The sequence below is a fragment of the Mesocricetus auratus genome, unplaced genomic scaffold (genome assembly GCF_017639785.1).
Source record: "Mesocricetus auratus isolate SY011 unplaced genomic scaffold, BCM_Maur_2.0 Super-Scaffold_100676, whole genome shotgun sequence".
Classification (NCBI taxonomy): Eukaryota; Metazoa; Chordata; class Mammalia; order Rodentia; family Cricetidae; genus Mesocricetus; species Mesocricetus auratus.
Genome location: NW_024429266.1, coordinates 186,661,040 through 186,772,284, shown reverse-complemented (window position 1 = coordinate 186,772,284; position 111,245 = coordinate 186,661,040). Strand labels below are relative to the sequence as shown.

General features: G+C 48.2%; 7 protein-coding genes across 20 annotated transcripts; 3 read left to right on the top strand and 4 right to left on the bottom strand.

The window, feature by feature from the left end:
* The first annotated feature begins 2,955 nt into the window (after positions 1-2,955).
* On the top strand, positions 2,956-18,238 carry Itfg2 (integrin alpha FG-GAP repeat containing 2). 2 transcript variants are annotated; one of them, XM_005084081.4, is made up of 12 exons: positions 2,956-3,170; positions 9,479-9,574; positions 11,009-11,050; positions 11,173-11,341; positions 12,277-12,416; positions 12,805-12,953; positions 13,329-13,426; positions 13,518-13,571; positions 13,732-13,823; positions 15,007-15,124; positions 16,095-16,268; positions 16,348-18,238. In XM_005084081.4, the coding sequence occupies exons 1-12, from the start codon at positions 3,075-3,077 to the stop codon at positions 16,449-16,451; spliced, it is 1,332 nt and encodes a 443-aa protein (XP_005084138.1). In that variant the 5' UTR covers positions 2,956-3,074; the 3' UTR covers positions 16,452-18,238. The 2 variants fall into 2 exon arrangements, with proteins under 2 accessions (XP_005084138.1, XP_040593901.1); XM_040737967.1 differs by lacking the exon at positions 2,956-3,170 and adding an exon at positions 9,307-9,325.
* Positions 18,239-18,440: 202 nt separating this feature from the next.
* Nrip2 (nuclear receptor interacting protein 2) lies at positions 18,441-28,508 on the bottom strand. 4 transcript variants are annotated; one of them, XM_005084080.4, is made up of 6 exons: positions 27,509-28,063; positions 23,058-23,207; positions 21,009-21,091; positions 19,947-20,068; positions 19,698-19,750; positions 18,441-19,438 (listed from the first exon to the last, which is right to left on the bottom strand). In XM_005084080.4, exons 1-6 carry the CDS (start codon positions 27,695-27,697, stop codon positions 19,346-19,348), a joined length of 690 nt encoding a protein of 229 aa, XP_005084137.1. In that variant the 5' UTR covers positions 27,698-28,063; the 3' UTR covers positions 18,441-19,345. The 4 variants fall into 4 exon arrangements, with proteins under 4 accessions (XP_005084137.1, XP_012979082.1, XP_021090938.1 ...); XM_013123628.3 differs by having other exon boundaries at positions 18,441-19,750; positions 27,509-28,069; XM_021235279.2 differs by lacking the exon at positions 18,441-19,438 and adding an exon at positions 28,395-28,508 and having other exon boundaries at positions 19,735-20,068; positions 27,509-27,703.
* Positions 28,509-38,519: 10,011 nt separating this feature from the next.
* On the bottom strand, positions 38,520-46,583 carry LOC121136611 (testis-expressed protein 52-like). Its single transcript, XM_040737263.1, has 2 exons — positions 46,458-46,583; positions 38,520-39,483 (listed from the first exon to the last, which is right to left on the bottom strand). The coding sequence occupies exon 2, from the start codon at positions 39,481-39,483 to the stop codon at positions 38,929-38,931; it is 555 nt and encodes a 184-aa protein (XP_040593197.1). The 5' UTR covers positions 46,458-46,583; the 3' UTR covers positions 38,520-38,928.
* On the bottom strand, positions 41,274-52,966 carry Tex52 (testis expressed 52). The gene is made up of 3 exons (XM_040737257.1): positions 52,248-52,966; positions 46,458-47,008; positions 41,274-41,828 (listed from the first exon to the last, which is right to left on the bottom strand). Exons 1-3 carry the CDS (start codon positions 52,323-52,325, stop codon positions 41,483-41,485), a joined length of 975 nt encoding a protein of 324 aa, XP_040593191.1. The 5' UTR covers positions 52,326-52,966; the 3' UTR covers positions 41,274-41,482.
* A 133-nt stretch (positions 52,967-53,099) lies between these two features.
* Foxm1 (forkhead box M1) lies at positions 53,100-64,770 on the bottom strand. 4 transcript variants are annotated; one of them, XM_013123593.3, is made up of 8 exons: positions 64,580-64,770; positions 61,693-62,241; positions 60,380-60,531; positions 58,404-58,595; positions 56,810-56,938; positions 55,895-55,939; positions 55,313-55,385; positions 53,100-55,152 (listed from the first exon to the last, which is right to left on the bottom strand). In XM_013123593.3, exons 2-8 carry the CDS (start codon positions 62,195-62,197, stop codon positions 53,948-53,950), a joined length of 2,301 nt encoding a protein of 766 aa, XP_012979047.2. In that variant the 5' UTR covers positions 62,198-62,241; positions 64,580-64,770; the 3' UTR covers positions 53,100-53,947. The 4 variants fall into 4 exon arrangements, with proteins under 4 accessions (XP_012979047.2, XP_005084133.2, XP_021090946.2 ...); XM_005084076.4 differs by having other exon boundaries at positions 55,313-55,382; XM_021235287.2 differs by lacking the exon at positions 64,580-64,770 and adding an exon at positions 64,252-64,267.
* Positions 63,523-70,252, top strand: Rhno1 (RAD9-HUS1-RAD1 interacting nuclear orphan 1). 5 transcript variants are annotated; one of them, XM_040737262.1, is made up of 3 exons: positions 63,523-63,629; positions 68,050-68,298; positions 69,412-70,252. In XM_040737262.1, the coding sequence occupies exons 2-3, from the start codon at positions 68,113-68,115 to the stop codon at positions 69,958-69,960; spliced, it is 735 nt and encodes a 244-aa protein (XP_040593196.1). In that variant the 5' UTR covers positions 63,523-63,629; positions 68,050-68,112; the 3' UTR covers positions 69,961-70,252. The 5 variants fall into 5 exon arrangements, with proteins under 5 accessions (XP_040593196.1, XP_040593195.1, XP_040593194.1 ...); XM_040737261.1 differs by lacking the exon at positions 63,523-63,629 and adding an exon at positions 64,753-64,859; XM_040737260.1 differs by lacking the exon at positions 63,523-63,629 and adding an exon at positions 64,784-64,859 and having other exon boundaries at positions 68,030-68,298.
* Positions 70,253-70,688: 436 nt separating this feature from the next.
* On the top strand, positions 70,689-104,197 carry Tulp3 (TUB like protein 3). 3 transcript variants are annotated; one of them, XM_040737254.1, is made up of 12 exons: positions 70,689-72,060; positions 91,570-91,705; positions 92,392-92,443; positions 93,387-93,546; positions 94,033-94,209; positions 96,621-96,745; positions 96,940-97,137; positions 98,314-98,426; positions 99,336-99,450; positions 100,253-100,351; positions 101,111-101,282; positions 102,153-104,197. In XM_040737254.1, exons 1-12 carry the CDS (start codon positions 71,901-71,903, stop codon positions 102,284-102,286), a joined length of 1,641 nt encoding a protein of 546 aa, XP_040593188.1. In that variant the 5' UTR covers positions 70,689-71,900; the 3' UTR covers positions 102,287-104,197. The 3 variants fall into 3 exon arrangements, with proteins under 3 accessions (XP_040593188.1, XP_040593190.1, XP_040593189.1); XM_040737255.1 differs by lacking the exon at positions 70,689-72,060 and adding an exon at positions 91,361-91,491; XM_040737256.1 differs by lacking the exon at positions 91,570-91,705 and having other exon boundaries at positions 71,916-72,060.
* The last annotated feature ends 7,048 nt before the right edge of the window (positions 104,198-111,245 follow it).

The window sequence follows — 111,245 nt, the reverse complement described above, 5'->3', positions numbered from 1 at the left end:
ATGAGCGTCCCTGCCATGGTGTCTCACAAAGCCTACAAGGCCTGGTGTTGTTTGCTTGGTGCACCTGTCAGATCCCCTGAGAGTACCTCAAGTAAGTTGTGTATCCCATTTCAACTGGAAAAAAAATTGTGGCAACACTAAGAACTAAAAAAAAAAAATTCTTACAAGAAAATCATTGCTAGGGAAAGGGATCTAGTTTTTTGTCGTGTAGGGCTCAGCCATATGTTCCACTGTGATAAACAGTGTACTCAAAGGATGTGGGTGAGTAAATGCTAACACAAGCATGAGGACTTGCTTTCATAATGTATGCCTGTAACCCTGGAGCGAGGTGGTGGCACAGATCACTAGCCAGCCAGACTACCTGAGGTGGTGAGCTCCGGGGTAAGTGAGAAACCATGCCTCAATAAGATGGAGAAGTAATTGGGGGAGACATTTCAAAATCAACCTCTGGCATTCACATATGTCCACATGGTCAAGCACAGACATAAAACACACAATACTTAGTTTATACTCTTTCTTTAGGGACTTTCCAACTTTATTTGACTCTCTTGATTGACAGAAGACATGGCATCCAAGTTGTGAATGACATGGCATGGCCTTTGTGGTGATAATACAAACAACCAGATACTGCAACTAAGAATTCAGAACAAGAAGTCCAGTGCTGAGGGAGATGATTGGGACTGGTCAGGAAGGGAGTCAAGGACTTGGGTCAGACTGAGGCATTAATATGTATTATATAATCTTATTCAGAGAAAATAAAACAAATTGCTTATAATCAGGCACAAATACTTCAAAGTTGGGTTTGTTTTCTCCTTAAAACCTAATAGGAAGTTTAGGGGTTGAGTAAGGCTGACAAGTGGAGAGCAGGTGGGTGGGCACCCCGCCCCTCCATGAATAACAATGAGTTTGCAGCACCAGGCACCCCTGTGTGACCCAGATCTTCCAATGAACCCAGCAGGCCCCACAGCTGTCCACCCACGACAGCAGCTGGTAGCCATTTACCCTGGAGTGGATCTGCAGCCCCCATTGCTGATCTGGACTGCCTCTTGCTTGCTTTTTTTTTTCCTTTGTGTTTCCAGCTGTCAGATCCACTGAGACCAACTCCGTCATTTTCCTGTCCTAGGGTAGAAAGATCTCACCCTCAACCTTCTCCCACTACCTTCAACACAAAGAGGAACCATCTCTCGTCCAGCCACTGGGCCTTTGTTTCCAGTGAGAAACCATGTGGAAATCAGCCTGAGCCTGCACACTTAAAACTTAAAAAAATTGAAAGCCTCATGTGTTTCAGTCTGGCCTCAGACTGTATGTGATTGAAGACAGCTCCCTACAGTCACGTGGTAGCGGTGCACTCAAGAGGCAAAGGCAGGCAGATCTGAGTTTGAGACCAGCCTCCTCTACAGAGCGAGTTTCAGGACAGGCTCCAAAGCTACAAAAGGAAGTCCTGGTGCAGGCGGGGGTGGTGGGAACACACACTAACCCGGAACTTCTGAACTCCTGCCTCTACCTCCTGAGTGCCAGGCAGGTTTTTTGTTTTTGAGACAGGGTCTCGTTAACCAAAGCTGGCATAGAACTATTTAGTTCGAGGCTGACATTGAAATCTTGATCCTCCCACCCATGGATTGGACTTACAGGCAAGAACTACCACATCTAATTTAGTATCCTGTTGTCTTACAAGACACCTTAAAAGAGTGGCAGGACCTGCCTCAACAGGGGAAGTAGCCAAAAGCAGCCAGTCATGAGAGTAAGGATCCCATGTAAACTAGAGTAAGACCCACTTGTGCTGGTTGTGGGGGCCAACCATACAGCCAATCCAGAATCCCAACCGCCTTCACTTCCTCGGAACTGCAGCAGTGACGGAAAAGCTCCAGCATTTGGGATCAAACATCTTGGTTTGAGTCTCACGTCTACCACTTTCTGCCAAGTTACTCAATCTTGCCGAACGAGTTTTCTTCATCTGAAGACACAATAGTTAAAGCTTACATAGTTGTGTTGATTTTATTAAATAGGTGTGCTTGGTAGTCTACAAAGTACACAGCATAAAAATTGTTTCATTGGGGCTGGAGAGTTGGCTCAGAGGTTAAGAGCACTGCTCTTCCAGAGGTCCTGAGTTCAATTCCCAGCAGCCACATGGTGGCTCACAGCCATCTGTAATGAGATCTGGTGCCCTCTTCTGGTGTGCAGACATACATGAGGCAAAATGTTGTATCCATAATAAATAAATAAATCTAAAAAAAAAAGTGGTAGTTGCCATTCCCACACATTAAAAAAATTGTTTCATTGTAATCCAGGATGTGTGTGTGTGTGTGTATACACATATACATACTGAAACAAAACTTTCACAATTTTTTTTTTTGATTCTTCGACACAGGGTTTCCCTGTGTAGTTTTGGAGACTGTCCTGAAACTAGCTCTTGTAGACCAGGCTGACCTCGAACTCACAGAGATCCGCCGGCCTCTGCCTCCCAAGAGCTGGGATTAAAGACCTGTGCCACCACCACCCAGCTTACTAGGGTCTTTTTGTATTCGAATATATTTTTTATGTGTGGACTGTCTTGCTGCATGTGATCTGTGCATCACAAGGGTGGGTGTCTGGGAAGCCAGGAGAGTGCCTCTGGCTTTGGATCCCCGGGAACTGGGATTACGGATGGGCACGAGCATCATGTCAGGGTTGTTTTGAGTTGATTCTGGGTCCTCTGTAAGAGCAAGTGCTCTTAATTGTTGAGCTATCTTTCTGGCCTCTTAATTTTTTTTTTATTGTGGGTTGCAGTCCACTACACTGTGTTGACGACTCCTATTGGGTAATTTCATAAAAGAACATAAAATTGTTAATCATGACAGCTATTCTGACCTGCAGATGGTTTGACTGCCCTAAGAAGAGTCAAGCCACAGGGCTCAGGTTGGCTCGTGGCACGGAAGGCCCGCCTCCTCCCCTAAGGTTAGAAGAGGAAAGGCGGAAGTAGAGGCTCAAGCGGTGACGCAGATTTCCGGTTTGGTAGCCGTAACGCGCGCGTGGCTGTCGCGAGGACTGGGGGTCGCTTGCCGCGGTGGCCCGGCACCTCAGCCCTCCAAAGTGCCATGAGGTCGGTTAGCTACGTGCAGCGCGTGGCGCTGGACTTCAGCGGGAGCCTCTTCCCGCACGCCATCTGCCTCGGAGACGTCGATAACGACTCGGTGAGTGCATGCGCACTGCAAATGACTGCACTTGGGCGGGGCCAAAAGTGGGAAGGGGCATGTAGTGCGCGTGCGCACCGGAGGCAACATGGCGTTTGGCAGAGAAAGTCTTGGTTGACAGTCACTGAACGATGTTTAGTTGGACTGGAACCTCTTGAACAGTTTTTTGTTTGGGTTTTTTAGTTTTAAATTTTAGGCATAGAACGTTTTGCCTGCTTGTAAGTCTATGTATCACGTGTGTGCAGTGCACGTAGAGTTACGGATAATTGTGAGCTGCCCCTTGGGTGCTGGGAATTTAACCCTATTCCTCTGGAAAAGCAGCTAGAGTCGTCCTTGAGTCATCTCCCCAGGCTATTATTATTGATAATTTTGATGGATAGAAAGTTGGTCCTCTTGCCCAGTTCCGTGACTTGTCACAGTAGGCGCCTTGTAAAGCAGTGGTCAGGTTTCTTGCATTATTACTCCCCCTAGTCCAAATAAATACCCTTTCAAAACTTTGCCAGCCGGGAAGTAGGAGCGCACGCCTTTAATCCCAGCACTCGGGAGTCAGAGACAGGAGGATCTCTGTGAGTTGGAGGCCAGCCTGGTCTACAGAGCGAGCGCCAGGACAGGCTCCAAAGCACACAAAGAAACCCTGTCTCGAAAAGAAAGAAAGAAGCAGCCTCTCCCTGCCCATGGCTTTGTCCCTCCCGTCTTCTGCGCTATCACCCTTGCACATTTGCTGCTGTTGCCCTTGGCTCCAGCACTGGAATCGACCTGTAGACTTCTGCTGCCATCAATCAGCCGCATGTACCCCACAATCGGTCTTGATCATGTCGGGTTCCTACTGTCTACCCAGAATAGACTCAGCTGGCTGGCGACTTTATAGTGCTGCCTCTTGGTTGAGTTACAAGAGCAATTTCCACCAACTTTTTTCTTTCCTAGGCAGCTGTTCCCTTTCTCATCATTTAAATGAATAAATAGAGAGTAGGCAGGGGAAACGCGTCGTTTCACTTCCTGGCACACAGTTAAAGCTCTGGAACTGTTAGTGTCATCAGTATCAGCAGGCCTCCCACTCCCAGAGCTACATGCCCAGAATTCACAGACCTACATAGGAAATATTTCAGGAGGGAAAAAATGGGGCTGTACTGAACATGTTCAGATTTCATTCATGGACGCCATTACCTGAGCAGTACAGCATAGCAACTTCAGTCCTAATGAAGGGGATATTCTTGAGGAATGCATTGTTGGGTTGCTTTGTAGTCCTAACATCATCGTGTGTGCTAATACAAACCTGACTGGTATTTATTCTAACATAAAGAGCCCTCCATTGACCAAAGTATATGCAGCTTGGGTTTGTGTTCATGTGACCCTCAAGATGTTTTAAAGTATATGGTAGCTGCCTGAGGATGTAGCTGCCAAACACTCGCTAACCACAAATAAAGCCACAGAAATAAATAAAAGAGAAAGAATTAAACTGGGCATGGTGGCACACTCCTTTAGTCCCAGAATTTGGGAGGTGGAGGCAGAGGCAGGCAGATCTCTGAGTTCAAGGCCAGCCTGCTTGACACAGCAAGTTCCAGGGCTAGACAAAGAAACCCTGCCTCCAACTTTGAAAAAGGAAAGAAAGAAAAGGTACTTAAAAAGTCCAGGAGATTATATACAAACACTACAGAGTTCCTGTAACCATGCCCCATGGCTACAGAAGTTCAACTGTAATTTATGCTGTCCTTATTTTTCTTACCTGCATTGTGAACTCCATTACTTTAAATTCCATAAGGATAGGATTTGTGTGTGTGAGAGAGAAGAGTTGGAACGGACGTTACAAAGGATTGTGAGCTGACGTGTGGGTACTAGTTACCAAAACTGGTTTTCTGCAAGAGTAACAAGTGCTCTAAACCACTCAGCGAATCTAATCTCTTCACCTCCCACACTCGGTTTTAATTATGTTTACCTACCTCCATGTGTGAGTGACGGGGCAGGTGCACACACATGCCACAATGCAGGTGTAGAGGTCAAGGGACAGCTTGCAGGAGTTAGTCTGTCATCTCCCATATAGATACTGCACAGGGATCAAGCTCAGGTTTTTAACTTAAAATTGTTATTAAAAGCAAGTGTGAAAAACAAAATATTGTATGGTGGAGATGTTGGTGGTTGGAGTGCCATTTTTTAAAGGGGCAGGTTGCTGGAGAGATGGCTCAGCAGTTAAGAGCACTGACTCCTTCCAGAGGATCCCAGTTCAACTCTCAGTACCCACATGGCAGCTAACATTGTCTGTAACTCCACGATCCGACTCCCTCACACAAACATACATTCATGCAGGTGAAACAGTAAAGCAAAGAAAAGAAGAAGCAAATGAGATTGTTTCACAGCTGCCTGAAGAGCTTTGTGTGTTATTAGGGGGAAAGATGTAAGAAATTGAAGAAATAGTTAGCAAATGATCAGCTGTAGCTCATGACTGCAGCTATCATTGTTACAGTCGGAGGGTGTAGCCCAGTGGTATGGCACTTGTGTAGAATGTATGAGACCCTGCATTCCTGTCCCACCACCATTCCAAAAACGAAAAAAGAAAGGGAAAAAATTGCTGCTAAGCGTGGTGGTACACGTCTGTATTTTCAGCACTCAGGAGGGAGAGGCAGGAGAATCATTGCAAGTCTGTGGCCACCATGATCTGCATAGTAAATTCCAGGTCACCCCAGACTGCACAATGAAATACTGTCTCAAAACTATCAATAAAATGTGGTTTGTGTGCGGCGCAGTGGTGGTGCACACCTTCAATCCCAGCACTTGGAAGGCAGAGGCAGGTGGATGTCTGTAAGTTCAAGACCAGCCTGGTCTACAGAGTGAGTTCCAGGACAGCCGGGGTACCACAGAAAAACCCTGTCTCAGAGGGGAAAAACAAACAAAAAACAAAAATCAAACATGGTTTGTAGTTCCCAAACATTTGGAGTTTTGGGAGTGGGGGGCCAAGGCTGATTTCAGCCTGATAAACCCTTAGCTTAAAGTTCTTTGAGGCTGATTTATTTCCTGCTGAGGTGGAGGGAGAAGCCAGGAAAAAACCCATGCTTTTGGACCGCCCACAAGAGCCTGGCTGGACGGGGCACAGCAAGCCTTTGCAGGCGAAAGCAGATCCCAGAGAGATTACACCTGTCTCGTTCAGCACTGCTGAACATGGCGAACCTTCCCTCCAGGTTTCTTTATGTCGCTGTGACCTGGTGGGGCCAGAGCTAAACTCTGTCGGGGCAGCAGATCCTGATGACAAGCATTCTAGTGCTGGAAAGCAGGCGGCCACCCTGGCAGTGGCCTCTCCCACATTACCTCAAGCTGCCTGCCTGAGTCACATCTGCATGCTCAGTGTACTTAGTGCTGTTTTATGAGTCTGGGTCTGTAGCTCTGAGAAACTGAGAGGTCCCTGTCAGCCAGAAGGCCGCCTGGAAACTGGGAGACTGACTGGCCATTCTAGGAACAGGAGGGCTGGCTGGGCATTTTCTTCTATTTTTCCTTTTTCTTGCTTTGATAATGCCTCACAATGTATCTACCCCAGGCTGGCCTGGAATTTCCAATCCTCCCCTCCTTCCTCAACCTCTGTGTGTGGGGATTATAGGCATGCATACCTTTGTAGGCTCCTCTCAGCATCTTATACAAGAAAAATGTAAGCAGGGACAGCAGATACGAGTGCTGACCACAAGTCTGGTGATCTGAGTTTGGTCTCTAGGACCCACATGGTAGAAGGAGAGAGTTGATTCTTATAAGTTGTCCCATACACACACCATGTGGCGCGCTCGTGTGTGTGTGTGTGTGTGTGTGTGTGCGCGTGTGTGTGTGTGTGTGTGTGTGTGTGTGTGCATAGATGGACACACACACAAGTAAATACCTGTAACTTTAAAAATACTTGTTTTGGAGCCAGGCGTTGGTGGCACATGCCTTTAATCCCAGCACTCGGGAGGCAGAGGCAGGCGGATCTCTGTGAGTGAGCTCCAGGACAGGTTCCAAAGCAATACAGAGAAACCCTGTCTCAGGAAAAAAAATTTTGTTTTGGAAGCACAAAGATAATTTTACTAGAATTTAGAAGAAAAACCTCCTGGCAGGTAAGCTGCCAAACATCATCAGCTGCCTGAGATGGAGAATGGGGGAAAGAAGGGAAAGCCATGACGTTTTATCTGGAAACAAGGTCAGACACGTGACCCACAAGCAGCATGGTGGAAGAGATGCTTTAGAGATGGAGGAACCCTGAAAAGCCTTTTAGAAGGTCAGTGTTGGGGAAAGCATGCTTATAGAAGACAGAAAGGGAAGGGAAGCTGCACTTGCCTGGGTAGCCCAGAAATGCAAGCCAACCTACAAGCCTACATGGATGTCACGTCCATGATGCTTTAAAATGTTAAGAAAGGTGTAATCAAGGTTGGAGAGGTGGCTTGGTGGCTAAGAGTACTGGCCACTCTTCAGAGGACCACAGTTTGAGTCCCAGCGCTCAGGGGCTCACAACTGTCTGTAACTCCAGTTCCAGGGACATGCACCTGGTGCACAGACAGACAAGCAGGCAAATCACCCATATACGTAAAATAAAAATAAACCAATCTTTTAGAGAGAGAGAAGCCAGATGTGGTGGTGTACATCTTTAATCCCAGTACTCAGGAGGCAGAGGCTAGCCCATCTCTGTGAGTTCAAGGCCAGCCCAGTCTACAAAGAGTTCCATAACAGTTACATAGAGAAACCCTGTCTCAAAAACCAGAGGGGGGGGAGGGAGAGAAAGGGGTAAAAACGGTATCAGAAAGATCTGTGTTAAAATCCAGCAGTTGCTCTTTAAGCCCTTACGCTGAATCCTCTATGGTGTCTGTGAAAGTCCCTCAGGCGGTTGTAATTGAGACCTCAGCTGGGGGGGGGGCTGTAAATAAGTGGACTATTTTGTGACCTGATACTCCTTTTTGTTTGTTTATTTTCCTTTTTGTATAACCTTGCACAAAACTCCCATAACTGTTAAGAAATACATCTTTAAAAGTCAAACCATTATGTCAGTTTGTCTCAAGATACCTTCTGTTGGGGGTGGTCTCATATAGCTGGCTCTAGCAGGCCCATGTCATCACATGAGGCTCCCTTACTGTTGTTGGTCTCTTAAGAATCTAACGTTAACTTCCTCTCTCTGGGGGAGACATTGTCTTCTTCCCAGTAGAAGATTAGGAAACTGTAGAAACAAGTTTGGAGCCACTGGTTATTGTGATGAGCTCCCCAAATGGATTAGCAGTGGTGGGGGAGAGGCTCCGTGAAGGCACCCTCCTTCCCCCAGAGCCAGAGCTGACACCTGCATTACCTTCAGGCCCAGTCCTTCAGACGGGTCCATTCCTCTGTGCTCCCATAATAAAAAGTCATTAAAACTCAGGGGTCTTGTGAGAAGAGGTGGGCCCTGGGAAATAGCTTTGTATTTTTGACCTCTGACAAAGTAGGAAGTCTGAAGTAATATTTTTCCAAAGTTCACTATTGGACCGTTTTCAAAATATATCCCATTTATAATGGACAAATGAGAGTAGCCAAGGCTAGGCTTTTAGACAGAGAGCTGTGCAGACAGCTGACCTACCTGAGTCACTGCTCTTGTGTAGAACCTTCCCATTGCACACACACAGAAGTAAGTTCTGGGAAATCATGACTGTCAGTTCCAGAGGATTTGTTTGTTGTTGGATTCCTTTTGCTTCACCTGTGCCAGGCAACTGCTCTGCTACTGAGCCGCTCCTAACCCCAAGGCAACCAGTCTCAGAAGATCTTTTTTTCCTCTCCTGAAAATCGTTCTTGCTGTGTAACTTGCTATCCTCTGGCTTCAGACTCCTGAGTGCTGGGATCACAGGCAGATCTACCATACCTCTCAACGCCTTTTTTGTAAAAGGCAGTATTCCAGGCTGGCCTTATATTTGCTGTGTAACTTGAGAATGCCCTCAAACTTCTGACACCATGCCAGTGCTGAGATTGGTGGTGTATGCCACGACACCTGTTTTCTCTTGTTATTGTTGTTGTTTGAGACACTATGTGGCCCTGACTGTCCTGAAACAGTCTGTAGACCAGACTGGCTTTGAACTCACAGAGATCCTCCAGCCTCTGCCCCTAGAGTACAGGGATCAAAGGGCATGCCACCACACCCAGCAACCATGCCTGGTTTTATGTAGTGCTGGGGATAGGAACCAAGGCCTAAGGTATTTTAGACAAAGCAACGCCTGCAGCTACACCTGCAGCCCATCAAAGGCTTTTTAATGATGTTCTGATTTGTCCAGAAGCAAGCTAATCTGATAAGGGGCTACTGGGGCCCAGTGGAATCCCTTCCTAACATCTTTGTCTCTCATTTGCAGTTAAATGAACTGGTAGTGGGAGATACCAGCGGGAAACTGTCTGTGTATAAGAACGATGACAGCCGGCCCTGGCTCACCTGCTCCTGCCAGGGAATGGTCAGTATTCGTCTCTACCGCTCTTGGGAAGGAGCTGGGGTGCCTTTGTGTTAGACTGACAAGGAGTCAGTCCCGCAGGGAGTTCCCTAGCAACTCAGCCGAGTCACAGCTTCAGAGATTGTTTGACTCGGGGAGGTAACCCCAGGAATTGCTCTCATCTGTCCTCTTTCAACTCTCCCACAAGACTATTATTTTGCTTACTTTCTGTTGCTGTGATAAAGGTCATGACCAAAAATAACCTGGAGAGGAAGGAGCTTATTTCAGCTCATAGTTTATAGTCTCATGAAGCCGGAAGTCAGAGCAGGATCTGAAGTCAGAACCCTGGAAGCATGAACTCACGGAGAACATGGAGCTGTTTACAGACCTGCTCTCTTATACAGCCCAGGACTACCTGCCCAGGGCTGGGCCCTCCCACATCACTTAGTAGTCAAGAAATAGCCTACAAGCGATCTGATGGAGGCTTGTTCTCAATTGAGGTTTCTCTTCCCATATAGCTCTAGCTTGTGTCAATTTGACAGGAAAAAGAGAAGACAATTATATTGTCCTTTATGTTGTGGAATGAGCTCACTGCTTTACGGAGACCACCTAAGGTTGTCTGATAGTATGCATTGCAGTCTTGCATTTGTTAACAGTCAGGACGTGTTCTGAGAAATGCATTGCTGGTACTTCCATCATGAGGTGACAACCACAGCATTTATGTAAGCTAAAAGAGCCACTGTGTCACCTTGGTTTTATGAGGTGGGCCTTGCTTTGTAGTTCATGCTGGCTCTAAACTTCCAGTCCTCCTGCCTCAGCCTCTTTTTTATTTTTTTAATTTATTATTATTTTTTTATTTGAAGACAGAGTTTCTCCGTGTAGCCTGGCTGTCCTAGAACTCTCTCTGTAGACTAGACCGGCCTCAAACTCACAGAGATCCGCCTGCCTCTACCTCCCGAGTGCTAGGACTAAAGGCGTGCACCGCCGCCACCACCCAGCTATGTGATGGGATCTTGCAGGTCCACCATAATATATGTGATGTGCTGTTGACTAAAACATCCTTATACAATATGTGTCTATAATAAAAAATGGGGATGATAATTGGAATAATCTAGAAATATGATAATCAAGCTATTTTCCTGTTTGGTGGGGCTTTTGGGGCAATGCTTATGAGACAGGGTCTTGCTATGTAGCTGTAGATAGCCTGGAACTCATGCCTCAGCCTCCTGAGTGCTGGAATAGTACAGGTGTGCACCACACAGCTAGATTTATTCATTTTTACCTAAGTCTGAGTTTTTATCTACTTGATAAACCATGTTGTGTATGGATAAACCAAATTACCGAACTCAATGTTTCTACTAATAAGGACTATTCATGTAGGTCACATGACACAGCCTTAGGAGATTAGGGAGAAACAGTCTCTTGGCGCCACCATCAGCTTCCCTTTCTCTCTTGCAGTTGACCTGCGTTGGGGTTGGAGATGTGTGTAATAAAGGAAAGGTAAGGACTGGGGCATCTCGGGCTAGGGTAGAACCCCAAGTCCCTCCTCCATTGTGACTCAGCCCTGGCCCTTATCAGCCTCATCCCCAGACCATACACCTCTCCTCTACCTCTCTCCCCAGAACCTGGTGGTGGCAGTCAGCGCGGAGGGCTGGCTTCACTTATTTGACCTGACATCCACCAAGGCTCTGGATGCCTCTGGGCACCATGAGACTCTTGGAGAGGAGCAGCGTCCTGTCTTCAAGCAGCATATCCCAGCCAACACCAAGGTCATGCTGATCAGCGACATCGGTGGGTTTGGGCAGCCCGGGAGTATATTGTACATTTGTTGTGTGTTTGCATTTTCTCTTTTTATTTTGTTTTACTTTATTTCCGTTTGTTATGTGTTTGATGCATAGTTACTGGGCTCCTGTTATACGCTAGGAACAGTTCTAGGTTCTAGAATTACAAAAGTAAATGAAGCAAAGAAACAAAAAGCATACCATCTCAGATCTGACTAGGAAGAGACAAAGTAAATTTTGTAAGAAAATTAAATAATGTGGCTGGGAATTTGGCTCAGGGTTAGAGAGAACTACCCATCGTGTATCAAGCCTGAGTTCAATCCCAGCCAAAACTCAATCAGTACTACATTAGAATGGAGCAAAATAAATGACTGAAGATATCAAAGTAGAGACAGCAATTTTAAAGATTTCTTTGTATTTAGTTATGTGTGCACATGAGTGGAGGTCAAGTCCCCTGTAGTTGGAGTTACAGGAAACTGAGTCACGTGGCATGGGTGTTAGGAACCTAAGGCAGGTCCTCTGGAAGAGCAGCAAGTACTCTTTTAACTGCTAATCCACACTCAAAGGGAGTTAATGGAGTTGCCAGGGACATTGTTGTTGGAAGGCGGCACTTGGTAAAGAGCTGACTGGCCGGAGATGAGCTGTAGAGACATGAGGCTGCTGATTGGCCGGAAGCTGTCTAGTAGTGGGTGTGTGGGATGGGTCACGGTGCTGTGCCGTGGATACAGGAAGCAGAGAGCAGAGATGATGGGCCCTGCATAGCATTTGAGTGAGAGAGGCCAGGCAGGAATGGGCAGTGCCCACAGGATGTGGTGAAAGGCTCAGAAGACTGGACATGAAGCTGCGCTCACTGAAAGTGCCAGGAGTTTCAGCTGTGGAAAGGCAGCCACAGCCCAAACTGACCAGCCAGGCTTGGCTCCAAATCCACTGTTCCTGTGCCTGCAGATGGAGACGGGTGTTATGAGCTGGTTGTAGGATACACAGACCGTGTGGTCCGGGCCTTCCGCTGGGAAGAGATGGCTGAGGCGCCTGAACACCTGACAGGGCAGCTGGTGTCCCTCAAGAAGTGGATGCTGGAGGGTCAGGTGAGAAGCAGAGTTTGAGAACCTAAGAGGCCTCCCAGAGGAGGCTTCTGGAAGGTGGGGCCCATCTGGGAAGAAAGGAAAATGTCTTTGCTGAGAGAGAGCCAGGTCATTTCCAGGCAAGGTCCCAGGGGAGTTCTAGTAACAGTTATGGAGTGCAGACAATGGTGACTACAAATTCAGTGTGTGAAGGTGTGTGGTGTGAGCCATGTCTGGAGGCGATGGTCTGTGGAGGGGATGGTGCCAGACAAGACTCTGGACCTTAGAACTCCTCCTGTCCCCATCAAACTGGAGGGTAATTCTCAGAGGTCCTGCCCCTGTGTCCCTGGTTCTGGTGGCAGAGTCTTCCTTCCTGCTCTGTCCCCCATTAAGACTCTGTTCCCTGGTGCAGGTAGACAGTCTGTCTGTGACCCCGGGGCCTCTGGGTGTGCCTGAGCTGGTTGTGTCGCAGCCAGGGTGTGCTTATGCAGTCCTACTATGTACCTGGAACAAGGACACAGGCTCCCCTCCCGCCTCTGAGGAGGCCGCAGGAGACAGTAGGTAAGGGGTGCGGGGGTGGGCACATCAAAGCGAGGACAGGGTGACGTGGTGGTGAGCGGGTCTGCGGGGCCGGGCCTCCACCATCTAAGCTGCAGCCAAGCACTGGGCCCCGATAGACAAGGCAGGCTTGGGACCGGGAGTCCTGGGCTTTAACCCTGCTGCATCTGAGCACAGTGAACCGGCCTTTGCAGAGATCCCACCTTTCAAATTCAGGTCTCGGGACTCCCACCTGGCAGCCCTTGGCTCCTCCTTCCTTTTGCTGCATGAGTCAGAATGGGGGGGGGGCTCAGAAAGGAAGCCCCTGCAGCGATGCTGGATAAAGGGCTTAGAGAACTGAGCTCCCTCAGCCTCCCATTGACCCTGTCTCTTTTACAGGGAGACCCCAGCTGCCCGAGACATAGTGCTGCACCAGACATCTGGCCGGATCCACAACAAGAACGTTTCCACTCATCTGATTGGCAACATCAAACAAGGTAAGAGAGTGGAAGGAGCTGAAGAGCAAAGCAGCTCTGGAAAAAAGGAGACCCAGAGCCTTGTCCTTATTCCTGCCTCCACCCCCCACAGGCCCTAACCCTGAAACCGGTAACTCAGGCCTCTTCGCCCTGTGTACCCTAGATGGTGAGTAGTCCTGGACTGGGTGAGGTGGGTGTCTGCCTGAGGGGTCTGCTCAAAAGCCCAGCACGCACACACACACACACAAGCACAAACATAGCCAACACACACCCCAACACCAACATACACACACGCAAACACACACACCCCACCTCTCTTCCTGCAGGGACCCTGAAGCTGATGCAGGAAGCTGACAAGCTGCTGTGGTCTGTACAGGTGGATCACCAGCTCTTTGCCCTGGAGAAACTGGATGTCACAGTGAGTGGACTTTTCCCCTTTTCGTTTGTTTGCTTTTATGTGTGTATGTTTTGCTTGCGTGTACGTCTGTATGCCTCTTGTATACCTGGTGTCCATAGAGGCCAGAAAAGGGCATCAGACCCCCTAGAACTGCAGTTACAGATGGTTCTTACCCACTTCGTAGGTGCTGGGAATCAAACCCAGGTGCTCCAGAAGAGGAACCAGTGTTCCTAATTGCAGAACCATCATTCCAGCCCCATAAGAAGACATTTAAATCAGCCATTCTCGCCTCCCAGTCAACTGAGCCTTTGTCCTAGACCTGAAATGAGTGTGTCCCTCTCTTTACACTCAAGTGTGCCCTTATAACACAGAATTGAATACTTCTCTTTGAGGCTGCTAGATTATCATGCCTTTCAGCCAAAAATGCTAACCCTAAAGAAAGCAGGCTATAGGTCTAAAAGTGGGCTGTTTGTCACAGATATAGCTGTGTCTTGTGGTTTTGTGGCTTTTGTTTTGTTTTGTTATCCATGAGTGTGTTTGGTGTCACGGTAGTCCTCAGTTGACAGATGGGCCTACACTGGTTACTACTGTGGCACCTGCTGGATGGCCTTGACCTATAGAACAGACCTGTGCTTGGGTCTTGCCCCTGCTTGTAACCTTGGGCAAGTGACTATCCCTCTAAGAAATTACCCAATATAAAACTGAGAATAGCTGGGCAGTGGTGGTGCACGCCTGTAATACCAGCACTTGGGAGTCAGTGCTGCAGGCGAATCTCTGTGAGTTTGAGGCCAGCCTGGTCTATAGAGCGAGTTCCATGACAGGCTCTAAAGCTACACAGAGAAGCCCTGTTTTGGGGACAAAAAAATAGAAAAACAAAACCCTGAGAATAATGACTGCATCATAGTGTGGCTTGGAGCATTAGGCAGAGCAGATTACCTATTGCCCTGTTGGACACTGGGCACATGGAAGAAATACCCCAGTTTTTAGTTTACCACCCAGTCAAGCTCATGGCCCCTTGTATCGCCCCCCACCCTGCCATCAGATCTTTTGTTCTTTTATGACACAGGGTCTCACTGTGTGCTGTGTAGCCCAGGCTGGCCTCTGCCTCTGCCTCTGCCTCTCAAGCCCTGAGATTACATATGACTAGATCTCTTTCTAAAATGGCCCCTAATCCTTCTGGTACCCTGTCTTTGACCTTTCTCAGGGCGATGGGCTTGAGGAGGTGGTAGCATGTGCCTGGGATGGACAGACATATATCATCGATCACAACCGCACCGTTGTCCGCTTCCAAGTGGATGAAAACATCCGTGCCTTCTGTGCAGGTGAGACAGTAGCCTCTAAGCTCAGCTATTCAAGCTTAGTAAATGTGCTAGAAAGTGATTGACTCATTTCCATTTCCTGTCGCCGCAGATAGACATCTTCATACATGAATGGGCTTCTTAGCTTTCACTGCTATCTTGACAGTTTTTTTAATTTGGGGGGGTATTTATATGTCTGAGTCTTTGCCTTAATGTTTATATACCATGTCTGTGAAGTGCCCACAGAAGCCAGAAGAGGGCATCACATCCCCAGAACTGGAGTTTACAGACAGTTGGAGTTGTTAGGAATTGAACCTGGTCTTCTGAAAGAGGAGCCAGTGTGCTGAGCCATTCCCCCGGCCCCATTCCCCCAAGGCATTTTGGAATCAGACATAAAGCACAGAGAGGGCCCCATATCTAAATGTGTAAACACTGGGACGGCTGTGGGAAGATGTTTCCAGCAACAAGAAACTGGGGACTTTGGAAAGCTGCCGCAGCTATTTAAATGACAGGGACATGTCTGGCTACTAAACTGACAATGAACTGACAATGCAGCTTGGTGTAGAGCCTCAGCTGGCATGTGCAAAGCTGCGGGCCCAGTCTCTAGAGCATCAAGATAGGTGGAAAAAACTGGAAAACACCCCAGCTTTGGAAGAAGAAACAAGCCAAGAGAAGCCTTTCTCTCTGGTTGTCTTGTTAACCTACCCCTTGGATTAACAGGGCTATCACTCTTTACTCCAGAATATTACTAAGATGAGAAGACCTACAAATACATCTTTTGGGGTGCTAACTGTGTCTTTTTCATATCTAGAATGTGTTGCATGTTTTACCATTTTATGTATTATACTGGGTTCTTAACCGAAGAAATAGGAAAGCGGCATTTGTTGATTGGTATCTGTGGAGGGTTAATGTTGCTGCCTCTGTTGCTGATGTCTTCTTGTCCTTGCCACCAGGACTAAGTCTTGACCTTTTTCTTCTTGCCCCCAACTCCCAGGCCAGTACGCCTGCAAAGAGGGCTGCAACAGCCCCTGCCTGGTATACGTCACTTTCAGTCAGAGGATCTATGTGTACTGGGATGTGCAGCTGGAGCGGATGGTGTCCACTAATCTCCTGAAGCTGCTGGAGGCTGAGCCTGAGTACCACAGCCTCCTGAAGGAGCTGCATGTGGGTGAGTGTCAGCACAGCCTGCGGCCCTGCTCCCAGAGGCCCAGCAGCCTCTCACCAGTCTGTCTCTTCTTGGCCTGCAGACCCTGATGATCTCCCTGCAGTCCGTGCCCTGCTTCACCAGACGCTCTACCATCCAGACCAGATACCACAGTGTACCCCCTCAAGCTCCCAGGACCCCACCTAGCTGCGCTTAGCCACTTAGCTGCTGAAGGATCCTTCTGAGCCCCCACCCTCTCCCAGAGTGATCCATGGTCTTGGCAGGATGGGGAATATCTATTGCAGAGGAGCAGGACCTGATTCTCGGCACAGAAGGACAGTGGCACCCCTGACAGCCTTTGATGAATGCCCCGTGGTCGCTGCCTGGATCCCAGGATCCCAGTCCCATCAGTCACCCGTCCCTGAGTTCCCTCCTCTTATTCCTGTTCTCACTGCAGAAAACAGACTTGTTTGTGAGAAAAGGCAGCAAACCTTTTCCATGGTGCCAGCACCTGGAAAGACAGCGGGCTTCAGGCCTGAGGGCCTAAGGGAGCGGTGAGGTAAGCCCCATCCTCCCACTCCTGCTGAGTGCCGACTTTCGAAGCATAGCTCCAGGCAGCTGACACCAGTAATTATTGCAGGAATGGCGGACTGTTTAAGGGCATTTTCCTGTCTCATCTTCCTGTGTTCTTCCATTTACTGAGGCAACGAGGCTTTCTCATTTTGTCATTGCCCCCCCCCTCTGGTTTTGTAGTGCTGGTGGTTGGCTGGTTTGTGTTTGTTTGTTTGCTTGTTTGTTGTTGTTTTGTTTGGGCATGTGTGTCTGTGCCGAGGTGGAGCCAGGGCCTTGCAATGCTAGCCAAGCACTCTGCTATTCAGCTACGCCTTGGCCCTGCCATGTTCTAAAATTTTTGTTTTGTTTTGTTTGGTTGGTTGCTTTTTTGAGACAGGGTTTCTCTGTGTAGCCTTGGCTGTCCTAGAATTCTCTCTGTAGTCCAGGCTGGTCACAAACTCACATAGATCTGCCTGTCTCTGCCTCCCAAGTGCTGGGATTAAAGGTGTGTTTCAACACCGTCTGGCTGTTCTAAGTATAGTGCTGCTTGGGAGCTTCCCAAATATCTTACTGTCTATAAAAAAAGTAGGCGCCTGCAGTTTGTCCTCCATGATGGTGTGCCAGTGTAATCCCAGTGCTTGGGAGGAGATCCTAAACCCAAGGCCAGCCAAGGCTCCATAATTGAGACCATCATGGGTCTCAAACAAAAAAGACATTAACAATCTGGTGTAGGTTTATGATCTAGACTATAATTAGAATTATATAATTGAACCAGGCATGGTGGCATACACCTTTAGTCCCAGCAGGTGGATCTTTGTTAAGTTCGAAGCAGCCTGGTCTACATAGTGACCAACCATAGTGTGGCCCTGACTTTAAAAAAATTACATAGATATAGTTTAAGCCATTTCTGTTTTATTTGCTCATGATCGTGTGTGCTGTATTCTTCCAGGTGTAGGTGAGAAGCCTTTGGTGGATCGTGGCTAGGGTTTGTGGGTGCTGATGCATTTTCCCATGCACACATGTATGGAGACCAAAAGAGGATGTCCTGTCTCCTGCATTCTTTCCCTCCACTTTATTCCCTTGAGACAGGGTCGCTCACTGAGTCTGAGCTTGCTGCTTCATAGAGCTGCTGATCTACCTGTGTCTGCACCGCACAGTGCTGGGGTTGCAAGCATCTGAGCAGCATATATATATATATATAACTTTAGTTTATAGTCATTGGTGTTTTGCCTGCATGTATGTCAGTGTGAGGGTGTCCTTAGCCTTGGAACTGGAGTTACAGACAGGTGTGAGCTGCTGTGTGCTTCCTGGGAATCGAACCCTTTAACATGGTGCTGAGCTTGATTTCAGGTTCTCATGCTTGAGTAGCAAGTGATCTTCCCCACTGAGCCATCTCCCCAGCCCTCAGGGCTTTTGAACTAAATAAAATGGAAGAGATCAGAGTCCATTGCTCACAGTGGAGTTCAATGTGGTTTGTTGCAATTGCATGTGTTTTTGTGCAGCACATATAGTGTAAAATGTACTTCACAAGCCTGTGGTCCAACTTGGGAGAGGTACACCATTCATACTTTCCCTGTGAGTCCGAAGGCAGAGATATTGTGGGCTCCTGGGTGTAAGGAGGAAAAGACCAAAGAAGAACATGGCTTAGAGAAACAGTGTTTATTCAAATGCAGAAGCAGGCTAAGGGCCTGCCCTGGGCCAGGTCTGTCATTACAGGAGCAGTAGGAGGCAGACCGGGAAAGGAGCATAGATCTCTAAGCAAGGTGATGAGGGAGTCAGGATTGAGACCAGGTACCATGACACTTATGCTCAGCCAGCCCGCTCTTGAGAGTGAAGAAAGTGAGGCTGTGTCCTGGTTCCTCTTGGGTGTACCCACACTAGGCCTAGTATTTAGTTCCCAAGTAAGGGACCCAGTTTCCTGTTATGGGTTAGGTATGTCATTGTCTCTTTCCCTAACCATGATTTGAGAGTCAGCCCAGCCAGAAAGACACTCGGATATCTGCAGCCTAACTAAAAGCTCTCTCAGCTCAGGGACTATGCCTTCCTAGTCTAACAGTCCTACTTACTTGTCACTCCCCCCCCCAACCATAAGCAGATAGGTTCAGGATCAAAGGGGCAGGTCCCAGGAGGGCTGGCAGGCAGGCTAGGAGTCTGGTTGTGATATGCCCTAGGGGTGGGAGATGCAGGTAGACAGTAGAGGAGTAATGTGTGGACCTCAGGCAGATGGAGGCAGCAGTCGACCCCCTAGGGCTAGGACATAGTCTAGAGTCCATTTTCTGTAGATTCTTTTCTGTAACTGACCTGGCTGTGCTCTCAGGGAGGGATAAGAGAGAATGGGGAAGCCAGAACCTTGGAGTCATAGAAATTCTCGGGAACTCCTGGGGCAGAGAGCAGCTATGGAGAAGCAGAAACGGGGGCAACTGCAGGATCGGGGTGGTGAGAAAACAGACAATGCAGTGGTCTCCAGATGCCCTGTCAGGCAGCGTCCCACTCCTCACTACTTTTCCCCTAAGGCACAGTGTCGCCCTGGGGACTGGCTGAGACAGCGGTCACTGGCCAGGCTCTTGATACAGAGGCAGGAAGGGCAGCTCCGAGAAGGGGGCTTTCAGCCGCAGCACTCCACGGTCCAGGTCAATGCAGCACTGCCATGGGGACCCCGCATGTGTGTCACCTCCCTGCCCGCTCCCACCTGCTCCCCTTCCTTCTGCCTCTCCTTGCTCCCATGCCCCTGCCCCTTCAGGGAGAGAACCGTTCTCCTGAGTTTACTTTGGGGGCTAATTAAGTAAGTTCCGGGTTTCACGCTTCTCTGTCTTTCTCGCCAGCCTCCTCTGGGCTTCCTCCCTGAGCCTTCCACCAGGCACAAGCTAGCATTTGGGCCAGGCACAAGCATGGATGCCTTACCTTGAGGGAAAGCAGAGTCTGCAGTCCCAGGCAAAATTCAGGGCTCTCCACATCTGCAGGAACCATCAGAAAATGAGATTGCATCTGTGACCACTGATGCCCTCCTGAACTCTGGCCCCTTCCCTTCCCAGTCCACCCCTGAAATTGAGAACAGCAGAATGGCTGATCTGAGCATCTTGGGATTGTGCGCTGACACCCGAAAACCTCTGCCTTTGTCCCCGACAAGAGATGAGAGGCTGGGGGACTTACCCACCACTTGGGCCGAGCATGCCACAGTCTCCTGCCCCAACTCTAGCTTCAGCTCTTCCACCTGACTTGGTGGCCCAGGTGCCAGGTCCCCACCTGGGGCTTTTGGGACCCTCTTCCCTAACCTGTGGTTAGAAAGCAAGGATTATATAGCCACCACAGACCCCCACAATTAAAAAGCCAATACTGATCTATGTTCTCTTCTAGGCCCTGACCCAGGGGAGGCTTAATCCTTTCCTGCCAAGGCTGCCTGACCAACCTCCCTTACTTTTGTTTTGTTTTGGTTTTGTTTTTCGAGACAGGGTTTCTCTGGGGCTTTGGAGGCTGTCCTGGAACTAGCTCTTGTAGACCAGGCTGGCTTCGAACTCACAGAGATCCGCCTGCCTCTGCCTCCCGAGTGCTGGGATTAAAGGTGTGCACCACCAACACCCAGCTTAACCTCCCCCACTTTTAAAAACGTATGTGTTGAAATATAGTTTGTCTGCCATCAAGTTCACTCTTGGTTGTGGGTTTTGTTTGGGTTGGTGAGGGAAGGTTGTGTTTTGCTTGTTTGTTTTAAACAGTCTGTAGAGCTTAGGCTGTCTCAGACATCTTGTGTAGCCAAGACTGGCCTGGGGTTCCTAGTTCTCCTTTACCCCCAGATGTTAGGGTTATAGCCTTGAGCCTCAGGCCCACCAAAGTTCACTCTATAATATGCAGCTCAGAGCTAGGCATAGTGGCGCATGCCTTTAGTCCCAACACTTGGGAGGCAGAGGCACACTGATCTCTTGAATTTTAGGCCAGCTTGGTCTCAAAAAGTGTACACTTCAACGATATTCAGTAGCAAGTCAGAGTGCAACCATCTTCATAGACACTTTGAAGATAACTCATCACCCCAAAAGAAACCCCATCCTGAAGCCAAGTGTGGCCTGTCGTCTCAACACAAACTCACATGCAGGAGGCAGAGGCAGAAGGCTGTTGAATTTGAGGTCAGTCTGGGCTACACAGGGAGACCCTGTATCAAAACAAAAACAGAAAGGGAAGGAAGTCACATGCCCTGACCACTGGTTGAGGCTGCACTCTTACCCCAGGCGCCTGAGGCATCCAGTAGATATCTGATTGTGCTGGGTCCCTGTGTCCACCGCCACTCGAAGCATCTGGTCCTGGCACTAAAAATTAAAGAGTGTGATGACGGGGGATGTCCTTCTGTATATGTGTTTCTCTTATTGGTTGATGAATAAAACACTGGCCAATAGAGGCAGGGAGATAGGCGGGACTAGGAGAGGAGAAGAATTCTAGGAAAGGTAGGTAGAGAGAGACCAAGAAGAGACACCATGGAGGAACTGGGAGGATAGGATGTGCCAGGCATTCTCTGGTAAGATAAAGCCATGTAGTAGCTATGGGTTAGTAATTAAGACAGCTAGCCAATAAGTCCTAGCCGTCAGCCAATAGTTTTACATTTAATATGAGTCTTTGTGTGCTCTTTTGGGCCTGAGGAGGGCTGCAGGGCATGATGGAAAGACACCTCCAGCAACAGTGTGGTGAGTTGATAAGTCCCCAATGAGGGGACTGGGTTTGACCCCCTCGACTTCCCTTTCAGAGACGGGTAAAAGGAATGAACAAGTTTTCAAAAGGGAATCAAAGAAGTTGTATTCCACACAGTGAGTCCAGTAAGTTGAGAGATCTGGACTGGAGCGGCAGTCTTGTTTGTTTAGAGGACTCTTTGAGAGGTTGAGGGGTTCCTCCTGGTCAAAGAGCTGCAGGTCAGGAGGAGACGAAGAAGACAAAGCTCTTCTGCACACTCAGGTCTGGGTGACCAGAGTGGAAGCCGGAAGAAAGTTCACTGCCTTAGGATACTGACAAGCATCAAGGCAAACATGGATTCGTACACATGAGGAAATTGGTTTTTTAGTTGTTTTAAATTTGTTTTAGTTGATGCTTGTTAAGGTGTCAGGGCCCCTGGATCTGGAGTTACAGACAGTTGTGAGATGCCATATGGGTGCTGGGAATTGAAGCTGGGTCCTCTGGAAGAGCAGCCAGTGCTCTTGACCACTGAGCCATCTCTCCAGCCCTGTTTTTTTGGGTTTTTGTTTTGTTTTAAGATGTATTTATCACGTATGCATGTATCCCTGCAGGCCAGAAGAGGGCGCCAGGTCTCAATACAGATGATTGTGAGCCACCATGTGGTTGCTGGGAATTGAATTCAGGTCCTCTGGAAGATAAGCCAGTGCTCTTAAATGCTGAGCCATCTCTCCAGCCCCCCAGAAATAGTTTTCTTGTTTGAAACATTTATTGAGCATCTATATGAGATGTATGGCTAATGGATACTTTAGTGAGCGCCATCCCTCGGCAGTGTAAAAGAGATAAAATACACTCCACACTGCAAGGTGTATAGTAGGGTCGTGGACTGAGTGCCTCAGAGCATGGAGAGGACAGGGAGTTGTTCCCTGCTGAACAGAGACAAGCTTTCATGGAGGAGGCAGCATCTGAGCTGGGCCTTAAGGAATAAGATGGGGACAAGGGATGGTTGGAGATCAGGAAATAAAACTAGGCAGAGAGTCAGTGGGCATTTATTGGAATGTTCCACTAGCAAGGAGGTGCTCCAGAGATGAGCCTTGGGAACATAGAGATGGCTCAGTGGTTAGAGTGTTTGCAAGTCTCTCAGAGAACCTGACTTCAGTTCCTAGGTTGGGCAGCTCACAACTGCCTGCAACTCCAGCTCTAGGGGATCCAACAGCATTTCTGGCCACTGTACACACGTGCGCGCACACACACACACACACACACACACACACACACACACGGCATCACAAACACATACACATAAAAAGCTAAAAGTCTAAGATTATTTTTCACCTTGAAACATGAGCCCATTGTACTCATGCATACTTTCCCATGTATGTGAGTAAAGGATCCGCACATTTAAATCTACTTTAATAAAAGCATGGGAGCATAGTACTGCTGACGAATGACATCACACAGAGAAGACAAGTGAGACAGGCAGGAAAGCCGATGCAGGGCCAGAAAAGGAGAGCAATGACTTCTCCCCATCTTTTGGCAGCCAAGGCAGAAAGCAAAGCTGGTGAAGTGAGCAGGCTCAGCAGGCAAGAGAGAGATCCCTGGCAGACCTCTTACCTTGCAGTTGACAAGAAGAGCTGGAACCTGTGTCCCACTGGTCCTGCTGCTATCATGGCCATGGATCAGTGCCTGCACCAGGGGAGACTCCCCCTGAAGCCTCCTCTGGTTTCCCTCCACCAGGCGTCTTTGGATCACGCTGTGTGGCTGCTGGCTCCATCACAAAAATAGTGAAAGCACATCTAAGGCCAAGATCCAGGCTGCTTGCTTCCCCAACATCTGCCTTGCAAACCACAGGACGCTTGACCCCACTCTACCCCAGACCGGAGGAGCAGTAAGAAAGTAGCCGAGCCGTGGCTCAGCAGGTATGAGCACTGGCTGCTATGCTAAAGGATCTGGGTTCAATTTCTAGCACCTAATCCCAGTATGGTACAAGCCTTGCACTGGAAGAATGGGTCTGTCATTCCATCACCGGGGAAGTGGAGAGAAGAAAATCAGGACTTCAACTACGTGGTATCTTTGAGGCCAGCAGAGCTTGAGTGGCTCAAAGGGAAAAAAAATTTTAAGGTATAAGCAGAGTGTTGGGGGTAGAATAATGAGGCATCATTCTGACCTCATCTGCAGCCACCCTCTTCCATCCTCTATTCTAGAGCTGCCCCTACCCTGCCAGCGCCACTTCCTGTCTTTGTAGGGACACGTGATGCATCCAGACCCCCGCAATGCTCTCTCTCTCTTTTTTTTTTTTTTTTTTTTTTTTTTTTGGTTTTTCGAGACAGAGTTTCTCTGTGGCTTTGGAGGCTGTCCTGGAACTAGCTCTTGTAGACCAGGCTGGCCTTGAACTCACAGAGATCCGCCTGCCTCTGCCTCCCAAGTGCTGGGATTAAAGGTGTGTGCCACCAACGCCCGGCCCCCCTGAAATTCTCTTGGGCCACTGGACACCTTTATCCACTCATAGATAAGCCTGCCTCCAGGATTTGTCTTTCTACATTGACTTAGCTAAAGTCCTACTGCTCACCATGTGGTCATTAAGTCAACATATATAGAATTTTAAGACACATACAAACATAGAGAACAGAAGGGAGAAAGAGATGGAGGTAGGTAAGTAGGTAGGTAGATAGATGATACAGATGTAGCTATAGGTAGATATAGATACAGTTTTATGTGCATGAGTGTTTAGCCTATATGAATATCTGTGCACCATATACATATTTGTACCCATGAAGTCCAGAAGAGGACATCAGATCCCCTAGAATTGGAATTCCACTGCCATGTGTATGCTCGAAATAAAACCTGTGTCCTGTGGAAGAGTGTCTTAACTTGTGAGCCATCTCTCCTGCCCTAAACCAACAGCCTTAATGACATCCTAAAGCCTATCTAAATGCAGAGCCTCAGACCTCCGGAATCAAGAATTTTGTTTTTGTTTTGTTGTTTTCTGGTGCAAGGGTTTAAACCCAGGAGCTTACACATGCCTGGCAAATGCTCTGCCTCTTAGCTGCTGTCCTAGCCTGACTCTTTGTTTTATTTGTTTTATGACAGGGTCTTCCTCTGTAGCCCTGGCTGACCTGGAACTAGCTCTATAGACGGAGTTGGCTTTGAACTCATAGAGATCCACCTGCCCCTGCCTCTCAAGATCTAGGATTAATGACTTATGCCATCAGGCCCAGCCCAGCCTTTAATTTTGTTTCAATAAGACTCCTGCACATTCAGGTGTGAGAAATGCTTAAGTAAAATGTGAAACAACTGTACAAGCCAGATGTGGTGTGTACCTACACATTTCCAATGTTCAGAAGACAGAGGCAGAATAGCCTTGAGTTCAAGGTCACTCTAGGCTACATTTAAAAAAAAGAAGAAGAAGAAAGTAACTGGTGTTGGGGGTACACCCCTTGGATCTCAGCACTCAGGAGGCAGAGAGAGGTGAATGTGAGTTCAAGGTCAGCCTGGTCTACAGAGTAAGACCCTATCTTGAAAAAAATTTGTTATTCTCCTGTGTAAAATACAACACACACACACACTGGTATAGTAACAGCCTGTTTTTGTTTGTTGTTTTGTTTGGGTGTTTGTTTTGAGACAGGGTCTCTCTATGTAGCTAGCCTTGACTGTCTATTTGCTATGTGGGCCAGGCTGGCTTTGAACTCCCAGAGATCTACTTTATTTTTCCTCCCAAGTGTTGGTATTAAAGGTGTGAACCACTATTCCCCATTCTGTATTTTCTAAACTAACCCCGAAGTGGCCTGGCTGCTGTCTGTCTGCATAGCCCGCCACACACTGCTCTCCTGCCCCAGTGACCCTCCCTCTGTGCCTGGTCAGCCCTGTTCACTCCACGCTCACCCCTGCTCACCTGTCTGCTGGAAACCCCTCCTCAGTAATCACTAAACCAGTCTGAATGCACAGCTACTCCACTGAATGAATAGAAGGGCCTTCTAACCCTGACCCCACCTGCAGGACTGGCCTCTGGGTTACTCTGCCTCTCTTCCTCCCTCTCATAGCTCATTTGGTCATGATTTTCACAGATGCTATTTTTGGATTTCACCCCACCGCAGCCTGGAAAGGCCTTCAAGTCAGATCTGTCTTGTTCATGGTTCTGTCCCAGGGCCTATTTCCACGTATAGGTGCCTGCTTGGCTTGGGGATTTGGGGTGGCTCAGTCATAGAAAACTTGCCTACTATGCACAAGGACCCATCCCCAGTGCTACAAATAAAGGAAAAGGAAAAAGACACAAAATAAAAAGGTTGGTGTTAGTCTAGTATGGCAGCACACTTCTATAATCACAGCACTCAGGAGGCAGAGGCAGGAGGATCACCACAAAGATGAGGTCATCCTGGTCTACTTAGTTCATGCCAGCCTGGGTTATATAGTGAGACCTATTTCAAAGATAAAATACAATTGTGTTGTTTATAAACTCAAAAGAAACCGTTGTAAGCCTGCCTGGGCTACGTAGCAAATTCAGGCCAACAGGAGTACATAGTGAGACTCTGAGAAACTTAAAATTGAAAGTTTCCTGGAGAATGGCTGTAGCCTCCCAGGCTGCACACACTCCTCCACCTGACCCTGGGAGCCTGGGATTGTTTTTCTACCCTTGGCCTCATGAGACCCTGGTAGCAAGTTGCTAGCTCTGGGAAAGTACAGCCAGCTCTGGCCCAGGCAGTTCCCATGCCCTTCTCTCCACTGCGACTCCATGCTCCTCACTGCTGGGAAGTGTTCCAGAGCGGTGCCAAGCAAGGAGACGGGGCTCCCAGCCTTGCTTCTTCACCCCAGCCATGGGACCTACGGACTGCAGCTCTGTGCAGGTGGCAAGGCAGGGGGGAAAGTTGAGAAAGCGCTGACATCAACAGGCTCAGTCAGCTACTCCGAGGTGGCGGCGTCCACACGGCGACCCCTGGGCAAGGCAACTGTAGGATTGTATGGAGAAGCGCAAGGCCCAGACCCCTGGGGGCCAAAGAACCCGCAGTCCTGCCCCCTCCCTATCCCTCAGCTGTCTCCTGAGGATGCTGGGATGGGGTTAGGGGTTCCTGGAGGGAAAACACAGGCGAGGAGTAGGACAGAAAGGGGAAGCCAGGTCAGTGAAAGCAAAGCAACAGAAGCGTTTGCCCCCAGGGGCTCCCACAGAATGGAATTCTGTATTCTCTGGACCCTCCAGAATTCACGCTAACTCAAAAGCTAAATGGAATCATAGAAGATTCCCGATGTCATTCCCTCGTGTTTCTGTCAGCCAGGCACTGTCCCAGTGCTAGAAATGAAGAAGGCCAAGTAACTTTCTCCTTACCAGACTGATGCTCACAACTCTATCCCTTTCTAACAGATGGAGAAACCAAGGCACGCAGTCATAGCTTTCTGATGTACAGCCAGAATTAGGTTCCAAACAAGGGTGACTCCAAAGCCCACGTTCTTAGCCACTGTACCTCTGGGGGCGGAGACTGACCCTGAGCCCCTCAGCTCCTCACGGTCACCCCAGACCCCATTCCCTCCGGGGATGGAATTGCCGCAGTGGGTTAGAAGGAAAGGAGAGAAGGACACAGACATGGAGACTGATGGTCCAGGTCAGAGCCCTGTGAACCCTGGCTGCCGGAAGACCCTCAATACATTGATGCTGGGAAAGGGCAAAAAATGGGGGAGGCAGGCGTGAGGAATGAGGCAATTTCAGAGGCAGCTTTGAAGGATTCTAAAAGCAGGGAGTCATAAGCTGAGAGAGGACTCCTCCAGGCCTTGCTGTCCTCATATGCCCATTCCACAGGATTCCCACATCAATCCAACAGCATAACTCTCCATTGTCCCCAGAATGTGCCTTGGGGGAAAACTGTGGAAGCCAAGTTATGAGCCCAGGGACCCTCAGTGTCACCAGACCAAGAACATCCCCAATGGAGGATCTAGGGAGGGCTGGGGGGCTGCAGTTTGGCCGAAGCATCTCTCTCAACAGGAGAGAGGAATCTGAAGGCTGAGGCTCTACACCACCTCCACACCCCTCCCCGCCCCAGTCAGGATATGGAGAAGAGAGAAAGGGCCAGGGGCCTCACCAGGTCCTTGGAGGTGCCGAGCCTCTTGAGGCTGTCCAGGGGTAGCAGGTCAGCCGAGTCCTTGTGCAAGAACTGGGTGGCCTGTTTGAGCCGGCGCTGCTGGCTCAGGTGGGCTCGGTCCCGAAGCGAGGCTTCCTGGCCTCTCCTGGAGTCTCCCTCGTCTCTCCTGGCCTCCTGCCCAGTGCTCATGGTCCTCTAGGGTAAACAGACAAGGGCGTCTGGGATCCCTCTCTACCCCCTCTTTGCTCCCAGCTCTCCCGGCAGCTTCTGCCTTTCTCTGGCTCCGGACTGCGGCGGCTCTCTTTCTGACAGGAGGGTCTCAGCGGGAAGAAAAGGAGAAAGAAAGAAAGAAAGAATAGGCAGGAGCAGCCGCGTCAGACACCAATTTCCAGAGATTGCAGTAGAGGGAGCGAGGTTCCGGCTGGAAAAAGCCAGCCCGGGAGGAGAGGGAGGGTTGGCAGGCTGCAGAGCATCCAGCTCCGGGGTCCTGTTCAGAGTGGGCGGCGGATTGCGAATGCGTGTGTTGTAAACTGTCAGGAGGCTGTGCCAAGTCATCGGAGAGAGAGTGCGTGCCGATGTGCGGGGGCGCATGTTTGGTGTGGGGAGGCAGGCAGCGCCTCCCTGTCCCTTGTGTATTTGTGGACTTGGCTCTGCTGACCCCCTCCCAGTCTCTGGACAGTCAGCCACCCAGCTCTCTTCCTCCTGCTGTCCTCTGCTGCCAGGGTTTGAGGTGATGGTCAGAGAGGGACAGTATGGAAGTGTCCTCCCCACCTCTCCTCCCTCGGCCATCAGAAGGAGACCTCCCCTGCTTGTCTTCTCCTTGTGAGACAGTCTGAGCATCTCTCTCAAACGGCAAGGATACCAGGAATGCTCTAGTGACACAAACCTCTGAGATCTTCCGTGTTAGAGGCTGAAATCCAAGTCATACAATGAAGAACACTGGAAATGTTCTGGGCCTAATCTGCTGCCTCCGCTGGGTTCGTCTGTGTCTTTGCCAGTGACTCACCTTGGTCACCTCCCTGCCTTGCTGTGTGTGTTATAGTTACAGAATCCAAACAAGGCCTAGTGATACAGTCCTAGAATCCCAACTACTTGGGAGAGTGAGACACCAGGATCACGAGTTCAAGGTCTGCCTGGACTACAGTATGAGTTAAAGCCCAAGCTTTCAATCCAGTGATAGCTCGAAAATAAAAAAGAAGGGCCTGGGGAGATGGCTCAGGGCTTCCGAGTGCTTACTGATTTCAAGTGGGTCACAGACATCTGTGACTCCAGCACATACATGGCACACACTCACACCGACACACACAAAAATAGGAATAAAAATGAAATGTCAATATTAAATGAAAATGATAATAAAAGGGAGCTGGGGTGAGATTGGAGAGATAGCTCATCAGTTAAGAGCACAAATGCGCTGGGCGCTGGTGGTCCGAGCCTTTAATCCCAGCACTCGGGAGGCAGAGGCAGGCGGATCTCTGTGAGTTCGAGGCCGGGCTGGACCCACAGCCTCCAAAGCAATACAGAGAAACCCTGTCTCGTAAAAGCAAAAAAAAAAAAAAAAAAAAAAAAAGAGCACAAATGCAGCCAGGCAGTGGTAGTGCACGCCTTTAATCCCAACACTCGAGAGTTCAAGACCAGTCTGGTCTACAAGAGCGAGTTCCAGGAAAGCCTCCAAAGCCACAGAGAAACCCTGTCTCGAAAAACCAAAAAAAAAAAAAAAAAAAAAAAAAGAGAGAGAGAGAGAGAGAGAGAGAGAGCACTAATGTAAACACTGCGGTTCCCAGAACCCCAGTTGGACGTCTCAAAACGCTCTGCAACTCCAGGAGATCTGACACCCTCTTCTGGACTCCAAAGCACCTGTACCCCCACATTTCCACACATAAAGACAAACACACGTTTACATGTCATTAAAATTGTTTAGAGAAGTCTTTTTTTTTTTAAGTAAAAGAGGGCTAGAGATGCTAGAAGGCTTTCCTAATAAGTACAGGCCCTGTTCAGTCCCTATTGTAAAACAGCAACACAAAAACAGTTACAAAATCCGCAAATGCCCACAGGGCCTGAAGCAGAGGGATGCTCAAGCCCAGGATTTCAGGGTCAGCTTGGGCAATAAGCTGACCAACAAACAATAGAAAATCATTTCTAGGGCTGGAGAGATGACTCAGCAGCCAAGAGCTCTGGCTGCTTTTGTGGAGGACCCAGCTCAAATCTCAGCACCAACACAAGGCAGCTCATTGTAACTCCAGCCCCACGGGTCTAACAGTCTCTTCTGGCTTCCTAAGGCACCAGGAATGTGTGTTTCACAAATATACATGCAGACAAAGCATCTATACTCCTAAAATAAACAAGTAAGATTTTAATAATCACTAAGGAGTAATTACTTTAATCTCTAATGAAGAAACAGAAGTTTCCAGCAGCCCCCTGTAAGATTCTTGTCTCTCTGCTGTGATCCTAGTCTTTAACGGCTATGCCACATCTCTCTAGCCAACTCTGTAGCTTTTTTTTTTTTTTTTTTTTTGAGACAGGGTCTCTCTATGCAGCTCTGACTGTCCTGGGACTCACTATGTAAAACAGAACGGCCTTGAACTCTCAGAGATCCTCCTGTCTCTGACTCTCTGAGTACTGGGGTTAAAGGTGTGCACAACCATTCCCTGCCTTTTTTCCTTCTTCCTTTTTAGATTCATTTTACATATATGAGTGTTTGCCTGCATTTATGTGTAGCATGTGTGTACCTGGTACCTGGTGCCTGGTGCCTTGGAGGTCAGAGGAGAACATTGGATCCCCTGGATCAGATGGTTGAGAACCATTACGTGGGTGCTGGGAAATAAACCCAGGTCCCCTGCAAGAGCCCCAAGTGCTCTTAACCACTGATCCAACTCTCCAGCCCCCTAGTACTCTCAAGAAATGGGGGTGGAGGGAGGGTTCCTTCCCATGACACTTGAGAAATTTATTACATCTCTTACTTGTTTCATCTTACAGTTCATGTAATTATCAAAGTGGATGGCTATAAACTCAGAAGGGCCCAGGTTCTCCGCTGAGTGGTGTTCCCTCACACAGGAACTAGTATTTACTAAGGCTCTACTCATTAAGCTAGCCCTGAGTACACAGGGGTATGATGGCTACTTTGAGGTCAACCTGCCACAAATTAGAATTTCCTGAGTGGGAAGTCTCAACAGAAGTGTCCTGACTGCCTTGACCAATGTGGGAATATTCACCCTAATTGTGAGTGGCACCTCAGGCAGCAGCTCAGATAAAACAGGTCTAGGCAGAAGGAAGAGTGTCTCCCCTTTTGCTTGCCAGGCCTCCCTCTTGTGACTGCCCTATTGCTGCTGCTCGCCTCACTGATGTCAGAGCCAGCATTCCCAAGCGTTAGTTGTAGACTAGGGACCAGTGGCTCTCCAGGAAACTTCCCAGCTTCTGGTGCCAGGCTACTGAGGCACTATCCCCAAGGACTAAGTAACTACTGGGTTCTCAACTCTGAGGTGTGATTCTGCTGTTGTTACTGTTTTACAGCTGACTTAATACAGGTCAGGTGTGTGTGTGTGTGTGTGTGTGTGTGTGTGTGTGTGTGTGTATGATCATTCCTTTGGTTCTGTTCCTCTAGAGAATCCTGATTAGATAAAGAAGCCAGGCAACAAGCAACTAAAAGTATGTCAGGTAAGTTGTTCTAATTCATGAGGAAAATAAAGAGCTTAAGAAAATAGACACAGCCGGGTGGTGGTGGTGGTGGCACACACCTTTAATCCAAGCACTAAGGAGGGAGAGGCAGGCAAATCTCTTGTGAGTTTGAGGCCAGCCTGGTCTACAGAGCTAATTACAGGTCCAGGACAGTCAGGGCTACACATAAAAACCCTGTCTCGCCGGGCGTTGGTGGCGCATGCCTTTAATCCCAGCACTCAGGAGGCAGAGGCAGGCAGATCTCTGTGAGTTTGAGGCTAGCCTGGTCTACAGAGTGAGTTCCAGGACAGCCTCCAAAACAATACAGACAAACCCTGTCTCGAAAAACCAAAACATACGAAAGGGGTGGGGGGAGGAAGAGAGAGACAGAGGGGCGGGAGGGAGGGAGAGGAGTGAGTGAGAGAGAGAGAGAGAGAGAGAGAGAGAGGAGAGAGGAGAGAGAGAGAGAGAGAGAGAGAGAGAGAGAGAGAGAGAGAGAGAGAGAGAGAGAGAGAGAGAGAGAGAGAGAGAGAGAGAGAGAGAGATAGTCACAGGGGAGCACTAATTTCAGCTTGCTCTTCCTTCTGACAGACCACCTGAGGGACACCGCCCCTCCCATGTCACAGAGAACAGAACACTGGCTTCCACAGGCCTTCTAAGCTCACTTAGAGCTGTGGGCTTTGTGTTTGGGGTGATGGTGATTGCCAAGCAAGACACCAAAAGGCAAGATTTTCTTCGTTTTCCAACCTCATAGTCCTCAGGTTGAAAACCTAGAAAGTTTTGTGTCTTTGGCTAAAACCAAATTCCACTTTGGATTGTCATTTGGTGTCAAATAATTATTACAGATTATGTATGCATACACATGTATTAGTTACTTTCCTTCCTTGTCATAAAATACCTGACAGAACTTCTTCTAGAAGGAAGGATTCATTTTGCCTATGGTGGAGGATGCCGGCCATCCTGTCCTGGAGCGCATAGTGACAGGACTGGGAGGCAGGTGGTCACGCTGCTTCTGCAGTCAGGAAGCAGAGAGACGAAGGTTGCTGTTGGCTGGCTTTTTCCTTTTCTTCCTTTTTTCCCTTCCGTTCAGCCCAGGACTCCCCACCATGGAATGGTATCCCCCATATTCAGAGTGGCCCTTATTTCCTCAGTGAACACTCTCTGGAAACTCCCTCACACACTCTTAGTCACTGTTCTATTGCTGTGAACAGACACCATGGCCACAACAGCTTCTTTAAGAGAAAGGGTTTAATTGTGGGCTCGCTTACACTTCCAGAGGTTTAGTCCATTATCATCACGGTGGGGAGCATGGCAGCAGGCCGGCGGTGAGGTGGTAGTTGAGAGCTCCATTCTGATCCACAGGTCAGAGAAAGACTCGGCCTGGCATGGGCTTTTGAAACCTCAAAGCCCACCCCTGTAGGGGTGTGGACAGGGGTACAGGGACAGGAAAGAATATAAGGAAAAGGGAAAGCAAAAGTCCTCTCTCTCTTGGAAGCTGGCTGCGCTTCTCATCTTCCCAGCTTGTATGTTAAGTGCTTTCTCCTGTTAATAAAAATACTTGTTTCCCCCATTGTATTGATTTCCTCGTCACACCCCCAGTGACACACTTCAACAAGCCGCTACCTGCTAATCCTTCTAATCCTTTCAAATAGTGTCACTCCTTAGTGACTAAGCATTCAAATATATGAGCCCATGGGGGCCATTTCTATTAAAACCAGCACACACATGACCAGAGTTGTGTCCTCTAGCTGACTCCATATGTAGTAAGTTAACAATGAAGATTTTCTCTCTCTCTCCTCCTCTCTCTCTCTCTCTCTCTCCTCTCTCTCTCTCTCTCTCTCTCTCTCCTCTCTCTCTTTCTCTGTGTGTTTGTGTTTATATAATAAAACAGTGTCTAACTAACCTAGGATGACCTCAGACCCACTGTGTAGCCAAGGATGATCTTGAACTCCTGACCCTTGTGCCTCTAACTCACTGCAGCTATATTCTAAGCCACTGCCCTTTTTGTTCAAACCACAAAAGAGCTTTTTATGTTTGTTTTGGTTTGGTTTTTGAAGACAGAGTTTCTCTGTATTGCCCTGGCTGTCCTGGAGCTCACTCTATAAACCAGGCTGGCATCAAACTCACAGAGATTCCCCTGCCTCTGCCTCTTAAGTGCTAGGATCAAAGGTGTGTGCTGCCACCACCACCCAGCCACAGAAGAAATTTAAGGCACTTTTTGTCTTTAAATATCTTCACACCCTTTCTATATTTGTTCCTTAAAGCTGAATGGTGCCATTCTTCCCTCTGTCTGTAGGATAAGTTGAGCCTGTGGGCTCAGTGAACCTACTCACCCACCCCAGGCAAGTACTCTGCCACATAAGGAAATTCCCAGAATATTCTAGATAGAATGCGTTATTCAGAGCTGGATAGATAGGTCCCTTGAGACACCGAAGGTAGAGGGCAGCCAACTCTATTTCAGGCTTCCTCCTCTGTGCCTGTCAGAGCTGCTGAAGGCATGAATGATGTGGCCTGTGAAAATTCTCCTGCCCAGCAAGAGTCCCAGGAACCCAGTGCCAATTTTCAAATCTTGAGAAGGAGAAGAAACTGTCCTGATCCCATACTAGAAGAAAGATCCTCTAAAGAGAACTAGGCCAAGCTCACATTTGGTGTTAGTGACTCTGGCCTGATCCTTCCACATTGTGGGTGGCAAAACCAGGGTACAGAAAGGATGGTGTCTTGTCCATGAGTTCAAACAAGCTGAGATGTCAGATGTCCCAGTTAAGGTTTTCTACAGCTTGTGCTCAGCAGGTAAAAGCGCTTGCCACACAAGTATGACCACCTGAGTTCAATGCCCAGAACCCACTATGGAAGGAGGGAACTGACTCCCCAAAGTTGTCCTCTGATCTACACACACACTCACACACACACACACACACACACACACACACACACACACACTAAATAACTAAATAAATAACCCAAAGAAGAAAACACGATTAAAAAGCAAACAAGAAGTTACAACTCTTAACCAAGATGGCAACTATGCCTTTAATCCCAGCACTCAGGAGGCTGAAGAAGAATCACAAGTTGGAGGCCAGCGTGAGCTACATAGGGATGTCAAGTCTCAAAAGCAAAAGCAAAACAACAACAAAAGAGACCCTGAAGCCAAGTAAAGTGGCTCATGGCTATAATCCAGAACTTTGATGGTGGAGGCCATAGGATCAGGAGTTCAAGGCCACATAGAAAGTTTGAGGCCATGCTGGGCTGCATAGCAAGTCTTGTCCTTAAAAAAAAAAAAGAATTTTTGTGCCAGGCATATTGGCATGTGACTTTACTCCCAGAACTCAGGCAGCAGAAGCAGCGAGTTTGAGGCCAGCCTGGTCTACACAGTAAATTCCAGCCCAGCTAGGGCTACACAATGAGACCCTATCTTAAGTAGTACTAGGGTCAGTCCTTGATACCAGGAATAAAGTGACAAGAATTTCATGCCATCTGATTGGACAATTCAGAGTGAGGTGCTAATGCACAGTCTGTAGAATTGGAATGAGGCTTAAATGAGAAGCAGAACAGCAAAAAGAAACTCTGTCTCAGTTTACCTATCCCTACAATGGGATGCATCATGGGAATTGAACGGATTGGTTCTGTAGGTCCCTCAGAGTGATATCTGACCAGCAAATGATAAGGAAGCAGCTGTTAGGGTACCATGATTGGTTCTGTAAGTCCCTCAGAGTGAAGGGAAATGCTGAGGAAGTCGCTGTTAGAATACCATGAGGAGTACACATGCTCACTCTGACTTGTCACTCCTCTTTGCTCTCAGGTCCAAAGGATCACATTTTAGTTTTAGGGTTTTGGTGATGGTGTTTTGAGACAAAGTTGTACTCTATAACCCAGACAGGGTTGAAATTCATGATAACTCTCCTGCCTCAACCTTCCCAATCCTGGGATTACAGGCTAATTCTTTTTTTTTTTTTTTGTTTTTTACGAGACAGGGTTTCTCTGTATTGTTTTGGAGGCTGTGGGTCCAGCCCGGCCTCGAACTCACAGCGATCCACCTGCCTCTGCCTCCCGAGTGCTGGGATTAAAGGCATGCACCACCACCGCCTGGCCAGGCTAATTCTTACACTTTATAATTGCTTGTATTTTCCCCCCACTCAATTCTAAGGCTTATGAGAGCAATAACCTTTATTTCTCTGCTCTTTTTGCACAAAGTTTTTTGTTATTTAATTTTTATTAATGAGCATGAGTGTTTTGCCTGCTTATATGTCTGTGCACCATATTCTGTCTGGTGCTTGTGGAGGTCAAAACAGGTTGTCAGATCCTCCTGGGCCTGGAGTTATAAAGTTGTTAGCTGCCATATGAGTGTTAGGAACTGAACTTAAGTCCTCTGTAAGAACCATCAACATGGCTAGAGAGATGGTTCAGCATTTAAGAGCACTGGCTGCTCTTCCAGAAGTCTTGAGTTCAATTCCCAGCCACCACACAGTGGTTCACAAGCATCTGTAATGAGATCTGGTGCCCTCTTCTGCTGTGCAGGCATGCATGCAGACAGAGCTCTCATACATAAAAAAAAAAAAAAAAGAACTGCCAGCATTCTTACCCCTGGAGCCAACTCTTAGCCCCTTGTACATGTGTTTTTGTTTTGTTTTGTTTTGTTTTGTCATGAGCTAATTGTTCACAAGACTCCACAAAGAACACATTGTCATTACCCCACCTCTCTGGTGACAAAATACTAACCCAACCCATGGAGTACCCACTTCATACTTTGACTCTCAGAGGTCAAGTGATACTACAAGCAATCGCTCAAGGTCCTTCTGCCTCCCTCTTTCCTCAAACTCCCCTGGAACTTATTCTTACTGCGCCAGCTAGAAGTCACAGAGACAAGCTCAGGCTGACAATATGTGGTAGCATGATCAACAAACACATAGCCCTTTGGAAGAATCTGTCCCTGGGCCTGCAGAAGGGGTGTGCCTCAGGACTGACATATGAAGAGCAGTCTCTTTCCTGAATAGTCAAAGTAGTTAATAAGTAGTCAATAATCTCTGTGCAATTCCTGTAAGGTTATCCAAGCCCAGAAGAGCAGCTTCACTCAGGGAACACGGCAAAAACAGGACTCTTAGCCCCACCGGACCTATCCATCCAGATCGTCTGCGTAGCATCCAGCAGTTTGTGCATTAATGAGCTCTGGAGGGAGGGATTTGGACACCCCATATAATTAAGAACCAAGTCCTTCAGGACTCTGGCTCCAGGAGAGCCTACAGAGACGTTTTTTATTGTTTTTGTTTCTATGTTGTGATTTATTTTTAAGAGTCTTGCTGTTTCAATGGCTGGCCTGGGATTCATCATGTTGCCCAGTCTAGCCTGGAACTCATAATTCTGCTTCTGTCTCCTGAATGCAGTCTGGTCCTACTACCCTCCCACCAGTTCCCAGGAGCTCTCCATTCCTGTAGCTTCCAGTACCCACCACATCTGATCTTCCTTCAGGCCTGCAGCAATTTGAAAATCTGAGCTTGCATGAAGCCTGTCCTTAGGACCCAGGCTGGAGACTTAAAGGGATTCCTGGTTCTGAAGGCCCCCATGTGTCTGTGCAGCTGTTGGCATTCAGCAGGAAATAGTCAGTTTCTGGGTGTGGCATGCGAGGTGTGTGCAGACAGACAGGCTCCATCCTTCCAATCCTTCCATCTCTTGCTTCCTCTCATCTCCAGACAGACACAGCTCCAGGCAATCTGATGCCCCTTTCTGGCCTCCATGAGTCTACACACACACACACACACACACACACACACACACACACACACACACACACACACACACACACACACACACACAGTTCCCTCTAATGTCTGTTTCTGTTGGGACCATTCGAGTAGGACCTAAGTGACTCTAGCCCCTCCTCTGTAACCTTCTGAAGACCTTCTAACCTTCTAGACTTAGCCCTGCTTTCTCTGTTAAGCTTCAAGGAGTGGAGAGGGTCATTCTAGCCCACAAATGTCTGCAATATCAACTTTCTAATGTTTTTATTGTCATATCATACATAACTGATTTCATTGTATTCCATTCCTGTGTATATAACATATTTTAATCATGTTCACTCTCATTAGCCTTTCTTGTCCTCCTGTCCTAAGGACCCCTTTCCTCTTCCCAACTGGTGTGTGTGCCCCGATTAGGATTACTTATGGAAGGAAATGTCTCCACTCCAAGAACTCCCAGCTTGCCTGCAGCCCCTCAGGAGGGAGAAGTGGCTCTCCGTTCATCCCTCTTCCCCTCCTTCCAGACAAGATAACGTCTCTTTCTCCCATCTTTCCTTTCTGTGTGCAGGGTAGAATCCAAGGCCCTGGCATGCAAGCGAGGACCCCACTGCCAAGCTGCACTCTGAGTCCCTGCCTCGGGTTCTTTTACATACAGACAAGCCATTTCATACCTGTCCAGTAAGGTGAGTGCTTCTGACCCTTCTTTATCAACTGAGACACCAAAGCACTTGTCAAAAAGACACCCTCTGGCCTTAGTTCTGACCCCAGGTTTCATTTCTGCTTCCTCTGTTAATAACGGACATTACTGGGGCTGGAGAGATGGCTCAACAGTTAAGAGCACTGGCTGCTCTTCCTGTTCTTCCAGAGGACCCAGATTCAACTCCCAGCACCCACATGGCAGCTCACAACTGTCTGTAACTCCAGCTCCAGGGGATCTAGAATCCTCACACAGCCATGCAGGCAGAACACCAATGCACATAAAATATTTTTTAAAAAATGGACTTTACTGGCCAGAAGTGACAGTATATGCCTTGAATCCTGGAACTGTGCAGGTGAAGACTGGAGAATCATGAGTTCAAGACCAGTCTTGGCTACAATGAGACTCCAGCTTAAAAGGGGGCTCTTAACTGGGGGTTTAATATTCTTGTGCCTCAGGCATGTATTAATTCTTTATTTTCCTTGTTTAAAAAAAAGGAAGGAAAGGAAAAAGAGAGAGAAGAAGAAGAAAGAAAAAAGAGAAGGAGGGAAAAGGGAGGGCCTGGAGATGTCTGCAGTTAAAAACACTGGCTGCTTTTCTAGAAGACTCAACATTCAATTCCCGGCACTCACATGGCCACTCTCAACTGTCTAACTCCAGTTCCAGAGAATCCAACCGCCTTTTCTGGCTTCCTCACGCACCAGGCATGCTTGTGGTATACAACAGACATACAGGCAAAGCACCCTACACATAAGTTTTTGAAAACTTAAAAAACAAAAATAAAATGACAGCCAGCCATGATGGCATACATATGTAATTCTAGCATTCAAGTAAGGCAGGAGAATCACCAGTGAAGGCCAGCCTGGACCAGATAGCATGATCCTGCCTCAACAGAAGAAAAGAAATACAATAATGGACACCCACACACATATAATTGGGTGCTTTGCAGGTATAGTGTGATTTTGGTAGTTGCCTCTTCTTTCTTTGGAAACCAGGGACTAAATTACATGCCTCAGTATCCCTAGGCCAATCAGATATTGAATTCACAGTAGTGCCCTCTCTCCACTTTTAGTTAAATAATGAAGTGTCATCCACTGCCCCCCCCATGCCATCTGCACCATCTGGCCAGCTGCTTCCAGGAAGCACTTGGGAGTGTGGCTCCAGGGAAAACACTTCTCTAGTGTTTGCAAGGCCGTGGGTTCCAGTGCACAGAAGAAGAAGTCTCAGATGAGCATGAGTGGGGATGTTGGAGATGCAAATTAGACACCGGAAACAGGACTGGGGGAGGGGAAGGGGCACAAGGGCATGGGCAGGATCACCACCCGGGAAGGGGCGGGGTGAGCTTACTTCTTGAAGTTTGGTGGGGGCAGAATATTGCCTTGGGCATCGAGCGGAGGGGCCCTCAGTTCACTCCTCAACTTGAGTTTCTCCACCTCCTTCAGCTCTCTCACTGCTCTCACCATCACTTGCTTCTTCCTGTTATTGTCCTTGAAGATGGGGGTAGCACTGATGAAGGTCAGGAAGCTGTGTGGACCCATCCAGGAGGGCGGAGGGATGGCAGGTTGTGCAACCGGGAGACGGTGGGCATTGAAATGAGTCAAGCAGCGCCAGACGTTGCTGTCATAGGCTATGTCTGGCCTGGTGGGGAAGGTGGCAGGCAAGCGTCCCACATCGAGCCATGTGTGAAAGCCCCAGGTGTGCTGGGCTGCATCCTTCCAAGGATAGAGTACCTGGTGACGAACCTTGGACTTGCAATCTGTGTGTGGTGGCCTCTTCAGAGCCAACTTGTGGTAGGCTTGCTGGGTGAAGCCTGGCAAGTCTGCGACCTCTTTGGGGAGGAGGAACTCACGCTGGGTCCAAGTCTGGTAGGTGGGGAAGGGTTCTCTGGCATGGACCATCTAGGAAGACACAAAAGGGAGTCTAGAATGGCTGTGCTAGCAGAGGGCCAGGTGCTGAAGACATGCTCTGCTCTCCTTCCTGGGCACAAGCTGCCAGCCTCCAACCCAGGACTCATCCCCATGTAGATGGCCTCCACAAGTAGACATTCCTCCATTCCCACTGTCATCGGGGTGTGTGTGTGTGTGTGTGTGTGTGTGTGTGTGTGTGTGTACAGTCATGTAGGTGCAGGTGAACATGTGTGTGTGTGTGAAGTCAGGAGACAACCTTGGTTATTGTTCATCTTGTTTTGGTTTTTGAGATGGTATCTCTCACTGGTCTAGGAATTATTGGTCTGGCTACACTACACTGTCTGTCCACCAGCCATCAAGCCTCAAGAATCCACCTCTCTCCACCATAACCCCCATCGTCAATGCTGAAGCCTTTGGAGTCAACAGAAGCTCAGGTTCAAGGACCACCACAGGCTGCAGTGTAACCATTCTTGGAGGGCAACAAGGTAGTTTGGTTCAGCACAACTCAGTAGCTGATGTTGGTTCAAACTTTGGGAGTCTGACCCCAAGTAGTTTATTTTAGGCAGATGTAAGCACAGCACAATTTGATGGGAATTTTCCTGGTGATAATTGACTCACGCCCACGAGCATAACAAAGCTTAAGACACCACTACATCAAAACGCTCGGTAAAGTACAGGTGACATCCTCCATAAAGATGGGTTCCATAGATTAATTGAGAAAAACAAGCACATAAGAATCTTTGGGAGGATCTGCTGTGGTCTCAGTCACACAGATAACACAAAGGTCACCAGGCTATATACCAGCCTTCTGGGCAGAGAACAGGTTATACGGTTCTCCCTTTGAAGAGACAAGCCGGAGTGTTTAACATTTCTGGTTTTCTTGGTGCTTATCTGTGAGCACAAGGACCTCAGAGCCTCCTTCACCTTTCACCTAGAATCTCTACTTGTTCCTCTCTTGTCCTGCCGAGGAATGGCTGCCTTCCTCAGGTCTGACTCTCCAGCACTATCTGCGACCAAATTCTGTAGGGAGAGGTACAAGCAGGACTACAACTGTTGCATAGTTGTACTACAACCCCTGTGTCTGGTGTTGGTCCAGATTATCAAATAGTTCACAGAGGACATGCCACTGAGGTTATTGTTTGGCCTAATAGGTTCTCTATCCTCTAACCAACCCCAGTGTTACTGTGAATTTGTTCTGAGAGTAGAGACTTTTTTTTGTATGTGTGATGGGGATTGAACATAGGACCTCACTCTTGCTAGGCAAGTGTTCTACCACGGAGCTATATTCCCAACCTGCAATTCCTTACCTACTTACCTACATTTTTTTTTTTTTTTTGGTTTTTCGAGACAGAGTTTCTCTGTGGCTTTGGAGGCTGTCCTGGAACTAGCTCTTGTAGACCAGACCAGCCTCGAACTCACAGAGATCCGCCTGCCTCTGCCTCCCAAGTGCTGGGATTAAAGGTGCGCGCCACCAACGCCCGGCCCCCCCTTACCTACATTTCTTACCATACTTCTTCCTCACCCCAACACACACACACACACACACACACACACACACACACACACACTCACTCACTCACTCACTCACACACACACCTCAACACTCCATATTCGAATCTTTTTTCTTTCTTGTTTTTTTGAGACAGGGTTTCTCTGTGTAACAGTCCTGGTTGTCCTGGAACTCACTTTGTAGACCAGGCTGGCCTCATAATGATATCACCTGCTTCTGGGCTCTCTGAGGGTGGGATTAAAGAATGTGCCACCACAGCCCGGCTATCCTCCTTCTAATCTTAGGAGTTGGGGGCCCCACCCCCTCTCCGTCCCAGTCCTCCCACATTACTATGAGTCCCCCAAGGAAGACACAGAACAGTTCAGAGCTTCAGTAATGTCTCCAGAAGCCTGATACAGAGGTGGTACAGGGCTGGAGGATGGTCGGAAGGTTATTCTCCAGAAGCTAGAGTCTTCAGCCTCCTCAGGCTTCTGAAGAAGGCTAGGCTGCCTTCCCTGAGGCCCACTTTGGCTCCTCCCATCTGGAGGCACTTTTAGAAGTACCCAGGGTTCTCTTCCTCTCCCCCTCCGGTGTTTTGGCAGGTTTTGCCTTGGATAGGTAGTAGAGGGGCTTGACAACCCGGTTCTCTATCAGGGCCTGGTAGTCCTTCACGAGGTCTTTGCTCAGGGGCACACTGGGCAGCCGAGCCAGTTTCAGGACCTTCTCCTGGTAGTGAGGCTGAAGATTAGGGCAGGGCCAGTTCTTGGTGAAATTATTGGGAAGTGGGTTGGGTAGGATCTGGGGGCCCCAAGGCTCCAGCCTTCCACCAGCAGATATGTGCTGGAACCTGTTGGGAAAGAGGTTCAGAGACAGCACAGTCAAGGGGTGGTTCCAGGCATGGTAGGGAGAGGAGGGAAAGACAGGTGACTATTCCCATCAGCTGTTTGGGGATCAGGCTACATACCAAATGGCCTGCATTTAACTGTGTTGTGGCATTATGTGAGCCATACTGTCTAGCTGTACACCTTCATCCTTTAAAAACATGATTTTTAAAAAAATTTATGTGTATGAGTGTCTGGCCTGAATGTTGGCATGTATACCGCTTGTTAGCCTGGTGTTGGTGGAAGTTAGAAGAGGGTGTAAGATTCCCTTAGGCTAGAGTTACAATGGTGAGTTGCCATGTGGGTGCTGGGAATTGAATTCTGGTCCTCTGGAAGAGCAGCCAGTGCTCTTAACTGCTGAGCCATCTTCCCAGCCCCTCACCTAGATTCCTCTCATACATCTGTGTGGTGCTATGGAGGGAACCCAGGGCCTTGCACAGCCTTGGCAAGCGCTCCACCACTGAGCTCCACCCCAATCCAGTTATCCACTCTGCTTCCTTCTTCTTCTCTTCCATCTCAGTGTGTAGTCCATGCTGGTCTCCTTCTTGAGATCCTCTTGTCTCCTCCCCCAGAGTGCTAGGACCACGGGCTTCTACCACCACGCCTGACTCTATTACAGCGTTTTATCTAAATTCCAGCCATTCTTCTCCTCTCTTTTCTCCTAATGCACTGCAGATGGGAAGACCGCTGAAGTCAGCGTAGTGTAGCAGCAGGCGACTTCCTCTTCTGTGTTGGCCTGTAGTATTAAATTGAACAGGAGCAAATTGACTTAAAAACAAGCCAACAGCATGGTTGGATAGTAACAGATTTTCTGTGCTTCAATGGGCTTTGTGCCTGGTTTGCTGCTTTTGGTTTGCTTGAGGTTCTCAGCTGTAATTGCATGTGAGACTCACCCCAGAAACTTGGTTTTGTTGTTCATTTGTTGTTATTATTATTATATTACTATTATTAGTGCAGAGATGGAAACTTGAGTCTCTTGCATGGTAAATAAGAAGCTATATCCTGCCAGGTGTTGGTGGTGCATGCCTTTAATTCCAGCTCTCCAGAGGCAGAGGCAGGAGGATCTTTGTGAGTTTGAGGCCAGCCTGGTCTACAGAGAGAGTTCTGGAACAGCCAGGACTGTTACACAGGAAAACCTTGTCTTGAAAAAACAAAAACAAAATACAAAACAAAAAGAAGAAGAAGTTATATTCCTGAGCCATGTCCCCACCCCTGTGATATTTTGAAAAATTCCCCAGGGATGTAGCCTAGTAGTAGAAACCTTGCCAAACATGTATAAGTCCTTGAGTTTGTATCTAGAGAGCCACAGGGATTAGGATAGAATCTCATGTAGCCTCGATCGTATCCATATCCATTGAACCCAGTACTTCATGCTGCTAGGTCAATAATCAACTAACTGAGCTAGGTACCCACCCTCTATTTTGAAAGAAGGTCTTGTGTAGCCCAGGTTGGCATCAAACTTACTGTGTAGCCAAAGATGACCTTGAATTCCTGATCCACCTGCCTCCATCTCTCCCAAGTGCCAGGATTACAGGCATGCATCACCATATCCTACAAAACTGTGAATCTTTCTGAAGATGCCTGTATGATACACATTAGTTACCAATAGTCTTCCTGTATGGACTGCAGAGAAAGCTAGGGTCCTCAAGGTGACTCGTCTCAAAAAGTCACCAACTTTTGGTTCCGTATTTTAAAAAGTGTATGTGTATGTATATGCATATAAACACACGTGTGTAAGGTACATGTGAATATGTGTGTGTGTGTGTGTGTGTGTGTGTGTGTGTGTGTGTGTGTGTGGTGCGTGCAGGTGCTGGAGAAAGCTTTCAGTGTCTGCTCTCTCACTTTCTGCCTTACTCCCTTGGAACAGAGTCTGTCACCGCATCTGAAGCTTACTATTTCAGCTAGGCTAGAGGCCACTTTGCTCCTGGAATCTGCCTGTCTCTGACCCAGCAGTGCTGGGTTACAAGTATGCATGGTTGTGTCTAGCTTCTTCTGCATGGGTGTGGAGGAGTCAAACTTAGGTTCTTCTGCTTGTGCAGAAAATGCTCACCCACCAGTCATCTCCATGAGTGACTGTGCAGAACTGGGGGTGGGCCTGGCCTCGAACACACTAAACAAGTATCCTACCCCTGAGCTGCACTCCTAGGCTTCACTGGTTTTTGTTTTGTTTTTAATTTAAAATCCCAGCAATGAGATGGTAGTGCACACCATCACTCAGGAGGCAGAAGCAGGCCAATCGCTATGAGTTTGAGGCCAGCCTGGTCTACAGAGTGAGTTCCAGGATTGCCAGGGCTACACACAAACCTTGTCTTGAAAAACAAAACAAAGTCTCAAGCTAGGTATGCTGGCACATACCTTTAATCCTAGTATTGTGAGTTCCAGGCCAGCCAAGGCTATATAGAAAGACCCTGTCTCAAAAAAAATTCTCATAGGGAATGGCTGGAGAGATGACTCAGTGGTCAAGAGAGTTTAGTGCTCTATCAAAAGAGTGCAGTTCAAATCCCAGCATCTATGTCAGGTGGCTCACAAACACCTTTGACTCCACCTTCAAGTGATCTGGCCTCCATGAGCATCTGCACACACACACACACATACACACACACACACACACACACACACACACACACACACAGTTCCCTCTAATGTCTGTTTCTGTTGGGACCATTCGAGTGGGACCTAAGTGACTCTAGCCCCTCCTCTGTAACCTTCTGAAGACCTTCTAACCTTCTAGACTTAGCCCTGCTTTCTCTGTTAAGCTTCAAGGAGTGGAGAGGGTCATTCTAGCCCACAAATGTCTGCAATATCAACTTTCTAATGTTTTTATTGTCATATCATACATAACTGATTTCATTGTATTCCATTCCTGTGTATATAACATATTTTAATCATGTTCACTCTCATTAGCCTTTCTTGTCCTCCTGTCCTAAGGACCCCTTTCCTCTTCCCAACTGGTGTGTGTGCCCCGATTAGGATTACTTATGGAAGGAAATGTCTCCACTCCAAGAACTCCCAGCTTGCCTGCAGCCCCTCAGGAGGGAGAAGTGGCTCTCCGTTCATCCCTCTTCCCCTCCTTCCAGACAAGATAACGTCTCTTTCTCCCATCTTTCCTTTCTGTGTGCAGGGTAGAATCCAAGGCCCTGGCATGCAAGCGAGGACCCCACTGCCAAGCTGCACTCTGAGTCCCTGCCTCGGGTTCTTTTACATACAGACAAGCCATTTCATACCTGTCCAGTAAGGTGAGTGCTTCTGACCCTTCTTTATCAACTGAGACACCAAAGCACTTGTCAAAAAGACACCCTCTGGCCTTAGTTCTGACCCCAGGTTTCATTTCTGCTTCCTCTGTTAATAACGGACATTACTGGGGCTGGAGAGATGGCTCAACAGTTAAGAGCACTGGCTGCTCTTCCTGTTCTTCCAGAGGACCCAGATTCAACTCCCAGCACCCACATGGCAGCTCACAACTGTCTGTAACTCCAGCTCCAGGGGATCTAGAATCCTCACACAGCCATGCAGGCAGAACACCAATGCACATAAAATATTTTTAAAAAATGGACTTTACTGGCCAGAAGTGACAGTATATGCCTTGAATCCTGGAACTGTGCAGGTGAAGACTGGAGAATCATGAGTTCAAGACCAGTCTTGGCTACAATGAGACTCCAGCTTAAAAGGGGGCTCTTAACTGGGGGTTTAATATTCTTGTGCCTCAGGCATGTATTAATTCTTTATTTTCCTTGTTTAAAAAAAGGAAGGAAAGGAAAAGAGAGAGAAGAAGAAAAAGAAAAAAGAGAAGGAGGGAAAAGGGAGGGCCTGGAGATGTCTGCAGTTAAAAACACTGGCTGCTTTTCTAGAAGACTCAACATTCAATTCCCGGCACTCACATGGCCACTCTCAACTGTCTAACTCCAGTTCCAGAGAATCCAACCGCCTTTTCTGGCTTCCTCACGCACCAGGCATGCTTGTGGTATACAACAGACATACAGGCAAAGCACCCTACACATAAGTTTTTGAAAACTTAAAAAACAAAAATAAAATGACAGCCAGCCATGATGGCATACATATGTAATTCTAGCATTCAAGTAAGGCAGGAGAACCACCAGTGAAGGCCAGCCTGGACCAGATAGCATGATCCTGCCTCAACAGAAGAAAAGAAATACAATAATGGACACCCACACACATATAATTGGGTGCTTTGCAGGTATAGTGTGATTTTGGTAGTTGCCTCTTCTTTCTTTGGAAACCAGGGACTAAATTACATGCCTCAGTATCCCTAGGCCAATCAGATATTGAATTCACAGTAGTGCCCTCTCTCCACTTTTAGTTAAATAATGAAGTGTCATCCACTGCCCCCCCCCATGCCATCTGCACCATCTGGCCAGCTGCTTCCAGGAAGCACTTGGGAGTGTGGCTCCAGGGAAAACACTTCTCTAGTGTTTGCAAGGCCGTGGGTTCCAGTGCACAGAAGAAGAAGTCTCAGATGAGCATGAGTGGGGATGTTGGAGATGCAAATTAGACACCGGAAACAGGACTGGGGGAGGGGGAAGGGGCACAAGGGCATGGGCAGGATCACCACCCGGGAAGGGGCGGGGTGAGCTTACTTCTTGAAGTTTGGTGGGGGCAGAATATTGCCTTGGGCATCGAGCGGAGGGGCCCTCAGTTCACTCCTCAACTTGAGTTTCTCCACCTCCTTCAGCTCTCTCACTGCTCTCACCATCACTTGCTTCTTCCTGTTATTGTCCTTGAAGATGGGGGTAGCACTGATGAAGGTCAGGAAGCTGTGTGGACCCATCCAGGAGGGCGGAGGGATGGCAGGTTGTGCAACCGGGAGACGGTGGGCATTGAAATGAGTCAAGCAGCGCCAGACGTTGCTGTCATAGGCTATGTCTGGCCTGGTGGGGAAGGTGGCAGGCAAGCGTCCCACATCGAGCCATGTGTGAAAGCCCCAGGTGTGCTGGGCTGCATCCTTCCAAGGATAGAGTACCTGGTGACGAACCTTGGACTTGCAATCTGTGTGTGGTGGCCTCTTCAGAGCCAACTTGTGGTAGGCTTGCTGGGTGAAGCCTGGCAAGTCTGCGACCTCTTTGGGGAGGAGGAACTCACGCTGGGTCCAAGTCTGGTAGGTGGGGAAGGGTTCTCTGGCATGGACCATCTAGGAAGACACAAAAGGGAGTCTAGAATGGCTGTGCTAGCAGAGGGCCAGGTGCTGAAGACATGCTCTGCTCTCCTTCCTGGGCACAAGCTGCCAGCCTCCAACCCAGGACTCATCCCCATGTAGATGGCCTCCACAAGTAGACATTCCTCCATTCCCACTGTCATCGGGGTGTGTGTGTGTGTGTGTGTGTGTGTGTGTGTGTGTGTGTACAGTCATGTAGGTGCAGGTGAACATGTGTGTGTGTGTGAAGTCAGGAGACAACCTTGGTTATTGTTCATCTTGTTTTTTTGGTTTTTTTTTTGGTTTTTGGAGACAGGGTTTCTCTGTGGCTTTGGAGGCTGTCCTGGAACTCACTTGGTAGTCCAGGCTGGTCTCGAACTCACAGAGATCCGCCTGCCTCTGCCTCCCGAGTGCTGGGATTAAAGGTGTGTGCCACCAACGCCCGGCTTATTTTGGTTTTTGAGATGGTATCTCTCACTGGTCTAGGAATTATTGGTCTGGCTACACTACACTGTCCACCAGCCATCAAGCCTCAAGAATCCACCTCTCTCCACCATAACCCCCAGCCCTTGGATTTTATGTGTGTTACCTTTTAAAACTTTATTGCCTGAAAAATATTTTTATGAGTGTTTTGCCTGCAAGTATATATGTGTACCAAGTGCGCTTGTTAATGTAGGAGGGCAGAATCCAGGGGTCCCAACAAAATTAAAGATGGTTATTCTGTCATGTAGGTGGGAATCTACCCTAGGTCCTCTGCTGGAGCAGCGAATGCTTTTAACTACTGAGTCATTTTTCTAGCCCTCTGCAAAAATTTATGTGAGTTCTCGGGACTGAACTCTGGTTGTCATGCTTGCATGGCAAGTACTTTACAACTGAGCAAGCTCTCTCAACATTGTCAGCTTGACAGACTATAGAATCACATAGAATGCAAGCCTCTGGATGCTCAAAATGGGTTGTCTATACTAGGTTAATTGAGTTGGGAAGAGGATGCTGATGCCACCGTCCAGCAGAAAGCAAGGTGAGTACTATTGTTCATCTTCCTGACTCCCGACAACACCTACCATGTCAGACTACAGACCTGACCTGTGAGCCACAATAGTCTTCCCTTAACCTTGTTTGTCAGGCATTTTTTTGTCAATTAGATTAGTAATTGCCCCAATCCAGAAATTACTGTACTCTCCTCTGTATCATTTCTACAGATTTATCAAATCTCATTCTTTTTCCAGTTATTACATTTTGGCTTTGATTTCACTCTCTGTCAACTTCTATTCTTTTAAATATTATTTATACACACATATTTGTATCTTGAGTTTAAAATTCCTTTTTTTTTTTTTTTTTTTTTTTTTGAGACAAGTTTCTCTATAGCTTTGGAGCCTGTCCTGGAACTTACTCTGTAGACCAGGCTGGCCTCAAGCTCACAGATATCTATCCTCCTCCCTCTGCCTCCTGAGTGTTGGGATTAAAGGCTTGCGCTGCCACCACCCAGCAATTTTTATCTTTTTTTTTTTTTTTTTTTTTTTTTGCGCATACAGCCTTCTGCCTGCAGCAGAAGGTACCAGATCTCAATCAAGATGGTTGTGAGCCACCATGTGGTTGCCGGGGGAATTGAACTCAGGACCTCTGGAAGAACAGTCAGTGCTCTTAACTGCTGAGCCATCTCTCCAGCCTACAATTTTTATCTTTTAAAAATGTTATGCAGCTGGGTGTCCTGCCTATGTGTATGCCTGTGCACAACACACACCTGGTGTCAAAGGCGACCAGGAGAGGACATCGGACGCCCTGCGACTGGAGTTAGAGATGCTGTGAGCCACCACGTAGGTGCTGAGAGCCTGGGTCCTCTGGAAGAGCAACCAGCACTCTTAAATGCCAAGCATCTCTCTAGGCCCTACTTGCACTTACATGTTATTTAGTGTGTGTGTGTGTGTGTGTGTGTGTGTGTGTGTGTGTGTGTGTTATAGTGAGTGTGAAAGTAAGTTCTCAGTTCTCTCCTTCCACTACAAGTTCTGAGAAACTGAACTTGGGTATCAGGTTTGGTGACACATGCCCTAACCCGGAGTTGTTTCACTGACCCCCAACTTTCTCACCACACTCCCCTCCATTCTGCTGTCCTCATCTGTATCCCTGCAGACACATCAGGCCTAGGGGGATGGCCCGAGCCCACCATTCTACAACATCCTTCCCATTGTTCCTGGTCCTGCTGACACTGCAGGAGGCCCCTAAAGGAGGGCCAAGTGGCCTTCCATTCCAGTCCTTGTCACTTTCCCTCATTCACATTGAAAGGCCAGTTGGCCTAGAAAGAGTTTGGAGTGTCCTTTCCTTTACCTTTTCTGTGTCTTCCCTCCACAAAAGAGTGCCCCCTCTCTTGCAACTCCAAGAGAAAATATCCAATTCTGCTATAGTTTGCCTAAGTGTCCCTCAAAGACTGGTGTAAAAGGCTTAGTTCCGGCCTGAGGACTGGCTCCGAGGTGGTGGAGCCTCGTGGAAGTTAGGCCCCTGGCAGCATGCTCTTAAGGGGGCAGTGGGACCCAGGCCCCTTTCCTGCCTCCCTGCTTCTGGGTGCCTGAGGTGAGCAGCCTGCTTTGTCATGCTCTTCCTCCATGAGTCGCCTCACAGGTCCAAAGCAGCAAGGCTGCACACAGAAGCTCTACTAGCAGTCCCAGGGAACCTTTCCTCTTTTAATTATATGTATTTTGCCACAGCAGTAGAAAACTGACTAAAACTGTTAAAGTCCCTATTTCAGCTGTAGAAAGACCCTATTACAGTAAAGAATTCACATGAGGTCTCAACTGAGTGGGACCATGTTCAACCTCAGTATACTTAGCTGTGTGAAACATGACTAAGAGCTTGTTCAGTCTGACCAGGGCAGAAATGTCTCTTTTAAAATGTTCCTTCCTCTCAGCAGTACTCAGCAGAAAAAAACAATGGAATCTTGAAATTTGCAGGCAAATGGATGGCACTAGAGGAAACCATCCTGAGTGAGGAAACCCAGACACAAAAAGACAAACATGGTACTTACTCACTCATATATGGATTTTAGACATGGATCAGGGGAGTGCCAGCCTACAATCCCAGTGCCAGTGAGTCTGGGAAACAGGGAGGTTCCCAAGAGAGATGCATGATACCCCAGAGAAGTGGAATGAGGCAAGATCTCCTGAGCAGATTGGGAACATCCGGAGAAGAGAGAGGGAACCAAGAAAAAGAGAGGAGGATAAGGGGAGGGGAGAAGAAGGCATGGGGGAGCAGGAAGGTTGAGTCGAGGTAAGAATAAAGGAGAGCAGGATGAGAGATACCATAATAGATGGAGTCATTATAGGCTTAAGAGAGCTGACACTAGTGAGATCTACAAGGATAACACCAACTGGCAAACTAAGCAATAGTAGAGAGACTATATTAAATGCCCCTCCTTGATGGTAAGGTTGATGACTTCCTTATATGCCATCCTAGAACCTTTATCCAGTGACTGATGGAAGCAGAGACAGATACCCACAGCTAAACACTGAACTGCACTCCTGGAACCCAGTGACAGATGGAGGAGTCATGAGCAAAGGGGTCAAGACCGTGATGGTGAAACCCACAAAGACAGCTGACCGGATAAAGGGGGTCTCTTGAATCCCAGACTGATGGCTGAGAGGCTGACAGGGGACTGATCCAGACTCCATGAATGCAGTCTCAGTAAGGAGGCCACAGAAATCACTGGGGCCTTGGGTAGTAGTTCAGTGTTTACCATGGTTTATGGATGATCTTTGGGAGCCCATTCCAAATAGAGGGATGCTCTCTCAGCCTGGACACATGGGGAAGGGCCTAGGTCCTGCCCTGGATGAAATGAGACTTTAGACATCCCCCCCAAGGAGGGCCTCACCCTCCCTGGGGAATGATGTGGGGATTGGGTGGGGGGCTGGTGGAGGGACAAGGGAGGAGGGGTGGGAGAGGGAGCTGGGATTGACATGTGAAGCATGCATGTTTCTAATTTAAATAAAAACATTACAAAAAAATGTTCCTTCCTCAGCCAGCCGTTGGTGGCGCACGCCTTTAATCCCAGCACTCGGGAGGCAGAGGCAGACGGATCTCTGTGAGTTCGAGGCCAGCCTGGTCTACAGAGCGAGTTCCAGAACAGCCTCCAAAACAATACAGAGAAACCTTGTCTCGAAAAACCAAAAAAAAAAAAAAAATGTTCCTTCCTCTCACCACTCTAGGGCTTCCCTCACTCCAAAACCTGACATTTCTTCAGCATCATCCCCTGAATCACTTTAAAATTAACATCTAGTGCATGCGTGCATACATGCACACGCCATAGCATACGCGCGAAGGCGAGGACGGTTCTAGAGATGGAACTCAGGCCGTCAGGCCGGTGTCCCAACCACACGAGCCATCCTGTTGGCTCACTTACATGCTTACCTTCTCCCCTTGGATTTTGTGATAAGAGCTTGTTTGTAGCCCTGGTGGACCAGGCTGATGAATGCTAATGACAGGCATGCCTCGCTGTACCTAGCTCCCTAAGTCTCTTCTACAAGAGTACCCCAGAGGAAAGGTCTGAGAACTAACACAAACATGCCTGTCTATCCCAGGCAGATCTCCACAGGTTTGACAATAACCTGGCCTAGGTGTGAATTTCAACCAGGGCTATATAGGGAGCTTCTGCCTCAAAAATAAATGAAGCCAAATAAACAAACCCAAACCTGGGCATAATGCCACATATCTATAATATCAGCCCTTGGAAAGTTGAGACAGGGTTACTGCAGGCTGATAGTATCAGGCTAGCCAGGACTACAAAACAAACACCCTGAAATCTGAAAATGCAAGATGCCTAATGCTGAAAAATCTTATTTCTTCCTGGACAAGGGCATGGTGTCACAAGCAGAAAGTTCCACATTTGACCTTTGCTATCAGTCTCAAATATCAGATATCCTAAAAATATTGCACACATCAAGTTACCCTCAAGTTATGTAGAAGATACATGTGAAACACAGAGGAATTTCATTGTAAGTTTTGGGTCCTTTTCCCAAGACTGTTTATGACTACACACACTCCAAAATCCAAAAATAAATCCCAAAGCTAACAATATTTCTGGTCCCAAGCTTCTTAGATAAGGCCTCTTTAACCTGCACTAGCCAGGCTCCTCCTCCTCCCTAAGCTCCAAACTCAGCAGACCACAGGGTGAAGGCAGAAGACAGTTTGTGTACGAGAGTCTGCTGCTCAGAACAACCTGAAAGGCTGGCACAGTTGGGCCCCACTCTACCTGCAGGAAAGGCTCTCTGACATGAGACACAGTGTTCATGCTTGGCCTTTGGAGGGGTCTTTCCCAGCTGCTGGCCATCCTTCCTCTGAGCTGCAGGGCAGGAGGGGAAGGCTTGGGGGACAGCCCTTTCTGGTACCATTGTTTGCTGCTAGGGTTGCTATGGTGATGATTCCTGACTAGTGTGGCTGGGGGGAGGCTCTTGCCTGTCCTGGGAGGCTCTTCAGTCCCTGATGCTGAGGTAGGGAGGGGGGAAGTGTTCTGTCAGATCTGGTTACCAGATGTAACAGGAGCTGCTTCTAGGAGAACCTTGCCTGGGAGGTTTGAGGAGGAAGCAGGCAGGTCTCAGGCTTGGGGCTGAGATAGAAGAGGTACTAACGAGACACCTGTAATGGGCCGAGTTTTGTGGCTGGAATGTTGAAGGGAATGGAGGACTACAAGTGCTTTTGTTACTTTCAGAATTAGCTGGGTGAGCATTGGTAGCACACACCTTTAATCCCAGCACTGGGGAGGCAAAGGCAGGTGGATCTCTGTGATTTTCAGGCCAGCCTGGTCTACAGAATCAGCTGGGGCCTAAGTCAGATTCTGTTCCCATGGAAACAAGGTCTGAGGTGGCAGGGAAGAGGTGGGCAGTATAGGAAACAAGAAAGTGACTTTATGGGAGACAGGATCTCACGTAGCCTGGACTGAATCCTCCTGCCTCTGCCTCAAAGGCTGAATGATAGGTATGAACCACAACAGCAGACAACACTGGCCATTTCTGAGTAGTAAAAGTGTGGGAGGAACATGTGTGAAAGCCTCGTCCGCCGTCTCCAGTCTCCACATCACCCCTCATTCAATCCTCGAGACCAGCAGTGCCACCCTGGGTTTTATTCAGTAGGTAGTTACAGTAGTGTCATTGTGTTAGCTCGTGTATTGGAGCCTAGGGCGGCTCTTTGCAAAGCTCAGGTGCAAGCTAAGGAAGCCAGGCAGTTCAGGGCCGCTTCCTTCTGCTCAGGCCTCAGCCTGAGCTCTCAATGCTAGACTCACTCTGGCATGTCTGGGACACTATCAGAAGAACACCTCACAGGACTCATGTGAGTACCCATCCCTACACCCAAACCCAACAAGCTTTTACACGGATTGCTTCTTGCAGGACCGCTGGCTTGGAAACATGGGGGTGTCAGGAAAGGACAGTAAGCGGATCCTGGTAAGCCGACCTGTATGTCTAGGTGCCCACAGCAGAACCCACAGTGTGGAAGAAACTGCACCGCAGGTCCCTCCCCCACAGGCCACAGCAGAAGCAAAGTGCAACCCCGTGTCACCCTACCCACCCCTGGTAGTCTCTAGATAATGACCTACGGAAATAAGCTTACATTTATAATTAGCGGACAGTGTGGGGAACTTACACCATTTACAAGGGTTATCCTGCCGGAGCAGTGGATGACTACCGGGCACTTACTGATCACTGCTTTGTCACGCCCACCCTTCAGTTACCAGCAGAGGGGAGGACTCAGACTCTCTGGGGGACCCTACCGCATGCATAGGTCCCAGCAGTGGCTTAGATGTGGCTATCATTTTGGCATAATTAGGTAAGGGGCCCATCTCGGCCCTTGCCTGCCGGCTTCCCTCTGAAAGCTGGGGGGACACTGAGCCGTGCACTAACCGGCCACACAAGTGCCAGGATAGTGGGTAGCTTGAGTGGCAAGGGCAAGGCCTGGCCTCTATCGCAGCTCAGGGATGAACTGAGACCAGTTGATGTTGTCGGGGCCTAGAGGGTCCTCCTCCAGGCCAGGGAAGCTGATGTCCAGAAGGATCTTACTGAGGCTGTCATTCATTGTGTCCAGGACCAGGCCTTCTGTGAGAGAACGGTTAGCTGAAAGGCTGGGGATCTGTGGCTCAGGGGAGCCTGGCTTGGGGGCCTCCAGATGTGGGGGCGGAGAGCTGCTAAAGGGGTCAGAGGCAAGGTCAAAGGGTTCTGAGTTGAGGAGTTCCCGGGGTGAGTCAAAAAGGGGAACACTTTTCAGAGGTGTGGTGTTCAGCTCCATCAGCCCCAGGGAGTCAGGCAAGGGGCCAAAGGTGCCCTGGGGGGTTCGTACTGGGCTGAAATCCAAGCCCCCAGCTTTGGCTGGGGGTGTGAGCCTCCAGGCCTCAGGGGTTCTGGAGAGCACAGACTTGCTAGGAGTGGAAGAGATGGGCAGTGTCTCCTTGACGGGGGTCTTGAAGGGTCCTCCCTCCTCCTGAGGGCAACTGAGCTGGGAAGCAGGCTCTGAAGACTCTGCCAGGAGTAGGGGCTCCATGGCTGGTCGCAATGTGCTGGGGTCCTCTGAGAAGAGCAGTTCAGGCTCATCTAGACAGGGGGACCGAAGGTGCTGTTTCCTCCGAGAGCGGCTCACCTCCCGCTTCTCTCTTCGCTTAGTCACCAGCATTTCTGAGACACGCCGGGTTGGGGACTTGAGCCCACAATATGAGGACTTCTTGGGCTTTGGGGTGGGAGAGCAGGAAGAATCTTCCCAGGAGTTGGATAGTTCCTCTTTCAGTGACGCACACGGCGAGGGCCACTCTTCCAAGGGAGGGCTCTCCACTTTGATAGGCCTCTCTAAGTGTGCCAAGTCTTCCCCAGGCTGGAGTTCTTCCTCCTTAATGGACTGAATGGGAAGCAAAGGCAACAGCCCTTCCTCAAGCAGGGGCTTCTCCTCCTCCACTGGTCCTGCAGCAGGAAGCGGGGCTACCCCTTCATTGGCTAGCAGGACCTTGGGTGCAATTCGGACTCGCTTGCTATGACGGGCAAGCTCTGAGCTCATAAGTGAAGCCGCCAGAGGCAATGGCACCTTCACTGAGGGCTGTAACACCAGAGACTGGTTCACTGGGAACTGGATGGGCACCAGGTAGGAGTTGACCCGTGGGAGTAGCGGCTTCATCTTTCGTCCTAGGAGCAAGCAGGAGAGATCAGAGGTAGCAAAGCTAGGGCCACTCCTTCCCACTCCAGGAGCTCTGCTCAACTATGGGCTCAGATCTGAGTTGGAGACAGCCTGAAGATAGGCCCCTGAACAGGATTGGGCCGGTCTGAGGCCTGCTCTCATACTCACGTGCGCCCAGTGGGAGTTCAGTTTTGATGGTCACATTTCTACGGAGCTCAGGATTGGGTCGTTTCTGCTGCTGCTTACGGGGAGAGAAAGAAACCTGGGCTAGTAAGGTAAGGGAAGACAGCAGAACCCCACCAACGTGAGCTGACGCCATTGGCCTGACCAACAACCCAGAAAGAAAAAGCTAGTTTGAATCATGGATGAGGTAGGTGCAATCTGTCAAGCCATGCTAGGGGAAAAGCAAGAGACATTATGAGGATAGGACAGTGTGACACCTTACCCATGGTCCTCACCACCCCCAGGGAATGCCACGGCTATCGGAGAGACAAAGAAAAGGCAGGCTGAGAGGACAGGCTGCTGCTGTTGCCTACAAGGCCCATGCCATGCACTTGTCCTGCAGTGGCAGGTCCTGCAGTGCCCACATTGCTCTGCTCAGCACACCTTTGTGGTGCTGTGTTTCGGGCTAGCAGCTGTGGGGCCAAACATAGTCCCCTCCCCACATCACAGCTTCTCTGCCCACTAAAGCCATGCTGAGCAGTGAAGGGAAGTAAGGCCAAGCCCCGAGCCAGAGGAAAAGAATCTTACTGATTCCAAGTGCTCGGGCGATTGTGGAGACCCTGGTTCCAGTGGCTGGTGGCGGCCAGGCATCGAGGGAGAGAAATGAGATGAAGTTACCACCAGTGTGGTCAATCTACCCAGACTAGGAAGAAACCTATTTGATGGGTGCCAAGGGACACCGTGGATAATAGTCCCTTCCAGAAGAGCACAGCAATAGCCTCCTTATGGGTACTCAGAGTCCCCCAAACAATTTTTTTTTCTGAAAACATGTTCTTGTGGCTCCATTTCTGATCTCTAGATTTAAAGAAGGGTTTCTTTGGAGCAAGACTGGAAATACAAACTACAGGGCTGGAGAGATTGCTTAGTGGGTAAGACAGCTTGCTGTATAAACATTAGGATCTGAGTTCAAATCCAAACACCTACATTAAAAAATAAAATAAGCCAGGGGTAGCCATGAGTGTGCTTATAACCCCAGCACTACGAGGGGTGGGAGTGGAGATGGGCGGATCGATGGGGTTTGCTGACAATCAGCATAGCTCCAGTTTCAATGAGACCCCATCCCCAGTGGTGAAACAGGACTCCTAGTGTCCTCCTCTGGCCTCTACACACGCCCCCTCCCTTCCATTACTAAGCCCATCCCAGATTCACTGATGAGAACCCCAAGTTAGAAACCTGAAAACTGTATTGCAACAACTGTCCACTTACTGGGGAGTCAGAGAAAGACTTCTCTATTTTAGACCAGAACAGTTCTCTTTGTGCTCTGGTCTAGGGCAAAGGAGTGTCACTGAGCATCTGTCGCCTGAGTTCAGGGCATTATGCAAGTCATTAACTGGCTGACTGGCTTCTACTTCTCAACCAGAGAACATCAGAAGGAACACCACTCTTTCCAGAAGACTCTATAACCAACAACTCTGCCTCTCTAGAGGAAACAGGGACACTCACCTTAAACACTTGGTCCAACGTCAAGTAGCGATTGGCACTGGGGTGGATGGTCCAGAAAGAGACCTTGCCATTGGCAGATGTCTCCCGAACAAACATGTCGTGAAGAGAAAGGTTGTGACGAATAGAGTTCTGAAAGAGACACACAGGCAGTTAGCAGCTTGGTTAGCTTGGGAAACATCACCCTGGAGTGAGCTGGGAAAGGCACGGAGTCTCCTGTATATTGAGGTCCTTGTAATCTCACCTGTCAGAACCTGCCACACTGCAGAGCGAACCCTAGCCACAAGCCCCAGGGGATCAAAGCGATCCAGCCATCTCCAGGCTCCTAGGTCTTACTGGAGCGTCCCCCTCTGCTCCTGCTCTCTATCCCAGTGCAGGCCTGAACAGGAACTTTACACCTGCAACTTCCGCCGCATCACTGGAGCGGAAACATGAAGACAGGCTAAGCCCAGCAGCCGAGAACCCTGTGTTTTCCAGAAGTGTATCAAGCCCTTTGGCATCTGGAAAAATGAGAAGACTACTGTCCACTGCACAGTCCCCAGAGAAATACAGAGGGTGCAGGAGCAGTGGCAGGAAAAAAAGCATCTCTATGCCTGGACCCCGTGGTGCACACTCATGTTCCCAGTGCTTAGGAAGACGAGGAAGAAAGATGAGTTCAAAGCTAGGCTGGGCTACCCAGCAAGATCCTATCTCAGAGACTGGAAATTTTGTTTTTGGAGAACCAGGAACATGCCAATGTGAGGATCAAATACCACTGAAGTGTTTCTGCCCATGGCCAGGTGTCAGGTAGCCCAGGTATCAGAACTGTAGACAGAACTCAGGACAGGCTACAGAGAAGACATGAGGTCATATGCAGGAGTCAGATGTCATTGTTCCTGGCAAATCCCACTTCAAATCCAGGCTCTGTGCATGTGGCTAAGCACTCTGCCACTGAGCTACATCTCCAGCCCGACAAATCCCATTTCTACCCGATGCAATATAAGGGCTGAAAAGTGGGTAAAGGTACCTGCTGCCAAGCCTGAGCCCAAGCCCAGAACTCACATTGAGAAACTACTCTAACAAACTGTCCTCCGACTTTCTGACCCAGATTCCCAGGCATCTGTCTCAGAGCCCCAATGTATGAGATGAAAAATAAGACAAAGGATCGGTGAGGTAGCTAAGAGGTTAAGAGCACTGGCTGCTCTTCCAGAAGTCCTGAGTTCAAATCCCAGCAACCACTTGATAGCTCACAACCATCTGTAATGAGATATGGTGCCTTCTTCTGACGTACAGGCATGCATGCAAGTAAACTACTGCATACACAATAAATGAAGAAGAAAAAAGGAAAAACAAGAGAAAACCTGCTTAGGTGGGCATGGTGACAACACCTGCAATCCCATCCACTCCCAAGGTTGAAACAGCAAGACTAAGTTTGAGGCCAGTCTCAAAACGAGAGAAAAAGAAAAGGTCCTGCCCACTAGATGTTCCAGGAAATTAATCTTGGGGCCATGAGGCTCATAGTTTTTTGCTGTTATTTTTCATTATGACACAATCTGAAGCAAAGAGTGAGAAGCAGTTACACCACAGTGACCTTGACATTGGCTATGGAACATAGTACCTTCCAGCCTGGCTTGGCGATGTGCTTAAAGTAGGGGAAGTGGTCCTCGATCCAAGTGTAGATATCCTTCAAGGTCATACGCTTTCTCTCAGTGCTGTTGATTGCAAACTGTATCATGGCCATGTAAGAGTAGGGTGGCCTCTCAGACACAGAGTCCTGCCAAGATGTGGATGCTCCTGAGGGCTCCTCAACCTGTGCGATTGAGAAGCCGAGGGAGAGAACAGAGAATGACATAGAGGAGTTTGTGAAACCCACTTCCCACCCCCAGCCCTTTCAACCTTTCTAATGCTGTTACCCTTTAATACAGTTCCTCATGTTGTGGTGACCCCCAACCATAAATTCTGTTGCTACTTCATAACAGTAATTTTACTATTGTTATGAATTGTAAATATGATATGCGACTCCAAAGGGGTCATGACCCACAGGTTGAGAACCACTGCTCTAGACTATACTAAAAACAACCCCCCCCCCCAGACAGGGGGGCTCCAGAGTTTCTCCGTGGGCTACAGAGTTCTAGAACTCACTCTGTAGACCAGGCTGGCCTTGAACTCACAGAGACCTGCTTGCCTCTGCCTCCAAGTGCTGGGAATAAATGTGTGTGCCACCACTGACCAGGAAAACAAACTTAATTGAGATCACTATTTCATAAAGAATTAAAGTTTACAATCAATGATCAGGTAGATGTTAGTCTAGACCCCAAACCAATTAGGAACTGATTCAATTCCATCTTTTCCTGAAGATAAATTGCCTGCTAACCCTAACAGCTGGGCACATGGCTCAGTTGGTACAATACTTGCCCCACATGCATTAATACCTGGCGTGATCTCCAGCACCACATAAAAAAAATGGGTTGTGGTGGCACATGTCTAACAGCACTAGGGAGATGGAGGATTAAAAGCTCAAGGTCATCCTCAGCTACATAACCTTTTCTAAGTCTTACATAAGACTCTGTCTCAAAACAAAAACAAAAGTGGCGCCTCTTCCAGTTGACTCTCTAGGTGGGGTCCACACAATGATTTGTATGAACTCATGCCCATTTTCAGACTTGCAGGTTGAAAGTTCCATTTGTAGTCCTGATGAGATGTAAGCCTACCCTGCTTCAGGGTTTGTATAGAAGAAACAGTCAAAAGTGTGGGACAAATGCTTTCCAGGAACACATTTGGCCTGGAGAAATGGCTCAGAGGTTAAGAGAACTGACTCTCTTCCAGAGGGTTTGGGTTCAATTCCCAGCACCCACATGGCAGCTTACAACTGTCCTCACAGACATATATTACCGTGTATCTCCTAATAAAACTGTTCTGTCAATGATGCTATACTCCAAATGGCTTCCTTAACTGAGACTCTTAATCATTTACTGAATATCTGCTAAGGGGTATTATATCCAGGATAGTAAAACCTGTGCTAGAGCAATAAAGTAAGCCCAGAATCTGCCACCCATGAGCCACTTATGGGGATTAAGAGATCCCAGACAGTAAAGGAACTCAAATGTCACATAGCTGGGTGTGGTAGCACAGTCGCAATCCTAGTTACTCAAAGGCTGAGGCAGGAGGACCCGAGCAAGATCAGTTTTGCCAGACCCTGCTTCAAAGTAAAAATTAAAAAGGGTTGCAAATATAGCTTAGAGGCACAGCCTTTTCTGTTGTTTTTGGAGACAGGGTTTCTCTGTGTAGCCCTGGCTATCCTGGAACTCTGTAGACCAGGCCTGACACTTCCTCCCATTACAGGTATGTGCCACCACCTCTCAGCTAGATAGAGTCTTACTAGTGATATAGTTTTATATACTATATTCAAGGTCTTGGGTTTACTCTCCAATACCTCTAAAAAAATTTTTTTAAAGAAAAATTACACAGAAAAGTACTAAGCAGTGCCAATGTGAGAACTTGGATGTTTTCTCAATCGGTTCCTTGACCCATTTCCCGTCTTAGAAATCCCCTGTACTAGTTCTGACTTCCCTAATGAGTAACAGGACAGTTTACCTTAACCTGATTCTGCTCCAGGTGACAATTCTCCTTCTCTTCCATCTCCTGCTTAATGCTGCAGGGGCCCAGCCCGTCAGAACTCATCTTCCCAAGCCACTGGATGTTGGTTAAGCTGTTGTCCAGCGTGCAGCCTGCTGCTTCACCACCGGCTAGAAGGAAAACAACCCAAGACTCCTTTAGCAGCCTCTTGAGAAGCCCTGAGCCTCCATCAAAATCAATGGTTGGCGATAACCCCTCCAAGACCCACACACTTTTTTTTTTTAACCCCTCCAAGACCCACACACTTTTTTTTTGGTTTTACGAGACAGGGTTTCTCTGTATTGTTTTGGAGGCTGTCGGTCCAGCCCAGCCTCGAACTCACAGAGATCCGCCTGCCTCTGCCTCCCGAGTGCTGGGATTAAAGGCATGCGCTACCACCGCCCGGCCAAGACCCACACTCTTAGGAGCAGGGAACACATAGTTAAGTCATTCTGCTCCATGACAGACTTAAGGAGAAATTCAGGAGCACTGAACTACATTTCAATGAGCCAGACGGAACCTTGGGCATCTGTCAAGGCAGTTTTTAGAAAGCTGCACAAGACGGTCACCGCTCTTCCCCAGGCTCGTTTGTCACTTTCAGATGGACGTTTACTTCCTTACAAGTCTCGGTGGTGTGAGTAAGAATGACCCCTTACACCCAGATGTTAGAATGCTTCCTCACCAGTGAGTGGCACCATTTCAAAGGACTGGGAAGAAGGATTAGAAGTGTTGGAGGAAATGTGACACGGGGTGGGCGGGCTTTGAGGTTTCCAAAGTCCATGCCAGGCCCAGGTTCTCTCTGCCTCTGTCAGCCCACAGATCAGGACGTAGCTCTCAGCTACTGCTCCAGGGCCTGCCTGCATGCTGCCATGCCCACACCGTGATGGCCATGGACTAACCCTCTGAAACTGTAAGCAAGCCCCAGTGAAATGCTTTCTTTCATAGGAGTTTCCTGCCTTGGTTACGGTGTCTCTTCAGAACAATAGAACGGTGACTAAGACACAAGTCAATACAAAGAATAAACCAAACCAGCCAGCCAGCCAGCCAGCCAGCCAGCCAATCCACAAATCGTTTTCCATATAAAAAGAGTGGTGGGAAGGCTACATTACTGTAACCCTTTCAACAGTGCCCAGGTGGTCTGCTCAAAGTTCCAGGATAAAGAAGAGCAAGCCTTTGCCTTGATCCCTCCTAGACTCCTGTCTACCAGACGCCAGCATGGCTGACTGCAGAGCAGGTCTTACCAGTGAGGAGAAGGGCCAGCCTCCACACCCCTTTGCTTATAAGTCACATACCACAGCTTTCCTGTCTTTGCCTTGGAAGGGCTCCAGGTGGCTTGGGAACGGGCACACCCTTAGCGGCTGGCTTTGGTCCCAATGTCTCGGTGATCACTTCCGTCCTCTTGGAATCACTGCTGGTTTGGGCTTGAGGCTGGGGAGCAGGAGGGTGAGCTGAGGCCCCCCCAGAGCTGATGAGGATGAACTTGTTGGGGCCACTGCTGCCACTCTCTTTCCCTTTGGCCGTCAGTGCCGTGATGATGCTCTGGATGTCGGCATTGTTGGGGATGGCCACCACCTGTGTGTTGGGCATGGTGGGGTGGTTGATAATCTTGATTCCATCTGGAAACTTGCAAGTACTGGACTCTGCCACCTCCCGGGAGGCCTGTGCTTGAGTAGGCTCCTGCTGGGCAGGGGGTCTCCTTGCTTCTTCCTCTGGTGTTTCACCTGGGGCATTTTGAATGGGAAGGGGCAGCCTCCGTCTTTTGAGAATCAGTGGCCGACGGGGGCTGGTTCTCATCATGAAGCTGGGCTCTCACTCTCCATTGAGAATCACAAGCATTGACCCTGCAGAGGACAAGAAGCTTGGTGTCACAGATCTGCTGAGCTGAGACACACTGGAAGTGGTCCTTTGCATGAATGGCCAAAAGCAGAAGCTCAGAGGCCCAGGGGAATGCTGCCTGGGCCTGCCAAACCCAGAAGCTGGGTTTGTTGTATACTTGTAATCCCAGAACCTACTCTCAGCTAGACAGTGAGTTCAAGGTCAGCATGGGCCACATGAGATGCTGTCTCAAAACAAATAAAACCCTACTTCTGACCAAGGAAAGCTAAAGATTACAGTCAACAAACAATTCAAGAGGGGAACAGGGAACATGGGATTGGAGTCAATGATCTCCTAGAAGCTTAAGAAAGTTTGGCCAGGCCAGAGATACATATATCTTAGTGATAGAATATCGCTTAGCTTGTGTAAGGCCCTAGGTTCAGTTCCCAGTACTACAAAAAAGCAAACAAACAGATTGTGTGGGGTTGGCAAGATGGCTCAGTGAGTTAAGTCGCCTACTACTAAGCGTGACACCTGAATTCAATCCCCGGGACCACAATGATAAAAGGAGAGAACCAACCCCTGAGTGTTGTTCTCCAACCTCCACATACATGCTGTAGCACGTGGGCAATCCCCCATAAATGTTTGGGCAATGGAATAAGTGAGAAGACATCTATAACAACACGGAAACGCTGCCACATCCCCCAGAATTCAGAAGATCACTTGCAATGGCTGCAGAGAAGGATGAGAGACGAGAGAATGGATGGGCAAGTGGCATTTAGGAGTCCTGACAAAACCCCGACTCTGTAGCCCATTCTATGACAAAGCCTTGATAAAGTTTATATCTGCAGGTCACAGGTTCAGTGACACTGTCAGAGGCACCTGAGAAATCACCTCCTAGTCGGCAAGGCCTCTAAAGGGGGAAACTTCCCTATTTAACGCCGGCGGCAAAGTTGTGCAGATTGTGCAGTCCTGTTTCACATTTCCAGTACTGGTGATTGAACTCAGGGCTCCACACACGGTAGGCAAGGACTCGACCACTGAGCTACATCCCCAGTGCCCTTTTCTGGGAGGAGTCGTAGTCTCTTCTGGCCTATGTTGGTCTCAAACAATGCAGTTGACCTTACATTTCTGATTCTCCGGCCTCCACCTGCTAGAGTCACAGGTGTGACCACAATGCCAGGTTTCTCTGTGGTGCTGGGAATTGAACCCTGGGCTTTGTGAATTCTTGGTAAGCACTCTACAAGAAAATCCCCAGTCCTCTTCAATTAAAAAACAAACAAACAAACTCTTCTAGAATGGTACCAAGAGCTCGTAACCACTGAGCCATCTCTCCAGTCCGTTACATTAGTTTTTTAAAGTGTATTTTCTTTCAAAATCTGCAAACCATCTGCACAGTGATATCTCCATACTTGTAAGTATTTATGGCATTTTAACTGTTAATATGTTACTTTTACACCTTAGTTTTCTGCTTCAAAGTAAGATTGTAATGCCCATCTCCTCCCTACTAGTTTGTGCTATCAATGTGCTTAAGGTGGCTTTTATTTTTGAGACAGAGTCTCATGTAGCCCAGGCTGGCTTTGAACTGTCGAGCCTTTGGCCTCCACTTGAGTCAGTGCTGAGATTACAGGCCTTGCTATGCTAAAGTGGCTTTGAAATGCTAAGGACAGTCTTTTCTTTAGGAGCAGCAGCTCATAGATTTTTATAGATATATGTAAAATAACTTATCAGTAGGTTAAATCCTGTTATTCTTTCTACCTTGAGGTCCCTTGAGAAACAGAAACCAGCTGTCTCTTTTTTTAGGACACCTGCCAAAAAAGGATTACCCATTTTTGACATTTGCCAGCTGCTTAGAGTCTTCAGGTCCCTTCCACCCTGTGGCTGCCTCTCCTTTATATTTCGTCTTCTCTACCTTCAAATCTCAGTTTCCAATTTGTTTCACATTGCACTCCACCCCAATCAAGCAGCAGACACCCCCACCCCCACCCCAGGGCATTTCTTCTCCTTGACCAGCCTCTTCCTAATACTCCCAATACCTTCCAACCGGAGGCGACTTGCAGAGTCACCCAGGGACCCGATTCTCCACCCTGTACCGGGAACCTTGCAGCAACACTCAGCTAGGATCCCGCCCCGCAACGGTGGAGGCGGAGGCAGGGTTGGCTGCGTGTGCAGACTCAGGGGGCCGGCCTGTTCCCAGGGTCCCCGGGTGCTGGGAGAACGCGGCGGGAGGACGGAGGCAGGCGGCTCAGACCTTCTTCCCGGCGGACCCCGACACCCCCTCGCGCCCCGCAGACCCGGCAGTCCCGGCTCCGAGCCCTCCCCCGGCCCGGCCGGGCCCAGGACTTCCTCCTGCACCGCACTCACCTCACACGCCGCGGCTGCTCCACGCGGGGCCGAGCCAGGCCCGGGCGGCGGGACCCGGCGGGATGTCCGGGGCGGGAGGCCGGGGCCGGGTGGGGCTGAAGCCCGGGCCGGGGGGTGGGTCCCGCAGCGCCGCTTTCAGTTGTTCCGCTGTTTGAAATTGGCGCCGGCGGAGCGTTGCGGTCACGTGACGGAGCGTCGCCAATCGGCACCGGCTTGTCTCCGGGTTCCGGCCCCGAACGCTCGGCGTCCTGAGGAGCGGCGGCCGCGGCCGGGAGGGCGGGTAAGGCGACCCCGGGGCTCGAGGGGCGGCGGGAGGGACGCGGGGACGCGCGGACGGCGGCCGGCGGTCCGCTCCGCCCCGGCCCTCCCTGGGAGCCTCCGCGGCCGACTTCCTTCCGGGGCCGCGCACGTCACTCAGCCGGCGAGCCAGCCTCTGTGCCACCCCCGGGCCCCCGAGCCGGCACGGCCGTCGGTGCTGCGTGTCCCCACGGTCGCACGTCCTACGCCCCGCCCCTGCCCGTGGCCTGCCTCCTCCCCCCGGCCAGCCTCGAGGGAGACTGATGTTCCAGTACTTACTCGGCCTGCCTTAGCGGGAGCCACCGTGGCAGAGCGGGGCGTCCCCTCCCGGGCCCCGCCGTCCGCCTGGTGGAGAGGGAGCACAGAATGAGATCCGTAGAATTCTAGCCACAGAGGAACAAGTTAGAGGCCGGTGGGGTTTGTTTCACACAAGGTCTCCCCAGGTGTAGAATTCTCGATCCTCGTGTCTCTGCCTTCGGAGTAGCTGGCGCCACTGGCAGGCCCTCTCGCAGCCTCCTGTGATAGTCTGAATATTGAGTATTTATTTTAATGAGGAAGTCTTGACTTAGGACTGGGAAGGTCCCCCCCCCCCCCCCTTTTTTTCTAAGTAAATCGAGACGTGCTGTAAGATCTGTTACCCATTACACAGAAAGGAGGGAATCCTTCGAAGCAGATAGGATAATGACTGAGGCTGCTTTCACTGGAGGAGGCCTGGTGAGTACGGAGGTTGAATGAAGGTCACAGAGATTTGAACTGAGGCGAAGGAGTGCTGTATGCTGTGAGACAGGAAGCGGGGGCCCCTCAGCCTTCCTGAGTTTTGCCCTTATCTAATAATGAAAGGAAACCAATCAAGACTTGCAGGCCCCTAGGCAAATGGCGCAAACTAATAATCCTAGGGTCACGAGAGGATTCTGGGTTAGAGGCCATTCCGGGCTACATGGCGGGACCCTGCCTGAAAAAGTAAGATGAGCATAATGTGCTCGACTTTAATCCCGACACCCAGGAGGCAGAGGCAGCCGGATCTGTGAATTCCTGGCCAGCCAGATATACATAGCTCCAGGTGAGCCAGAGCCTCGTAGTGAGACACTATCTCAAAATTAAAGAGGCAAAGGTTGAGCAAAACCTGACTTAACGTTTTTTGTTGGGGCACGTGTGAAAGAGATTATCTAGATTAGACCGAGGTGGGATGACCCCGCCCTGAATGTGCTTGCTCCCATTTTGTGGGCTGGGGACCTGAACTGCCTAAAAAGGGAAAAACCAGCCCACATTCATTCACTTCCTTCCTGCCCGCTGCCTTCAAGTCCCGGCTGCCATGTCTTCTCCAACACACAGGACTGTACGCTGGAACCGTGAGCCAAAATAGCCCGTCCTTCCTTAATTTGCTTTCCCCAGAGTGTTTTATAACAACAAAAGGAAAAGCACCTAGTGCGTGCAGCTTGCCTGTAATCCCAGCACCTGGGGAGGCAGAGACTGCAGAAGCGAATTTGAAGCCAGTCTGTGCGATGTTGAGACCCTGTCTTAAAAAAGTCAAAACAATTATTAAGAGGGCCGGTATATATAGTGGCAGTGGTACAGTTACTGCCTAAGGTGGTGAGGCCTGAGGCTCAACCTGAAAATCAAAGGAATATATTTTCTTCAAAATCATTCGAGTGTAGAGGATATTAGCAAAATTAGCAAGTATAGATATGGTCAGGAATGAACCACCGGGGTGGTCAGTACATGGGAGCTAATTGTGTGACTCAGTTGACATCTCTATATTTAAGACAGTCTGAGGGGTGTTTAGTTTGTTGTTTTTGGGTTTTTGTTTGTTTGTTTTTTTTTTTTTTTTTTTTTTTTTTTGAGACAGGGTTTCCCTGTGCAGCTTTGGAGTCTGTCCTGGAACTTGCTCTGTAGACCAGGCTGTTTTCAAACTCACAGAGATCTGCCTGCCTCTGCTTCCAAGTGCTGAGACTAAAGGCATGTACTACCACTGCCCGGCTGATGATTTTCTTTTTCTTTTTTTTTTAAACAAATCGGGATGTGATCACAAGCTTCTATTTGAAAATCTCTGACTACTCAACCCAGCTCCACACTCGTTTGGCCTCACCTGGTTTTCCTGACCCAGTGTTGACTCAACATGTCTAATCTTACTATTGTTGTTGCCACTCATCCTTTAAAATCACTACTTTAAAACAGGGGCCCCCTGTGTGTCCTCCACTGTCACGGAACTCACTATGTAGACCAGGCTGGGCTCCAACTCTCAGAGATCTGCCTCCTGAGTGCTGAGATTTAAACTCTGTTACTATACCTATCCTTGTTCCCTTTTTATTTTGTTAGCTAGACACTCACAGATACTGACATTGTGAGTGATGTGGGTGGGTGTCCGAGGCCACCTTTTGGGGGTTGGGTTTGGCCTCTGCCCCCGAGTGCTGGAATTAAAGGTGCCACCGCTGACACCCAGCTGCAGCTAGGTTTTTGTGCATAGTCCAAGCTAGACTTGAACTCCTGATCCTCTTGCCTCGGTCGGGATGATTCGAGTGATTCCCCAGGCCCAGCTATGACCATCTTTGCCTGTGGTGCTCCTCAGCCTGGAGTGAGCTTCCTGCTTCACTCCCAGGTTAGGTGTCTTCCCACTCAGAAAGCCTTCTCTGAAGTGAGTTGAAGCTGTGTTATACTGAAGTGTAATGGCTTCCTTCCGTTAAACTCTCAGTTCCTTCCCTCCCTCCCTCCCTCCCTCCCTCCCTCCCTCCCTCCCTCCCTCCCTCCCTCCTTCCTTCCTTCCTTCCCATCTTCCCACCTTCCTTCCTTCCTTCCTTCCCGCTTTTTCTTTTCTGCAGTGCTGGGGATTGAAGCTCAGGCTTTGTGCATTTTAGGCAAATGCTGCAACACTGTGCTATACCCCCAGCTCCTCAAAAATAGGGACCTCTGTATCACTGCAGGTACTTAGCGCTCAGTGAGTGACTGTTGACTACCTACTTGTCCATCTTTAATTCCTAGTGCTCAGCATGGTACAGTGTGTTCAGCAGGTGTTTTTTGAGTGATGTTGAGATAATGTCTTTTGTGAGGTGGTAGAGGAAACTGTTTTCCCCCAACCCGAGTCTGAATGGTAGTTTTTGGGGGGTAGACTAGCATGTGTCATGAAGGACAGGGACTCACCCACACTTTTTCTCCCAGCTTTTGTATCTTCTCTACAGGCATGGTTTGCAACTGGACCCCGACCCAGACCAGGAAGGAAACCTGCATCATGTGGTTACTAAATGCTCTTCATTTACCTATTGATGCCTCCCAAAAAGAGACGCCAAAGACAGTCCTGCAAAGCCCAGCTGCTATTCCACCAACAGCCACTGAAGGGCCCCAAACATTATGAATCGCTCCAGCAGCCCATTACCCACACTGTACAGGTGCCCAGCAAGCCCATTGATCAGGACACCATCACTTCTTGGGTAGGTCCTTTGACCTGCTGTGTTAGGCTTTTCAGAATACAGACTCTTGGAGCGGGGACAGTTACTCTTTCTGACTGTGGTAATCTGACCTGTCTGGTATGACTACTTTTCTTCATTCAGACCAAAATACATGTTATATGGAATTGGAGCCTTCCCTGACAGGTTCTTCTGAAAAGATTCTGAGTGAGCATTTCGCTACCCAGTAACTTAGTAAAGAAGTTAGAAAAATGGCAAGCTTATAAATGAGAATATTTCCTACAACTCATGTGAAAAGTACTAGATACTCTATGGTCAGATGGACTGAACCTTATGAAGAAAAATCCTACAGAAATGGCATTATGAGGCACACCTAGCATTTGGGAGGTTGCGGCAGAAGGATCTCAAGTTGAAGGTCAGCCTGTACTGTCTAAAATGAAAAGGGAAAAAAATCGTAAGCATTGACTGAATAAACATGGTGTACTAGATCCCATTTCTGAACACAGTCTGACTTCCTGTTTGTAGCTGCCATTCATGCTTGCTGAAGGCCTCTTGCCGGGAACTTTCCTAGGTGTCGGGAATGAGTCTGTTGCTCCCTGCCCTCTTTTTTATTTTAAGATTTATTTATTGTAAATACAACATCCTGCCTCCATGTATGTCTGCAAGCCAGAAGAAGGCAGCAGATCTCATTGTAGATGGTTGTAAGCCACCATGTGGTTCACTGGGAATTGAACTCAGGACCTCTGGAAGAACAATCAATGTTCTAACCCCCTGAGCCATCTCTCCAGCCGAGTCCCTGCCCTCTTGAGGGCTGTGTTTTGCTGGGGACTGAACTACTGAGTGTACTAAGCACAGCTCTTACCTCCCCCCACCCTTCCAGTCGGCTCTCATGAAGTTTAACCACAGCCATAGCAATGTTGTGTGGTGATGACAAATACCTCATCTCCTCTCTTCCTCGGGAGCAACCTGGAAGGTGCCCAAAGCCGTTATCTTATTACTGCATCACGTAGCTGGTTGGTTCGGGTCCTTTCTTACAGTGAGTCCTCACGATTCTGGACAGAAATAGAGGAGGATTCTGTCTGTTGGATAGAGTTTCTTTAGTACGTGACCCACTACCTTTTTTCCCTTTACGCACAGGTATTACCTCAGTTTGATACAACAGCTGAAAGCCAGTTTCCAGTGCACCGGAAACATCGTTCCCGAGACCAGACAAGACGCTTGACTCGAAGATCTACCTGCAAGTTCCCATGTCTAACCTTTGAGAGTCCACAGTCTTCCAGTTCAGAGACGCTGCTGATATCCGTGAACAGGGAAGAGCCCTGTCAGTCAGAAAAGGACGCTCCCAGGAGGCCTTTAGTGCCACTGCTCAGTCCCCAGAGCAGTGGGGAGCCGTCACTGCATGCCCTTCAAAGCTTACCCCATGTGTTCATGCCCCCTGATATCCAGACCCCAGAGGCGTCTGTGAGGGAAGATTCCATTTCCCCAGACCAGAAGGAAAACCGTCTTCCAGGCAGCATCCTGGGCCCCAGAATTCCCAGCAGCCCAGAGCCCGGGCCTGTTCTGGTCAAGGACACTCCTGAGGAGAAGTACGGGATAAAAGTCACATGGAGACGCAGAAGGCACCTGTTTGCCTACCTGAAAGCGAGAGGGAAGCTGGACAAGAGCCAGTTCCTTGTGAAGATCTGACTGGATGTCACGGACTTCAGTTCATCTCAAAGCTGCTGACGGTCGTGGTTTCCGAAATCTCTCTGGCTTGAAAGAACGAAACGGAGTGAACACTAAAAGGAGGAAGACTTAGCTAGAGGCCTGGAATTGGGATTCGGTTTCTAGATTTGATTTTTAAGCTACCTCGGATGGGAAAGAGTTGAGTTCAGTGCCATGAGCTGTTGAACTGTTGCTGCTTTTCTCATATTAACTGTTTAAACCTCTAAAGTATCTCGCACGGTTTGCGATGTTTGTAAATAAATGACTGCTCCAAGTTTGTAGAGAACCCTGCTCTGTCAGTCATGCAGCAGCGTGGCCTTTACAAAAGGTCTGTGCTAATTAATCTGCTTCAAGCTTGGTTCATTCCACAAGTTTTGGTTCTGATCTCAAGGCTCAGGGACAGCTTCCACTGATGGAGAAAATCAGAGTAAATCTGGCTCTTAGTGGTTGACACCTACCTTTACACCTTTGGCTCTCCTGCCCAAAGGGTCACAAGCCCTGTGTTGATGAATACAGTGGGGGGGGGGGAGATATGGCAGATGCGTGGGTTTGTGTTTTGAGACTCTGTTTATGGCAGTGGCGATATCACATGCGGTAGGGAAATGGATTCTTTTTTTTTTTTTTTTTTTTTTTGGTTTTACGAGACAGGGTTTCTCTGTATTGTTTTGGAGGCTGTTGGTCCAGCCTGGCCTTGAACTCACAAGAGATCCGCCTGCCTCTGCCTCCTGAGTGCTGGGATTAAAGGCGTGCGCCACCACCGCCCGGCGGGGAATGGATTCTTACAGTAACTACCCAAAGTGGATGGCCATTCCTAGTAATTGCGGTAGGGAAGTGGATTCTTACAGTAACTACCCAAAGTGGATGGCCGTTGGTGGAAGGGCTGCCTCTGCCGACAGGTGTCTTAGTGGTCCTCTCACTCATACAAACAGCATCTCTTTTGACCCTTCCCTTTTAGCATCCAGCGTCTGCTAGCCCAAGCAGAGCTTATGCTGCCCTTTATATGGATGAGAATTTGATGCACAGTAAAGCAAACCAGGGAGGGGGCTAAGTGCATGCAGTGTTCTGCCTCCTAGTCTGCGTACGTACAATATTTCCTAGTTTTCAAAAGTTAAATCTGGGGCCCAGAGAGGTGGCTCAGCGGTTATGAGTCTGGGATGCCCAGAAGGCACAGGTTCTATCTAGAGCCTTGGGCACCAGGGATGCATATGGTATGCAGACATACCATCCATACACAAACTAACAGACTGGGACATGGCGACACATGCCTTTAATTCCAGCACAAGGGGACAGAGGCAGTCAGATCTCTGAGTTCCAGGCCAGCCAGACTATGTAGTGAGATCTTGTTTCTAAATAATCAATTTTTTTTTTTAGTGAAAATTTGTTTTCAACATCCGTGTGGTAACTTCGGCCTTACAATTCAAGTCTACATGCAGTAGCTTTAGTCAGAAAGTCCTGTAGGGACCAGAACCAGAAAGGAACTGATGGCTGGAGGCATGAGTTACTGCAGAGAGGACAGGCTTAGCAGCTACCCTTAAGGGATAAGGATATGTGAAGACGGTCCCGAAGTAGGGCTCCCTCAGTCGTGTTTTGGGTTAGGACTGGTGTAGAAGTCTGAAGGCCTTGGGCATCTCGGCCTTCTGGAGGCAGAAGTTCGTAAACCCCTGGACCACAATCCTGGCAGCACCCTGGGTGTTCTCGTTGCGACAGTGGGGTGCTGGGAGTCGCTCTGTGGGAGGCGGCCGAGGAATGCAGCAGCTGGAGACACCCCCCCCCCGAGGGCCAACTGGGATCCAACCCGGGGTTGGGGGGCGCATCCCGCGCACGCGCCTTCGCCTCCCCGGTGGCTCCCGCCCCCTGGAAACCCTCCAGCATCTCGGCTGGCGCCATTAGCCAGTGAGAGGGGAGCGGCGGGCAGTGGACCAATGGGCGTTGGCGACAGTGCGGGGTGTGGTTGCCAGGGGCGGGGCCCGACCTCCTCCATCCTCTCCAGCCGGGCCGCGGCGACTCGGGGTCTGGACGCTGATGCCACCGGCCGGACGGTATGGAGGCGGCGCGCTGCGCACCGGGACCCCGCGCAGACAGGTATGGGGCAGGGACGAGGGTAACGGAGGGGCTGGGTGGGGTCTCCAGGCTGGGCGGGGGTGGGGGCAGGATCAAATCCCTAAGTTAGGCAGGCTCCGTGCTTCCCGCGCCGCCAGCACTCTCTCGTGCCGCTTCCTCGGAGTTTGCCCGGACCAGCTCGCCCTTGCTCCCCCAGGGTCTCCGATTCCCTCACTTGCAATGCGTTCTCCTTTCACCGTGTCTCTCTCTGGAGTAGAGTCAAAACCGAGGTGGAACGAGGTTCCTCCTGGGAGTCGAAGCGGAAGGTCGCGGGTGATGGTTAATTGGTTCCAAGGCCGTTGCTTTTGGCAGTCATTGCGGAATTCTGGAACGGAGTCCGAGGGCTGAAAATGCAAAACTGTTCTTTTCTTCCTCTTTCTTCCCTTGAGTTCCAGAGTTCTCTTATTCAGGATGGCCTGTCTTAGTTTAGACTGTGACATACCTCTTGTTTGTGCCCCCTGTGTCTCTGCCAAGACCCTTCTTTTTGCCTGGTCCACAGGGTGATCCTGGGAAAACAAATGGGGTGTCGCCTCATTCTGTTCTTTTCTCGTCAGCTGGGCTAACGAAAAGTTAATGGAGGGGGGGCCCTGTGAAATCATGGCTCAAAACTTTGGCATTGTCTGAGGGTTGAAATCAAACATCTCAACTACATTGTTCATTTCCCATTACCACTGCAAATAAAGGCTTGGTGTGTAAGGATTTAGTCTGATGTTTAAACTGGTATTTAACTGACTCGAAACCGTCTTTTAAAAAGTTACGAAGACGATGGAGTAGAACCGCGCGCGCGCGCGCACACACACACACACACACACACACACACACCGCCACTTTCCCAACGTGGGTCTCAGGCCTTCTAGGCTCGCCTCAGACTTGCTAAAGAGGGTGAGGGTGGCTTTGAACTTCTGATCCTCTACCACCACCTCCCAGAGCTGTTTTAGCCTTGATCAGTAAATTCTAAACACGCGATAACTGCTCCCTGAAATTCGTTTACATCCCCCACTTTGAGAACAAAAAATACATTTACAAGTATAAGGTCGGGTTATTAAAATGAGTATTCTGCGTCTCTATTAAAATCAGTTGATGTCTCCGGGTGGTGGTGGTGCTCACGTTTAGTCCCAGCACTCAGGAGGTAGAGGCAGGCAGATCTCTCTGAGTTCAAGGCCAGCCTGGTCTACAGAATGAGTTCCAGGACAGCCAGAGCTACACAGAGAAACCCTGGCTCGAAAAACCAAAAAAAAAAAGGGGGGGTGGGGAGTCAGATTTGGTTTTAATTGAATGTATTTAGAGAAGTAAATTTCATGGTGATATGATTTTTGTTTTACTCTTCTTTCTTGTTGTTTTATTTTTTTGTTTGTTTGTTTGTTTGGAGACAGGTCCTATGTAGCCTTGGTCAGACTGGAACTCTCTGTCTGCCTCCCATGATTCATGGTTTTAGGGAACAAGAAGGACTTGACTTTGATATTGGAGCCGGATGGCAGTTATTTTTTTTCATCTCCTGGACTTGAACCTTAAAAGTGTAATTTTAAAATCCTGCCCCCTGACTTTTTCTTCCAAAAAAAAAAAAAACCCAACTCTTTAATTTTCAGTTGTCATCAAAGGGGACTGTGTGAGTCACTGTTTCTCTTGCCCTAGGTAGATAGTGCTGCTTTTGTCACTGTTGGTAAAAGGCAGTGAAAGCCTGGCTTTTTAAAAGGTAGTCATTAATACTTAGAGAGAGAGAGAGGGAGAGAGAGAGAGAGAGGGAGGGAGGGAGGGAGGAGGGAGGGAGGGAGGGAGGGAGGGAGGGAGAGAGAGAGAGAGAGAGAGAGAGAGAGAGAGAGAGAGAGAGAGAGAGAGAGAGACTCACTCACTCTTGGGATAACCCAGTAATCCAGGCCAGCCCCAGACTCAAAACCCTTCTGCCTGAGCCCTTCGAGCGTCTCATTGGAATGGATCACCAAACCTGGATATCCCTTTGTATTTGTACTGGGCGTGCACTTTCTTGTTTTGTTACTTTTGCAAGTTGGTCTTTTTAACTTGAACTCTAACGTTCTGCTCCTACCACCTCCCTGCTGCTAGGATTACAGGTATGCAGCACTATGTCAAAGATAGAAGCCAGGGTTTCAGGCTTAACTTTTTTTTATGGAGGTCAGAAGACAATTTTGTGAAGTCAGTTCTGGGTCTAGGGATGGAACTCTAGCCACCAGATCTTTGTGCCCACGCACTGTCACCTCTCGCCAACTTTCCAGTTCCTATACTGTTTTGATGAAAGACTTGACTATAGATCCCCTAGTATCACCTGAGATTTTTTTTCCTTTGAATTATATAGCTGTTTGACTGTCTTACCTAACACAGCAGATTTCTTTTCAACAAAGGAGAGAGGTTATTAACAAACAACTTTTCAAATATTTTCCCTTATGTCTGGAATTGACAGTGGAAATTGGAGATAGACTGTAAAACCACACTCAGGAAACTTTGCTGAGCCTAGACGATTTATACTGCTGATTCCTTGGGGTAGTAGCGTAGGCTGTCTGAACTTTTGCTAGTGGTACTGGAGTTGGCTGAGCCTAGACGATTTATACTGCTGATTCCTTGGGGTAGTAGCGTAGGCTGTCTGAACTTTTGCTAGTGATACTGGAGTTGGCTGAGCCTAGACGATTTATACTGCTGACTCCTTGGGGTAGTAGCGTAGGCTGTCTGAACTTTTGCTAGTGATACTGGAGTTGGCTGTATGGCTCAGGGACAGAGTACTTGCTTGGCATTCAGAGGCCTTGGGCTTTACCCCAGCAGTGCATCTGCACAGGTACACTTGTTATTAATAGAATCGAAGTTGTGTCATGACCTCATGATCTAGAATTGCCTAAGAAAGTATTGGTATGTCCAGTATGGTTCTGTATAACTGCAAGTTTGAGGTCAGCTTTTTTTTTTTTTTTTTTGGTGTTTCGAGACAGGGTTTCTCTGTGGCTTTGGAGGCTGTCCTGGAACTCACTTTGTAGACCAGTCTGGCCTCGAACTCACAGAGATCCGCCTGCCTCTGCCTCCCGAGTGCTGGGATTAAAGGCGTGTGCCACCAACGCTCGGCTTCTTTTCTTTCTTTTAAAAAACAAAAGAAACTTGTATTGAATCTTTGTGGATTTCACATCATGCATTCTGATCCTACTTATCTCCCCAAACCTTCACATCTTGCAACCTCCCCCCAAACAAAACAGAGAGAGAGAGGGAGAGAGAGGGAGAGAGAGATGAAAGCTGGGCATGGTGGGTGAAGTAGAAAGACCATGATCAGGAATTCAAGGTCATGTTTGGTTACATAGCAAATTCAAGGCCAGCTTGAGCTACAAGAGACCCTGACTTAAAAGGAACCTCTCTCCCCCAACTAGAGAGATGACTCACATGTTAAGAGCACTTACCGTTCTTACAGAGTGCCTGGATTCAGTTCCCAGCACAGCCACCCATACATAACTACAGTTCTAGGGATCCAAAGCCTCCTTCTGACCTCCTCAGACACTTGGAGCACACGCAGACACACACACACTTATACACATAAAATAATGGGGGAAAAAGGAAAGAAAATCTTGGCTGAAGCTAAACTTTGCCAAGTCTTATCAGTAGAGTCTAACATGTAGAGTTTTTGTTTTGTTTTTATGGTGAAGATCACATCCAGCTTAGACAGGAAAGTGTCCTGTGACGAGTCCTTTGCTCTGAACAGGATAGTTCACTTCTGGCTCTGTAGACTTCCTGTGGAAACACTACCGTGTTCCTGGCCTTCGTGCCCATTGAAAGAACAAGTCAGTGTTTGCTCCTGCCAGAGCAGAGAGAATGTCTGATGGAGGATCTGAAACTGTGTCCCTGCTGGGTGTTGGTTGGTTGGAGATAATTTCTTTAGTTCCCCTGCTGGAGACCAGCTCCACCAGAGAGCCTGGGAAGCCTCTTCACCAGGAATGATTTTCTCTTCCACATAATCTTGACTGCCTTGTTAAGCAACCTTGCTTTTTTAAATTTCTTTTAAGTTTTTTTTTGTTTTTGTTTTTACGAGACAGGGTTTCTCTGTATTGTTTTGGAGGCTGTTGGTCCAGCCCAGCCTCGAACTCACAGATATCTGCCTGCCTCTGCCTCCCGAGTGCTGGGATTAAAGCGCCACCAATGCCCGGCTGGTTTTTTTTTTTTTTAATTAAGTGTATGTGCATGTCTGTGCAGGAGGCCAGAGGAATCAGAAGCCCCTGGAACTGAAGTTTCAGTCTGATGGAGGTACTGGGAACTGAACTTGGTCCTCTGCAAAAACCATACAGAGTACTCTTGAATCTCTCCAGCCCTAAAGGTTGCCTCTTTTGTGTGTGTGTGTGTGTGTGTGTATGTGCTGGAGATTGGACCTAAAGCCTTGCACATGATGATTTTCAGAATAAACTTAAATTCTGAAACCTACTTTTAACATAAGTAAAGTGTGTGTGTGTGTGTGTGTGTGTGTGTGTGTGTGTGTGTGTGTATGTGTATGATGGAGTCTCAAGTCTCACTGTACAGATCAGGCTGGTCTTTAACCCTTTAAAAAAGATGTTTGGCTCTGAGGTTAAGAGCACTGACTACTCTTCCAGAGGACCTCAGTTCGATTCCCAGCAACCACACAATGGCTCACAACCATCTGTAATGAGATCTGGCACCCTCTTCTGGCTTGCACATATGAATGCAGGCAGACTACTGTATACATAATAAACAAATCTTTAAAAAAAATCCTTAGGGGCTGGAGAGATGGCTCAGAGGTTAAGAGCACTGACTGCTCTTCCAGAGGTCCTGAGTTCAATTCCCAGCAACCACATGGTGGCTCACAACCATCTGTAATGAGACCTGATGCCCTCTTCTGGCCTGCAGACATACATGTAGAACACTGTATATATAATAAATAAATAAATCCTTTAAATAAAATTGAGTTTAAAAAAAAAAGATGGCAGCCGGGCGTTGGTGGCTCACGCCTTTAATCCCAGCACTTGGGAGGCAGAGGCAGACGGATCTCTGTGAGTTTGAGGCCAGCCTGGTCTACAGAATGAGTTCCAGGACAGACTCCAAAGCCACAGATAAACCTTGTCTCAAAAAAACAAAAAAAAACAACAAAAAAAAAGATGGCATGTGTTGTGGTGGTGGTTGAGGCTGGAGGAGCACCGGTGGGAATCTATTCTCTCCTTCCACCAAAGGGTCCCAAGGACTGCATTCACCACTGAGCTATTGCTCTGACCTAGCCATGATCTTGAACTTTTAAGTCATCTGTCTCAACCACTTCCTCAGGATATATCTTTTTTTTTGTTTGTAAGATTTATCTATTTCATATGGATCAGTGCTTTTCTGGCATGCTTGTCTGTGTGAAGATACCACATCATCTAGAACTGGAATTAGAGACAGTTCTGAGCTGCCAAGTGGGGGTTCTTCCTCTGGAAGGACAGTCAGTTCTAACCACTGAGCCCCTGCAAGGTATGTCTTCAGAATATGAATTGTTTCTTTTTTGTTTTTTTGAGACAGGCTTTCTCTGTGTAGTTTTGGAACCAGTCCTGGAACTCGCTCTTGTTAACCACATTGGTCTCAAACTCACAGAGATCCACCTGCCTCTGCCTCCCAAGTGCTGGGGTTAAAGGTATGTGCCACCATCACCCAACTAGAATATGAATTTCAATGACAAGTTTTAAGATTTTTTTCATTAACAATGTATAGAAAAATTTCATACCAGCTTCTGAAAAATTAAATAATTGCTATTTATTAATTAGCCTTGCAGGGGGCAACTTCAGTGCCTGATAGAGGATGGATTGTTTTCCTGTTGGGACATAGTAGACGTTTCTCATGGTAATTCACTGTGTCCAGAAAACTGGAGGCAAAAAGTAGGGAGCGACGTTTTGATTGAGTGCCGGTCTTAAGCTCTTCTGAACCTGTCATCATCCTCCTTCTGCCTGCTGAGCGCTGGGGTACGGGACCACACCTCACCCCTAGCTTTAGGTTAGAGGGTGCCAGGTATTGAACCCAGGACTTCATTTGTGCTCGGTAAGCACTCTGCCAGTTGTCCCACACTCTTAACCTTAAGCTGTGTTTTTGTTTTGCTTTAGATCACGTCTCACAATTTAGCCTAGGTTGGCCTTTAACTCAAGGTCCTTCCACCTCAGCCTCTGGAATACTGACACCACGGGCTTTTACCACCACGCCAGGCCTTACATTACATTTTGATCTGTCAAGATAAAGTGGTCAACAGTAGTATTTACACTTGTGTGTGCTTGGACTTAATAGTAGCTTCATCACTTTGAAGGATAAGGGGCAGATGTCATTATCTTCATTTCACACGTAGGAACTTAGAAAGCTGGGCCTGGTAATGTCTGTTCTCGTCGGTGTCAGCCATTCAAGAGGCAGATGAGACGACCATTGCAGCCCAGGAGTTTAAACTCAGGCTGGGTAACATAGTGAGACCATCTATAGTGAAACCTAAGTAAAAATAACCAACAACAGAAAGAAAGAGAGGAAGAAAGAAAGGCTATGCTACACCAGATTTTATACGAACAAAATGATGTAGTCAAAAGTACAGCTCAGGAGTTGGTGAGATGACCTGGTGGCTAAGGCTGCCAGCCTGCTGATTTGAGTTTGATCATCTGGACCCAGGAAAGAACCGATTCCTACAATTTGTCCTCTGACCTCCACGTGTGTGCTGTGGCACACGAGCTCCCCCTGCCCTGTACACACTCAGTGTAATAAAGCAAGTTAAGTAAACCCTTACCTATCCTGGGTTATAATGATGTCTCACTGGTTAAGAACACTTGCTGCTCTTCCAGAGAACCTCCGACAGATTAAGTAGCTCACAGCTCTCTGCAATTTCATCTCCAATCTGATGCCAATACCCTCTTTGGTCTCTATGGGTACACACACACACACACACACACACACACACACACACATTGTTTTAAAGAGTCTAGGGGGATAGGTAGTTTAGGGGGTGGATATGATTAAGATTCATTTAAAACATGTGCCGGGCATTGGTGGTGCACGCCTTAAATCCCAGCACTTGAGAGGCAGAGGCAGGCGGATCTCTGTGAGTTCGAGGCCAGCTTGGTCTACAGAGGGAGTTCCAAGACATCCTCCAAAACAATACAGAGAAACCCTGTCTCGAAAAACAAACAAATAAAATGTATGAAATTATAGAAGAATAAAACATAAAGAAAAAAACATTTAAAAACAAAATGTAGGCTTTTGACTCCTGCAGGCTTCTATTCCCTCTTTATCATGTATTATCAAAGTATATCATATCTTTAGCATGTATTATCGAAGCATACAATGCAGATATTTGAGGTTTTTGGTTTTGAGATGGTATCACACTTTATCGTGTATTATCAAAGCATATAATGTAGATATTTTAGTTTTTGGTGTTGAGATGGTATGACACTGTAGCCCAGGCTGGCCTCAAACTCAGTGGCAATCATCAGCTCTTGAGTGCTGGGATGTGGCATGAACCACCATGCCCAGCTGCTGCAGATGTTCTGAATGTCTTGTCGTTTGTGCACATAAATGGTAACAACGGATACTGATTGCACTTTAGTTACCGGTAGAGCAAGCTGTTTAAGAAACCAAACATTTTAGCAATGCACAGTCTCAGTTTTACCCATAGCGAAGTATTTGGTGAGCCTCAGGCCTGGGGCATGCTGAGTACCAGCTCTGCTCCCACAGCTCTACCAGGCCCAGGAACATACACTTGCTGTTACCAGGGAAAAGACTGTCCTTTCATCTCCACCCCAGAAAGGCAAGGAAAATAAATAATCTGTCCGAGAGAGAGTGTGACCCAGGAGGAGAGGAACATGAAAGGAAGACCGAGTTTCCGTTCTGAGTACCAGCCGTCTGTAGATCCCTGGGAATGGCGAATTCTTTAACTTCTGGATCAAGTCATACGTTGTTAATAAAGATTCTAAGGTGGTGGGTAGAATGGTGCACGCCTATAATCCCAGCATTCCAGAGGTAGAAGCAGGATGATCAGGAGTTCAAGGCCATCGTGGACTACTTGACAAACACCATATCTAAAAAGGAAAAAATGCTGATTCCTCAAAAAAAAGCTAAGGTACCTCTTTGTTTGGGTCCTTCAACTGAATGGCTGGATTTTCTTCTGCTCAGTGTATGGGACATGAGCCAAATCAAGAGGAATCGCTCTAAGTAAATCCCTTGCTGTGTTCTTGGTGCTATATGAATGCTTCAGTCCATTGCCAACTCTCCCTCTCACTGCCTCCTCCCCAAGAAAGTTTTGCTTTCTAATTACATGTCAACGAAATGGGCCTTTTTTAAATTTTATTTTTTGGTTTTGGAGACTGTCTCTCTATGTAGTCTTGGCTGTCTGGGATCTCACTCTGTAGACCAGACTGGCCTCGAATTCACAGAGATCCGCCTGCCTCTGCCTCCAGAGTGCTGGGATTAAAGGCGAGCACCACCACTACCCGGCTAAATGGGCCTGTTAGGAGATGGATTTTCATTCCCTGGCTTCTGTTAAATTCCCTCCAGATTGCAGCAGCCTCTTGAGGGCAAGTCAGCTGGGTCTAGAATATTGGCATTTCCACTTGTTAAGGGAGGACGATTTCAAAGGAGTCTTTTCTGGAATGTCTAATTTGTTCTTGATGTGTCTTTTCCCAGGCACAATATTTTGTTCTAGTCAGAATTATTCTCAGAATCTCAACCTATATAAAAATATTACTTTCCAAGGTTGACTAAGTTTAGAATTTGGACAAGGTGAATTTTATTTCATTTGTAATTCCGGCTGCTTGGTCTGCTAAAGCAGAATGAAGCGGTGTCAAACTTAGGACAGTCCCCCTGCCTCAACCTCCCAAGTGTGCGGGTCATTTTCTAGGAAGAACATTGTATAAACCCAGATCAAGCTGGGTGTGGTGACGCACACCTTTAATCCTAGCACTCGGGAGGCAAAGGCAGGCAGATCTCTGTGAGTTGGAGACCAATATGGTCTACAAGAGCTAGTTCCAGGACAGCCCCCAAAGCCACAGAGGAACCCTGTTCCAAAAACAAACAAATAAACAAACAAAAGCCCAGATCAGTCTGAGCAACGTAGGATGATGCCGTCTCATTTCTCAAAATGTAGTTAAAGCCAGGGTGAATTCCTGGACAGCTAGGGCAACAACAGAGAAACCCAGGTGTGGGGCACGGGGGAGGTGGGTTGGGTGTGTGTGTGGTGGCTAATTGCATATTAGGGTAACTACTGTAATAACCAAGGTAACTAATACTTTGTAGATAAAACTAAGCATACTGTTTGTTTATCTCAGGATGTGACTGAGGACTGCCACAAAAATACCATGAGTATATAATAAAAGACTTTGATGATGTGGTGTTTGCCTATAGCCCTATCCTTGGGAGTAGAGGCAGGAGAATCAGGAGTTAGAGGCCAGCCATGGCTATGTGAGTTCAAGACTAGCCTGAGCTATATGACTGTCAATGAGAAAAGGGAAAAAAATAACACTTTGATTGATAGTTACTGAGCTCAAAAGTTCTGGCTAGCAAAGTATAATTTTGTATGAAAATTAATTTTAGGTGTAATGGAAAGAGGTAGAACCAGTACTTAGCTCTCAGGGTTCATTTTATCAGACCCTGAGTTATTTAACAGTTCCCCAAGATTAGATTTAATAGCATGTTTAAAAACCACCCTTGCCACGATAATGAGCTCCTAATCCCATACTGACTATCAGGGCAGCACAAGTATCTTACATGGTAGATGCCACGGCATGGCTGGAAGGCCACACCAACCCTTTCAACTGGCAGAAGACAGTAAAGGAGGAAGCCAGGGAAGAGAGAGGAAGCTGTTACCATGGCAGTGGGCAGTTTGACTGCATCTCCTGGTCACTGTCCTGATAGACTCTAGTTCGTCACCGCTAACAAAGTTTGCTTTTATAATGTACTTTTTATCATAAAGTAAAACCCTGCAAAAAAAAAAACAAAACCCAAAAACAAAAAAGCCGGGCGGGCATGGTGGCGCACGCCTTTAATCCCAGCCTTTGGGAGGCAAAGGCAGGTGGATCTCTGTATCTCTGTGAATTCCAGGTCACCCTGGTCTACTGAGCAAGTTCCAGGATTGGTCTATAGCTACTGAGAAATTCTGTCTTAAAAACCTAAACAACAACAACAACAACAAAAACCCTGCAAAAAAAAGCATACATTATCTCTGTGAGTTTGAGACCAACCTGGTCTACTGAGCTAGTTCCAGGACAGCCTCGAAAGCCACAAAGAAACCCTGTCTAGAAAAACCAAAAAACAAACAAACAAACAAAAACAGCATACATCATCCCCTCTCTTGAAGCTTTTGTTGGTTTATTTGTTTTGTAATTAGTCAAGATAATCAGAAGATTCTTCCTGATGGAGATTTCAAAATCATGATAAACTTATATTTCTTCTCTCTCCCCCACTCTCTGTGTATCTTCCTTCTTTCTCTTTCTTTCCTTTAAGAAATGCATGACTCAAACATTAATTTAGATGGTCTGTGTTCTGTATAGCGTGCACCATTTACAAGCCTGAGTATGCTTAGAAAGTCCTGCTGTTTGAATTCCTTTTGAATTCTGCTTTCCTTTGAATGCTCCAAGTGTCTCAGTCTTCTAACTGCCACATGGGTCATCGAAGGGCTCAACAGATCTTTGTTTTGGAAGTTGATCTGCCGTAGTGAAAACAAGAATTCCCAGAGAAGTGCAGAGTGTTTCTCCTGACACCGCAGCTGTTGCATAAACACAGTATGACAGATACAGATGTGGGCAGGGAAGGCGAGGGCACCCAGGTGCCTGTACTGGCACCAGCCACAGTGCTCCCCCAGCAGAGCACTGCTCAGAGTCCTTTAAGAAACCGTTTATTTATTTATTTATTTATTTATGTATTTATTTGGTTTTTTCGAGACAGGGTTTCTCTGTGGCTTTGGAGGCTGTCCTGGAACTCGCTCTGCAGACCAGGCTGGCCTCGAACTCACAGAGGAAACCGTTTATTTTTATTATGTGTACGAATGTTTTTCTCGAATGTATGTCTGTGTACCATGTTTTGTGTGTGCGAATGTTTTGCACGAATGTATGTCTGTGTACCACGTGAGTGCCTGGTGTCTGCAGAGGTCACAAGAGAGCACGGGGTCTTGTGGAACTGGAGTTACAGGTGGTTGTGAGCCATCATAGGGTTATTGGGAACTGCACCTGGGTCCTGTGCAAGTGCTTTTATCCACTGAGCCTTCACTCCAACCCTTCTTGACTGTGTCCTGGAGTTCATGTCAGTAATGGTACGAGTGGGTTATGCAGCAACATTTCTGATGCTTTTTCATGTTAGATAACTATTATTATTATTATTATTATTATTATTATTATTTTTGTTTTACGAGACAGGGTTTCTCTGTATTGTTTTGGAGGCTGTCGGTCCAGCCTGGCCTCGAACTCACAGAGATCCGCCTGCCTCTGCCTCCCGAGTGCTGGGATTAAAGGCGTGCGCCACCACCGCCCGGCATTATTATTATTATTATTATTTTATTATTTTACAACAAGGTCTTGCTGTGTAGTCTGGGCTACCTTTGAACTCTTTCAAATCCTACTGCCTCAGCCTTCCAACTACTGCTATCACAGATATGCAATACTATATTCAGTTTGTAAATGCACCTATGTGAGAGACTTTTAGAATATACAGAGAGAGCTTGTATCAGTTAGTGAGGGGCCCAGCAGATAAGCTTGTGACTTAGACACTCACATTGCTAGATCCAAGCTTCCTAGATTGAAAGGTATTTTTTTAAGATTTCTTCATTTTTTATGTATGTGTATGAGTGTTTCACATGCATGTATGTGTGTGTGCCATTGAATCTCCTGGAACTGGGGCTGTCTTGGAAACTATGTCTGACCACCACATGTACGCCATGGCCTGCGTGCCCAAATATACAAACATACAAAATACAGTAAAATTCAAAAAGTAAGATCAGTATTGTGCTGTGTGTTTAGGATCCTAGCAAGGACCCTGGGAGGGGAAAGCCTAATCTCCCTGCACTTCTGAGTGACAGCATGGCTACCGAGGGAGACTGCTTCCACTGGGGTTAAGATAGCACTTGTTTAAATACATTGCTTTTGTCTTTTCTAAGTATTTTATCCATCAGTTTAGTTGTTGTTGTTTCTTCAGTAAGAAAACAATTCTCAAGGAATCAGGTGTTGCTTAGTGTCAGGGTGGAGGCTGGAGGACGCAGGACGATTATTTGTACTGGCCTGCCGTGGGTTGTCTGTGTTTGTGTCTCTATGCCAACTCCCGAAGATCCTTTCAGGAGGCCCCTGCCTGATTCAGTTACTGACTCTGTCTTTGTAGGCATCTTTATTTCAGCTGCAGGATTCTGTGTCCATATGTTAGAGGCTTGAAAGGCCTTTTCTGTTTGACATTTTGTTGTCTTAACTTCCCTTAGCAAGGTGTGAAATTCAGAATGTCAGTGATAACTGAAAAAATTATAGAAAAGCAAGAATCCCTAAGAAACAAAGACCAGGGCTGTGTCTGGGCAGAAAGGAATCTGTCCCCTGTCGCCTGTGCTGTGTGTGACTTGGTTCCTTTGTCTTCCACTGTTTCCGCTTCCTCTTCCTATGTCTTTCCTGGCTTCTGGGATTCATCTAGATTCCCCCTTTGTCTGTTATTTTCTTAGTTTGGGGTTTTTGTTGGTTGGAGTTTTATTTTGTTTTGGGGAGACAGCGTCTCATTTATCCCAGGATAACCAAAATGACCTTGAGCACCTGATTTATTATTATTATTATTATTTATTTTTTCTTATGTGTATTGGTGTTTTGCCTGCATGTGTGTTTATGTGAAGGTGTCACATCTTGGAGTTACAGGCAGTGTGAGCTGCTGTGTGGGTGCTGGGACTTGAACCCGGGTCCTTTGGAAGGGCAGTCAGTGCTCTTAACCTCTGAGCCATCTCTCCAGCCCCACCCCTCATGTTCTTGCCACCACTTCCAGAGTGCTAGAATCACAGGCGTGGCCACCACACATGGCCTTTTCCTATCAGAGGTATAGCCTGACGAGGGAGGGCCCTATTCCCACAGCTTCCTGATTCCCCTTCCTAGCAGTTAGTCAGTTATCAGATTGTAAGTCACGCTTCCCACCAGTGGGGTGAGAGGTGGTCTCTTCCTGCGTCAGGGGTAAAAGGCAGAGGCCGCCTTGGCCAGGGGTGCTTGCTAGCCCCTTGCTGGCACACACACGCTTTTTACAAAAAGACAATTGCTGGGTTACTTCTGCTTCGTTTGTGCAACACCAGAATTACTCTTCCTGACTCCCTCATGTACATGTCTGCCCAGTCACCCACAGTCAAGTGTGCAGATGTTGGTCATAGACATAAATTAATGGAACTGGCTGGGTGCTGTTTAAGAAATTAGTCTCTGCCGGGCGTTGGTGGCGCACACCTTTAATCCCAGCACTCGGGAGGCAGAGGCAGGCTGATCTCTGTAAATTCGAGACCAGCCTGGACTACTAAGCGAGTTCCAGGACAGCCTCCAAAGCCACAGAGAAACCCTGTCTTGGAAAAGAAAGAAAGAAAGAAAGAAAGAAAGAAAGAAAGAAAGAAAGAAAGAAAGAAATTAGTCTCTTGGGGCTGGAAAGATGGCTCAGAGGTTAAGAGCATCGGCTGCTCTTCCAGAGGCCCTGAGTTCAATTCCCAGAAACCACATGGTGGCTCACAACCATCTGCAATGAGATCCGATGCCCTCTTCTGGCCTGCAGACAACCATGCAGACAGAACACTGTATGCATGATAAATAAATAAACAAATCTTTAAAGAAAAAAAGAAATTACTCTCTTCTACACATGTCAGATAGTATCTCACATGATACATGCCAGAATTGCTTGGCAGTGGGAATTGGGGAACAGGAAGTGACCACATAACAGAATATGAATCGGTTGTTGGAAACACACACAGCACTGGTTCATTACTTTGAAAAGCATATGGAAGTTTTCAGAACAGGAAAATTTGAGGAGTCATGTCTGGAAGGCACACAGGGTGTAGAATCTGGGAGTGACGCTGAGACGGACTGTGAGGGTAAGAAGTTTATTGTCAGTTTATTAATGCCACGGCTGAACAGAAAGACAACAGTATGTCAGGGGCTCTGAGGGGATTCGGGCCCATGCTGCAGAGTTGGGGTCCCCTCTTGGAGCTTTGAGAGCGGGCTGTCTCTCATTCCCCGCAGGCAGCAGGAAAGGGGAGAAGAGAATGTGTCTGCGTATTGTAGCTCTTTAACATGTCGACATGTCGTCCAGTCTGTCCGCACAGGGCGCTCTCTTGGGGAAGTAAGAAACCAAGCACCTGGACGTCTGCTAGCTAGGTTCAGGTAGTGGTCTTAGGAGATGCCCGCCAGTCTCTGTCTGACTGGGGACAGGGGACGATGGCTGTAGGTACCGTGTCCTGAGCAGCAGCCTGATCTGGATTCTGAAGAGCTCGAGAGGTGGCTCAGTCATCAGAGTGCTGTGCAATCATGGGGACCTGAGTTCAAATCTCCTGGCACCCATGTAAAAATCTGGGAGTGACCGTGCACATGCCTTTATCTCCAGCATTATATAGAAAGGAGACAGGCAGGATTGTGGGAGCTTGGTGGCTGCCAGCGTAGTTGCAAGTTCAGTGAGAGACCCTGTCTCAAGGGTATGAGGCAGAGGATGAATGTTCCGATGTTCTCTAGCCTCTACATGTATGTGCACAGGTTCATGTACCTGTATATGCATGGATGCATATACCACATGCATGTGTGTCCATGAGCAAGTGTGTGCATGTATACACACACACACACACACACACACACACACACACACACACACACACAAATTCCTTTCCTAAAGTGTTCATTTTCTTCAGACTTCCACTATAGCCCATCTTACCCTAGAGTGGAGGTCTACTGCTGGTCTGTGTGGTATCAGTTATTTGCTGGTGGCTTAGTGTTCTTGATTACTACTGAAGTATAAAGTGACAGTCCCCTTTAGTACATATTCCAGTGTAGTAGTTGAGCTTCATGGTTGCAGAACCACGTAGCCTCACTTAGAGTGTCTCAGTGTCCTCAGAGAGCTGGCACTGAACTAGATCCCTGAGATCCAGTGTCAAATCACAGGCAAGGGAGTCTGATTGCTCATCTCGACTCAGGTATCTTCCGGGCGTGTTGATTGATGGTCATGGAGACATGGTACAGAATAATTGAGTCCCTTCCCTAGATAGGCCAGCGGTCTGGCCTTGCACGATATAGAATGCTCCTTAGTGTGCTGGGTGTAGGCTTGTGTCACCACACCCATTCACGTTTTTGCCGTCTCTTTGCTTTTTTGGTTTTTTGAGATATGGTTTCTCTGTATTGTTTTGGAGCCTGCCCTGGAACTCGCTCTGTAGACCAGGCTGGCCTCGAACTCACAGAGATCCACCTGCCTCTGCCTCCCGAGTGCTGGGGTTAAAGGCTGCGCCACTACTGCTCGGTGCCGTCTCTTTTCTTTCTTTCCTTTTTTTTTTGAGACAGGGTCTCTGTATCTCCTGGCTATCCTAGAACTTGTTATGTACGTTAGGCTGGTTTCTAACTCACAGAGATTCTCCTGCCTCTGGATGCCATTCATCACACGCTAGATAGATAATCTTACCAGTGCTTCTTGTTGCACACCAAGTGATTTATTTCTCATAAGCGTTGTTACTGTCACTTCCCCCCAGCGTCATTTAGTACCCCGGATAAGCCATTCTTGGTTGTCTCCTCACTGTTAATTTAATGTCTGAGACTGACAAGCAGTGTTTGTGATGTTCAAGAACCAGTAAAGGAACTGTTTACTCCAGCCCCTCCCCAGAAAGCCGTGATGGAGTCTCACTGCCGTCACTTTGGAAGCCTTATCCTGATCCCTTCCTGTAGATGACTTTGCTCTCCCCAGGACTCAGGGGCTTGCTGAGCAACTGCATCCCTGGCTGCATCACTCAGCATCCTTCTCTGATGGAGCCATCAATTACTCATGGCTGTTCAGTTGCAGTGAGCTCCGGAGAACATGCCGGGAACGTTGAGTGTGAGACCTAGAGGCAGAGCTTGTTCGTGGTTATTGGGTGTTTGAAACAGTTAAGCAAGTGTCTGTCGGAGGCAGAGCCCTCCACAGCAGCAGCAGTAGAAGGGAGAGAGGTCTTCCAGTGAGCGAGCTAGCTTGTTTGATCTTGGGCAAACGTCCTCTGAGTTCACCTTGTCTTGCTCCCTGGAAATACCGTGAGTGTTGTAACTGGTTGGTGTTCAAGGGCAGGCTGGGCACAGTGAGATGCTCCTTTAATCCCAGCACCGGGAAGCAGAAGCAGGCAGATCAAGGGCAGAGGAACTGATAAGTTACTCAGCCCATAGTTATGAAGTAAACCTTTATCAAAATGTCTTGTTTTGTAACTCTTACTGTTTTATTTGGGAATAAAAAGTGACTTTTGTATCTATGCCTTTCCTGTCTCACCCACACCCATTTTGGGAGTGTCTTTGTCTTTCCTAATAAACTGTCTATAATTATTACTTAAAAGAAAGAAATTAGGGAGCTGGAGAGATGGCTCAGTGATTAAGAACACTGACTGCTCTTCCAGAGGACCTGGGTTCAATTCCCAGTAACCACATGGCAGCTCACAACTGTCTGTCATTCCAGTTCCAGGGAATGAGGCACCCGGCACATTAAAAAAAAAAAAAGATAAATAATTTTTTAAAAAAGCTGGGTGGTGGCATTGGCAGCAGGAGAGGCACACTACTTTAGTCCCAGTACTCAGGAGGAGTATACGTTACCTTTCAACTCAGTATACCTCTTATGTAATAGTGGTCCCTCACATTAAAAAAACAAACAAACAAACAAACAAACAAACATTTAAGCTGGGCAGTAGTCAGACAGATGTCTTTGATCCCAGCACTTGGGAACAGATGCAGGTGGATCTCTGTGAGTTCAAGGCCAGCCTGGCCTACAAAGTGAGTTTCAGGACAGCCAGGGCTACACAGAGAAACCCTGTCTCAAAAAACAACAAAAACCCAAAAGCAAACAACAATAAAAAAAAAAAATCAAGAACACAGTACCTCAACATCTCATTACCAGAGATCTTAATGGGGGTTTGGCTTGGTTGTTTAGACAGGTTTTGCTATGTAAAACCGTTGGAGTCCTGGCTGGGCCATCTTCATCATAGTCAAGCTCTCAGTCTCCTCTGCCATTCCCCTCTGCTCACTGGCCATATTCCGTGGAGTCCTGTGATGTAAGCGTGTATGTCCTGTACCCTCCCACCAGTTAATCAAATCAGCAGAGTTATGGTCTTAGTAAGTGGGGCTGTGGGGAGTTGAGTCTCAGGGGCTTCAGGAGGATGGAACAGAAAGAGAGAAAATAAACTATTGTATCCATATGGAAGACTCTCAAAGCTGGAGTCGGGGCCTGAAGAGGGTGCTGCCTCTAAAGTGCACATTTCAGTTTTTGCTAAATGAGAATTTCAGTTTACTTTTTCTTTATTTTTTCAGGGCCTTGTGCAGGTTAGGCGAGCTCTCTGCCGCTGAACCCTGTCCTCAGCCTATGGTTTGATTTAGACCTGTGGCTATGAAGTGTAGGTGTTACAGGCCTATAGCATCTGTTTACTGCTCTGCTTAGGGCAGATGCTTTCCTGATACCCTGTTATTTACATCTATTCAACTCGCCCAGGCTTGCTGGACGGAATTGAGTGGTGTCTGGATGCAGCCTTGAAGACAAGCTCAGCGTCCTGACTGTTAGAGGCCATGAAGGAATGCTTGAGGCTTCAGTTGTGTTCAGAGTGTGGCGTGTTTAGGTTTCAGCGCTAGGGAGGTATGGTGAGGAGAGGGGATGGTTTTCATCTGTGCCAGAAGGCATCGCAATTTTGGTTTAGAGTTGAGGACAGCGTGGCAGCAGCTGTTGGGAAATACTAATTGTAGTCCTGAAGTCTTTTTCTCCCGGTTAACACTTTCCCACATACTGTTCGTGGTGGGTTCATTTGTCTCAGTTATTTAGATGCCATCTTTGAAAATCTACAGGAATCTATCACTGTTCACACTGTTAACGCAGCTAGGATTTAAGAAACGAGAGGATGGAAATAGAAACATCTCAGGAGGAATGTGGGGACCCCATAGGGGAAGCAGAAATGGACTGCAGCTTGGGGGAGGGGCCGGTGTGGTAAATGCTCTGTGGTTTTCTTGTTCGTTCCTTTGTTCAGTTTGTTCTGCGGTGATGGGGTTTGAAACTATGGCCTTATGTCTGAAGCCTTCTCCCACCGAGCTATACCCATAGCCAGTTTTGTTTTATCTTTTTTTTTAAAGATTTATTTACTTATTATGTATACAGTGTTCTGCCCGAATGTATACCTACAGGCCAGAAGAGGGACCAGCTCTCATTACAGATGGTTGTGAGCCTCCATGTGGTTGCTATGACCTTTGGAGAGCTGGACATTCAGTGCTCTTAACCACTGGGCATCTCTCCAGCCTTGCTTTGTCTTTGAGGCAGAGTCTTTTTTTGTCTTTTTGAGACAGGGTTTCTCTGTGTAGCTTTGTAGACCAGATTGGCCTTGCGCTCACAGAGAACAACACCTCTACCACCTGAATGCTGGGATTAAAGGCTTGGCCACCACTTTCCAGCTTGGCCATTTTTTTTCTTTTTCTTTTTCTTTTTTTTTTTTTTCAAGACAGGATTTCTCTGTGGCTTTGGAGGCTGTCCTGGAACTCACTTGGTAGTCCAGGCTGGTCTCGAACTCACAGAGATCCGCCTGCCTCTACCTCCCGAGTGCTGGGATTAAAGGCGTGAGCCACCAACGCCCGGCGGCCATTTTTTTTCTAACAATAAATCTGTCCCTGAGCTCAGAGTGTGGCTCTGTGGTAGATTCCTTTCTTAGTCTAACCAAGGCCCGGGATTCAATCCCTATTACTACCCAAAACACTAGAGGATGGGTGGGTGGATGGATGGATGGATGGATGGGTGGGTGGGTGGATGGGTGGGTGGATGGATGGGTGGGTGGATGGGTGGGTGGGTGGATGGATGGATGGGTGGGTGAATGGGTGGGTGGGTGGGTGGGTGGGTGGGTGGGTGGATGGGTGGGTGGGTGGGTGGATGGATGGATGGATGGATGGATGGATGGATGGATGGATGGATGGATGGATGGGTGGATGGTAGATTGAAAGGGAGCCTGGAGAGATAGTTTAGTGGTAAGAGCACTTGCTGCTCTTCCAAAGGACCTGAGTTGAGTCCTGCCAACACCCACATGGCGGCTCACAACCTGTAGCTCCAGCTCCAGGGATGTAATGCCCTTTTCTGGCTCCCGGGGGTGGCAGTCTGTATATTCCTTAGCAATTATCTGCAGAACAGATGTTACTAATGGCAGACCTTGTGGATTTTGAGACACCATGAAGCCCCAGACTGTCCTCAAAGTCAGGGTGGTCCCAGCTCCACCCCGCCTCCAGGACTGGCATTGCAGGTGTGATCGGCCATGCATGGCTCCGTGGCACATCTTAGGTTAGTAGCTGTGACACCCAGTCCCTGTTTTGTCAGCGAAGTAGCTCCAAAAAAGAAGTACAATAAACTGATTTTTAGGTGCGGTTTGGACCTGGCTGTTAAACTTCGGCATGACTCTCCAGGCCTCTCTTGTTCAGTATGAGAAATTGGTCCTGATTCATGAGGTTGCTTTAAGGAATCAACAAAACAAGACACACACAGAGCATGAAGCCAGGTTGCTTTGGAACGAGATGAGTACTTGATGCACAGTTTAAAACAAAAAGAAAGGACTGGGGGGGGGGCGTGGAAAGGGGGCTGGAGAGATGGCTCAGCAGTTAAGAGCACTGGCTGCTCTTCCAGAGGTCCTGAGTTCCAGTTCCCAGAAACCATGCTCACAACCATCTGTATTGAGACCTGGTGCCCTCTTCTGGCCTGCAGGTTACATGCAGGCAGAACACTTTGTACATAATAAATAAAACTTTAAGAAAAAGAAAGACCTGGGTGTGGCTCAGTGCACAGGCTCAGCACAAAACAAGGTGGGAGGGAGGGGAGACAGAGGACAGACGGGAAGAAAAAGAAGTCTCCCGTGCATGGGTTTGTGTTAGCGTCTTAGCCTTTGTGCACTCTAGTCTCCTTGGGCCTCTACACTCTGTGTGGGAGTGAGTGGGCCTGTAGGGAGTGGGTGGGTGGGCCTGTAGGGAGTGGGTGGGCCTGTAGGGAGTGGGTGGGTCTGTGTGGCAGTGATTGGATCTAGCTTGAATGTAGGCAACACCTGGAAACAGGCACGTCCTCTAAGGCAGAATCCATTGTTTCCAGTTAGCCCACTGGAGGGCATGTATGAAAAAAAATGAAGTGGCCAGACTTTTAGATGATTCTGTCTTTATGTGCTTTCTTTTTTATTGTTGTTTGTTTTTGAAACAGTGCCTTTGAAGATGAGACACAGAGGCTTCGACAGCTGAAGCTGGACAACCAGGTGAGCAGGGGCTCCTTGAGGACCACCCTGACTGGAGCTAACTGCCTGGGCTCTGACGTCATGACGGGATCTCACGGAAAGACCGGAAGGGCAGGATCGCTCACGGCTACTCATTAAACAGTGTGTGAACTTAGTTGCCAAGCCAAAGCTCTGGGCTGTGGCAAGAGCAGGGTGACTTGAAGATGGTAGCAATAAACTGGCCTTGTTAATAATCAGTGGAAATCTCCTGGCACCTTCTAGAAGAACTAGAAAAATGCCAGCTGAGCATGGCAGCACTAACTGGTAATCCCAGCTCTAGAGAGGCTGATCACTGCGAGTTCAAGGCTAGTCTGAGCCACGTAGGGAGACCCTACCTCAAAATGCGAAAGCAAATAGATAAATAAACAAACAAGCAAGAGATGTATTAGCCTGTTTCTTTTGCCATAACAAAATACCTGAAACTTATTTAGCTCACAGTTTTAGAGGCTGAAGTACAAGCAGCTCCATCTGTCTGGCGATGCCCATCTTAGTTAAGTTTCTATTGCTAGGATAAATACCTTGACCATGTTCATGAGGAAAGTGCTCTCCAGACTTGCTTAAAGGCACATCTTATGGAGTTGTTTGGGCCATGGTGTTTATCACCGCAACATAAGTAGCTAACACACAAACAAGCGTTCTGCAGAGTTGCCCTGGCCCCTGGCTCTTTACCTTGCTTTTACCTGCCTGAGTGTTTCCATTTCTTCACTCTGCAGACCAGGCTGGCCTCGAACTCCCAAGATCTGCCTGCCTCTGCCTCCCCAGTGCTGGAATTAAGGATGTGTGCCACCACACCCAGACGGAGTGTTTGCATTTCTTGTGAAACAAAAAGAAATTTTTAGGATTAGTTTTTAAAAAGAAAAGCAAAGCAGTCTAAGCTATTCCAAGAGGGTAGGTACCATGCTGTAATACTGAATCTTCTCTCTAGAGGGCACTGCTGGAGAAGAAGCAGAGAAAGAAACGCCTTGAGCCACTTATGGTACAACCAAACCCAGAAGCCAGGCTGCGACGGTTAAAGCCGAGAGGTGGTGAGGAGCACACGCCTTTGGTGGACCCTCAGACGCCTCACAGCGATGTCATCCTACATGGTGTGTATTTAGGCAATGCCACGTCTGGCTAAAGTACAGTTTTCGTAGACCCAAGATAAGACCGGAGGATGCTGATTTGGTACCCAAAGATAGTACTGGCACCCTTGCTAAGTTCCTTCATAATCTTTGCAGTCACACTCTGGATCCTTGGGGGGATCGTGGGAGACACCTTCAAGTTCATGTCCATCCTAGAACTATTGATTTTGATGCAGAATGAACGGCACTGTCTGAAATGAATACATGAATTCTCGAAATGAATGAAAAGTCTCTGTCGCTGAGCCACACTCCAACCTCTTGGTCTAACTCATGGGTTCTGAAATACAACTTGAGTAGCCAGGCCTGCTAATAGAATCTGTTCCATACAAGCCTGTGACATTAAGGAAGGAGAATTGAGATGGCTGGGTAGCCCTTGATTCTGACCACATCCCTCAAACCGCCCTGCTGAATTCTGGTTCACATTCACTCTCTCTCTCTCTGGGCTCCTAGGCATCGATGGCCCAGCTGCTTTCCTTAAGCCAGAGACTCAGGATTTGGAAAGCAAGCCTCATGTTCTCTCAGTGGGCTCCCCTGCTCCAGAAGAGGTCACGGAAGGAAGTCCAGATGGGGAAAGCCCTGAGGAGACTGCCTCCAAGCCAGACCTTCAGGAGATTCTCCAAAAACACGGTGAGGATGATGCTGGGTTTAAGGCAGGGTGTCCTCCTTTCTCCCGTTGGGTTATGATCTAAATGTCCCAGGCTTGCTTAGTGTGGCTTGGGGTGTCAGCATCTTTGACATCTAAGTGGGGTTGCTTGGCAACAGAAGTCTTTTATGCTGTGTCTGAGAAAAGAAGACAATGGACTACAGAATAGTCATTATTATATATGGCTTTGCCCCGCCCCCCCTTTTGTCCTTTTGGACAGGTATTGCTGTGTGACCCAGGCTGGCTTCCAACTTGATATCATCCTGTCTCAGCCTCTTGAATGTTGAGACCATAGCCATTTACCACCATGCTCAGCTATATAACTTCCCTTCAAGTGAAGAAGGTGAAGGCCAGGAAGGAATAACTATGCCAGGTGCTCGCATTGTCAACTCCCAGCTGGGAGAGGTGGCCCAGGAGAGTCTGCTGCAGCGTGGTAGAGTAGTTGGACACCAAAGCAGGTTCATATGTTCATCCATGGAGAAAAGAGCTTCTGAGAGTCAGCGAGCTGGCTTATTGGTTAAAGACACTTGCTGCCAAGCCCGGCAGCCAGAGTTCAATCCCTGGAACCCCATAAGGTGGAAGGAGAGCATTGACTCCTACATATCGTTCTCCACACACACCTGTTAACTAAATAAATATATTTTAATTGTAAAGAAAAAAAGGTTCAGGGCTGGAGAGGTGGCTCAGAGGTTAAGAGCACTGGCTGCGCCGGGCGTTGGTGGCGCACGCCTTTAATCCCAGCACTTGGGAGGCAGAGGCAGGCGGATCTCTGTGAGTTCGAGGCCAGCCCTGGTCTACAAGAGCTAGTTCCAGGACAGCCTCCAAAGCCACAGAGAAACCCTATCTCGAAAAACCAAAAAAAAAAGAGCACTGGCTGCTCTTCCAGAGGTCCTGAGTTTAATTCCCAACAACCACATGGTGGTTCACAACCATCGGGAATGAGGTCTGGTGCCCTCTTCTGGCCTGCAGGGATTCATGCAGGCAGAACACTGTATACATAATAAATGAATAAATCTTTTTAAAACTAATTTATCTAAAAAACAAAAAACCCACATACAAGAAAGGTTCTGAGGGCCAAGGAGCTAGCTCAGTGGGCAGAGGCACTCCCTCCCTGGCACTCTCAGAACCCACGTGTGGAAGGAGAGGAACAACACCACAGAATAAACACATTAAAATGTCATTTTACAAGTTTGAAAAACAAAATGGGTTTTGAGTGCATAATAGTATTGAGCATTGTTCTCACAGATGCTCCCAGAGAGCGTTTATTCTGACTTGTGACTGAGGCTTTGTGGCCTGGGGGATGCAGCTCAGTTAGTGGAGGGCTTGCCTAGCATGCATGAAGCCCTGGGCTTGGTCACCGGCACTGAAGAAACAGAGAGTGACCCTTGGAAGACGGAGGTCGGGTGTTCTTTCAGGGGTCTTCTTGGCTATGTACCAAGTTCAAGGCTGTCCTGGGCTACATGAGACCCTGTCTCAAAAAGAAGTGAGTGTGGCTTTGTGCTAGAAGTGGAAAGGTGTCAAAGAGTCCCTGGGTAGCACCTAACCCAGATTGGGTGGTTTGGCAAGCTGCCCAGAGGACGTTCCCAAGGGAAGTGAGGGCCTGACAGCGCAGGGCCTGGCCGGTTCAGGTGACAACAGTGGTGTGTGGAGCAGGATGTGGGAGGCGGGGCAGGGGGAGCCTGGAGAGCTTAGGGGGGCTAGTTCTGGGCGTGAGGATGTAGGGACATGGTGGCGCCCACCTTTACTCCCAGAACCAGGGAGGCAGAGGGAGGAGGATCGCTGTGAGTTCAAGGCCAGCCTGGTCTGCATAGTGAGTTCCAGGACAGCAAGAGCTCCATAGTGAGACCTTTGCCTCAAAAACAAATATATTAAAAATGGAGGAGGAAGAAGAGAAAGGAGGCCATAGCAAGACTTTGGAGTTTGCCTGAAGCATAATTGGAGGTGGGGGTGGGGAAACAGGGTATTATGTAGCTCAGGCTGGCTTCAAGCTTGATATGTAACCAAGGACAGCCTTGACTTTCTGATCTTTTTGCCTCTGTCTCCTGAGTACTGGGATTATAGATATACACTACCATATCTGGTTCCAATTAGTGATTTATTGTTACATTTGTGTGTGTGTGTGTGTGTGTGTGTGTGTGTGTGTGTGTGTGTGTGTGTGTGTTTATGTGTACATGCCACGTCTCACATGTGATGGTCAGGCAACTTCAGGGAGTTAGTTCTTTTTTTCTTTTCACCATGTGGATCCTAGGAATTAAACTCAAGCTCCTTAACTGAGCCTTCTCGCTAGTCCCAGTTGGGAATGTTTGAAGCACAAAAAATGTAAAAGCTCTTTATTTCCAATATGATCTTTTCAGACCACAGTTGCAGTTGCTGACGGTGCTTCCTTTTCTGCCAGGCATCTTGGGTAGTATGAACTATGATGAAGAGACTGACAATGAGGAAGAGGAAGGAGACCATGTCAGCTCCCCGTCTGCTCATTCAGAGAAAGAGAGCTCTGCGGCCAGCCAGAAAGCAGCCTTGGTATGTTGTCCGCTAATGTGGTTATCCCCAAACACAGCAAGTGTTTCCCATGGGGCTCCTGATTTCTTTGACTCGCCCGATTGCCCTTTGGGAGAGGACTAAGGACAATGGGAGGATTTTGCAGGCTAAGTGTCTGTCGCAGAGGATGAAGTTTGCTCCCAGTTCCGGTTGCTCATGTAAAACTCCATTTTCAGGAGACAGGAGCTTCCGGTGCCACAGCCCAGCAAGGTGAAGCCCAGCTTGGAGAGGTGGAGAATTTAGAGGACTTCGCATACAGTCCCGCCCCGAGGGGCATCACGGTGAGGTGTCGAGTAACCAGGGACAAGAAAGGCGTGGACCGAGGCCTCTTCCCCACCTACTACATGCATCTGGAGAAGGAGGAGAATCGCAAGGTGTGGGGTCCATGCTAGGCAGCTTTCTCCTCTCCCTCAGCACTGCAGAGGGAGGGTCGTACACCCTCGGCAGGCACTCGTCCGCCAGGCCCTGCCCTCAGCCCTAAGATGCTCCTGAGAGGACAGGGCTGCTGTGGAATTGGTTGTGCCCGGGGAGTCCCACTGGTTAGACCATGTCAGCTCCAAGTGGCTTATGTACCCAGAAGTTCTGTCCTTAGTGTCGTCACATCAGTCCTAGTCGAGGGCGGGATCTCCAGTTCCTCATCCCTGCCCACCCTCTAGAAAAACTCCTGTCCATAAATAATGGAGGGAAGTGGAGAAGTGTTTCCCTGTGCTAGGATGGAACTCAGCCCCAGTCACCGGGCCGCCCCACCACTGAGCCCCAGTCACCGGGCCGCCCCACCACTGAGCTGACCCAGCACCGAGAGAGCTTAGGAGTGTGCGAGTATTCCTCTTTCCACATCTTTTCCTTTCTTATATGGGCTCTCGTGTAGCCCAGGATAGCCTCAGACTTAGACTGAGGGTGACTTGCTGAACTTTAGATCCTCCTGCCTCAGCCTTCCAAGTGCTGGATTTCATTTATTTTGTGGTTTTTGTGTTTTGATTTTGGGTTTGTTTGTTTGTTTTGAGACAGGGTTTCCCTGTGTGTAGCTCAGGCTGGCCTTGAACCCCAGGTTCCACCTGCCTCTGCCTCCTAGTGCTGGACACCACTCTCAGTTATTTTCTGGGGTTTTTTTGTTTTGTTTCGTGTTTTTTTTTTTTTTTTCCTTGTTGTTGTTACTTTGAGACAGGGTCTTTCTATGTACCTCTGGCTGTCCTGGCGCTCTCTCTGTAGACTAGGCTAGTGTTTTTGTTTTTTTGGTTTTTGTTTTTGTTTTTGTTTTTTTTTTTTTTTTTTTTCGAGACAGGGTTTCTCTGTATTGTTTTGGAGGCTGTCCTAGAACTCGCTCTGTAGATCAGGCTGGCCTTGAACTCACAGAGATCCGCCTGCCTCTGCCTCCCGAGTGCTGGGGTTAAAGGCGTGCGCCACCAACGCCTGGCTCATGCTAGTCTTGAACTCACAGAGATCCCCGCCTCTGCCTCCCAAGCGCTGAGATTGACTTCTTTGCAGATGATAAATACTGGTAGACATTTGTGGTCTTACTGGACTTGTGTTTGACATTTTTCTTTTCTCAGATATTTCTTCTTGCTGGTAGGAAGCGAAAAAAGAGCAAAACATCCAACTACCTGGTCTCCACAGACCCGACAGATTTGTCTCGTGAAGGGGAAAGTTACATCGGCAAACTCAGGTGATGGAGCCTCAGATGGCCGGCCTAGTGTTTCCATAATTCCTGTAATTTCAGAGTAGTAGTTGTTTTATCCCCCACCCCTGCCCGGTTCTCTTGTTCTCTGTTACTGGGCTTGGACCTAAGGCCTCAGCATGTTAAGCAATTGCTTTACCACTGAGCTATATTCCAAACCCTTGTTATTGTTTTCTGTTTGCTTGTTTGTTTTTAAATTATTCGAGTATACAGATGTGCTCATATAGAAAGAAAACAGCTGGGCAGTGGTGGTGCACGCCTTTAATCCCAGCACTTGGGAGGCAGAAGCAGGAAGATCTCTGTGAGTTTGAAGCCAGCCTGGTCTACAAAGCAAGTCCGGGACAGCCAGGACTGTTAAACAGAGATACCCTGTCTCAAAAAACAAAACATGGAAACAAGAAAAAAGTTAAAAAGAAACTTTTGAGGCCAGGCATAGTGGCACACACCTTTAGTCCCAGAATTTAGGGGACAGAAGCAGGTGGATCATGAGATCCAGGCCAACAAGGGCTTCATAGAGAGACCCTGTCTCAATAAGTAAAATAAAAATAGTAATGACATATTTTATTAAATTATTTATTGGTAGCAAATTGTTTATTAAATTTTTTAAATAAAAATTTAAAAGAAAGAAAATCTTGGGCCAGGCATAATATAGCTCAGGCCCGTCATCCCAGTACCTAGGAGACTAAAGCAAAAGGACCTTACCCACAAGTTCAAGGCCGGCCTAGGATAGAGAGGATGAGATGAGTCTAAGTAAATAATCCCTTCCTTGTGATGTGTGGTCTTTGAGAGAGTGTGTCTGTGCCGCTCTTTGCCTGGCAGGCGGACAGGCGTCCCCTCCGCTTGTCTCCTCGAGAGGGAAATGCAGATCATCATGGTAGCTTTTTCTCCTGATACCAGATCCAATCTCATGGGGACCAAGTTCACGGTGTATGACCATGGTGTCAACCCAGTCAAGGCCCAGGGTCTGGTGGAAAAGGCCCACACCCGACAGGAGCTGGCCGCCATCTGCTATGTAAGTGCTGTCCATGCCTCGCCGGTGCTCGCCTCTGTACAGCCAGTCAGCTCTGCTCCGTCTCCCTTCATGCTCCTTTGATCCCCTTTTAGGAACTGGCACCGTTTCTTCCCGTGTTTGAGTTTTAACGGGATTTGGATCACCAAGTTCAGTTATGATTCACTCTCCACTATCCTCCCTCTTTCTTTCTTTGGCCAGAGACAACAATAAAAAATAAGTTAAAATTAAAGCCATCTCTTTGCATTTAATCTTTCCCTTCCTCCTTTCTTTCCTTCTTTCTTTCTTTTGTTTCTTTCTTTTTTCTTTTTTTGTAGTTGTTGCTTTGTTTTCTTCTTTGAGACAGGGTCTTCTTGTATGCCCAGCCTTGCTGCATATTCCAGGCTGGCCTCAAACTCTCAACCTTCCTGCTTCAACCTGCCGAGTTCTGGGTTAAAGGTGTGTACCACCACAGCTGGCTTTCTTTTCTTTCCTGCCTTCCTTGACAAGGTCTCACTACTTTGCCTAGGCGAGCCCCAAACTCCTAGGCTCAAGCAGTTTTATTACTCCAACCTCCCAAGTACTGGGACATGTATGTGCAGGTGTGTACCACCACGCCTGACTTCTGTGTCCGATTCTCAGGTTCTGTGTTTAGCCCCAGCAAAGAAATGAGGCCGACTTTGGTGATCTCAAGGCTGACAGTGGTTTTGGTACTCTTGACATTGGCAGTATTTTCTGTGCCAGAAGAGGTTTCCTGTAAAAACAGACCTAGGTTTATCTTCGTCCCTTCCACTTCCAAATTCGGTCTTGTTTTACTGTCTTCCAGGAAACAAATGTACTGGGTTTTAAAGGTCCTAGGAAAATGTCTGTGATCATTCCAGGGATGAATATGAATCATGAACGCATCCCATTTCGCCCACGAAATGTAAGTAGAAATACATTCACAGTGAGATCCGGTCTCAAAGACAGAAGAAAAATTATATTCCATCAGCAAAGGTCTCTAGAAGACAGTGATATACCTTGAATGCAGTAATACTGTACAGAAGAGACCAAAAAAAGGAAAAAAAGCTGGGCGTTGGTGGCACATGCCTTTAATCCCAGCACTCAGGAGGCAGAGGCAGGCAGATCTCTGTGAGTTTGAGGCCAGCCTGGTCTACAGAGCGAGTTCCAGGACAGCCTCCAAAACAATACAGAGAAACCCTGTCTCGAAGAAGAAAGAAAGAAAGAAAGAAAGAAAGAAAGAAAGAAAGAAAGAAAGAAAGAAAGAAAGGAAGGATTGCTTCTTTGGAATCAGGCCGGCGTGTAGCTCTTCTGTTGTTAGAAGGGTCACTGCTCACGATCCCCAGAATAGGGGTGGTCCAGAGATGCTGACTTGAGAAACACCCGGCGGCACATTGGAATCTTAAAGCTGGGTCTGAACAGATGGCTTAGCAGTTAAGCGCACTGGCTACTCTCCTAGAGGACCCAGGTTCAGTTCCCAGCACACATACAGGGTAGCTGACAGCCATCTGTAACTTAAAATGAAAACAGAGATCAGTAATTGATTTTAGAGAAAAAAATGTTAAAAAGCATCGCAAAGCTTGTAGTGTTTGGCTTCAGTTGTCTGTTGCGTTTCCAGCATTTCCTGCTTCTACTTTCTGGCTCTCAGAATTGTGACTACATGACAGTCATTCTCTCCACACAGGAGCATGAGAGCTTGCTTTCAAAGTGGCAAAGCAAGTCCATGGAGAACCTGATCGAACTGCACAACAAGGCCCCAGTGTGGAGTGACGACACCCAGTCCTATGTCCTCAACTTCCACGGCAGGGTCACCCAGGCATCCGTGAAGAACTTTCAGATAGTCCATGGAAACGACCGTAAGCCCGCGGGAAGGGCTGGCAGGAGGGGCTAGGTGGGGCTGGGAAAGGTACTCTGTGCAGAAACAATGCCAGGAGGGAGTGGCTAAAGAAACCATGCCAACAGGGGGTGACTGAATTAATGATCTCTTGAAGAAACAGAGCCACGGGGCCAAGGGAGTGTTAGCGTCTTTCTGTGGCGTAGCAAAGAACTCTTGGGTGAGGCCATTTAGAACCCAGGTGCAGGCGACCTCAGTGAAGCCCGCCGGGTGAAAAGCCCTATCACATCTGGTCCTGCCTGCTTCTCTGGGCTTTCCTCCTGCGCTCCATGTTAGTCAGGAATAATTTCCCAGTCTGTAGGAAGAAGAACAGAAATAGAAACTTCTGATTTTACCTTTTTGAGTCAGGGTCTTGCTATGTAGGCCCAGCCGGTGGAACTGTACACCTTCTGTCTCATCCTGAATGCTGGGATTGCAAGTGTATACCACCACACCCAACTGCAAGCTTCCTGCTTTATTTACTCATTTATCTATTTTTATTTGTGTGCTGGGGTGGAACTTGGTACTTCCTACTTACTAGGCAAGGGCTGTACCACTGAGCCATTTCCTCCTCTTAGTTGCCTATTTTTAAAAATAACTTATGTGCATTGGTGTTTTGTTTGCATGTATGTTTGTGTGAGGGTGTCAGGTCCCCAGGAACTGGAGTTACAGACAGTTGTGAGCTGCCATGTGGGTGTTGGGAATCAAACCCAGGTCCTCTGGAAGAGTAACCAGTGCTCTTAACTACTGAGCCATCTCTCCAGCCTATTGTAAAGAGAACTTGCAACTAGCTGGTGCCATCCCCGGTGCAACCACATTAACCTCTAACGTGTTCGTTTCTTTCTGTTCCCAGCTGACTACATAGTCATGCAGTTTGGACGCGTGGCTGATGATGTGTTCACACTAGACTATAACTACCCACTGTGTGCACTTCAAGCCTTCGCCATCGGGCTGTCGAGCTTTGACAGCAAGCTGGCGTGTGAATGAGAAATAGCAAGTAGTAACGTCCTCACCACAGAGCCTTCAGGAGCAGGAAGCGGCTGCCCTAGACCTGCCCCAGCACAAGAAGAGCAACCTTCTGCCCCTTCCAGGGATGAGCGAGCGTGTGTGAATGTGCATGTGCACTCATACATGCATACGTGTGGAGGAATGCTTGCACACACTCGTTCATGCCATCTCTGAGCTTCAGAGACCAGGCCATAGACCACAGCTCCGTGTGGGTGAGAGATGGCTTAAAGCCCAGGGAGGTGGACACCTGGGCACACTGGTGACTCCTACTCCTGACAGCACAGCAGCTTCTCAGCAACAGTGTAGCTTCCCTGTGTCAGGCGCTTCCAGCAGAATCAGGTTCTATGATGAAATGCCTGCGTGGGCCTCCTCTTTTGAAGACCTTTTCAAAAGGGGGCTATTCCCTTGGATGCCTTTAGCCTCTAAGACAGGAGCCTGCAGACTTTCTCAGCCAATGAACTGATGGTGCCTCTTGCACTGTCTCTAGTTAGCCTCTTGAGCACAAAAACAGCCATAACCAGTTGGTGCACAAAGAATGTGGCTGTGTCCCAGTAAAACTTTATTTACACAGTGGGTGTTGGCCTACTTTGGCCTGGGCTCTAGTTTTCCAGCCTGCCTCGGTGTGTCCTTGTACTCTGAGGCTGAAGCATCTTCCAGATCATAAGTGGAGAGGGACACAGTTTACTTTTTAGGGGCAGCAGATTGACCCATCTTATTTTTACTTTTTTTCTGTTTTGTTCTTCCTGAGATAGGGTTTCCATGTCTTGGATACCCTGGAACTCACTCTGTAGACCAGGCTAGCCTCTAACTCACAGAGATCCGCCTGCCTCTCCCTCCCAAGTGCTGGGATTAAAGGTGTGCGCCACCACCGCCCTTCAAGACTGACCCTTAAGAGGTACTTGTGCCGAATCCGCTCTTGGTCACTTTTACCTCACGGTGATGATGGCTGTAGGTGTCATCTGCCTTCATAGAGCTCAAGTCGGTGTCTTCTTTTCTTTTTCTGGGTCATGTGACACTACCTTGTCCCTGAGGTCTGGGAAGGCTCTCATGCCTCAGCCTCCCTCTTCCCTGTCCTCAGGGCAGGGTGGTGGGCAACCATCTCAGCGGAGTGACTGTCCAGACCTCTGAACGCCTTGCTCTCCAACGTCTTCGTCTAGTGTAAGAGGCGTAAGAGGCGACAGGACTGCCTCACTCACTCCACAGGCCTTGACGGGTCAGCTTTGTCCTCTGACCCTCAACCCTGACCCACCAGTGCCGACACGCCCTGGCTCCCCGAGGTTTGAGATCATGAACACTTCCTGGAAAATCATGAGAAATTCTCCAGTTCACCAGCCCAGGATGTACCTGACCTTGAGAATTCCAAAACTTCGGCCCTTGTTCAGTGGTTGTCCACTCCCAAACTGCTTCCTGCGTGGGCGTAGGGTTGCTGGCTACTGCTCTGTGGTTTTGCCGGGTGGAGGAGGTCCCTTGGCCCCTGCCTCTGTTGCTCCCTGCTCAGCATCCAATGGCTGCATGATGTCGTGCGATGTGGGAGGTGGGTTCACCGGGTGTCCTGTTGTCCTGTCTGTCCCTTCAGGGGTCACTAGTTTCTGCCTCAGGCATGCTTCCCATTCAGTGCCTTGTTCATAAACGTGCTCTGAAGCCTGTCACACCTCTGCCACCCACTGTCCCCGACAAGCCACCTCTGTTGAGCAGAAAGTTGTTCATTCATCTCCAGTTAAATGGCGTGGGGGCCTTGGGCCACTGGATCTATGCATTCTGTCCAGCTAAGAGAGCTGTATACGCTCATTTCACAGGCTCTGTGCTTGAGTGTGCGGGTGATAGGTTTTACATAAATCATATTTATACCTTTTGTATGCCATATAAATAAAGATATTTATATAAAAACAATGTCACCTTCTTTCCAGGATTGCATCCTTTGGGCTTCCTCCTGTTGTATTCTGTGGGAATGTTCTTTTGGTTCTTTGTAGCAACAGAGTTCGGTCCTGGGGCACCACAGACTGAGAAACCTGTTTAGGGGAGAGCATAGGCGCATCATACTCAAGATCTTAGAGCTCTCTTCATGACTCGTGGAACCAAAAGCAGAATGCACCAGGGGCCCTAAGGAGCCAGGTGGCATCGTCTAGGACACCTGCATTATCTTGAGCCTCCTGGATCTTTGGTTGACATTGTGCACTGATGCAGCAAAAAAGAGGTCACCTCCTGCCCCAGTGGTCACCAGTGTGTGTGTGTGTGTGTGTGTGTGGACCGCGTCTTGTGTATCCAAGGCTGGCCTGGAATACACGGTAGACCACAGGCTGCCTTTGAACTCACATCCCTCCTACCTCAGCCTCCCAGGTGCTGAGACCACAGGGCTGTGTCGCCATGGTTACTCTGTTCACACTCAAGGGTCACCTCTATTGACAAATGGAAAGCACCTGTCCCCAGCTCTTCCGTGGCTTTCACTCCAGGTATCAATAAAGACAGGAAAGTCAAAAGTCCCAGCTGAGAATTTCGTTCTTCGTAGCTGGTTTTTCTTCTTACATCATTTCATGTGACGCAGGTGGATGATGGCCTTGGTTCTGGTTTTTTGTTCTGTGGTCTCACTAGGTCTTTGTGTGGGGTGTTTTGCTTGCACGCGTGTTTGTGCACATGTGTGCCTGGGACCCACAGAGCCCACAAGAGGGCATCAGATCCACTTTAACTGGAGTTGCAGGTGATGTGAACTGTCCTGTGAGTGCTAAGAATTGAACTCTGGTCCTCTGGAGAGCCACCTCCAGCCTCTGCCTCTTGAGTGCTGAGATCCAAATAGATTCTTTGTAACGCTTTGGTTCTAGGTTTAGTGATCAGAGGTTTTTGTTTTTTTCTTTCAGTACTGGGGATGGAATCCAGGGCCTCACATGCTAAGTCACACTCTTAACCAAAAGAGAATGTCTGAATTGATCATGGCTGCATGCCTGTAATCCCAAACCTGAATTGAGCATGGCTGCATGCCTGTAATCCCAAACCTGAATTGAGCATGGCAACATGCTTGTAATCCCAAACCTGGGCTACTGAGTGAAGCAGCTCTTGAGTTTGAGGCCAGCGTGGGTTACACACTGAAGTTCAGTGTGAATATATTCTATCTTTCCTTTTTTTTTTTTAATACAAAGTCTCTAGTCTTAGCTAACTTCGAACTCACTATATAGACCAGGCTGGTATTGAACTCACAGAAATCTGTCTGCCTCTACCTCTTGAGAGCGGTGGTTAAGGGTGGTTGCCACTACACTCAGCCTCTGAATTTTTTGTAAGACAAAAATCTCACATTGCAAGCTGGGCGGTGGTGGCGCACGCTTTTAATCCCAGCACTCGGGAGGCAGAGGCAGGCGGATCTCTGTGAGTGCCAGGCCAGGCTGGTCCAACAGCCTCCAAATCAATACAGAGAAACCCTGACTCGTAAAACCAAAAAAAAAAAAAAAAAAACCAACTCACGTTGCCCCAGGCTACCCTGTAACTGTGGTTGAGGATACCCTGAGAGATAGCCCCTTTTGTGGGTAGCTGTGTTGTATGTTCAGGATCATGTGCATGTGTGTAGGCACACACGTGGAGGCCCAAGGCCGACCTCAAGTGTCGTTCCCTAGGAGCCATTCTCGTTTTGTGAAAAAAGGTCTCTGGTCTGAGGCTCCCAGGTTAGGCTAGGCTGGGTGGCCAGCGGCATTAGGATTAGCCTGTCTGCCCTGAGAGCTGAGATTACAAACCACAAACCAGGTTGGGCAGACCTTTGTGAGTTTGGGACCAGCCTGGTCTACATCATGAGTCCAGAGTAGCCTGGTGGTGGCGGCACATGCCTTTTATTCCAACATTGGGGAGGCAGGCAGATTTCTGTGAGTTCGAGGCCTGCCTTATCTATGGAGTGAGTTTCAGGACAGCCAAGGCTACACAGAGAAACCGTGTCTTGAAAATCAACCAACAAAACCATAAACAAGGTCTTCTCATGCTTTTGAAGTAAGGACTTTCATCAACTGAGCCCTTCCCCACCACCACCACCAACCCCTCCCCAAGGCCCCAAAGTAAACATCTATTTCACTACATATACCATCTGTTAGGTTGACACTTGTGGATTCTTTTTGTCCTATATGTAATTTTCTCAGTGCACAGAGACATCCACACTCAGACACTGCAGGCCACCTTGTTCCCAGCCTCGGTGGCTCCTTTCTGGTCTCCCTTTATCAAGGGTTTGCTGCTGTTTTTGTTTTTAAGCCTCAGTCTTGAGGGACGACGTGGTATAATTCTAGCACTTTGTGAGTGAGGCCAGAAAGGGGGACCTTTGAGGCCAATCTATTGGTCTACACAGCTTGGCAAACTAGCAAATGTCCCAGTCTGCGAAGGACAGACTCTTGTACCACAACCAACTTTGCCTTTGTTGTTATGAAAGTAAGACGGTTTTGTGGCGCCACCTTGTGGTCAGTAATGCACATTTATAAATCCTTAAGCGCTCCAGTGATTACACAATCCTGTGTTACAGAGTAACTCTTAAGGTAAGAGAACACAAGTAAAATTTTATTTGTTTGGTGTCTGGGGATTGAGTCTTGTTTTTGTTTTGTTTGGTTTGGTTTTTAGAGACAGGGTTTCTCTGTGACTTTGGAGGCTGTCCTGGAATTAGCTCTTGTAGACCAGGTTGGTCTCAAACTCGCAGAGATCCGCCTGCCTCTGCCTCCCTCCCGAGTGCTGGGACTAAAGGCGTGCACCACCACCGCCCAGTCCGAGATTGATCCTTGATAGTCAAGCTATCTCCACTAGCTCCACTCCTGGCTCTAAATACTTGTAAAGTAAATGTCAGGGCCTAGAGAGATGGCTCAGAGGCTAAGAGCACTTGTAGCTGAGGACCTGAGTTCAATCCCTAGTGCTAACTTGGCAGTTCGTAACCTTCTATAACTCCAGTTCCAGGGGATCGACACTCTCTTCTGACCTCAGCAGGAAAATCACACATGGTGCACAGACATAATGATGAGCCTGCCTGCCTCCACTTTTAAGCTTAAAAGCTGTTTTATCGAGCCAGGCAGTGGTGGCACAGGCATTTAATCCTAGCACTTGGGAGGCAGAGGCAGGCGGATCTCTGTGATTTTGAAGTCATCCTGGTCTACAGAGCGAGTTCCAGGACAACTAGGGCTGTTACACAGAGAGACTCTGTCTGGAAGAAAAAAAGAAGCCATTCTTGTCACAAAGACAAACTAAGCTCATTCTTGTTTATGATTAAACCTGTTTCCCAGGGACTGGGCTATGTCGTCCTGTAACCTTAACTACAAATTGTTCTGAACTGCCTGTCCCAGGAAACAGCAGCCATGTCTTTGTTTCAAAAAGTTGTTTTTAACTATCTTGCAACCCTACCTTTGTTTCAAAAGGATGTTGTGACTACCTGTTGTTATGACTACCTTGGTACACTACCTTGCAATCACATCTATATTAGAACTAACCTGTATACTTAAGTACTACTCCTGTTACCATTCCCATTTGCCTGCCAAATCCCCCGCTTTGGGAGGCCCCTGCCCCTGAGTTATAAAAACCTGTCTTCCTCGTGCCCAATGCTGACCTCTGGAACTCCACCTTAAGGGTTCAGGAATAAAAAGGCCTGCTTTAATTAATTGCTTGCCTTTATTAATTTGGTCACAATGATTTGGATAGGTACTCTTTCTTCTTGCATCTTTAGGAGTAACTATATATGCTGGCAAAACACTCATACACTTTTTTTTTTTTTTTTGGCTTTTCAAGACAGGCCCTGGCTGTCCTGGAACACAGTCTTGTAGACCAGGCAGTTTAAGTATGTGCGTCTAGCTCTGTTAGGCCTTTCTTTCTCTCAGCTCTAGTCTCCTGTCATGCTGCCCTCCCACACAGTTGGCATAAGCAGGAAAGCCACTCAGAGTGCCCACAGGCAGGCAAGGAGGAGGCTGGTTTTGTTTTCTTTTTAAAATCTGCAGAACCCAGAGCCTCATAAATGGAAGGACCATGTCTTTCAACTCAAACTACATTCCCAGACCTTTGGCTCCTGGCTTTAGGATCTCTACCTTGTGGCTGGGTAGGATCTATCATGCTTAGGCAAATGACAGGAATTGCAGGGAGGAACACTCACCTCCCACACAGGAAGCAAAAGAAAGGGGGCTGGCGAAATCCCACAGTCCCCCCTGGAAGGCGCACCCCTAATGACCCAAGGTTCTCCCATTAGGCTCCACCTAAGCTGGCAGCCAACCTTTCCTACACGAGGGTCTTTGTGCGCCATTCATCATCCAAACTGCAGCAGGGCCCTGGTGGGCGTAGAAGTCTTCCTGGCCTATGGCCGCTTTTAGACACATCTTTAGTTTAAAGGTGGCTTTGGAGCCTCAGGGCAATGCTACAGACCCACACTGTGTCCTTCCTATGATTCTCCAGTGTTTCTAGAACGGTTAGCTACCAGTTCTCTTTGAAGCTTTCGAAGGGACTCTAGCCAGCCCCGAACATGGCAAACATGATTCTGGCAGGCCCTGCCCCTCCCTGATTCCCTCTACCTTGTTAAAAAAAAAAACCATCAGATTACATTCCTAAAGCTACTCACCAAGGTCTGCTCCCTTATTTGGCCGTCTCCTCCCCATGACGCTGTCTACCAAGGTCCAGCTAATAAAGTATTGAAATCCAGCAATCAAAAGCCCCTTTGGTTGCCCCAATTAACCTGTCCAATCAAAATTAAACACCTCATCCTAACACTGGGTTTCCCCTTTCCCCTTCATAAACCACCATTCGCCTTGGGCCACATCTGTCTTCCAGAAGCAGCCCTTTGTACCTCCAGGACAATATCCCTCCCCTCCTCCTTCTCCCTTGTCCTCTGTCCCCCCTTTGTACTGAGAACGTGGTCTTGAGTGTCTTGTGCTGATTGATACTGGTCCCTTCAGCTTGAGAGTATATGCAGATAGAGCACTCATATGCATAAAATAAATAAATAAATCTTTAAAAAAATAAAATTGAGGGTTAGCAGCTGGGCAGTGGTGATGCCTTTGATACGAGCACTCTGTGAGTTCGAGACCAGCCTGGTCTACAAGAGCTAGTTCCAGGACAGCCTCCCAAGCCACAGAGAAACCCTGACTGGAACCTCCTCCCCAAACGATTGAGGGCTGGCTAGATGGCTCAGCAGGTAAAGGTGCTTGCCACCAGCCTCCCAACCTGAGTGTGATCCCTCGATCCGGTACCCGAAAGTTGTCCTCTGACTGCACGTGCACAACATAAACAAAATGGGAAGAAAACAGTGACTTTGCTTTTAGTCTGTTTTACATTATCCTTAGCCAGGTCCATAGGTGTTAATAGAATGTCCTAGTTACTTTCTCTGTTGCAGTGCTAAGGCAGTGACCTCATAAAAGCAGCGTGCTCCCAGTCTGAGGGCATCTTAAGGGGGAAAGGACTTGTTTTGGCTCCCAGTCTGAGGGGATGGTCCACCATGGTGGAGCATCTTGGAGGCAGAAGCCTGAGCAACAGATTGCACTACATCCACAGAGACTACCAAAAAGCCCCCAGTTAGCGTGAGCCCTTCCACCTGGATTAACCCAATCTACGCATGCCCTCCTAGGCATGCCTAGAGGCTGACCTACTCTAGATTATGCCTGTAAGGCAGGGTCAGAGGCTCTTCCCTTTGGTGACTCTATCAAATATTGCGAAGAAATCCATAAAATCCATAGAAATAATTTTTGAAGTTATGCAACGTCCACTTGCACCGCCTCTGTGTTTTCTATTCAGTCACTTCTACATCGTTTCAGTGTTGATGCAAAAATGAAATGTGTCTGTGATCTCCCACCCCATGCTACAGAGCTGGCTCTGTGGCTTGCTCGTTCCCTGGCTGTATTTCCTTGTCTGCAGATACAGTCCTGCTAGGTGTGGTGACTCACATCTGTATTTCCAACACTGGGCAGACTGAGGTTCATGAATTAATTTACTGCTTAGACTATGAAGGGAGAGCCCGCCTTGAAATAAAAAACAACACATAGTTCTTCCTTACACTGTTTAGGCTCCATACTGATCTAGTGAGAGAATTACTGCGTGTGGTTTCTGATTGTTTAAGATTTATTTATTTATTATGTATATACAGTGTTCTGTCTGCTTGTGTTCCTGCAGGCCAGAAGAGGGCACCAGATCTCATTACAGATGGTTGTGAGCCATCAAGTGGTTGCTAGGAATTGACCTCTGAAAAACCAGTTAGTGTTTTTTTTTTTTTTTTTTTGGTTTTACCAGACAGGGTTTCTCTGTATTGTTTTGGAGGCTATCGGTCCAGCCTGGCCTCGAACTCCCAGAGATCCGCTTGCCTCTGCCTCCAGAGTGCTGGGATTAAAGGCGTGCGCCACCACCGGCCGGCTTCATTGTGGATTTCTGAGATAGGGTCTCGTGGACCCCACGCTACCCTTTGAAGTCCTAAATGTAACACAAGACAGTGGATTACTGGTCCTCCTGGCAGTGCAGTGCTATCCCGCCCCCCTCCCCACACACCCAGGTGCAGAGAGAACTGGAATCCTAGGCACCTGGCTGTACTGCGCTAGGGATCAAACCAGGGCTCTGAGGATGCCGGGCAAGCGTCTGCCAACTGAGCCACATCCCCACACCTCCCTTTTGTTTCTTAAAATAATGCCAGGCAGTGGTGGCGCACGCCTTTGATCCCAGCACTGGGGAAGCAGCACTGGGGAAGCAGAGGCAGGGGGATATCTGTGAGTTCAAGGCCAACAAGGTCTATGAAGCAAGTTTTAGGACAGCCAGAGCTGTTATATAGAGAAACCTTTATCTTGGAAAAACAAACAGAATGAGGTGTAGTTGGAGGTTATTGAGTCAGGGAGTGGATGTACACTTAGAACATGGTTAACACACAAACCGACAGCCTGGCCACAAGAAATGATGAATGTTTGAAGACATGAATATGTTAGCCCTTGTGACTCAGAATCTGTATCTGTAGTTCTTAGCTACCAGGGGCTGAGGG

What these genes read in the sequence shown, in the direction of transcription:
- Tex52 (XM_040737257.1), bottom strand. Translation starts at nt 52,325, where the DNA reads ATGGCCAGCAGCTGGGAAAGACCCCTCCAAAGGCCAAGCATGAACACT. An exon ending in TCAGAGAGCCTTTCCTGCAG is followed by an intron (nt 47,009 to 52,247) that starts GTAGAGTGGGGC and finishes GTGTCTTCCTAG; the next exon opens with ATGGTCCATGCCAGAGAACC. An exon ending in CCCCCACCAAACTTCAAGAA is followed by an intron (nt 41,829 to 46,457) that starts GTAAGCTCACCC and finishes CTTTCCCAACAG; the next exon opens with GTTCCAGCACATATCTGCTG.
- Rhno1 (XM_040737262.1), top strand. Translation starts at nt 68,113, where the DNA reads ATGCTCTTCATTTACCTATTGATGCCTCCCAAAAAGAGACGCCAAAGA. An exon ending in AGGACACCATCACTTCTTGG is followed by an intron (nt 68,299 to 69,411) that starts GTAGGTCCTTTG and finishes CTTTACGCACAG; the next exon opens with GTATTACCTCAGTTTGATAC.
- LOC121136611 (XM_040737263.1), bottom strand. Translation starts at nt 39,483, where the DNA reads ATGGTCCATGCCAGAGAACCCTTCCCCACCTACCAGACTTGGACCCAG.
- Itfg2 (XM_005084081.4), top strand. Translation starts at nt 3,075, where the DNA reads ATGAGGTCGGTTAGCTACGTGCAGCGCGTGGCGCTGGACTTCAGCGGG. An exon ending in GAGGCCGCAGGAGACAGTAG is followed by an intron (nt 12,954 to 13,328) that starts GTAAGGGGTGCG and finishes TCTCTTTTACAG; the next exon opens with GGAGACCCCAGCTGCCCGAG. An exon ending in GATTGGCAACATCAAACAAG is followed by an intron (nt 13,427 to 13,517) that starts GTAAGAGAGTGG and finishes CACCCCCCACAG; the next exon opens with GCCCTAACCCTGAAACCGGT.
- Foxm1 (XM_013123593.3), bottom strand. Translation starts at nt 62,197, where the DNA reads ATGATGAGAACCAGCCCCCGTCGGCCACTGATTCTCAAAAGACGGAGG. An exon ending in GCAAAGACAGGAAAGCTGTG is followed by an intron (nt 60,532 to 61,692) that starts GTATGTGACTTA and finishes TTTTCCTTCTAG; the next exon opens with CCGGTGGTGAAGCAGCAGGC. An exon ending in CGTTGGACCAAGTGTTTAAG is followed by an intron (nt 55,940 to 56,809) that starts GTGAGTGTCCCT and finishes GGCCGCCACCAG; the next exon opens with CCACTGGAACCAGGGTCTCC.
- Tulp3 (XM_040737254.1), top strand. Translation starts at nt 71,901, where the DNA reads ATGGGCGTTGGCGACAGTGCGGGGTGTGGTTGCCAGGGGCGGGGCCCG. An exon ending in CCGGGACCCCGCGCAGACAG is followed by an intron (nt 72,061 to 91,569) that starts GTATGGGGCAGG and finishes ACTGATTTTTAG; the next exon opens with GTGCGGTTTGGACCTGGCTG. An exon ending in AGAAGGAGGAGAATCGCAAG is followed by an intron (nt 97,138 to 98,313) that starts GTGTGGGGTCCA and finishes TTCTTTTCTCAG; the next exon opens with ATATTTCTTCTTGCTGGTAG.
- Nrip2 (XM_021235279.2), bottom strand. Translation starts at nt 27,697, where the DNA reads ATGAGCACTGGGCAGGAGGCCAGGAGAGACGAGGGAGACTCCAGGAGA. An exon ending in CTCTTCTTGTCAACTGCAAG is followed by an intron (nt 21,092 to 23,057) that starts GTAAGAGGTCTG and finishes TTTAATTTTTAG; the next exon opens with TGCCAGGACCAGATGCTTCG. An exon ending in GGATGCCTCAGGCGCCTGGG is followed by an intron (nt 20,069 to 21,008) that starts GTAAGAGTGCAG and finishes TTCTAACCACAG; the next exon opens with GTTAGGGAAGAGGGTCCCAA.